Below are 144,179 nucleotides of genomic sequence, written 5' to 3' on the forward strand. Positions count from 1 at the left end.
TCTTTCATGCTACCCTTCACCCAGTAATTTCAATTTTTACATTTCCACCGGAAATCCTTAACTTTTGGACATCTGCTTGAAATGTGTTCAAACCAACTTTATACTCTTAAAGTAACCTGTTTCAATTTTATAGGCTGCATTACTTAGAATTTCACAGTACAAAAGCAGCTTTTCAAACATGTTTCAAATATAGCGAAGGCACTGCATTCCTTATAAAATCCACACAAGTTTGAAGTTAAATGGGTGAGTCTGGAAGTTTTAGGATTAACTCAGTTCTGCAAGAAAAGCTTCTTGTGAACATTCTCCTCATTGTTCCCAAATGTTTTAATCAGTATTGAATTAAGTAACCAGTATGTAAGAAGGGCATAGAGAAAACAAAGAGCAGTAACACTGCCACCCCAAGAGGTGAACACTTCATGAAATCATACAGCCAGCCAGCCAGCCAGTTTTCTAACAAGACTAGTTGATATTATGAAAAAACAATAATTTTGGAAATCCCAAATGCCACTCAGTTCTTCTTCACTATGACACAAAAACTTTGTGAGTGACAGTGACTTGGAAATACTTTTTGTGATGTGTGTGAGCTTTGCATGCCATGGCACACACGTTGAGGACCAGAGACAGCTTTGGTTCTTAGTTTCTACTATGGGTTGCAGGGAAAGCATCTCACCTGGTAAGTAAGCTAGTGGCCCCCTTTTTTGAGAAGGCAGTGTAGTAAGGGTAGCGTCTGCAGATACAAATCATACTCCTAGACCTGGGCAGACTATGCCACAGCTCATGAGTGTGATTCTAGGTGCCCTAAAGAGTAGTGGTGGGATTAACAGAGATGTCTTTTGGGACAAGGAAAACAAAAGTTCTATTTTCAGCTTATGAATAATTACTGAGAGAATGTGATCTTTGAAGAGAAGTTTGGTGAAAAACCTAACCAGACTTTTAATGGGTGCTAAGCCATCAAAAGTGCAAGGGTACCCACCTATGTACCTGGTGCCATGGCTGCCAGCTGGCTACCTTTGGAGATATATGGAAAGGACACCCCTTCTAGTAAGCACTTGGAAGACAAAGCCTCCAAGTATAACAAGAAAAATTGGTTACCTTAGAGTACAAACAGCTGTAAAATTTAGATGTCAAAAGGAAACTTTAATGGTGTCAAGCTACTGACAGAAACCCTAGTGATTCTTCCACTTTGTACAAAGTACCTATAACATCAATCCTTTTCACAAAGTAGAGAGACCAAGATTTAGTAAGCAATGTTTCTTTGTTTTTAATGGTGCTAGGAATGCACACTAAGCCAGTAACTTCACCAACTGAGATACATCCTCAGCCCTTTTCCAGGAATTCTTACATTTAGAAAACTACCTAAAACCCATACCAATGTTTCTTAAAGATCAGCATGGCAGTGTTTTGGATGCACAGACCAGCTGGGAAACACCACAGAAGTTAACCATTTTTCTTCTTATAATCAGTGCTGTGAGACTGTCTAATTTTCTGCACAGTGTTTAAAGGAGGAGTAAAAATATGCTCTTTACTTTGGTATTTCTCTGTGACAGGGAGCCAGCTACACTTTCAGCTGACTCTTGGCTTGAGAAGATGCAGCACATGCACTTGTCCAGTTGTTTTATTGTATGTTGTGTACAGTCATTTGCAGTTTCCCATTCATGTATAATTCAGGAACATCTACTCATATATATATATATATATATATATATATATATAGTGAGAATATATATATATATAGTCATATATATACATGTACACATACATACATGTATATCTATTCCTATATATACTCTACAAGTTCAACATTTTTATACATACCAATATAACCTACAATAGATATATTTGGCTCAAAACTTTATAAATAATAGAACCTTTAAAGAGATGTAAATTAATTTTTACCCTGGTTCTGAGACTTGTCCCAGTGCTGGCCGGTATCTCTCCAGGGGACAGCAAACTTCAAGTAATGTTGAACTTCACTTTGTCCAGTCACTACACACAACACCCCCCGCCCACATCTGCCTACATGGATTAGTTGCTGCTTCTCCTCTCCCAACCCCTGGCAATTAGTTCAGCAGAAACAATGAGGAGTGTATTGTGCTTCAGTTTGACCAGTTTGATTCAGCATTGAGCACCAGCTCTCCATATACTTTTGTGAAGCCTCTTTAAAGTAAAGACAACTTACAATCTAGGCAACTTTATACAGGGAAATCAGGTACTACCATGTACCATGGATATGTCTAAACTGATATGTCCATAAAATGGGTTATTTCCATGGTAAGCATATTAAATGATTTGTGACAAAAATATGATTAAATGTGATTAAGCACATTATCCTATATACTTTAAAAATGTGGGAGACTAAGAGGTTTTCAGAAAATAAGCTTTACTTAACTGATAACTTTGGCAACGTGTTTCATTCCACCAAAGAACTCAGAGGTTGAGAATGATGTTAACACTTAGCTGTCATCAAGGAGTAGTCAGGCATCCCATTCCAGGCACACGAGCAAACAGCATGCACACCCACACACATGCAACCATATCCTTTATACCCATCAACTTAACCAGACACCGCTCGTGTGCACACAAACATCATCATCTCTCTCTCTCTTTTTAGTGAACAGGGCATTCCAACAACTCCCTCACATAGGCATGTACAATGAAGTGAATATAATTTTCACATGTTTTCCTATATATTTTGCCTAAAGAAAAAGAAAACTACTTTACTAAGTACATTAATATTGCCAGTCTATTGATAACCATTTCACCAAAGAGCGTCAACTAAGAAAGTGACACTAGAACATTACTATCTATCGTTTGGCTGTCTATTATTACTGTACTTATATAAAAATGTGGCATACCACTCTATCTGTACGTGGGACTCTCTTTGAGCAATATATTCAATAGGAATGGTAGCAATGAGACATATTTACATATTTACATCAAGTGCCCTCACTGAAAACAGGATGAGACCGAATGCACAAATCTTCAGAGAATATTTAACGACACACGAGTTCTTCATCAACAGTTGTAACAAGTTACCATTGGGGCTTTTGTGCAGCAGCAGCAGCCTCTGAAAACACTCATGGAGCACTAAGCATATTTGTTATAGCAATGGGAACCTGTCTACCCAATATGATGCGGTCTCCTCCTCTTATCAGAGATATCCTGTGTGTACAGGACCAAAAATGATCAGAGATAAACCAGTCTCACTGTTTTGAGCTTCAGATATGCACAGAATAGTATTTTAACAATATTCTTTCAGAAAGTTAATTTTCAGCCCTTAATTTTAAGGATTCTAAACCACATTTCAAAACATAAACCATTACTTACAAAAGCAAAATTCATTCTAAGAAGGGTTTTTTTTTTTTTTTTTGGTTTGTTCTGGATCATGTTAAGTGTTTTTTCCCCAGACAAGGTAACTGTCCATTTGACACAACAATGGATTTAAGTGCTGAGGAAGAGGTCCCTTTACAGAGCACAGGCAAGTGAAGCATGGGAGAATGAAGGATCTAAATCTGCTATAAATTCACCACACACACACACACACACACACACACACACACACTCATATTTTCATTCATAGTCTCATCTCCCCCAGGTTACAGTGTTTGTTTCTGCCATTCTTCCCATGTAGTTGTCTAGGCTGTTCCTGAAGTGGGTAAAGGTAAAGCCACCTAGGATGAGCTTTACAAGACACTAAGAGGGGGCGGGGCACAGACAGGATGGGGCTGCCAGGCCTAGAGAGGCCAACTCAACACTAATAGGAGCAGCTAGCTAAACAACACGGGAAACATCAACTGACTATTAACTTTATGAGACCGAAAATGACCCGATCACAGAAATGCAGGCAAAAGGCTCAAAAACGAATCAAACTGGTCTCTCAAGGTGTGTATCATTACAATAAATATCTTGACTCTTTATGCTGTGAGCAGAGGGTGATTATTTTGGAGCAGGAAAAATAAAGTGTGGAATTAGTAATGCAGATGCTGAAAGGCCAGTGGCATGACCAGGAGACTGCCTGGCAAATGCTACCCTGCTCCCATCCTAACTGGCACCTACCCTCCGTGGTAAAAGGCCATTTTAGCAGTAGTGTGCACAACTGTCAGCTGACAAACAACACAGAAAACAAGTCACACTATGTTATCTGTGGTCACGTTCTTCAGTGTTAGTCCAGGAACTCAAGACTTTATTTATCCCTGTTTATCTTCATTAAACATTTAAAGGTTAATAAACAGACATAGTCCAGAGTTAGTAGGTTGGTATTATAACATTTATTAAAATAATGCTATGGGTTAATAGAAACAGCAAAGAACCAAAGAATTAAATGCAAGCTATGTAAAATCCCAACTAAAACCCAGAAGTGTCTAACGTATTCATTCATCAGCTAACTAAAAGCCCAAGAAAGACAAGACACCAATATAATAAAGTACTGCAAAACAATTGGCGATTTTCAGTTATCAAAATTGTGGATTTTGCATTTTGTATCCTTTTCTCAATCAAGAAAAAAATTCTTTTGAATGTTATATAACATACATATAAAACAAGATAGAAAAATACATTATAAACTTGTAACAATGGCTGTAAATACATTATCTTACATGTTTCTCATAGGCAATAGGTTGGTTATGGTACATACACAGCATGAAACTACTAAGATAATAAAGAATAGACAAAAAATACATGTCAGCTGTATGGTAACATACAAGCGACACTCCCATCTACCCACGCCAAAAAATTACATAATACTGTCAGGAAAAAAGTCTAAAAAACTACATACTTTAATAAGAAAAAAATTCAATAGAGTGATAATACTGAGAACCAAGGCATTCAGAGATTCCAAAAGTCATGCTTTTTTCAGTTGACTCAAAACACTGTCAACTAAGTTTTCAGAAGTTTGTTCAGAGCCAGCATTACTCATAAACGTCACACGTCTATTGGTTTACACATTTACTTTCTTCCCCATAAAAGACCTTTGATAAACATCTAAAATGTCCAGGTATAACACAGCTGAGATGAGACTGGATCAAATACTGGTACTGTTCTTTTTCTTTTAAACTATCACCTCAAGTGTTCTGAGTGTCGCATATTTATTCAACCAACCAACCAAAATAAAAATCAAAATGGCACAGCATATATTGTAAATAAATCAAAACCACCACATGTGTAACAGAAAGACAAAGCAGTGGTACATTAAACCAAAGCTGAGTACAAACAAGGACTGTCTATTGCATAGTAAATAAACTGAAAATGGTTCCAAGTGAGACAGAATAATGGAGAGGTCACCGTGAAGGTGGCCAGTGAGCTTCCTGCTGACCTTGACTGTGAAGCCATGAGGGTATGGAAGAGGGCATGAGTTGATGAGCCAGGAGTTCACAATCACTTGAGATTTGCCACATCTGGTACTGGGCAGTTCAATGACTTATTAACTCAAGTGTTTATATGCAGGCTTATATGCACATAAACTGCTTCAACTACAAAACTGTGTGACTTTCAAGAGAGAAACTCAAGAGGAAAAGGAATGGAGCTGAGCATCCAGTGTAGCTGTGATGCAGGCTTTCCACATTCCTTTAGAGTTAAAACGGTGTGGTTAGGAGCAGTTACTGAAGCCAGCAGAGATGGACTACATAAGATAGCTGATTAAATTTAGGTTACTTAACACTTTTTCAACAATAAAAAATTTCAAAGATTCATTTTTGTGAAAAAGTTTTTTAGGCATTACGATTATTTCTAATTGGTAAGAAAAAAAATCCATTGTATTCCTCTTCTCCAAATAAAATAAAGTTCTAATTTAATTTTGTCTGTAAACTGATGTTCAGATCTCACATAATTTTTTTCTAAACTTCAGAATTCTTTGGGCTAACACTGAAGACGGTAATAACTAAAAGAACTCAATTATGATTTGTAAAAGAATGGCATTTTAAAATTTACTAGTCAGACATTAGAAAAGCTATCAAATTTTTTTTCACAGTATCAGATTTGGCAAACTGGCATCAAGATAACGTGACACAAATCTTATCATTTAGACCATCAACTCATTTGTCTCTCCTCATATCTCCTTTCACATACTGGGCGAGGGAGGAACATGCAGTAACTTTATTCTGAGGGAGGAGCTGATCTTACAGGACACTTGACTAAATGACCATGAAGGAAAATAAGGCACTTTCTTTTTCTTTAGACTTATTCCAATACTTAAAAAATAAAAAAGAAAGACAAAAAGGCTCTTTTGGTCTTTTGTTTCTTGACAACCACCAGAAAAAATCATTTAATGAAATAAAGGGTTTCTTTGTTCTTTTTCTTTTTTTTATAACACTTGAAAGTATAAAATGCTACATTTCCAAAAATATATATATTTTTTCTGCACCAGCACCCTTGTATAGTAAAAGTATCTACTTTTTGTTCATTTGTTTCAATGCACTACACTTTATCTACAATTTCATTACATGTATACAGCAAATAGGCAAGCATGGCTTTTACATCCTTAATGATATTTTCTATACAGGGAGGTTTAAAAAAAATATTTGAACAGTTTGCCCAGTAATGTGACACATAATGCATGTACCTTGTTCTCGTATAATTTTAAGTGGTGTAAAATAAAGATTTGAAAATTTTAACTCAGATACTCAACTTTTTAAAAATAGTGTTGTAGTTTTGTTCTTTGCACTTTTCAAAACTCCTTGTTAAGTTTTTCTCTCATGGCACACTTTGTTCTAATACTTCAAATTTTGGCAGGCAATATAAAAAGGCTGCAATGTCTGCCCTTTGAGGGCACTGTAGTGACTAAACAAACAGCATGTCAAATTTTGAATACTTTTGAAGTCACTTCCCCAATGACATCCCTGACCGAAGGTTCATGCATGATGCATTGTCACACAGTACATTCAGAGAGAGCTTTGACTTCGCTAGGAAAGAAAAGGATTCCTACAAGTCTCTCACAGTAACTGCCTCTGTCACTGAGTAGTTAGGGCCATCTGTCTCCCCTTCTTAAGAGAGGCCTTCTTACCGTTCGCTTGGGGTGGGGCATTGAAAGATGATCAGTGCTGTGGGATGAATCGGGCCTTATTGCTTTACTACTATTCAGTGCAGGTTCTAGAACCACTTTCACCCAAACAGGGGGGGAAAAGCTGAGTTGGAGGACAATTTCTTTGTCTTTTGTTTGGTTAGATGGTAAGACGAACGGACAAGTGCCTCAGCTCGCTGCACTGACGACAGGCAAGCAAAGGCGATTACCAGTTAACTGATCAGCAGGCAGGCATGGTCAGGTCATCATTGGGTGAAGAGTTCAGAGGTCAGAAGGTCATAGGTTAGTTGCCGGTGGCGGCTGGGTGGTTAGAAACAAAAAACAAAACAAAAAAAAGAAAAGAAAAGATAGAGAAGAGATTAGTTTCAGCTAGTGACGGCTTAATGACAACATGAAAACTAATCACGACTAATAAAAAAAAGCATGTTGAATTCTGACAAACTGATTGACACCATCTACAGAATACAATAAAATCATGACAATTTCATATCATGATTTGAACAAATGAAGAAGAGCCCACTCCCACAAAAAATAATTTGAAAAACCCAACTTGTTAACAGAAAAAATAGAAATAAAATACAGCTAACAACTAATAGTTAGTAGCAGTCAATGAAGGAAATTGGAAACGATGATGAACAGGTTTGGTATAAAGAATTCTCAACAGTCAGTGCAGTTATTAAGTATCTGACTGCTATTAAGCATTAGTATTCTCTCAGATGCAAGCAATAAAGCAACTATTAATGATGGATGTGATTATTAATAACTGATGATTAACAGAAATGAATCTAAGGAAATTTAAATTGCTATGAACAATTTGGTTCAACATAAACTCTGGGCCAAACAAAGTTTCTTTTGTTCAATAAATGTTTATTGCTTTTTCAATTATCCTATTTACAAACAACATGGGATTCTTGGCCTCATGATACAAAGCAATACTGTAGTCTAGCAGTGTAGGCAACATCATGGGAACCAGAAAAAGGCCAGGCCTCTTTTGCACCAGCCAACATTTTCCAGTTGAAAATACTAATTTACACATAAAGAACACTTATAAAATGCACTTGCATGTAAACACTGTAAAATCCTGCATTTAAAACTCTATACCTCAAAGAACTCTACATACATAAAAAATAGAAGAAATTTCTAACTGATACCAAGAAGGCATTTTTAAAACTACAAACAGCTTTCTTTATTCAATTTCAAAGCTAATACTCTGCAAATACAATAAAATCTGACATTTCATATACATTCCTGCTTTATATTTTTATATTTTAAAAGAAGCCACCTGTAAATACTATTTTCTTTTGCAAAGTAACAAAAAAGAACAAAAAAAAAAACTTTAAAAAATTACAGTAAAACATAAAGTAGTTCTCAAGTGGAAAAGTTATCACTCCAAATGTCCGTGAGTAGCTCCTTCTTTAATCAGCCTCTCACATTCTACTTCACCAAACTTGGTCCACTTAACAGTAGTATAATGTTTAAGACTCATTCAACAGCTTAATTATTTCTACTATATTCTGAGGTTTGACAGAATTTTCTGTACTGTTGCCATTGAGACAAGGGCAGGAGAGATGTGAATGAAAAGATGCTCAGTGCAAGTTAGATACTATGCCACTTCATAAATCAAACCTAGTAGGTGTAATGTTCACAGGGTTTAAATGTTCTATATAATAGACCTATTTACCTCTGTATGACAAAAGTGGTTTCTATAGTCTATCAATTAGGACAGTTTATAAATACTACAAAAATATTGTATCTTCAATATAATCAAATCTTCCCTGAATTTCTTAAAAGGAAGCAGAATTTTATTTAAATTTAAAACAAAACCAAAAACGCTGTTCCAAAGTCTTAAATTTTTGTAAGTAATGGTTTTTGTCAAATCATTACTTGGATAATTTCTGATTACGTTTGAGTCTGGATTATTTAACAAAGTACATCATCATATCCAGTACATCTAAAAATACATCCTCTGCCATGTCCTGGACTCCTACAGTACACACAGGTATGTCAACTGTGCAAAATCACGTATAGTTCACTACAACTATAAAGTCAGTTGGTCTTTAAGTTTCAAACTGATTTTGAAATAAGTGTGGAGGTGGGTTTGTTTTAGTAAGCAACTAGATACTTGTCAACCATGCAACTACTCTAAATGCTCCCATATAGTTACATGGTTATATTGTCCTCGGGCTGCTTCCTTGCATCAAATGAATGCTAATAATACTCTTCTCCTTAAAGGATTAAAAATAAAAAAATAAAAAAACAAAAAACAGTAGTATCATAAAATAATGTAAGTCGAGGGCTTCGGTTCTCGCCCTTAGACCCAGTGAGTACATGTGGTGATCATGTGCATGCATAAGTGATCTGTTTCTAGAAAAAGAAAGGAAAAGGTTGGGATGGAGGAGCAGGGGGATGAAGACGTTTCGGTTTGCTGACACTGCATTTTTTAACACAAACAGAACTAATCAAAATAAACACAGCTCCAGATGAGCCATGCATGGAATGTGTTGTCATTTTCCAAATACAATAAGATCTTGGTCTAATACTTTCAACTGTCTGAAGGCTCTGGAGTACAAACTGAGGAAGGAAAAAATCTAAGAGGAACACGGGACAAAAAAAAAAAAAAAAAAAAAAGCAAACCTAAAGGGAAAATGACTTCACAATCAAAACACTCTGTAAGATAAGTCTGCTTAGACTTTAGCAGTAAGATACAGCTTCAAATTATGTATGAGACTGCCCACACCTCAAGTGACCTGACCCATCTAACTTCCTCATCTCTATGTGACTCTGAGAGAATGGTTGATATGCTCACACTTGGCATAACTGCATGTGGTATTATTGTTATGGATATGCCCCCAGATTGGTTCAATGAATAACCACTACAAAAATGTGTATGTTAGCTAAAGTTTTCAGGATTCTTTTAGTATATATGGTACTAAATAAATATCACTGATGTCTTTGGAAGGGTATTTTATTTCTAATATACAAAAGCAATTGTGTGCAGTATTTATTTTGGTGGTTATTCAAGAGTAGGGTAACAATGTCTACTATGCTTGGGATTCCAATCTTGCAATTAAAAACACAAAACCAAAAGAACCACACAAAAAGGTTAAAAAAAAAAAATTCAATGTCAAAAAACCGAAACTATCACTCCTCAAATAAGCATAAATAATTTAAAAATGGGTCCCAGGGCATATATAGGGCACAAGTTACAAATATGAAAATGAGAAAAATGAAGACTTGATTCCAGTCACAGGTTAGTCAGAAAGGATATCCAAATAGCTGGATCTCACATACCACAGAACTTCAGGGGAGTTTACCTTCGGGTACTATATTTTAGCAGCAAATGACAAAACTCAAAGGATCCGTTTTGGCAAGAAAATAGAGTAAGAGGGGACTCATTTTCTATTCATAAAGTATCCACCTAGATGAAAATTATCTTCACAGTCCTGACTGTTGCTTTTAGCTAAGTACTTGACATGTATACCCTCATATTTATACAGTGGCTCAATGTTTTATAATATAGAAAAAATGGAAACTAAATGTTCAGTTTCTCCAAAATTACATGGAAGCAAAATTTTTTTTACTTCTCTCATTAAAAACATCATCTGTTCAATTCATTTTGTAGTACCAACAGAAATATTCAGAATAATTAAAGGGAAAGTTTTAACAACAATTATTATTAAAAATTGCTATGGTAAAGTAAAAATTTAATAGTTCCCCAAATCGACTAGTTTATGTTTTAGCTGGAATAAATCATAATAGAAGATTTAATAAATTAAAATATAATGGGGAGGGGTGAAAACCCAAACCAAAAAACAAAACCATAAACAAAACCATAAAACCAAACCAACCTTAAATCAATTATTAAATTAATTTAGGGAAGGAAAAGAAAACGGTGTGCAGGTAAACAGTTACATTTTTCCATCAGGTGTGGTGTTGCAAACTTTATGGACACCCAGCACATTGGTTATAAACAAGAACTGCAGAACTAAACTAACCTCGGTCTGCGGTCACAATCCTTTGGTAAGGATGGACACGCATATCGTGCCTTCGAACTTTAGTAGCCACCGCACCTAGTTAAATTGCAATTACCAAGACAAAGTTAGAAAACATACATAAGGGAAACATTGACAGCAGGTTTATCAAAATGGATCTCAAATGTTCACTTACTACAAAAGCTTAAGAAACACGTTAAGGCACAGTAGTTTTAAAATCAACTGCAGTATGTCATGTCTATGTATCTATCAATATTGCATTCATTTCAAACAGGTTGGCCTTCTACCTACTTCACCCCTTCATTTACAGTCCCCAAGTCACAGTATCTCACGAGCTCTATTAGAACCAGACGTGTCTGAGCTTTACTAGTCACATAGTCACTGAAGTGCCTTTCTTGCAGCAGGACTACTTGCCACATTTAATACTGACAATTATTTGCTACCTTAACTTTCAGAGTTTATTACTTAAAAAAGGTTTTAAAAGCAACTCTTAAAGCCTACAGATTGTGGATTTAAACTTTTGAGTCAATAAGTATGAACTGCAATGAATTAGGTGATTAGTAAAGCAAACAGTACAGTACACTTAGCAGTCAGTATACTTCTATACACTCCTTTATAAATTACCGTTGCTTTGTAGTATTACAGACTAATCCAAATTAATAGCATCATTTTACTTTATATCTATGTGCAAAAAGTGCAAGTAAGTCACTGACTGCTAGGCTAAGGTTTGTCCCGGAGGCTGCTGAGACTAAGCATTGGTTAAATTCAGATCTGATGAGGGTTCGGTTAAGACCGTTCTTGAATTCTTAGCCTTTCGTTGGGAAAGCCATACCTAAAGATAAAAGGAAGGGAATTAAACATTAGTCATCAATGAAGATTTGATGCTAATACCAATCTCCTCACTACCACCAACACATATGTCTGCATCTGTTTTGAAGGGCACTGCTTATTTTAAAATAATGTGAGATTTGACACATAACATGCATGTTATCTGTGTGCAAATATACTATAACTTGGGAATTTAAAATAATTTCCTCAGTTCTCCAAAGAGAAATATCATAGTTTTACTGCTTATTTACTGCTTAGGTGGCAAAGAAAGAAGAAATAATAATAATAATAATAATAATAATAATAATAATAATAATTTCTTACTTGGTACTTATTGAGAACCTTGACAATGTTAATTGGGTATCTGCATATGTATTTTGCTCTTAATAGTGTTGGTTTCATGTGTGTGTGTGTGTGTGTGTGTGTGTGTGTGTGTATACACACACACATATACACATACATTCTTACCAAACCAAACAACATGTTGCTTTACAATGGGGAAATTCTACAGCAGTGCCTCTTGCTGTCTCTAAGCAGTAAACTGGTTGAAAACCTATTTTTCATTTTAGATAAGCAGACTGCATAGAAATGTAATTCTATCTTGCAAAACTAGGAGCTCTTGCACTAACAGTCAGGAGCAGCAGCTGGAAGCTGAGAGCCCTAACTCCTCAGTAACAGATGCTGTGAGTGCAACAGAGAGGAGTTCTGGGGAAGGAGCATGCACAGGGCCACAGGACAGAGTATTAATAGAAAGGAAAACTTAAATAAGGTTATAGGTTACATGTTATTTTTTTTTTAAAAAATGCTTCAAGTAATGTGCAACAGAACACAGCCTCTTACTAACATTTCTGTGGTATAATTCTGACTTATAATTATTTCATACAATGATTTAGACAGAAAACATATACAATAAAATGTATGTTTATAAACAAAAGGCACCTAAGTGCATGCACACACACAGATAACATACAGAGCATTGTGGCTTTCTTTAAATGAACAATGAATTTTCAAGTTTAAATCTCAATGTCCAAGTTCATTAAAGATTTTCAAATTAATATTAAGCCAGGGTCGGGAGGGAACCTTTAAAGATCAAAGTCCTAGGAGTCAACAGCAGGCACACAGCACCAAGGTCATACACAAAAAGGTTTCAGATTCTGTCTGGTAAAACAGTGGGGTTGCACAGAAACATTTTTTTTGTTTTGTTTTTTTTGTTTTGTTTTCCACATTGACTGGTCGTGTTATAACAGCTGCTGTATTCTAGTCCTTCATCCAGCAACTCAATGGGCTGAAATATCAGGCATGACTGGCATTTCAATCCACTCTATAAAAAAAAGGCATCAGTAATGTCTTTTTCAAGAATATTGCTTTTTGATCATGTAAACGCATGAATTTATATGACTTCAAATTTTGCCTCCAACATGATTGAATTTACTAAGTTGGTATGTGATCATCTAATCCACAGTCATATGGAAATTATAAAATACTGGTCATGTTGACCAGGACTTTAAAAGATATAAGCTGAAAGCCCTTAAAACTACAACTATCAACTGCATCCTTCAGGTGATCATAAATATTTAAACACATACAAATAACAGACTTTTAATAAAAATATCAATATATTGATAGAATTTTAAAATTCACCAAGCAATCTGAGACAAAATAAACCTCATTTTGGGAGGTAGAACTTTGTCAATTAGGATAATGGGGCAAAAATGACCTAAATAAAACTCAGGAACAAGTTTAGTCACTTAAGAAACGTCTCACTGAGACTATGCATGGCCAGTTTCCCTACAGTGATCCTAAAGGAAATTAACCCAAATTAAGGTGTTGCTACTTAATGGGGAGAACCCTAGTGAGGAACTGAAATAAAACCTATTTAGTTTTCAACTTTTGCTAATCAAAACTTACAATGTCTTTCTGAAATTGATAAATATCCTTTCAAAGTCTGCGGTGCCAAAATTTAGGAATGCATTAATCACTCAGGACAGAAATCATACTCACCTAACACACCGCTGGGTTCAATGGGGTACTCAAGGATTGACGTAGCTGGTGCCAACGTGTAGGGGTACTCGTAGGGTGTGTAGATTAACCCAGCTTCAGGCCCTGGAGGGACTATTGCAGCAGTGGGGTGAGGAGTTCCGTTTGGCATGACAGCGGTCTGAATCTGTCTGATCAAAGGCATTATGGTAGGGCCAGCTGGCGTGGGTGTACGCAGAGCAGCTGGTGGGAGGACAGGCGCGGGCCCAGTGATGATCCTTGGAGCAGCCTGGGCAGTTGCTGCAAGAGAAAAGGCAAGGGCTGCTACAGTAAGCAAAGAAATTTAGAAAGAAGTATAGGGATAGCAGTAATAAAACATGAGGAAATGAGAGGGAAGTAGGAAAAAGAAAGGAAAAAGCAGAAAAGAAGAAAAATAAAAGGAAATCATTAGTACATGCATTGACCACACGGAAATGCCAAAGCACACCAACCAAGTGCAATCAGCTTCCTCTCCCCAACATGATTAACAAAATGCAAAAGTAAAAACCCACTGTAAAAATCAAAAAAAGAGCAAGTCCATTAAATGTTATACTTTTCCTATCTCTGCTGATATATCCATTTACAACATTTTGAGAGACTAAACTGCATCCAAAAAAACCCACAAGAAAACATTCCAATTAAAAGATGCAACAAAGTAGCAGGAGTTGAGTCCACACACTGTATCTCCAAAGTACAACTCTGGCTTCCAGTTCAAGGAAAGCTCCCTGGGTAAGTCAGGTAAGTCAACACTGACATCACGTGTTCCCAGCATGCTAGGGATTGCTGCGTGAGGAAGAGAATGCAGAAACAGCCCTACTGCTAACTCCATGATAAGGATAAGGAGTACATCAGAGCCAACCACAGCAAGCACTGCTGAACTCAGCGCTGAACTCAGTGCTGCCTATCTTGGGAAATTTGATTATAAGTTTAAAATTATTCGTGTGTGTGTGTGTGTGTGCTTGCTCAAAATATGTTCAAATAAATGACATGTAAACCATAGCTCAACTCAAAACAGCAACTATTCTCTCACACAGCTTATAAAATTATGCCACAATCCATGAAAGGGAGAACGTAGTTTGAAACATTCTCCCTCAGTGATCTCTAAACTCGCATAGGAACTTTTAATAGCGAACAACACGAGTGCAAACATGCAAGCAGGGGAAAGGAAAGACCAGAGCAGCAGGGCCATTTCATTACACTTCAAATAAAAAAAACTTTCAAAAGTTTGTCCTTTGACTAATGTTACACACACACACACACACACACACACACACACACACACACACACACACACACACACACACCAGGAGCTATAATCCTGCCCCAGGCTCATTCTTACGTGATTTAATGTTGGCGTCTCTGTAGGTGCCATTCAGAATTGCGAGCTCCATCAGCTGCATCTTCTTCAGGCTGTCTTCTCCTTCAGCCTGCACATGGGAAACAAGAGCAGTAAGTATTTGAGACTGTATATGTACATCACAACTAAAAAATGTATACCATGTGACTCTGAACTACAAAGGTCTACTAGCAATCACTGAATTTCTAAGCTTTTATTCCTGATTTCTTACGTTACTATTCTTGTTTTTTTCCTCATTCTAACTACAAATACTATTATATCTTCGGCCCTCTATCTTTAGGGTCACTGTATAATTTACTACCAACAAAGGAAAGATTTACAAGTGAAAGGGGCACTAAAACTAGAACGTAACCTGGATGGCCACACCTTGGTTCACCTTCTTCCATTAACTAATGCTACCTTTAATAATTCATTATTGCTAGACTACTCAAATATTGAATTCAGCTGACAGTAGTGTCTGTCATTTAGTAGATACCCAATCTAAAAGTCCAATCTACTCCCAAGGGCCAAATAAATTTTCCCAAACACATCTTCTAACTTAATACTTTGCAATATTCTCACATCTTAAACTCTACACTGATCTCATACTATCTGAACAAAGATTTAAACCCTCTTTGAACTACCATCTCAAGGTGAGCCAGTTAACCTGTTCTTTCACACATATCTTGTAAAGCAGCAGCTCAAACTAACTCCGTTAATGTCTTCGTGTATCTTCCCATTTGCCTATTGAATGCTCTTCACATGTTCCTACATGCTTCCCTTTCCAAGCCCTACGTATTCACAGCCACTTCAACTTAAAACAAAACAAAACAAAACGCTGCCTTCTCCAGGAGCCACCCTTCCATTCTATAATTTTAGCCACAAATTGTTGAATATTACCACTCCCAAAGTTCTATTAGAATAGCTTCAATTTTGTTATTTATCACTACCTAATACCCATGCACTAACCCAATAAAATAACGATGATTATGATGATGATGATGATGATGATGATGATGATGATGATGATGATGATGATGATGATGCTATTATCTTGAGACAGGCCTCCAAAAGCCCTGTTTAAAGTTTAAGCCCTGGCTGGTCTTGAACTCACAGAGATCCCCCTGCATGCATCCCAAGTGCTGGAATTAAAGGTACATTCCACTAAACCTTACTAGAACTTATTTACTTTTAAGGATTGGTATGGAAATCAAATTTGTGATTTTACTTCCAAAGCACAAGTTTTTAACTAAAGTGGTTTTAACTAAAGTGGTAGAGAAAGTACCAGCAAGTTTGTCCTTTAAAAATTATACAATTAAGTGTTCTGCACTTTGATACAATATTTAGTCTACTTGATATTTGAAACATTTCACACAAAGATCTTTAGAATAGGGATTGGTATACTGTAATTTGTAGTAAACAGAATTGCTGAGTGGGTATTTAATAAACCACAGAGAATTAAAGAAAATATAAGTACTACTGAAAACTTTGAAAGTCTCCTTTGCAATAGAATAATGAAGATACTTGTATTTGTTACTTATTTATTACGTGACCATCATCAGTTTATATAAAAATAAATATGACTTATTTGGTTAAATATAAAACAAGTGAGATACTATTAGAAGGGAAGTTGAGATTCGTTATTATCAAAGCTCCTAAATCTGTTCATTAAAAATTGATACTACAAGTTAAAATTTATCAACAGTTGTTTTGAGGTTAATCTATATAGTAGTGAAATAAAAAAAATTTATAAAAGAAAATAAAAAGCAACAGATATACTTTAGTCAGAGTGAAAAAAGATGTTGCCCAACTTTGAGACTATCAAGTAGTAGGGACAAATTTACCTCCATCAAAAATCTAAAAAGAAACCGCAAAGAGACGATGCACTTGGAAACACGTTTGAATTAGTCTGTTGTTGTTATTATTATTATGACTATGATTATGACTATGACGATTATGAAGTGATTCATGTCAACTATGGGGATGATAGCCAAGAGAAAGATGGTAGAAGAAACCCATGTGTTCCCACCAATGTATGTACACGTGGCTATGTCCTATGTTGGATCCAGAACACTAAACCTGGGCAGAGATCAATCACTGCAGTGGGTTAGGTAGAAACCGCTAAGCCAGCAAGTGCTGGCCACACAATGACAGTGTAACAGTAACTTAGTCTATGACCACAGGAGAAGACTGCACCAATATGCTATGACGTCCCCCACCGAAGGAGTTATGTGGCAGAATTAGAATCTAAAACCAAACTGTCACATTCCAAAATGGGCTTTATTATCTTTATTACACCTATTAATATCTTTATTCAAAGAGAGCTACAAAAGACAATATAGTAATAAAGGACATGACAGAATTATTCCCATGGAAAGTGGTTGTTTCAACTTTACTGCCCCATTTGACAGAAATTTAGCATATTTACTTGCTAAAAAGTTTTTATCCCATAATGTAAAGGCTCTTATCTAGTTATTCTCTAAGACTTCTCAGAATTGGTCAGATATAGCATCCTCACAAGTTATAGACCTTGTAGATATTTTACAATGTATTTTATCAAACCAACATTATCAATGTCAGGTGTAATAATTATTTGGGGGGGGGTTGGATAACAAAGAAAACTGCTCTTAAGAACCTGAATCAGGTCACTAAATTGTATTTTACACTTTATGCTATATCCTCAATCTCCTTAATATTTTACTTTTAATTTACCTTACCTTTAATATTTTAAAAACTGAGACATAATTTATAGGCAGTGACGCCCCAAAATCTAAAGTGAAACATTTGGCCAGTGATGATGAACATAGCCACATCTAACAGCAAAATCTTGTAAAGTTTAAGCACCAACATTAGTGTGATTTCTCTTAAAGCACAGTACAGCTTTTCAGTTCCAGCAGTTAGGGGATGGTGGTAGCACATGCAATTCAGTGAAGTTCCAATTTTCTCAGCTTATGATACTGATCCACGCTGTCTGTAGCAGCAGAATGTTTAAATGGCCAGGAAGTGCTTTGTTGTTTATTCATTCTATAGACTTCTGCTTGCTTCTAGTTTGAGAATACACTATGAATATAACCACTGTGAAAACTCACAGGCTTTTGTTGTGAATCTAAACTTGAACTTATTTTGGTAAGTATCTAGCAGTGGTATTGTTAAGTCACAGGGCAGATGAATTCCATGAGGAAATATAAAATGAAAATAATATAAAGATAATCACAACAGCATCACCACCTTTGAAGTAGATAGAAGAGGTTCAACATTTAACAGTTCCTTAAAACTCATGGCATCCTAAGGTCAGAGATTTTTTTGATTTGCAAAAGGATAATATACTAAAGATAATATAGTCTCCCTTTTGGTGTCTGGAGAAATCTCTTACAGCAATCCTATCTATACTATATATAACAAAACATATATACTAAATAGAATAAAGGGTTGCAAACACAATTTTCTGAATGTTTTAGAATTGTGAATGAATAACAGACTGGTGAGTGTATGTAAATATATTTAAATGTAAGCATATGCTACACTGAGTTGTAAGCATGCCATCAGGTTTGTCGACAAGCTATGTCAAAGTAATAAATAGGTCAAATACCTTGAGACTAAAAGAATTTTAACATTGTAAAAGTATGAAAAGGTAAATGCTGTTTACTTTATTAGAATGAGATATGAAATCTTTATCATCTAAGCACCATGCTTCATAATAAAGCTACGATACTGGCATACATTATCACCAAGATTAACTTCTCTACAAGGTCATAATGCTCTTACACAGAATCCCCTGAGTCAGAGCCCTCAGGCTCTTAGCATTACAGCAGTACACTGCAGTTACCACATTCAACACTACCACAATACCTTTAGAGAATATCTCTGAATTCATCAAAGACTTCAAATTTAAAAAATGAAGAAAATCACATTTACTTACTAATATTGTAAGTGGGTTAAAAGGGAGCTGACATCTGCTAGGATGGCTCAGGGATAAGAGTACTTGCTGCCAAGCACGGCAGCCTGAGCTCAATGCTACGCTCTACATGGTAGGTGGAGACAGTTCTCTTGTAGCCTCATTTCCAATGTTTTCTTCAACAACAACAACAACAACAACAACAACAACAACAACAACAACAACAAAATCAAGTTCAAAGCCCTTAGAATGGACTATAGTGTTTTTCAGCCTCAGAACTGAACAGGCTCTTGCTTACAAGCATCTCATAGCTATCATCTTTCAACAGCCTTCAAACTGGACAACTTTTGCACATGCAGACTCATCTGATGACTCTCGCAATCCTATTTCAGAGATCTATGCTGTTTAAAGGAGGGTCGATCACACATAAGACACATGCTGTTGTGCCTGTTCAGCTTTACTTTTCCAGATCTGGTAAATATTTCCTAAACAACTCTCCCCCAAATTCCCTTCTCTGTGTTTATGTGATAGAGTGGAGGGGTCTGGGGGTAGGAGTTGGGGGGAAGAGACCCTGACTGTCTCATAAAAAAATGAGGAATTTTTATATGAGACTGGGGAGAAATAAAAGTCAATGAAATGAGTAGAGGAAAAAAGATGGCATTTTATAAGAATTTTTTTCATTTTTAAATTAAAACATAATTATATAATTCCTACCTCAGTCTCATACTCATAGTCTCTTTTTAAGTTACAAGGCATTTTAATAACAGCACTTTCCCTTGCTATGCTATGTCCACTTAACTCCATTAAGTTTCAGAGGCTAAACAGCAACACATCAGAGGCTTCAATCCCAATGTTGCATAGAACTTTCTCAGAGTCTAAGATCTAATAATAGTAAAATCTCTTATGTTTCATCTTCTAGCCCTGGGGCTATAACTGCTTCTAAATCTGTATTATAATATGCCTGTCTTCTTTCTCCTCCGGTGTGCAAGAGTTCTTTAGCTGACTCCTAAGTTCTCTGTTGAACTAGTACCCTACGATGGTTCATGCTTTTTTGACGGACAGGGAAAGTGAGTAGCTTACCACCACTGCTCCACAGGACCTGAATTTCCCAGACTGGTTTTTGGGACCATGTTTATATCCTGTTCTTACAACACCAATCCCATTCTGTGAATTTAAGTTTACATGAACAGTGACTGTCATGCTCAATTATTTCTTCTAGATCATTTAAACTTTCCTTGATTTCAAAACCTTCATGTCTCCTGACAGGCTTTCACAGATAGAAGTCTGTCAAAAACTGACATAAACATAAGTTTTTAAAGGGGGATTAACTGTATGTGCTAAGCTCATCCACAAAGATTGATGATAAAACTACAAATCCATCCCAATTGCTTTTACTTTCTTCCTTCTTTCACATGGATCCTTTACAAATCTTCTGGTTTAGTTGTTAGAAATGATCAACAAGCCATCTTAGGATGCAGTTTTTGTGCTAAATCTAACACTAAAGGAGGAATCTCACAAACTGAGCACCAAAGAAACTGCCAGCCTTCTGACTGAGAAACCTCCTGCAGAATGCACTGTCACCACTTTGCCTAGTCATATGAATTTGCTTATCTTTGCAGAAAGTCTTCAATTTGAACATAGGTTAAACTGTTATTTCACTAGTAAATTCATGAGTCAAAGTGTTAAGGAAAAAGCTTCCCCTATTATTTTCTAGTACCTTTGACTTTCTACTTAAATGTAATACCTGTCTTAGTGGCCACAACTTATCAGCAAGTTATAGTAGAACCCATGAAGTACGCTTATCTAACCAGAAGACTTTTAAACACTCAAGCCCACGTGTAAACAATGCTATATCTATTAGTGTGTCCAACATGCAGCCTAGCGGTCACTTCACTGTGCACAGTTGGGAATGTGGCTCAACACAAACAGAAAAGTTACTTAAAACTTCACAAGACTTCTGAGGGGAGGCTTGAACATTACTTGACTGCACTGTCAGGCAAGACTGGGTTCTGTGTACTGTCGTTTTGGTCCAAGACTGCTGAAACTTTGTTGGTCGGGAAAAATCATCCAATTAAACATTTCTCATGCAAAGAGCCTTAGTTTTTTTTTTTTTTTTTTACAGTGTATGGAGACCTAAGCATTTATTATTTCATTTGATTTTAATAACTTGTGAAGCACTCAGCACCAGTACTAGCTCTGCCACTGACTGCATTGTTTTACAATAAAAGTAGAAGGGAAAAAAATGTATCATTGTTTTAATGAAGCATTTACTTTCCTTAGTCAACAAAAGCTATAGTCACAATTGAAGAACAAAGCAAATTTAGGATGAAAACAACACATTCCTCTAGGAAGAAGAACATTTTATTTATGAAATCCAAAGTGTCCCCATTACTAATAGGAGGAGGAAGGGCAGAAAGTTGGCTTTTTTGCTTTTTGTTGATACAATCTCTAGACTGACCTCAAACTCAGAAATCTCCATGTCTCTGCTTCTTACGTAATAGGATTAAACAATGCACACCACCATGCTTGGCTATTCCTCAAGTTCTTAAGTGGAAAACTACATACCACTGTAAATAATGCATCTTGATGCAACCATCAAACAAACTGATGAACCATTTAGGTTAGCTACTAGAACATGTGTCAAGTGTAGAGCTCAAGCTCAAACTCAGGCCTGGAGCAATGTCACCGTGAACGTGATGCCTGCAGCACTAGGGTAATGCTTTAAAGGGGAAAATTATATGAGGTTACCTGTGTCTGGCCACAACTGTACACACTGTGAAATGTCTTGTTTGTAATCTGAGACTTCTCCATGACATTATATAATACAGCATGTCAATCAATGTGACACTAAATGAACCTATGAAATTAGTAACATACTATTATCAGCAAAACAAAACAAAAAAACAGAAAAGGATAAGAAAAAAGTGCTTAAAAAGTGTTTCTAAAGTACTAAAAAGTACAAGAAATCAAGGAGGGCTGGTAAGATGATTTGATTAGTTATGATGCTTGCTGCCAAGCATGATGACCTATATTCAAAACAGACAACCATTTCTGCAAGTTGACCTCTAACCTATTAATCTGTGTATACAAACAAATGTAAAAGGAACTCAAGCACTATTTTAACAAAAAGGGCCACTGAAGGTTGCAAACCATAGATGACAGCAGTATGGCCTCAAGGTCTAGAACAATGTTTAAGTTATATAAGTGTCCACATAAATTCTAAAAGAGGTGGGGCATACCAAGGATACAGGAAATCCCTGTGAGACTTTTGATAAAATCACAAAGAAAGGGAGGTTGCTTGTCTCAAACAGTTTTACACACACGAAGTGACCTGTTTTGAGCAAATGATCAGTAATCTCTGGGCTATGGAGCTGAGGTTAGTCTCGAACTCCAGCTCCTCCTGCTTCTGCTTCCGCAGTGCTGGTGTTCCAAGTGCACACCACCATATACAGCTAGAATGACTATAATTCTGCTTAGCAGAACATAGCCAGGGCCTTAAAATCATTTCTAAACTACAAATGGACCTACAAACAGACTAAGGCATTCTTATTCCAAATCTAAGAAAATTTATATTATGTTTTTAAAAATTACTGGTAATTTACACTAAGAGAATTGAATGCTTTTATTCCAACCTAGATTTTATTATAAATAGGCATTTTCCAGTAAGAGTTACCATATAACTGTATTTTTAAATTTTGATTTGGTTAATTTTTTTTTTCCCTCCGGAGCTGGGGACCGAACCCAGGGCCTTGCGCTTCCTAGGCAAGCGCTCTACCACTGAGCTAAATCCCCAACGATTTGGTTAATTTTTAATCTTGCAACCAAGGCTGGCCTTGAACTCAGAAAGATCTACTCAGTTTCCCTGAAGACTAGGATTAAAGGTGTGCCCTACCACACCTAGCTTTGTATCTACATGAAATACAGTATCAGATATTTTTCACTCTATAGTCTTTGAAACTTTAAAAATTGATTATAGGACAATATTTTAAAGGATATACTTTAACAGACCCAAATCTGCTTTCTTGAGAACTCATGGGAAAAGAGAAGAAAAAGTAATTAAGAAAATTAGTAATTACAAAAAATTGATGACAACTTTCTAGAATACAGTGCAAGACTATCAAGGCAACTTTGGACTGGTAGAACAGAGGGGGGCGGGGGCAGAGGTGGGGCTTGTGCGAGAGTGCTCTATCTGTAAGAACTATAAGAAAGACACAGTTGAGCTATGACAACAGAAAGGACGTAGTCAAAGGAGAATTTGGTAAGGAGTGAGAATTAGAAGCATCAGATATGAATGAAAGTGGAGGACTTTAGATAAAGTTGTCATTCATACAGAAAGCAAAGGAGAAATCACTGAATATAAGAGAGGGACGAACTATAGAAATACTATGTTTAAGATGTCTCTATGGTGTCCAGGTAGAGATAGAGAAAAAAACAGTTTGTGCTGGAATTTCAGATTTAGTCACAGTTGTAACTGCACACAGCACAGATCTGATTATCTTGGAGCAAGAGTAAAAGGAGATCACCCTGGAAAGCATTTGATTCAATGAAAGTGTAACACTTCTCTAGTGGACACCACATGACCAAACAAAGTAACTAAAAAAATCAATTACTTTGTTCTTTTCTCATTTGTATTAGTGAGTAAGAGTCTCTGCTGGAAACTGCAGCAGAGTAGTTTCTCAACAGGTTTCCAGTCATGTAATGCTGCTCTTAGTCTTAGCCATATACACAACTGTTGTAATTCTAAGTGTAACAATCAAAGCTCCCTTTGCTTAGCAGAGAATGTCATCATCATCTCACAGAACTCATTAAAGCACTAATATCAAAAAAAGTGAGCTAACTTGAAAATTTGCTAACTTGCTCAGATTTTATATACTATTATCAATATAAAGCTTGAAGGATTAACTAAAAACAAGTTGACGTATTTGATTTATAAAAAGTAATTGTCTTCTGTCCCCATAAGGGCACAATAAAATAGAATTACCTTCACAATTCATTAATATGGTTTCAAAATTAATTTCCATAAGGGAATCTTGTTACTAATGAATGGGATAATCTGAAAGTCACTTCTGAATTAAATTTAAAACTCAGTTATCAAAACTGAATTAGAAAATAATGCTACCAATGCTACCAAATAAGCTTATCTGAATTCAAATTACAATGTTTATCTGAACATAAATATTAAAATGCTAGATTTACTATGAATGATTTCAATAAAAGTATCACATACTAAAAATGAAATGTCACAAAAAGTTAAATGAGAGTTAAAAAGTATAAAATTTTGGGAGACATTTGATTTTCCTAGTTTTGTCAAATTCAGTTTCAAAGGTGTTAACACAGTGTATGGTCCACAAATATTCTACCTAAATACAAGGAACATGAGGCTACTTACCAACCATCAGAAAAGCATGCAAACAAATTAAAGGGAGGTATGAAAACAAGTGAACTATAGGAGATATACTGAGAAATTATTCATCTGTTTCTTCTATTAAATACATTTTAAATATTTTTTAAAAATAAAGAAACCAGTATGTATATCATACATTTAGTTAAGTGTAAAAGAACTCAAATTAACCTAGTCAATGTGGTACTTATTTAAAGATGGGGTATAAATATTGTTTAAATAACAACCACATATGAAGTTCTATACAGTAAGTTTAACATGTAAATTCGGAGGGAGGCACACCATACACAGTTGAAAACAGGGTACTGGATATATATGTCACAAAATTTTTCTAAAAGGATACACTGCCCTGTTTTTCTATAGCCAATGTCATTATTCTCTATTTGTTAACAGCTCCAATCTTTAGTTATAAGCTATCTAAACTAACTGCCAATCTGTCAAGCACATGTCGAGATGAGATGTCCTTCAATGAACCCTTACAGGAATGGCTCTTTGTGCAAGCTGTTCAGTATTATCACAGACAAGACACTGAACAACAGCACAGAGCTTCACCAGGTACAAAACTGCAAGTGTGCGGAAGGGTGCTCTCACTTGTTTTAAGAAGCATGAGCCTGACAGCATTACAGGACAAACAGTAACTAGATTGTTAACGGCCAATGACTTAAGAAAATTATGTGTGACTTTGATTCTAGTTCTTCTTGCCATAAGTAGAACACACAACTAAAAGTGAAATGGTATAAAAAGATAACTGAATCAGAAATGAATTAAATTTTATTTTAGAAATTAAAAAGAAAAGAAAGCCAGGCAGTATATGTCAATTTCTGTAGGTTCTTTTCTGTCCTGTCACATTTCCTTAAGCAGCACACAGCAGAGGGACTCACACACAGCACAAGCAGCCTTATGCCAACTGGATTCTAAGGAACTCTATAGGAACTATAGGAACTCTGAGGTCTGGTGAGGGCTCCTCTAAGGGCCTTTAGTTTACACTCAAGTATGCCTTTAAAAACTTACCTGCCACTGAGTTAAGTTTCATCAATGGGTCAACTAAAATATTAGGAATACAAAATGCTACTCAGAAGATGCCAATGTATAACTGAACACCAGGCAATAAAGATTAACAAAAAACATTATACTTTGCCATTTATCAACTAAATAATTATTCTTTTCCTAATATAACTGTGTCTCCCTGATAGTATATTTTGAAAGATGCAAGAATATTTTCAGGCATCCAGTTTACTATTGCTATACTATTTTACTATTTCCTCATGAAACAGCAACCTACAGTACTTACAGTAGGTTCCCCATAATACTTTATCTATTTTATGAATCAATTACACAGCCTTGAAATTTTAAATACTTCATCTTTGAATGTCTTTCTAAAAAATAGATAAAAATATCACATTGGAACTGATTGGTATGGTTAGTATCCTGAAGACAAGTGGCACCCTACACACTAAGTGATGGTCTTCGCTTTGGACACTTACTCAAAGTTACGCTAACATACAATTCTTTGGAGACACAGGGGAAAGTTGACATTCATTCTGAGAACAAGCACGTGAAACCTGAATAATACCCTTTACTGCAGCTTGAGAACCACATTTGATTCCAAAAATTTTTAATTTTATTCTAACCTTTGTTAGAGTAAAGTAGGTACAAAAAAATATTATCTATTATACACACTGTTTTAAATTAAAATATTATTTTACTGTTTATAAAAACTAAGTATTCTTCCCACAATGCTCTGCAGTGCTGAACACAGAACTGTCAGTCACACTCTTCTCCAGAGAAGTCAAACAACCTCTTTCCTTAAATGTGCTTATCATGCATTTGCTTGAGGGTGGGGACACAAGCCCTAATAAACTGGCCTCATGTGAGCAGGCATCAATTCATTCTCATCAAAAATTTATGCGGCCATAGGCCTCTACAAAGAGCTCATCTATAGGACTAGTTTCTTTTTTCTAAACCTGCAATTTATGAGTTTATTCAAACCCATCAAATTGCTCTAAGTAAATGCCTCAAACATTTGAAAATTCCCATGGCAACTCATTTAGTTTGGCAGACAGGCTGACCCAATCCAATCCTTTTATCCCACAGCTAAGCACCACAATGGTAATTCTGCTCTGACACTCTGAAGAGACTGCTAATTACTGCACTGAGTCCCATTCAGATGAAATGGCAGCGAACACAGAGAGAAACACCCTCTTCACAAGCTCTCTCACTGTTGCTCTATCAGCAACCACATGCATTTTGGTTAGATGTTTAAACATCTTTTAATTTCTTTTTCTCAACAAAACAAACAAAGCCAAAATGCCATACACTTCAGTTACTAGTACTTGGCCAAGAAGTTAAATGTAAGAGCAGCAGTGCATTGGTAATCTGGCTTAAGAATGTCTTGAAGAAGAACTTCTTTCAGTATCCAGATGCCTCTTACTATCAATATTACTTCTTCGAACTTATTTTCAGATTATAATTAAAACAATTTACCATGAGTTAAATCCATAGGACATTAAGCAAAGAACTCCTGAGAAATATGAAAATATATATTGTAAAAGATTCTTTTCTCTTTATTTTTTCTCAATTTCAATGACAGTGATAACAGGTATTTCTAAAAAGAAAATTAAAATGATTTTGCTAAGATAAATATTTTCAAATTTCATAATATTCCTTGATTAATCAGTACAGCTTAAAATTTCAAATTCCTCAGCTGGAAATTTGTAGTAATATATTAAAACCAATTATTTAATTCATATTTATTTAGATCTCCATTACTGCTAATGCTTCTAAAAAATCAAATGTATATTAAAAACTCATTCATATTTAAGTTCAAAACACCTCTGAGTAAACATGAAAACAGGAGGAGGATTCTACCATAAATCCATACAGCCCAAAGTATGGGTAGGAGGGAATAAAGGTCAAGATTACAACAAGAGGAAAGCTGCTACCATACAGACAATAAACACTAATGCCAAACCCTGTTCAGACAGGTTTTCTCTGTTAGAGATACATGCCTGTGTGCAACAAGTGCATCTGCCCTCTCAGTGCCACAGAGGAGAATCTTTACAACTAATGAAAAGACTGATCTATTCACAACAACTTCTATCTAAATGAGACTTACAAACCAAAGACCCAATTACTGCATAATATACGTCCAGATACAAGGATACTTTAGTAAATATGAGATGTTCACCAAAACAGACAATATCACTGGGCTATAATGAGGACTGGGGGTGCAGTTCAGAGGTAGAGTCCATCCTAGACATACTTGTGAGGTATAGTGCCCTAGACCTACCTAACAAATTAAATAATATAAAAGTGTAATAATCATATTTTAAAAGTCAAATGCATAGAATGTATTCATCAAGAGCAATATTAAATTTAAAACAATCAATGAGATACAAAGAACAGTTCTAAATACAACAAGAGAAATTAGAAAACACTTAGAAATGAAAAGTAATATATAGCATAACCCTATTTCTATCTATTAAAGAAAGGTCTCAGATCATTAACCTTTTACTTTAAAATGTCCAAATAAAGTTAAGTTCCAATAAAACAGAAGAAAAGCAGAGGTTAATGAAACAGAAAGAGAAAAGTTAACAAACATCAAAATTTGAAGTTAAATCAAAGTTTAGAAGATTAATGAATTTGATCAAGAAAAATGAAATCACAAATTATTGACATCATGATGAAAAAGAGTACTATTACAGATCCTACTGCCTTACGGAGATAAAAAGGAATTATAAATGAACTTTATGATAAGCATTTTGATTATTAGGATATTAGAAAAACGAGAAATTCTGAATATTAATATAGTGATTATTTGTATGTAAAAGCCTTTATGCTAATATGTAGATTTTTATCTTCATGAAGGTAAAGACAAGCACAAGATAAGGCAAGGTCTGTGATTGGGCAGTGAAAAAGGTGGGGACAGAGTTTTTGTTAAGGTGGGAGATAGAAAAAAAAGAGAGAAAGAACCAAGATGGAGGCAGAGAACGACGACCCAGATCCATGTGGCCTTAAATGGCCACAGGTAGTTATGAATATTTCATAAGGGGTGGATATTTATAGACAGCTTGTCTTATCTAGGTGGTCAGTTTATATACTATCAACTGGTTGTAAGTTTATTGTGTGGACATTTTGTGGAATGAGAATTTAAGATACAAATCTGATTGCTAAACTACAAGCTTATTGAGTTTTGGTTTTAACAGGTTACTGGGAGTTGTGACTGTAACCACTGGGGAGCAGATGCTGGGAATGTGAGCAGAGTCCTCAGTGAGAGAGCAGTGAAATAGGCAGACTCTGTATGGAACTGGGAATGTGAGCAGAGTCCACAGTGAGAGAGCAGTGAAATAGGCAGACTCTGTATGGAACTGGGAATGTGAGCAGAGTCCACAGTGAGAGAGCAGTGAAATAGGCAGACTCTGTATGGAACTGGCCGCAACCTGCCTTGCAAGTAAGTTCCTAAGAGCTGCAAGAGGGCAGCTGCCGCAGGGCTCAGATAGTAGGGAAAGGCAGCCTGTGTGGGAGTTTAGTAGGTGAGACGCTTTGCTGATTGAGATGAAAATACCCCACAGATGCCATGTGGCCCACCGGAGCCGGCTCTAGCGTGGGTTGGTAGATTCTTTTAATATTTACTGCTACACTAATACAAAAGAGGAGAGGCACATCACAAATAGAAAAATGTATTTGATATGACTCAAAACTAAAGTAAAATAAACTTTGAGAAACCCAGTAAGAGACAAGAAGCTGGGTTAACTTAAAGGCAGTAAACTATCTTAGTAGGTGCATAAAATACCAAGAACTGAAAACAGGTCATGATATTATGCCACAAAAGTAAAAAGACCAACCAACCAAAAAAAGCAAAACAAAGCTAAAAACATTAATGTAGCAAAAGTAAAAGAAAAAAGAAAGTAACACACAGTTGGGAGATATCCTAATTTGGTTTCTGTTGTGGTAAGACACAGAATAAAACAAACATGAGGAAGAAAACTACTTGGTCACACTTTGCAGTCCATCACCAGGAAAGCCAATGCAGTACACCAGACAGGAACTCAGACCATGGAAGAATGCTGCTTACTGGCTTGCTCAGGTACATGCCTCGTACTACCACATGCCTACAACAACCACAGCTAAAAAAAATACCCCCGAGACATGCACACAGGCTTATCTGATGAGGTTGATTTCTCAGACAGTTTTAGTTTGTATCATGGTAACAAAAAAATAACTAATACATGAGATAACCAATACATAAGATAATATGCAAGTTTTCTGTGAGATAATATAAAACACAATTTGAAGGTCCTACATGGACGTGAATCACTCCACAGCTCAGAGTTTGTAGTTGACTTGTAAATAGATGAGTGCTGTGCCAGGACTTTAAGAACTTTGCCCCCCAATAAATTTATTAACAGACTAATTTATTTTTAAGGGGGCAAGTTTTCTAGTTCTAAGAACATAGCTCAACATTTTAAAAACATTATGAAATGTCTGTGATATAATTACTAATATAATTTTTAGAAAATCAAAATTGTAAATAATCATTTTGCCCAGAGCCTAATTGGCCAGCAAATATAAAATGCCTTTAACATTTTGCAAAAGTTATCATAATTATTTAAAAGGCCATTTAGGAAAAGGAAAAAAAAAATCAAGAAAACTAGTTTGCCAATTATCTTATATCCCAATAATTCCAATTAATATTAATGCTCTTCTATAATGTACCTAAACTAATGCTACCACTATTAATCCTTAACACAAGGCATTGCTTCTTCCTATGGATGTAAGCTCTGTTTAATGCATCTTCCTACAGTAAGATCTGCTATTGCAACCCAGTACCTTGAAACTGTTTTTCAGAGCTGTGTAGATAACTCAATAATTAAGTACCCACCTTTCTATCATCACAGGGTTAGGCTCTGAGAGGACAAAATTCCTCCTCCCATTTACAAGATACATTAGGAAACGTACATGAACCTACCCCAAAATCCTAGTATTTTTAAAATGTCAAAAGAAAGTGTACTATCCAGCAAAGACTTTAAAACGAGACAGCTCGCCTCCTCTTCCACTTTCAGAGGAGCTAGTGTGGTGCAGTTTGAGTTTTCCTTGACTAAAATGATAAAACTGAATGATTTTCAACATTTTAAAAGGAATGAAAATGATAAGAGAGGATACTCTTCCAACCCAAAGGATCAGAGAGGTGTATTACAGAATTATGGAGGTCTAGCATGATGGGTTTAGGCCTTAACATTAGAACTCAGGGTGGTAGACTGAAAGAGGAGGATCCTGAGCTCAGGCAGGGCTACACAGGGAGACCTTGCCTCCCCAACCCTACTTTTGCCTACCCTCAAAGAAAGGGGACAGAATTATCACCAGTTTCTGTTGAGGATAAGTCTCTAAAGACTTTTGAGTATATTTGTAGTAGATACTTGAAGACAATGAATACAGGATCATATGATAAAAATACTATATATAATGAGAAAAGTTACTCATGCCTACTTAATGCATAGCCTATTAATAAATTAGAAAACTAAAAGATTAAAGTAATCTATCAAAACAAACATGAAACAAAAACATTATTTCCCTACAAAATAAGTCTTCTAAATATCTGATTCTATGAATGATATGCAGTCATTGCAAAACCTTTATTGATTATGCAGTTAGATTTCAATACTGAACTATTTTCTGGGGGAAATTGGTATATTGTTTGTTGTATGCTTACTGGCAGAAGGAATGAAATCCACTTAAGGTTGTTTTTAAACCCAAATTTAAGCCCAGCACTGTTGATGCTACAGACCTTCAACCCTAGCACTGTGGAGGCAGAGGCAAGAAGATCTTTTGAAAAAGCTTCTAGGACAGGAGAGTCTTCAGAGCCAGAGCTGCACAGTAAAACCCCATCTCAAAAAAAAAAAAACACTCAAGCCAAAACCAAAAACCTTTGGGTTTTGGCTATTGCTCCAGAAGGTAGGGAAGTATTTGCTGAGCATGCAGGAGGACACATGCATCCCCCAAGTTTCTACCCCCCCAAGTTCACATAAAACTGAATATTATGGCACATGTCTGTATTCCCTGTTTCTATGTGGGGACAGGAGGCAGAAACAGAAGAATCCCTGGACATTCATACTCCAAAAAGCTTCATATACTCAGCAGAAACAACAAACCCTACTCAAATAAGGTTAAAGGTGTAGACCAATACCTAAGGTTGTCCTCTCACCTCCCTACCTGCACCCACATTTAAATGCATGAACACTGCCTGCATGCACACACAGAACAACTTTTTTAGCTTAAAACACACACACACAAAACCAAATGTGACTTACTAAATATTACATTTAAATTTTTCAAAAATAGACAAGTTAGAACTGCATCACAAGAAGTGAGGATATAATGTTTGTCAGATTTATGAACCTTAAACACCAACAGAGATAAAACCAAACAAGACGCTTAATTCCATTTAATTATAAAGCTCAGATGAAGTAATGTTGACAATGTTCTACACCTCACCCCACATTCCTTAGATTCAGCTTTCTCCACAAAAAGGGGCACAGAATTGCCTTTTTATCTTTCTAGAAAAGAATGATGCCAAATGTAAGAACAAAAACAAGACAAATGTGGGCTTTAGCTGTAAATTTAATCTCTAAATGATATCATAAGGTAAATAACAGCCCTCCACAATGAGACCAGAGACTGTAATGTATCATTTAAAAAGGGAGGGAGGGAGGGAAGGGAAAGAAAAAGAAGTTGTTGCATTAGCTTGTAATTCTCAGCACTTGAAATAGCAAGTTCCAGGCCAAGCAGGGCTAAAAACCAAACAAAGCAAAATTATTCATAGTTTCCTAATGAACTTGGCTGTGGATTTAAACCCTGGGGGGCACCCAGGTTTGAGACCATTAGGCAACAGGCATTTTCTGCTAAACTAGTACAAATTTCTTAAAGGTAACTTAGGAGTAATTTTAATCCTGTCTTATGATGATATGTACTTCCAGTCCTGTGGCTCTAAGTGTTTGGGATATGATGGCTCCATATTCCCATCAAATTCCCATTTGTTATTGCCATGTGAAACAACTCATCATCTGGTTTCTCAATTTTCACATTTCCAAACCCAGTTTCTTTGTTTCTCTTCTAACAATGTAAATAAAAGGTAGCATCAACTGCTGTAAGGCATCACGTATCTTACTACATCAAGTCTAACCAAAATTCCCATCAATTAATTTCGCCCTCAAAATAAACCCTTCATCAAACACCTCCATCTTCCTTGACTCTAGTCCAAACAATTTTTGTGTATCTAGCCATGACCTATTCTGAATAAGCACTTGAATTAAATGCACTCTAAGTGGCATTTGAGCTTTTAAAATGCCTTCAAAGCCTACTAGCTAAGCAGCCAGAAGAGTCCATTGAAACAGGCACCAAATCATGCCATTCCTGTCCTCAATCTCTCCCAACAACCCCTAACCTACTTCCCAATTACTTCACACATATCTCCAGTTCCCTCAACTTTGCCTGGTACCATGGTATTTTCCAAACAAGACTCGGGGCCACTGCATTTTCTGTTCTCGGTAACTGAGAAAACTAAGATAAGCAAATAGTTGTACTACACATTTCAGTTAGGTATTTCTCAAAATCATCTCTTCAGGAAGCATTTTGTAATCATTAACTAAAACAGCATCCATGGTTCTCTATCCCCTTTATTGTGCCTTAGCAATTCACAAAAATAAGTAAGCACTCAATGTAGTATTGTTATAAATCTATGCATATAAACACACATATTTAATCATGTTAATTTTATTTCTGGAAACATTCTAAAATATTTAGACAGACAGCCTCTAACATTTCCTTACAAAGATATTATCTGTGATGCTATTAATAAGCAAGAAAGGCTTACTAAACTGACAACAGCACAGCCGTACGTATGATGGCATTTAAAGCATGTCACTAGGGGAAACCACGAATAACACTATTAATGACTCTTTCACGACACAGAAAACCGTAGTTGTATAATGTCACACTAGAAAAATTATTCTAGCTTCTAAAATATGCTCTTAGAAAATAAACAGATAACATTAACATCAGAATTCAAGTATAGGTTGAAGTCTTCTAATTCTAGTTAAATTTCTGAATTTTCTTTTCAACAAATACAGCTAATATAAATAAGCATTGTTATTAGCTCTCCCTCACATGATGAAGTTTAAAATAGTTGGTCTGATAGACCCAGAAAGTAGGATAGAGAATACAGATACAGAAGAGTGCGTGGCGGCAGGGGTGGGAGATTTAAGAGGTGTACAATTACAGTTAGATTAAAGGAATAAACTCTAGTGCTTTGTAACAGCAGAATGACTACAGTTAACAATTTATTGTTTGTAAACAGCGAAAAGACTTCCAACACAAAAGAACTGAAAACCATCTGAAGTGATACAAAGAGGGGAGAACAGAAAGGATAAGAGAGGAAGAGAAGAAACAGCTAAAACTCAGGGTCACTTGAGGGCTAGTATGGAAACCTACTATAGTAGAAGCTTTATAAAATATATACATATATGAAAGAAATGCAAATGGCATCACTAAATAACAGGGAGACAAAGTACCAAGCACACACCTCTCACAACCAAATGAGACATCCAATCTTTGGAATGCATTACATATAATTGAGTTCTTGGTAAAGGAGCTCCACAGAACCCCAACAACCAGGATACAGTGCTAAAGCTACTTAATCTTTACCCCTACTGACTGGTGTTAATGGTACTAAAAGGACTCTGCACACTGCAAGAGGAGACAGGTTAACACCAATCCAACTACATTTCATCTATAATGGTGGCCTATAGATACACTGGTGCAAGAATGACACAAGGGTTACAGGAGTCACGGCTACTATCTAAGAATAATTAAGGTCCACTCCATGAGATGGAACCCATGCCCAACATTCCTCAGATGGCCAGGAACCTGAGACCAGAAATCCAAATACTGCTGTTCTGATAAAAGAATGCCACAATAAAATGACTTTTAATGGCATTCAGCTATACTCATAGATTAGTGTCATGCCTAGCCATTATCAAGAATCAGTAGAAGGGAACAAATAATCAGTAGAAGGGACACACAACTGAACAATGTACAGAGTGTGAGCCCTTGCCTGGGACACTCAGTCCTAAATGGAATGTCTCCATCAAACCCTTCACTTCTGTGCTCAGGGACCTCTGTAGAAATAGAGGGGAAAATATTCTAAAACATGCCACAGCTCTCATGTGAAAGTCAGAGGACAACTTCCAGAAATTGGTTCTCTCCCACCACTGTTGAACCTGGGGACCAAACTCAAGTCAGGCTCACTGAACAACAAGAAATTCTATAAATGAAAGAGTGGGTACTCCAAAGTCTTATCTCACCACTTGTTTTTCCCCACTAAATTAAAGAAAACAGAGAGGCCAAAATGTTCTAGAATTCACTAAAAATCTTCTAAATCAATGCTCTTTTCTAAAATATCTTTTAGAATAAAAGTAAATTACAAAAGCAATGGCTAGAAAAATCAAATGGGTAAATAGCAAACTATTAGACCACTTTCTTTTTGCTACATTAGTTAAACACGTATTAGATACACAGCACTGTAATAACCTTCCTGTCTATGAAACTAAATACCCACAAGTCCCCTTTGCACTGCTTTTCAAGACCACACAACTACCAAGGAAAGAGAAGAGGGTAAGATTTAACTGTGTATTTGCAAACAATCTTTACATGTTCCTTAGGTATCTATCAATAAAATGCACATCAAATTTTCCTTGGAAGGAATCAATTTTGTCAAATGAATAGGAACATGTTTCTAATGTATGAGTTCACTTAGAAAATGGACTCTGAGGGCAATAAAGAGCAGATCGCTGGGATACAAACAACAGCAGATCCCAAGTGCATTCATGGAAGCCACAAAATGGCTCTGGTGACAGCACACTATAGATTTTCCTAGCTTCTTTAAGAGCAGCCAATTGAAATATTTCCATGTTAATCATTTTCTTCTCATTTCCCATTTAAAAAAAAAAAGCAGTACTCTGATATTATGCAGCAATATAAAAAATGTGAAGAAGAGTTGACTGAAGAAAATCGAAAGAACGGAAAGAGGTGTGATGTAAAATGAGATAACAATCTCAAATTTTATTTTCAATGCCTTATGTAAGATTCCTAAATATGACCTTTATCAGTGGTTGTTATCTGATAAGTGTAAAAATCATTTGGATTGGTGCCTATGAAATCAATAAAACTCAGCTTTCCATAAGAAAACAGATTTTTACTATTCAATAAGAAAGCTTTACTGTGCCACATTAACTTATTTACCGAAGAAAACATACCAGAGAGAACCTAGTGTATGAGCAAACTCTACTTTCCTCCAGTACAGATTACTTAACCTTACTTTGTGTTTTGCTTGTTTGGTGTTTTTTGCAACAGGATCTCTCTACACAGCCCTTACTGTCCTAGACTAACTATGTAAACAAGGCTGGTCTAGAGCTCAGAGATTCGCCTGCTTCTGACTCCTGAGTGTTGGGGAGGGACTGCATGCATGTGCCACCACGCCCAGCATACTTAACGTTTTTAAGAAAAAGAAAACAGAAAACAAACAAACCAAAAACTTTTAACATCCGATGGCTAAATCTAGATTCTTCTCCTACAACAGAGCAACTTAAAAGCCGACTGTGTCTTTAAAAGCTGACTGTGTCTTTAAGCTGACTGTGTCTTTAAAAGCTGACTGTCTTTAAGCTGACTGTGTCTTTTAAGAAGTAGGCTAATCAGAGTTGCTTCTCCACCACATCACTTCCTTCAAAAAATAACCAGGAATTTCTGGTTAAGAATTTGAACAATCCTGTCTTTTACACTATATATTTAGCGGGCCACACATTATTTTTATATTTGTGGTTAAATAAAATCTCTAACAAATAACAACCCAACCTTTATTAACATTACACTTTCGAGTTAATCTAAAAAGATAAAACAATAATTCAAAAGATGAAAATTACTTACTGCAGGTACCAGTAACTTCTTCACTTCTTCAACCGCTCTCTTCAGCTTGATTTCTGCTCTGTTTTGAGCATCTTCCACAGTGATTAGTACATGTAAATCTTCATTTAGATGCTCCCAATTGGGTTTGCCTCTATTTTGCTCCTCCTTTAAAAAACAAACAAACAAAAAAACCCAATGTTACTAATACTATTTTTCAAAGACAAAATACACCTCTTATGACATGCACTTAGTGCCAATTACTTAAAGGCATGTTTCTATTATTTTGCTAGGATGACTGTATAAAACCTTTCAACAATTTTCCATAGTAAACAAAAGCCTTGCAATGAGACTAGTCAGTCAAATGAGAACTCCGCAGACATTCATGCTGCACTTATTATATATCCAGCTGAGAATAAAAGTGACCAAAACAATCACAAGAAACTTTAGTATTGATACTCTAGAAAACATGCAGTACCATTTTTAACTATAATGAGTAACCCTGAGAAGCATAGTACATCAATATTTTACTTATGAGAGAAATCAAGGTTCAGCAAGTCACTTAGCAGTTATCACACAAATAAGCTGCCAATGTGGGAAATGAATCAAAACTTTCATCCTCCAATTTAGTGATACCTCCGTTCATTTTAGTAGGTTTAAATAACACTGGTTTCCAGTCAACACTAGAATAGGCATTTTGAAAATAGATCTCATCATGTAAATGAAGCAAGCACTGGTTGCTGTATTCCAAGTAGTAAATGGAAACAATAAACCACAGCAAACGACTAGATATTGGTTTAATTATATTTCCAGTGACTTTTACTTTTTAAAATGAATATACAGTGAGAAGCTGCTAGGCAAGAAAGCACCATTCTTCTTTGGGGATGTGGCCACTGCTGTTGCACGTTCCAGTGGCTGGTGTATGTCACGCACATATGGGCAGCACTAAACAAGCTTAGTAAGTTTTTAAAAAAATAAAAGATGAACATGAAATTTTGGGTCAATGTATGTGGGTATGTTGGAGGAACTGAAGGGGGATCTAGCATGTTGGATCTGATGTGTATATGTGTATATGTATATATGTACATATGTGTGTGAATACAAAATTTTGAAATAATAAAAATGAAGTCCATTCTTGCATTGTATTAAGTCCTAAATACATGTTTCATAGAGAACCATCTATGTCATTTCTTTGCTAGCTTCTGATTATCATGCAAGGATACATGTACATGCTGAAAATCTTATCAAACTATAAGGGCACATGGACACATGTACACATATATAATTTATAAATATACAAATATTTAAACTTGAAAACAATTTAGGAATATAAGCATAAATATAACTGCTACCCAAACATAAAACAAATTATCAGATGCAAACAACAAAAATACCCATTGTTAGACCTTTCTTGAAAAAGCCATTAGCTTGTTACTGTGTCAATTACTATCAAAGGAAGTAATTAGCATAAGGCTTTCATATTATTTTTCATATTGAGGACAAATAATGAAGACAAAAATAAGATTTACCAAGTACACAAGTACAAGATTCTGGTTTTTTAGTAACTTCACTAGGAAAATACACCTACATAGTCAAGGCATATGCTTCTGAAGATATAGTCATAATGAGCTAACTAGAACTCAAAGAAAAACAGCAATAATCAAACAGTAATTAACTAGTAGCCCAAAGCCTATCTGTTTCATTACTAGATCACACCACATTCCTTACAACAATAAATCTTGGCAGAACTGTATTAAAAAGTAAATTCCATGCATTGGAGAATCTGAAGAGTACTCAAACGAATACAAATATAATAAATATTAGTCTTTCTATTTAAAATTTTTTCAGTTTAAGATAGTTCTAGTTAATAAATGATGGTATAAGTTGTTTCTTTTATTCAAGATGCATCATGATGGGCATTGAGGGGAAAGAGTCACTGGATCAAATAACTGGGAACCCTGAAATCATTTGCATGGCAAACATAAAACATAAACACTTTCGTGACAATAACTTTAAATCTAAATTTTTATGTTAAGGAATGCCTGTACTTATCACCAAAATTTGTATTTTTGTTTATTTTTATATATCCACTTGGGGAAACTACCTGTACGCCTAAATTCATATATGTATAAGAGACTTTCATTTGTAGCAAGACACAGAATCAGGAACAATGCTCACTCCTTACTCTATCTGAAGTAATCAAAGTATATGAGGCAACAATTCCGAACTATTAGAAATTAGGCATTGGAGAAGAGAAATAACAATGGCGAGAGGACAGGGAACAGCTGCAACTGCCAACACTTGCGAGCACTCAACAGCTTTAGTCTCGGCCACTAAAGATAGGAAATGAGAGCAATTTCAGAGTCCAGCAAAGTAAAGCAGGCAGGGCTCAAGACTGCTGGAGAGCTGTAGCATCCCGTTAAGTACTGAACTCAACAGTTAGTTCCATGCAGGCTAGGCAGAGGACTCTAAAGGTCAAGAATCAGTTTCCAAAGGACTCCACATCACAGACTGTGAAACATCTCATGATGCATCAACAGGATCTCAAAGGGAAAGAATTCAACTTAGTATGAGCCACTATTCAAGTACTGCCTTAAAAAATTTAAAAAAAAGATCGACACTTAAGGGGTCTAAACTATTTCCAACTAATTCAACTATTTCCTAGAACAAAACTGAAAGACATTTATAAAAGTAAAAATGTATCTTTCCAACAATGTGAAAGTCTCTATTTGCTGCTATGTCATCAGAAGTTAACAGTCATTAGAGCTGGGAGATGGCTCAGCAAATAAAATGCTTGCTCTGTGAACACAGAAACTAAGGTCAGATCCCTAGCACACTACAAAAGATGTGTTTTGGGGAGGGAGTGCTAGCATGTGTTGCAGATAGGATCTAGATGGCTCAATGGTCAGGTAATCTAGTCAAACAATGGACTCCAGGGTCAGTGAGAGACCTATCTTTAAAAATAAATAAATAAATACTGGATAGACAGCTCAGCGGGCTAAGAACACAGGCTGCTTTTCTAGAGAACCTGGTTTGATCCCAGTACATGGCAATTTACAACTACCTTATTTGTAATTTCAGGCCCATGAGATCTACTTTTTCTGTCCCCTGTAGACACTACACAGAGTATACAGATATACTCTGACAAAACATCCATAAACATGAAATAAAACAAACAAATAAATGGATAAGGTGGATACCTAAAGAAAAAGATACCCAGCCTCATGTTCTTGTACACACACACACACACACACACACACACACAGAGGGAAAGGTAAAGGGAGAGGGAGAATGGTGGGGCCATTAAAGATTATAAATTGGACACTTACAACAGAAAAAAGTCAGTAAAACAAATCTGGGAATGATACGTTTTTATCAAAAACATCATTACAGAAAGTATTCTATAAACAAAAACATTGTACATGTTTTCAAACCCATAATTCTAAAATATTTCACTGTACTTTTCAATTTGTTGTACTTATTTTAAGACATTTCGTTCTTACATTTCCATTTATTATTTATTGTGTATATGATGTATATGTTGGATGCATGTCCCAGATCTGGTAAAGGGAGATCAGGAAACAACTTTGGAGAATCCACTCTCCTCTCCACTATGGGTTTCCAGGGGTTGAACTCATACAATCAGATTTGTGCAGAAAGCGCTTTCACCCACTCAGTGATCTCAAGGACAAATTCTAAAACATTCTTTTAAGTAACACAGCAACATTTTTGAACCTTGACATGTCTTATTAATGCTGAAGGGTGTCAGTTTTGCCCTTCTTGCCTAACCATTGCTGATGTGACCAGATACCTTAAATATTTTTAGCCATCTCTTCAACCAGTTTCTAGTCACGGAGGATGTTAAGAATGCTGTTGAAAGATGATGGGGAAGGACAATCTTATCTATTTTAGGGTCCCTGGTCAATGTTCCTCTTTACAAAGACAGTCACAGAAGCAGGTGTCATAGCCTTCCGAGTTACTGTTGCACACCAGACTCAGGGACTTGCTGCAAATATGAGGACATTGCTCTTGCTTTTGCATCAATCAGAAAGCCTGGCTTCTAATTCAGGAAGCACTGGTCCTCTACTGACATCTGTGAAACTGTGGCAACAAGCTAACTTGTTAAGTTTAGGTAAAATTAAGATTAAAACAAAACAAAACAAAAAAACCTGAGACATTTTTAGAGTTCCTGACAACAAACTTCCAGTAGCTAGGGAGGAAATATGATCATTCTTAAAGTTGTTTTAAGTTGGGAATTGGTTCCAATGCTTTGTCTTAATTTGGCTCCCAAAAGCCACTTCCAAACCTGAGGGTCCCTGCGCCCAGCTGACTTTGACTGGCTGGGCAGGGAGATGGAAGAGGGACTTTTAGATTGCATGGGCAAGGGACTAAGGGAGAGAGGGATAAGAACAGGAGAACTGCCCTGACTTGGAGGGAGAGGGATCAAACTTAAGAGCTACAGGAGAGGGGTAGAGCAAGCGCAAGGCCCTGGGTTCGGTCCTCAGCTCCTCCCAACCCCCCCCAAAAAAAAGAGCTACCGGAGAAAAATCATCCAGCAATGTAGGTAGAAAGGGAAAGTGGCCCTATTTAGGGGGGATAGAGGAGGCAGAGGCTGCCCAAAAGATAACAGGGCAGCAAAGATAAAATATAGATTTAGAAGGTGTTATACCAGGAATACTGGAAGTTAATGTGTGCTAGTTACAGGGAGGTTTAGAAGTGCCCAGTCATTGAACTAGTTAAGGCATATCAAAATTAGCTGTCGTGTGTCTCGTGTGTCTCGTGTGTCTCGTGTGTGTGTGTGTGTGTGTGTGTGTGGTGTTATTCATGAGTCCAGAGAGCTCTTAGGCAGGTGCGTACCCTCTGGGAGCCAAAGAGTTTTAACCAATTTACCTCTACAGCTACATGATATCAACACACACAAGAGACACAGACTACTATGGCATAAAACATGACAATAAAAATAAACTGTGAACACTGATATATTCCTTTTACCACAGAATACAATCAAAAGACTAAGTCTAGGAAAAACCTGTTTAAAATGACACTGCTATTCAAGACAACAAATGTGCTATTTCTGTTTTCTACTTAGGATTTTGCTAATTTTCAGAGGAATGTCCTTTATAAGTTAACCTTCAGTGTCCTTGTTCAATAAATTTGATACCTATCAGAGCTTGTTCTTTATTGCTTTTATTTTCCTAGCTTTTCATCTACTTTAGTGTTCCTTCTTCATGAAGTTCCACTTTGAGGGACACTCTAAATTTTCCATTCTTTAGCTGATTTCTAGAACACAAACTTTGAGGCTCCTGGATCCGACAAGATTTTTCTTATAGAACAAAGATGCAGTGAGTATGCCCAACATCCAACTTCGCTCACTGTTCATCAGTGTGGTGGTGTTAGGCTGTCTTCACTATGAATGTGTGTACCTTCCTGTTACTTCTGGTACTTTCTGCTTTACATGTTTCTCAGTGATAATATTTGGTAAATACAGCATTTATCATGCCCTAGAAATTTCTATATAAAGAATCAAGTCTGAAAAGAGTTTTAAATTACCTTCTGTTCTATGTTGTATTCTTTCATTATTATTTTTAATTTTTATGTGCATGCATCTGTGTAAGAGTACCCATAGATTAAAGACAAGGCCACTGGATCCTGGAAACTGCAGTTAGGGGTGGTTGTGAGCTGCCTGGCACACCTAAAATCCAGAGCTTGTGAGGTGGAGACAGAGGATTAAGAGTTCAAAGTTACACAGAACTATATGACACCTTGTCTCAAAATGTTGTTTATGCCATGCATTCCTTCAAGAACTTTTTAATAAACAGGATCTCTAGTATATCCTTCATCTTCTTAGACACTGGTTGTCAGTATTTTCTACTTGGTATACATCAGCCTAATTAGTTTCATCTATTACACAGATACTCTGGAAGACAAATAATCAGTTTCATTACATTTCTCTATTATCCTTTTTCAATCTCAGTATCTTCCATCTTTTATTTCTCAGTTCCTTTTTAGTTACACTGAACTTAGTTCCTTTATTTTTGATGTTTCTAAACTTGTAAAGCATATGTAAATAAAAGTCCCCTTTAAACAAGTTTTTACCTCACAAATTTTTCTGCCTTGTATTCTTTACAAACATTCAATTAATAATGTTTTCTAGTTTCCTCCAAGACTCCATGTCTTGGCCAATGAGTCATAAGGAGTTGTGTTACTTATTTTCAAAACATTTGGTATTTAATTCCTTGATGATCAAAGTTTAAGTTACACAATTCTCATTTTTTCTTACCTTATGATATGTATAGGTTCCATTCTAGTGCATGTAAAAGAAAATATAAACTTTCCAATGATTAGGTGTAATATTTAACAAGGTCCAGAAGGCCAACTTGGGGGGGCCGGGGGAGCACAAGGTGGCAGAATAAAGTCTATCTCCTCTTCAGTTAAAAACAAAAAAAAACCTACTTCTAGTTATGGAATTAATTACTGTTTGTGCCTATATTTACTTTCTTTAGGCTCATGTATAGAGTTATATTTATGCTGTTACATTATCCTGATAGATTAACCTTTACCATTACAAAATAATCTCCTTTATTTCCTTTTGAGAGTATTTTATTTTATATCAATAGAGACAGACACCTGCTTGCAACCTTCTAGAAATATTGTTTCCATGTTTGTATTTTCAATCTCACAGAATTTCTATTATGGACGATATATCTCTTGATGAGATTTAGTAAGAGCAACCTCAATGCTTGCTCTGAGGTGTATTTCTCCCACTGTTATTCAAGCAATTTGGAGCAGGGCTAAAGCTACAGCTCTCCATTTAACAGTCTACCTGTGCAACTATTCTGCTGTTCATACGCTTCCTTTCCCTACTTTCTTCTCTACCATATCAGATCCAGCAGCATGTTGTGTTTTTTGCATTCAAATATTGAATTTTTAATGGATGCATGTGTGCCTAGTTCTATGTCTCTACCAGATGTGTACACAGGAAGTAGGAGAGGTGTGAAGACATCAGATACCCTAGAACTGGAGTTTAAAAGTGGTTGCGAGTGACCATGGAGTGCTGAGAATACAAACCCCAGTCTTCTGCATGGCAATAAGCGCTCTTAACCACTAGGCCATCTCTCTAGGCTCACTGCTATAGTATGTTCTATAATTGTATTTTACTTTTAACTTTGGTAGCTTTCTAATTATACTTCTTAGTAATAATTCTATGGTTGTTATCATGGAGGAAGAAGGTTATAATACAAATTTTAACTGTACATGATCTACTTATGTTTACTTCTTTGTTATTTCACATAACATATAGAAATTTTATAATCACATAGGTCCATATATACATTGATATAATTTAAGAAATCTACATTAAATAGCTTTTGTCTTTTATAAGAAATCATAATGTATCCAGTGAAGCTTTTTAATTTACCAGAATATTTATTATTACCAGTATTAGCCAGTAACCAATTTTCAGTGACTACCATTTTTCTTTTAGCCTAAAAGAACACTCATTCACATTATCCAATGCAATCAATATGCTGGCAATCAGTTCTTGTATAGTATTTTACTTTCATTTAAAATGCAACCTTTGTTGGTTAGATAATTCAGGTAGGTAAATTTTTAACTTTTAACATTTAGAAGTTATTTTCTCTTCCCATTTATTTTCTGTTAATAAAATCAGTCACTTAATATTTCATGTATAATTTTCATTTCTCTCTGCCTTCAAGATGTTTTTAAGCAATACAAACAGATAGTGAAGCTAAACTAAGCTAAAATGAAGGCCCTCAGGAAAAAAGAATGGGAAGCAAATATTCAAAAGCATCAAGGTTTCACTCTGAAGCAGAGTCTTCCTAAATATGAATACATATGAATATACATGGACTATATTTAGCTTTGCCTCAGTAGCTTTTAAACTATGCTTCTAGGCAATGTTTGTAAGATTAAATGATCTATTACATTAACTACTTTACCAACACTTAAATTCATAATGTTCCTGCTTCAGCATAAACCACACCTAGATAAGACTGGCCATTGGTATCTGGAGTCAGAGCTCTGTTCTTGTACACCTTGGTGTACACCACATTCTGTGTTCAATCTACATGCTGCTGGTTGGGCTTCTACAACCTGCCTATTTATCTATCAACAACTACAGAGGTTCTAAGCCATTATTTCTTAAAACATTTTTTCCAGGCTTATCTATTTTCCTGTTTTCTTGGATGTCAAATGTGTGTCTATTAGACCATCTGAGGAATAGAAGAGCAGCATCAACATCAAAGAAGCCATGAGACAAACATGGCTGGGACCACCCTGGCCTACAAGCAACAAAAAGAGCATGTAGGAAAAACAAAACCAAACCTAGATATACATATTGGAGAAAAGATGTGTCCTATGCAGGTTAATGGTAATGAACCGCATGGCCCAGGGCTGTTGTACATGCATTTCCCCAGCATTCTAGGGCCTGTCCATTCCTGGGACACTTTTTTATAAACTGCTCCTATTCCACTGTTTTGTCTTATGTCCCTGACGCATCTCTTCATCCCAGGACTCAAGAAGCTAGAAACTAAGTGGATGCCCTTCGAACTCTGATCTGCACCTATAGTATGCAAACCCCCATTTTCTCAATGGTTCCCTTCCCTTGCTTGGTTCTCTACAATAGGAAATCTCCATTGTCCTCTTTTTTTTTTTTTTTTTTCCTGGAGCTGTGGACCGAACCCAGGGCCTCCCGCTTGCTAGGCAAGCGTTCTACCACTGAGCTAAATCCCCAACCCCATTGTCCTCTTTTCAAATACATATTTAGTAAAGATCAACCATTTATCAGATTTATGTTTTCAAGAGATCTAATTGTTTTTATTTTCCTTTTGGTATTGTCTATCTCTCCCTATATCAATTTATCAGAATACTAGGACAGTTGTTTTGAAATACTTCTGGGGAGAGGCACAGTAGTTATGCCTACAATACCAACATTTATTCCATTTATGATCTTCTGGAATACACGAAAGGACCTGTCTTGCAGATCTAAAGCTACAGTATCTCTCTCTAGAACACAACAAGAGGGAATCCAAGATTAGCCCCATAACGATCCAGTATGACAGTGTAGCAAAAATCAGAAGCCTAGAAACAGACTAATTGCAATGAACATTAGCAAATAAAGATGTGTGGACAGAAGAGTATATGTGGCACTGTGACATACTACAGCCTCCATTGCAAGATGTTTTTTGTTTGTTTGTTTTTGTATTTTTACTCTCATTTTATGTTCTTTGGGGGAAGTTGCAAAAGTGGAGGATGAACACAAAGGAACAGGGAGAGATGAGTGGGATTGGGGTACATGATGTGAAATTATGGATAGTGTCACCTAATCCTTCACATGTGCACACATGATGAATACACTCCCACACACACAAAAAGAAAAGAAAGATACTAAGGATATGAAGTCTGTCTCAGCAGGTAAAAAAGGTACCCATGAAAGCCTGGTACCTGAGTTTAGTCTCTAGAATACACAGTGGAACACAAGAATCAACTCATGAAAGTTGTCCTCTAATCTCCACAAATGTGCCAAATGTGTGTATGCTCTGGAACACGTGTTCACACATAGGCAGGCATGTGCATATGCTCATACACAAACAATAATAATTTAAAATACAGTACTGAAAGAGCAGTACTTATGAAAAGAACAAATTAATTCAACAGGATATTTTTAAACCCAGGGGTTGGCTCAAGCACAGCATATGAAAGGTCGCAATACATTAAATTTCCAAGTGTCACCCATGTGTCTGTCATGCATGTGCAGGACTTAGAGGTTACTGAAAATAAACTACTGTGAGATAAACCTGTAACTGATTACAGAACATAGCAAGTATTTACATGAAAATATGGATGTATTATAGAAAGAATAGAGAAAAAAATCATTCTTTTGATGAAATTATTACTTAAGACTGAAACAACTGCAAAAGCTCAAGTAAAAACCAAAAAATAGATCAGATATTCGGTAACTGTTCAAAAATTAAAAACCACATGATATATAAGGGTCTGATTGTTCAATGGCATTTCCTACAGCTGGAGATGGCCTCAAGCCAAATCCCACAGAACTCCACCACACTCGAATTTGATTGTTGTTCCCTTGTAAACTGTTTTCACAAAATAATGCTAACTAAAAAGAAGTACAAAAATCACAACAGACTAACATGGTATGTTTTTATCTTATGCTTTGAGACAGGGTCTCTCTATATAGACCAGGCTGGCCTTGAACTCAGAGATCTACTGTCTCTGTCTCCAGGTTGCTGGGATTAAATGTGTATGTCACTATGCCTGGCTTCAACAAATTAAGTCTTAATTTAAAAGGTAAAACTTCACCGGAGTATCTTCTGAAAAATATCTGTTAACTCCACTAACAATGTACAAAAAATAAATCTTTTTCCCTGAAAAGAAGAAAATTAGAAAGCAAGTAGTTTTTAAAAACAAAGTTTAATAATCCTAAATTCTTAGATTTAGAATAAACATTTTAAAAGGCAAAATAGAATTAAGTGAAATAAGGAAATGCTTAAAATGATGGTGTTTTGTTTTGTTGGGGTCGTGGGGTTGCAGACATTTCAGTAGTTCCCTGGCTCAACCCAAATCGTTGAATCTTGGAAGACTTTGTTATCAGGCTGAACCTATCTTTTCCTCAGGGACTGAATGACTAAGAACTAGTTTTGGGGCTGGAGAGAGATGGCTCAGTGGTTAAGAGCACTATAACTGTTCTTCCAAAGGTCTTGAGTTCAAATCCCAGCAACCACATGGTGGTTCTCAACCATCTGTAATGAGATCTGATGCCGTCTTCTGATGTGTCTGAAGACAGATACAGTGTTACTTATATATAATAAATAAATGAATCTTTAAAAAAAAAAAAGAACTAGTTTGACACTAATTGAAACTAAAATATGTTTTAAGCCTGTGTTAGATGTCTGAGTTCAATGAGGAAATATAAAAAGAGCTTATATTAAACCTTGGAAATTAGTGGCTATAAAACTTTCAAAGACATTTAAGGATGTTAAGAATATACTGTCTCTCAAGTTAATAATACAGTGAAAAGGAAAATCTACAATAACCCAAAGGACTCATGGTAAACAGATTTTAACCCCAAAGGGCTAACAAAAAGCAAAGATGTCAGAAAACAGCTTGGGGAGAGGGGTGTGAATTCTTTCCACCAAAAAAACCCAAGCATACTCTAGCTGATTGATACAAAGTCTTAGTTTTAGTAGTAAGGTCACTGGTGGAACCACTGCTTTCCATATAAAAAAAGCAGGTAATTAGCAGTCCTTCTGGCACCATCCCACATCACCAATGCACACAATAGATAACATAGTAATGGCTCTCAAAGCCCAGGCTCTATTGCAGCAAAGCTCCATTGGTGTGTCAGAGTCACACTTGCTTCTCTATTACACAAGCATACATTTACTGCTCAGCCAGACACCTATAATTAAGCACAAGAGGACTATAATGCTAATATTCAGGCTAGCTTACAAGTTAGGGGTCCTCCCTCCTCCCCAGAAGGATGATTGCCTTTCATTTTAAAGTTTGAAGTAGCTACAGTTCACTTAGTTTTGATTACATAGCAATTAGATATGCAAATACACAGATCCAGAAAAATACATTTTCAGGCTTCAAATTGTGAGCAATCAGGCCCATTCTCTTCTCTTGCACATACAAGCAAACTCATTAACCAACTATTGTCTCAAAGCATCTCTGCTTCAAGCTCTCCCACCCGCTTTGGTAATGTCATAAACATCCCCAATACATGCAGCTGCCATCTCTTTTGGTGACTTCCTAAATGTGTACTCAGGAGCATGGAAAATTACCAAAGAGAAAAGAGCCTAGCCTCAACACCAAGTTACTGAGGTTGGATAATGTACAACTTGCTATAAAACTTATTAAAATTAATTTTTAATGTACAATTTTAAAGCCTGATGTGTATTATTTTAGCTCATGTCTATAATTTAAAAATAAAAAGGTAAGTTGAACTGTCTTTGAGGCCAGCAAGAGCTATTTAGTAAGTTCCAGGCTAGTCTGAGATACAGAGCACAAATCTGCCTAAAAAAAAAAAAATTCCTGGGGTTGGGGATTTAGCTCAGTGGTAAAGCGCTTGCCTAGCAAGTGCAAGGCCCTGGGTTCGGTCCTCAGCTCCGGGAAAAAAAAAAAAAAATCCTATTAAATGAGGCCAATAATTAATACACTAAAAGAAAACCACAATAAAGTTTGGGTCCAGCAAGAAAGTTCAGCAGGTAAAGGTGCTTGTCACATAAGCCTGGCAACTTGAGCTTGGTTCGCAGAACCCAAATAAAGACAAAACAAAATAACAAACTCCAAAGTTATCCGCTGACACAGACAATCAGACAGGCAGGCAGGCACACATACATAAACGCGCACACGCACCTCATGGTACAAACATACCGTTCACATAGATACAGAGCAAAATAATAATAATAAATTAATTAAATGCTATAAAATACTACTAAATAATCTAGCCACTTGACTGAAAACCATTTAAAAGTTTGTAAATTCACATTACAATGTAGAGAATCGTGCAGTTTGGAGAGAAGATCAAAAAGGAAAACTTATGCATGAGCTACATAATTATTATGATTACTCACATTATCTACAAAATACCCTCCCTTTTTGCTTATACCATGGTAATTAATAACTTCACTTTTACTTTTCAAATATCAATTCTGCTTAACTTGAACTCCAATTCAAAGTGGTGCTGGCTTTGCAACGTCTCATTTTTTCTAAGTTAAGCTATAGTAAAGTTGTTCTATGAGTGAAAACACATATGTGTGGACGATGCGTGCATGCTGTGTGTGTACATAGGAAAACAACTTTGGGTATCTTTCTTGATATATCAGTCATACCTTGTATTTTCGGGCCATGGTCTCTCACCAACCTGGGGTCTGTCAACAGTCCAGAGTGAGGAGTCAATGAGATTCAAGGATCCTCCTGTTGCTACCTTCCCAGGATTGGGATTATAAATTTATGCCACTATGTCCTGGTTATTTGCCCCCCCTTTAAGGTGGGTTCTGAGGTCTAAGCTAAGATTCTCCAGTACTTTATTGACTGAACTATCTGCCTAGCCCCTCTGAAACTGTAATTTAAGTCTTCCTTCTATACTTACCTGGCACTCCTACACTTCAGGAAATAAGAAATTGACTAAAATTATATGGTGAAACTATATGTGTGACAGAGAGAGAGAGAGAGAGAGAGAGAGAGAGAGAGAGAGAGAGAGAGAGAGAGAGACAGAGAGAGAGAGACAGAGAGAGAGACAGAGAGACAGAGACAGAGACAGAGACAGAGAGACGTTAGACCTACTAGGGGTTTGGTGCATCCTAGAAAAGGCTCTATCAGTAAGCTACTCAGTCCCCAACCCCAGACAAAAAAAGACCTTAGAAAAAATAAGTATCAATTATGCCCACAATTCACTGAAATCAAAGTAAATGACTACTCTGGGAGAATACCACCTTTGTAAGCCAACACAATAACAAAATCAAGAGGCCTATTTAGAGACCAATACTAGATTTGGAAATCCAGTAAAAGTCAAAATAGTCTCAAAGTGTTCAAACAAAATGAATCTGAAACAAGGCTCCATCTCCCACTTCAGTAACTACAACTGCCTAACATATCCATTCCCTTTCTTCAACTGTACTCTCCATTATTCCAAAGAACTCTTTAAAATTTATATTCAACAGTATCAGTCTTCTACTTCCAATAATAGTCAAATTCTCTAACCTTTCTACAGGCAATACTATGAACAGACACTTTGTCAGGACCCCCATAATACACACACACCACACCCATCTCTCTCCTTTCTTCTGCAGTCACACTCTATCACAGACACTTCCATTTTATGCTCACCTGAATGTTTCTGCATTTGCTCTAACTTCATTCATTCTTAGATCCTACTGTGGACACCAACCATCACCCTTGGTGTCCATCCACAACTCAAATTTAAATGTCCCTTTTCTAGTGTTTGGTGACTTTATTTTAAAAGACCTCTACCCAACATCAATCTCCCAAATGGGAAGCTATCTGAGATGCTGTTGTTCACAAACTTGTGTACTTTCTGTCTCAAGTTACACCTCATGACAAAGACTTCTTATTCCTATATGTGCTCCCAAAAGCAAAAACAGGCCCAGAATTTAAAGGCTTGTATACACACCAGAGATCAAGTGAACAATGAGCATAGAGTTCTTTCAATTTTAAAATTATTTCAAAGTGCCCAGTTAAAAAGATACTGGACTGCTAAGCATTTCATTTTCCAGATCTGCTATACAGACTCCCTGAAAAATACAAGATGTTATCAGTGGAAATTGATTCCATTTCTCCTGTACAAATAGAGCTATGCATCTGTCATCACTGAGGACTTCAACTGAACCATGCAACTGCTTAGTTTTCCTCTCTTTGTGGGCTTTCATTTTTACAGTCATGCGTAAGATAGTGGGATGGTCTGGATTTGTTGCCAAGTTCATGAATGAGAAACGTAATGTACAATAAAGAGTAGCAAGCTGGACCTACCAGGAGGTGTCCTGCTCATAAAAGGAGGGAAATAAGGAAATATATTTGTTCCTCCCATCTGTTCAATCATGTTTCTCTTTTGTGGAGGATAACAGCAGTAGAGTCTCTAATCAAGCACAGACCTCAGCAAACTGCCTCAGAAAGAGCAGTGAGCTTCTATTCACCCTAAACCACCCACTCTCATGGACGCTGCTACAGTGCCACAGACCATTTTGATGAAGGAATTCTAGTATTTTACCAGAGAGGGAGGGAGGGAGGGAGGGAGGGAGAGAAAGAAAACAAAGACTTACTATTTTAACAGCAACTGGGAAGCCTCTGATATCTTTTTGAGTATACCACATAAACTAGTTTCTAACTGTACAAAGTCAGCACTCGAGGATTTGGGGACTCTGAAGACTAGGGACAAACATCAAGAATGTTGAACTTTTTTGGGCAGAGATTGTCATAGGTGCAGTTTAACTAAGGAAACTAAGGACAGTAGAGGGTATAACATCATTCTGTGGATTTACTATACCTCAGTTTTGACTACAACAGAATGCACTATTTCAAAATACTACCAGCAACCTTATTTGACAATTATCAATGTTTATTTGCCACAAAATGATTCCTAACACTATGGAGAATATATTTAAATTTTCTTTACTTAAAAATTCTACCACTTACTTTTGTATGTCTATATAAACATAAGTTATTCACTGCAAACTTTTCAGTTCATAGTAGTCTACAAAATAAATCTTGTTTTTTTTAAATGTGTAGTAAATTCCAGAAGTTTTTCTAAACAGCTACACTTGCTACTGAAATTTTAAGATAAATGAAAAAGTAAGAGCATATATTTAAGGCAGACCTAACATGAAAATCTTAGGCTTTTAGTTAATTCCATTAACTGATGAGATGGTAAGAGTCCATTTCTAACGTGACAGGTTAAATTAGTGAGTGTCTGTATAAGTGTCAATCAGGACCCAGTGCTCTGGGAAAGAGGAAGAAAACTACTGACAATTACATCACAGCAGTGATATAGCTTAGACTATTTTGGGCAAACTAAAATGTAACCCTTCTATCCCCTCAGACCTATGATGATTTAAAAAAAATTGTTTAACATGCCATCAAAATATGAGGTGGAATGACTAAGAAACATCGGTTTACTTGAAAACAAATCATGTCTTTTATTCCCAAGATAATTGGGATATAAATGTAGCAAAACTAGGCGAAATAAAATTACTTAAGTAAATTCCTACCTAGACAGTAAGTTCCCCCCATGCTCAGTAGCTATATAAAAACAATATTAAGTTAATAAAAATTTCACTAAATTAAGAACTTACCAAGTCAATTTTATAATTTTTTTATACTGAAACAAGTAAACTATACCAGTATATAATCAATTCAAAAGGTTTGTCATTAAAATTGTTTTACAGGGCAAAATTAATTAAGTACATGAGAATAGAATTGATACCATCCTACCTTATAAAGTAAAATCAAATAAGCAGACCTGATACTGGTGAGAAATTAGATAAAAGATACAAATTCTAAACTCAACAGAAAATAGAGATTATAGAAAAATATTTTAGCCTATCAGAAAGTGCTATCATTAACTAGAAAGTATAAATAGAATCTCAAAAATTGAGCACAAGTCATAACCAATCCTGAAACCATTAGGCAAATGTCTCTTGGGAGAGAAAAGAAACAAACTATCCTTAGCCATAAATTTAAAGGGGAGAAAGTAACCTTATGCTATAGGGAAAAAAATATGGCAAAATTCTTAACCAACTGACCGAAATGGTCACTATCAAAACCAAAAAGAGACAAGCCTACCCTTTTAACTGCTAAATGATACTAAAGGAAAAAAAATCACTTTTAAAAATATTCTTACCAAAACAGGTGGCATAAATTTTAATCATGAGAAAACAGAAAAGCTATCAAATCATTTAGAATGAAGGCCAATAAGCCTATATTTTTAAATAGGAGACTAAAGAATACAGTGCACAAATGCTGTTTGTGATGTGGATTGAACCGGCCTAAGCAGGAAAATACAATAAAAAAAAAATTAAAGAAATTTGAATCCAGAAAGTCTAAGTAAAGATATAACACAATCTTTAGAATTTGATAAAAGTATTTTTATCAATACTATTTTTTATCATTACTTTTAAACTCTCTCTCTCTCTCTCTCTCTCTCTCTCTCTCTCTCTCTGTGTGTGTGTGTGTGTGTGTGTGTGTGTGTGTGTGTGTGTGCACATGCGCAGCTATGTGCACAAGAGTAGTAACATCTATGGAGTTCAGAAAAGGGCAACAAATACCCTGGTGTTATGGGAAGTTGTGAGTTATACAACATGGGCATTAGGAACTGGAGTAAGTTCCTCTACAACATCTGTAGTTGCTCTTAACTGCTCAACTCTCTCTCAATTCCCTAGACAGACAGACGGATGGATGGATCGATGGATGGACAGACAATCTGATCTGTCTTAAAGGTCATTTTAAAATAGTAGAGCAACAGGAAATTATAACATAAGTATTTCACAGCTAAAGAACTAAATTAAAAAAAAAATCCAACTACTAGGGTAGACTGAGTGGTTCACCAGATTTATGAAATTGCCTAACAATATGCTGTTAACATGGCTAAGATGTTTTCTTTTTTTTTTTTTTTCGGAGCTGGGGACCGAACCCAGGGCCTTGCGCTTGCTAGGCAAGTGCTCTACCGCTGAGCTAAATCCCCAACCACGGCTAAAATGTTTTCTAACTGATGTTCTTCATTGCAGGATTATAGATAGGAAAGTCAAGCAATACAGCACATGATATAGACAAGTGGCACTTTCCTATCAATTCTGTCACTACGAAACAGGACATTTTAGGAAGAAAACGTGCCATATATTATAACCAAACTGCAAAGGTACTCAAATATTCCTTAACTGACTGTAATCCACTCAAGCTTTAATTTTAAAATGCTCATTAAAAGCACCTAGTGATAAAATGGACTCTTGCTTTACGAAACTCATGTCTAATTTCACAGACATGGACAATTAACTTATCCTGCGATTAGATCTATAGCAGAATAATTTAAGTTTTACAGGTTACTTAAAATGTTACTTCATTTTAACAAACAAAGGAAATTCTAGTTTAGGTTCATCTTTTTACTGCTTAAAAACGGTCTCACAATTTTAACAACTGTACATCAAAGTAAAATAATTATTTAAAATCTTCGGAGTCCATGATCCCATGGTAAGCACGTAACAGAAATGAAGCTGAATAGCCTCGTCAGTATTCTAAAGTTACTTTCTATTTTTGAAACACACATTAGGAAAAAATAAAGTAGCAAAAACGGACCCCAGAAGAACTAGTTGACAGCCTTGAAATACTAGGAGACGATGCCACAAGTTATACTATACTTGTAAACAGGTTAAGTCAAGCATGCTTACAAAAGCTTGACAGCATTTCCGACTGGCTAATTTTATCTGCTAACAAAGTTTAAAATAAGGTTAAATTGTCTTAAAAAGTCCATTTCTCTGAAAGCAAATTTTACTGCATTTAACAAAGAGATTGTCTCCAGTGAGTTTGATTTTTCTTAAGAGTGTTTTTAAAACCACAGATGCTTTGAAGAGAATTGATTTAGTCTTTTGCAGAAGAATAAACGTTAAGGTCTCAATCTGAAATATTCCCTGAAAGGTTTGTGTATGAACATTTGTCTACCCCTCCACCTGTTACACTGGGAAGGATCTGGAACCTGTAGGAAATGAGGTATAAATGGCACAGACTAGTACCTAGTTCCTCTTTCACCTCACCTCTCTGCTTACTCTTTGGAAGAATGTGAAAGAAAAGCCACATATCACCTGACCAACAGACCTTCCTTCCTAAAGTCACATTTGTCAGTTATCTGACTACAGGGATTAATACAGTAGGCTTCTTTCTGCTTTAAAAACCAACCACTTCCAAAGCTCAATGAGACATTGTGTCTTCACTTGATCAAAAATACAGGATCAAAGTGTCTTAGAGTCACTATTAGGGTGATGAAACCCATGACTAAAAGCAACTTGGGGAGGAAAGGACTTATTTCACTCACAGTTCCATACAACAGTTTATCACTGAAAACAAGGAGACCAGGAGCTCACAAGCAGCAGGAACCTGGAAGCAGGAGCTGATGCAGAAAGCATCGAGACAGCTTTTACTGGCTTGCTTGCCAGGGCTTGTTCAGCCTGCATTTCCCACCACCCCAGGGATGGCACCATCCCCAACAGCCTGGGTCTTCTCCCACCAATCAGTACTTAAGAAAATGCCCTCCATCTGGATCTTATGGAGTAAATCCTCAACTGAGATTCCCTCCTTTCAGGTAACCCAGCTTGTGTGAGGCTTACATAAAACTAGCCAGTTCATAAGTGAATCAGCTTATGAGCTCTCAGCTACAGAGACACCTTTAAGACACTGGCACTGTGGGCTATGGCAAAAGACACTAAGACACAGAGATGTGTTATTAATTTAATGTGTTATATTAAAGCTAGGGGACTGCTAAGATCCTGAATGCTTACTTTCTTCTTTTTAATGGATCTAAGAGTTTAATTTTAGTTTTGTGATGCTTAAGGGATCATATTTAATTGTTAGGGAATGACAGAATGTGTTTATGAGTTATAACAACAACAAAAGTTTCTTACCACTGTTAAAAGTTTTTTTTTTAAAAAAAAAAAAACAAAACTATACTATAAAATCATTCTCAAAATAGTGACCTTGCTGTAACCACATTATAGAACTCTCCCAGCACACAGAAAACCCTAGTCTCCTTTTCATGACTGAAAACACTTCATTCCATTTCAAGATGTCATCTAAAAAACCATGTAGTATGCGTGGCCTTTCTACACACAGTGACTTCATTCTCACTCTGATTTTTATGTGTACCAGGAGGAGGGGTGCACCAGTTTAAGCATTCCCTTGCAAGATGACATCTGGGATATTTCCAATATGGAGCTATTGTGAGGAAAGTTGCTAGGGAAATTTCTGCACGGGTTAAGCATATTTTCATTAACACAAAGAAACATGGACCTAATTGGATGGCAATTGTATGAACACATTAAAATACCATACTGCACCTTATAAATGTATCAATTATTAACCAACTAAATATAAAATTTCTATCTAAAAAGGGATCAGAGAACTGACTACTCAAAGACATGAATCTTACGTTATTACAAGGGTAGAATCTCTCTAAGTGGGCTGTCTGGGCTTCATTATCATCTGTGACTTGCCTCTTCAGCTCATCTCTTCCAATGCTGTTAAGTTTTTTTTTTTAACTAATTAACATAACATTAAACAACTGCTTCCAAAACGAAAATAATTTAACATAGCATTCAACTTTGTTTTCAATGCCAACACAGCTTCTCCAACTGTACCTCAAACCTTTTACTATGGCAGATGAAGCACCTCACCTTGCTTCTAATTTCTTGAAATTCATCATCTAGTATCCATAAAACCCTCAACCTATGAGAGAACCCACTAGTTCTTAGATTTTTTTTTTAACAGCAAAGTCTGCAAGCATTGTGAAGCCACACAGCTATCTTTAGTAACTGTCAACACCAAGCAGCCTATTGGCAAAAGTTATTTAAAGATAAAAGTCTTAGAAGATGGTATTAACTACAAGAGTTAATAAGAGCTAACAGGTTTAAAAAGAAAACAACTAAGTAACAATCATCTATAGTATTATGAACTGAAATATCAATTTTTACCATAAAGATGGTTAAGACTAACTAGCCTAGTCAGGTTCTTTCTAAGCGAGCAGAATTAGACAGTCTCAGTTTTATAGCAACTGATCTGTCATCATAGCTGAGCACTACTATTCAAGCACATTCAACTTAAAAAGTAACACTTAAATGAGAAAATCTTGTAACAGTTCCTACTCACTAATTCATCTTGTCAAAATTATCATTAGGCCCAGTGTGGTAGCACACACTTATTCCCAGCACTCAGGTGGCACTGGCAGGTGGCTCTCTGTGAGTTCAAGGGCAACCAGCAATAGAGAGAGCCCTGTCACCAAAGGAAAAAAAAAAAAGAATCAATAGATGAGAAATATGGCCACTGACTATGCTGCCCACACACCTGTGGAGGATGCCACATCCATTGACATGTAGGCAACACCAATCCACCTCAGTGAGCAAGTCCTTTAGAAAAGAAAAAAAAAAAAAAAAAAGGTGGGGACTGGAGAAATGGCTCCATGGTTAAGAGCATTTGCTGTTTATTCCAGAGGACCTGGCCTCAATTCCCAGCACTCACCTGGAGACTCACAATGATCCAGAGCTCCAGTTCGAGAATCTGACACACCCTCTGCTTTTTACACCAGCTCACACAAGGTGCACAGACATACATGAAGGCAAAACATTCATGTATATAATATAAAAATAAATACATTTTTAAAGAGTGACATTAACATGCAAAGGGATGTGGTAAGAGAACTGGGTTAAGTAAAAAGAGATAATACAGGGCCAATAAGACCGAGTTATATATACTTACGTGAAATTGTCAAAAAGAAAAAAGTATAAAACATTCTTTTTAAAAAGTAACCAAAAATAATAGCCAATAAAGGAAGGGGTGGACCGTAGTGTCCAGGAATAAGGTACAAAAAAAAAGTGCAAGGGGTTGGGGATTTAGCTCAGTGGTAGAGCACTTGCCTAGCAAACGCAAGGCCCTGGGTTCGGTCCTCAGCTTCCCTCCCCCCCACCCCCCAAAAAAAGTGCAGCTTTTTTTCCTCTCTGAGAAAAATCAAAACTTACCCAACCTAAGGCATAATTATATATAATTAGCTTTTTATCCCTGATGCCTGTAAAAGATGCTAAGTCTTCTACATAACACACAGAAGAGTAATTCTGTTGGTGATGCAAAGGAGAAATTAGTAAAAATATTATATATTACACATACATATCAAAATTACCTTTTTATAATTCTTTTCTAAATATAAACTAGCAACTACATGTAAAGACAAGCTTAAAAGACATACACTATAAGCCACTACTAAATTTTCAATCCAATTATAGTCTCTCACATAAAGGCCTGTTCCTTCCTCCTCCATCACCTCACCTGCCACTCACTCTAAGGAAATGCACCACTACCTTCTTACCTGTCTTGATCACCCTTCTTCTTAATAAATCCCATTTCTACTTTTAAAAAATTCACAATCAAGTATAGCTATAAGACATCTTGAGTACATTCCCCAGCACTCCAATATATCAAATAAATGTTTTTAAAATGCAGTAAGTCCTTTTCATAAACAGCAGGAAGGAAAAATGGGGTGAGTGAAGGAATGGCTTAAGACAAATAGTTTTCATCCTTCCTGATGCTGAGCCCTTTAATATAGTTCCTCATGTTGTGGTGACCCTCAACCATGAAATTATTTCATTACTAGTTCAAAACTGTAATTTTGCTATCATGAATCAACCCATAAGTTGAGAAACACTGGCTTAAGGGTTCTATCAATCAATCAGTCAGTCATAATGTAGATGACATTCAAATGCATGTAATTTATGGATTGTGGGGGTTTTGTTTTGAGGTAGGGTCTCACTGTGCAGACCAGGCTGCCCTGGAACCGGCAGAGTGTGTGCCTCTCTGCCTGTGTAATGCTGGTGTTGGAAGGGTATGCTAACATACCTAGCCTGGGATATAATTTCAGCAAGCATTTTTAAAAGAACATTTATGGAACATGAACTTTGAGTACTGAGTACATATTTGGTGATATAAAGAAAAATTAACAATTACTATTATTGAGTCTATTTTAGAGCTAATTAATAGAATATTTATAGTTGACACTTTATGTCCAGAATTCAGTCCTCAAGTAACCTAACATGCAGTGGGGAGAAATGGAAGGGCAATGAGAAATGCCCTGCTGAAAGAAGTGCTGGTGTGGTTGGGAGACAAATAACAGTCCATTAGGCAGCTGACTGCCCTGCTGTTTCAATTTCTTCCACAATGAAAAGATGTTAAAAAAAATAATTCATACTTGTGCTTAAGGTATTATTTACTGAGAACAGAGCACTCAGCAGAATCAATAAAACAAGTTCTTTGGACTTGTCTTTGTGTTAGATAACTGTGCCACTAGCTGTTAAGGCCATTGACACAGAGACATCCATCATGAAAATGTAACTAGCAAATCCATAAGAGTTCTTGAGAACTAATGGAAGTGATATACCAATCCCAAGCTAAACTAATTCACCTCTTCCAAATGCTGAGACAACTGTAGCAGTCCATATAAAAATGTTATAGATAGATAGATAGATAGATAGATAGATAGATAGATAGATAGATAGATAGATAAATAGATAGATAGGGGACACCTCAACTCTTAGACCCCTAAAAATGGAGGAAATGTTAGTTTGTGCATACTGTTAATATTACTCAGTATTTCGTACGGAAATACCTTCCTAACCCTCAGCATATAGCTCAACTATTTGGTAAAATGTCAAAGGACCGATTACAATATTGCAGGAGAAATCTAAAGTTATGAACTAGCACGATCCACTTTACTGTCTATAAAAAGAATGTGCATATGAACAATTATTTGAACAACCTAGAAAACATCCCCAAACTGTCAAAAGTAGTTTCTAGGACAATGGCTTTGGTTTTTAATTATATTTAGTGTTTGTTTATGTGTGTGTGAATGTGACCATGTGTGGAGGTCAGAGCATAGCTTGCCAGAATCAGTTCTTTCTTTCACCATTGAGAGTTCCAGAGATTCAATTCCGGTTGCCAATCTTAGCAACAATGATTCAAGTTTATGTGGCACTTTCCAATTTTCATACAGTATTATATATTTAGAAAATAAGTTTTATAAAAAGCAGAAGAAAAAAGTTAATAACTCTAATAAATTGCTAGATATGACCATTTAAGAATGTTATCTTAGAAATGATCTTATAAATGTTCTACCAAATACTTTGAGAGAAAATTCAAAAATTGTACTATGTTTTCTATTATATAATATACTGCTATCGTCACAAAATACTGTACTTCCTTAGTTTTTTTAAAGCACGGCTCTACAAAAGACAAATAGTCAAATACACATTAAAAAAAACAAAAAACAAAAAAGCCAAGGCTAACTTGAAAAATTAAAGCTTGTACCAGTTTTGTGTGGATTTTGACTTGCAAACCCCACATTCCAAAGGACACAGCTGAATTTGCCCAAGGAGATAGGTGGTCTTCTATTTAGAGCAGTATTTTACTCAATACAGGGCAATGAATGTGTTACTATATCCCTTTAAACCTCAAAACCTGTGAGACAGGAACAGTGCCACTCATTAGCTCCTGAGGCTGACACACAGCCTGAGTCAGGTATTGCATAGAGTGATATAGGCTGGGACTATGAGCCGCCACCACTATTAGCAGTCCGAGAAGACAGGCAGACCTACCGTACAGCCCCTTCACTGTGAGCAGGACTCTAAGACTGCTGAGTTTGCAAACTCCTATAGGACAAACTTACCTAACCCAGCTTCATCAACTCTAAACAGTCAATCGTGGGAATATCTGACTAAACAGGGTGAGGTGTGAGGCAGAGACTCACAGGCTTGGACACTTTGTTCCCTCTAGTTTATGACAGGAAAAGAAGTCACAGATTTATAGACTGATAATAGAAATCTAAAAAATATTCCCACCAAGACTTCCTTTTTTGGAAGTAGGCTTTTTTTTTTTTTGGCCATAGTATATATAACTGTTGTTCCCCAAAATTTCAAAGTGCCTAGTTATATACAAAAGACAGTTGTGTTCTATAACTTAAAACTACTTTCTCTAGTACTGTGGATTCTGTTCAAGAATATAATTTTTCTATTAGAAAACTTAAGATTAAGTCTTTGAAGGATTCTGAATATCAAGGGAATTACTGTTTAAGTTGAGACTCCCTACTTAGAAATTATTATCAAGTACTGTAAAAAACTAAAACATTTCTGAGCATTAACACATTATAAACAAAAAATTCTGTAACTGCCAACACGTGATAGGTGGTAGTCAAAAAAGCAAGTAAAGAGCACAAAACTGTACATACTACCTTCAGGGTAGATGTGAAAGATATATAAAACATAAATGAATTTCCTGTTCATATTGGGTCCTATCCCCACTACATATTTGAGTATTTCATTTTTTAAATCCATCATTAGAAGTTTTCAGATAAGTAATAATCTGTATCTGTTCATTTCCTGGCAACACAGCTCTCATTTAGTATCTTTATCTACTAATGGGGTAATTGATAACTAAAGGTTATGGGACAGTCCCAGCATATGAGTAGGTTTCCATGGAAACCAACATCATTTTAACTGAAAGGGCTGACGTTTTCTGGTTCCCAGAAATAGGAAAGGAAAGGGAACGAAAGATGAATTTATTGAGGCTGGAGAGATGGTTCAGTGGTTGAGAGCACTGACTGCTCTTCCAGAGGTCCTAAGTTCAATTCCCAGCAACTACATGGTGGCTCACAACCATCTGTAATGGGATCCCACACCCTTTTCTGGTGTGTCTGAAGTGAGTGGCAGTATACTCACATAAAATAAATAAGTATTTAAAAAAAAAAAAGAAGAAGAAGATTTTTATCACTAACAGCCAATGATGTCAGCAATTGTCATTCCCCAGAGATGCATCATGAAAACTCTTAAGGAGCTCAACAACTAGAAAAGCCTAGAAGGTAGCACTCCCAGAAGAGGGCATGGAAACTCTACCTTTCTCTATGTCTCACTCTGGGCATCCATTCTATATGGCTGGTGGTTCACGGGTATCCCTTCAATATCCTTTAATAGCAAACAGGCAAGCCTAATTAAAATGTTATTCTGAGTAGGTCACTCTAGCAAATTAATCAAACGAGAGGGAGACTAGAAAAATGCCTTAGAGATGAACAGAAACCAAAGGTGTGCTGTGCTAGGTTTCTACAGTGGAGTTCACTCCTAAAACTTCTGCGATCTGATATAATCTCCAAATAGGGCTCAAACTGAGGCAAATTATATAATATCAGTAAGTGCTTCCTAGAGACCCGACTATTGATTATGAGTGTCACAAGTCCCTAGACATCTATTACTACCAGGAGTACTAGGTGGTCTGACAGTATGAAAGTACTGTCACCTATGAAAAAGTAAGAAAACATGAAAGAATTTAATAAAATGTTAAATTGGCTAACTTCATATGTTGCAGCATTTCTGTGGTTGTTGCTGTTGGAAACACCTTAGAGTAAAATGTGGCACATCAAATGATATAATGCAGGCTTTGTTTCAAGTTCTGACTACCACTTTTCTGGTAAATCAATCAATCTCCCTGACAAAGTTTCCTCACATACAAAATACAAATGATAAAACCAAGATTAGTTGAAAAAAAGTATCAAATATTGAAAAGTTAATGAAAAGTACACAAAATAAATCAGATGAAATTACCACAAAGTAGCTGATTTTCACTTATAGCATATTTTCTAACGATGCTGTCACCACAAGCATATTCAGCCTCAGACAAGAAGGCACAGAAACAGTGCCATCCATACGCTGTCCAGGACACACAAGACATTGCTGATAGCATTCTAAGTTCTAGCAGTTCCTGCCCATAGGTTCCGTTAAGTAGTCCTGCAGGCTACGTGAATTTTAAAACATCAAAACAAAAACCAGTGCTGGTAAGCCTAATAATAATGAATTATGAGCAAAGTAAGAAAATGAAAATCATGAAAACTTGACATATTAACTCACACGCTTAAACCAGCATCTTAGAATTATATGCTACTATCTATCTTCCAGGAATATCAAAAACACATAGAGCTTGCAATCATTACTATTTGTCAAACCTTCAACAGGGAGCCAAGGAGAGGCACATCTACATCATTCTTTTACTACTGGAACTACAGGGCTAATCATTAATTAATGTTAAATCATTTTCTAATGCTTACTCAATGACAAGTATTCACCAAATAGCAATGAAATTCCATAAAAAACAGTATGTGTTGTGGTTTGTGAAGGATGAAGTCAACAAACACTATTTCTATCATAACATTTTTGCTCCAAGTACATGAAGCAATAAGGAAACTAAGGTTACTAACTAGCTTTGTTAGTATTTTAGCATAGAAAAGAGGATTAAAGCTAGATGAATTTCCTTTGTAACTACTTTCAATTTGTACTTTATATAAATTTCCTTTAAAAGATACTTATCATTCTTAGATGATGATGATGATGATGATGATGATGATGATGATGATGATGATGATGATGATGTCAGTACTTACCTATTCGTTATGTCCTTTACTAAACAGACAAGTACCAAATGGAAACACCTTCCCTTTCCACTTCATTATCAACACTTTGGAAAGCACAACAGGGTTGGGGAATAAGGCTCAGAGGGTTAAATATTTGCTATTCAAGAGTGAAGAATAGTTTGGACCCTCTGAACCCATGTAACTCATGCAGTTGTAGGATCCACTCATAATCCTAATACACAAGGAATGAAGGCACAGAGAGTCTCTGGAGCTGTTCAAGTAACTAAGTGTACTAGCTTCCATCAACCAATGGAAGAGCACAAATCAATATGTAAGGTGGAGAGTTCAGACGAAAGACCCTGACACAATACATAAGGTAGAGCACAATGAAAGAAGACATAAAAGAATATTAGTCGGGGTAACCAGGAGTAGGATACCATTTGAGATATAAATGAATGGAATGATTAATTTTAAAAAAAGAGCTATCAATAAAAATGGTGAGCTTTGAAAAAATGAAAATATTAGTCACACAGAAGTAATTCAAGTTAACAGGTTCATCTATAGCATTTTAACAACACTGAAAATGTATTCTGCAGCCCATTTCATTTTCAGGTATTTTCATTTATTTTACTATTGTTTTCTATATGAATATAATGTATATGTATGTATATTCTGTATATGTATGGCACATGTGTTATATGTTATATATAACACATATGCACACACATATAGCGTGTATAATCTCAAGTTTCATAACTCAACAAACAAAAGAAGAAAGTAAAGTGTGGGAACTGTCTTTACCAGTAAGGTTAAGAATTAGAAACTCCCAATAGAGAGAACCCTACAATGACACGGGATACTCAGAAGTGACGAGCAACAGTAAATATTCTCATATTAAATGAGCACTGCCTCTAGCCTGTAGTTTAAAACAAAATAAACTGTCATTATCCTTTATCTGAGTACTTGCTAATATCCATCTCCTTGGTCTAAGTACTTTGCACTTAAAATTCATGTAACCCTTACTACAATGCTATACAGCAGAATCAAGACGCTAACCTAAGCAATCTGAGTAATGCTCACTCTTTATCATTCTGCCAAGACAAGAGAAAATATTCTTTACTCATGTCTAAAACACAATTCCAATTTCTAATTCTCATCTGTTGAGTATTGTATGACCACAGTTAGATTAATGAGGTCAACTCAAATTAATAGCAACTAAAAAGAAGCAGCAGTATTTTCTTTACAAAATAATTTAACTAGTGGACATAAACCACTTTTTTGGTGAAAATCAGTGTGTCTTAAATTGTCAAAACTTTGCATTCAATGTTCTTTAGTAAACTACATCAGTATTGTTCAAGGCCAATGTCACTAACCTACAGTCACTCACTCACGAAAGCCAATTTCAGAAGATTACAACACACCTAATTCTGAATGTTTGTTTAAAATTTTTATTTAAAAAAATTTAAATACATCTAAAGATGTTCTAGGAAAAACATAATTCCCACAAAATATTTTCTAACTATATAAAAGGCACTATTTAAAGATACGAGCAAAGCCTTTGCTGCAAATCTCCTAGCTGCCCATTCTCTGTGCTCAACAGCGGGGCAGTTGCAGTCAGATTCTGAGATTCAGATGACACCATCACCACAACCAAGTCACAAAATGTTGGTGGAAGGTTTTCTTTCTGAAAAATCCACAAATTCTCCTAACATAAACTGACCCCAGATTTACCATCTGATAACTTTTTTAAAAAGCGTTTTTAATAAATAGTAGTAAACTCACAGGACTTAAAATCTTTTTTTTTTCAAAGACAGATAATTTTCAACAATCTACATTATAATATTCCGGATGAAAGGCAAATAAACTCTTCCTAACAACAATATTTAAAGCAAATAGTTCAGCATCAACTGACTGACGAAACTGACAAAACAATCCCCACCCTTTCTCTCCTTTCTCTCCCTCTCTTGAACACATAACACACAATCACTATTAACAGTAGCAGTAGCAGTAGCAGTAGCAGTAGTAGTAGTAGTAGTAGTAGTAGTAGTAATAATAATAATAATAATAAAGAAGAAGTGGTTTTAGGAGCTAAAAATAGAAGCAGATTCATTTACTAAAATAAGATTTCTAGAAAACCACCTTTAGTCAAGAAAAAATATTGCTAAAACTAACTGCCCCAACTCATCTGGTCAATCTCATTTAGGGTTTATCAAAATAAATACTTTAGGATCTGAACACAATGTTATGCCTACAACCCTCCTCCAGAAAGTGAGATACGATGATAAAAAGCTTAAATAACAAGGTATTTTCTCAAAAAAAAAAAATTGTTTTTTTTTTTTTTTTTTTTTTTTTTAATGTGTGGAGGGGATGCTGCTGGGGATGTGGGATCCCATCTAAAACCTGCTGATGACCTCTGTGGTAGAGTGCTTATGCAGTCAGCATAAATCAAGGCCCTGGGGCTCTATCACAAAAACAAAATACCACTGCCTTACCCCCCAAGTTTTAGTGCCATATTTTTACATAAATTACAGTAGTCAAATTCTTACAGGTGGTTCTAAGTTATAAGTGGCAAAGCATGTTATCATGCTGTAGTGACAAAGTTCTTGAATTATAATAAGCACCAACAACAAAAAACAAAAACAAAACAACAACAACAACAAAAAAACAAAAACAAAAACAAAAAAAAAAAAAAACACCAAAACACGATAATGTCTTAAAATGGTTCCAAAGTTCTTACTTAAAATCTTAAGGATTTTGGATTATGCCCAACATCTACAAGATGTGGAACTTGACTATTGTATTAGCTAATTTTGTGTGACACAAGCTTGTCATCAGAGAGGAAGGAGCCTCAGTTGAGGTAATGCCTCCATGAGGTCCAGTTGTAAGGAATTTTCTCAATTAGTGATCAATGATGGGGGGCCCAACCAATAGCAGGTGGTGCCATCCCTGAGCAGGTAGCTCTGGATTTTCTTAGCAGGCTGAGCAAACCATGAGAAGTGAGCCAGTGAGCAACACACCGTCATAACCTCTGCATCAGCTTCCCTCCAGGTCCCTGCCCCTAACTTGCTATTTGCTCATGGTGTTTCCTCACAGCAGTAGAAACCTAACTAAGACAACTGCTAACAGGCAAAAAAAAAAAAAGCAAGTCACTCACAGTCACAGGAAGACATGACTATTATCAAGGACTTACCTTCTTTTTATCCCTCATTGAGCCTTTGCCTCGGACCATTATTTTACATCCTGTTTCTGCTTCAAGTTGTTTAGCTGTAAGTCCTCTAGGTCCAAGGATTCTCCCAACAAAATTAAACTGTAGGGAAAGATAATATAAATTACTCACTTGCTGAAAGTTATGTCAAAGTTATCTGAAAGCATACATATGCATCTGTCTCCTTTAAACATGAACCAAGAAGTAAAACCTACAACTCATTAATTTCTTGCCAGGTGAATGTAAATCATTGTTTTACACGGAATTTTCATATGTATTAATAAACTGTAAAGAATGATCTAGCTAAAGAAAGTCATTTATTGAGTTCTTCATCAACACAGAATCTCAGCCAGAGTAAAGAATTAACACAACACTGGATACCATGCACACCATGAATCCTTTCCACAAAATATAAATCCTTTAACAAGGATAGCTGGGAAAGAATCCTGCAAGAAAAATTCTGTCTCCAGACACAAGTGTGTAAGTGACAGTTTCACATTGCTGCTAGTACATGAACACTCAAACTAGGATTCTACCCTGTGCTACTTATACAACTCTTTTGAGCATACTTTTAAAAATGGCATTCCTTAAACAATCTTATACATCCTTATTTGACTTTCTTTTTTCCATTCCTACTTTAACTTATAGTTCTACAAGTTTAGGCAAGAAATCTAAACTTTCTATGAAAAAAAAGTGACAAAAGTAATTGTATAAGCAAAACTTCAGCAGCTTTTAACAGAAACTCCTGCTATTCAAATTTACACAATTTTAAAGGTCACTAGGAAAGGCATACATCTACTCACTGGTAAAAACTACTTTGCTGTGAACAGCATGCAATGTTATACCTGATCAGCCTCACTTATACATCTTAAATTTTCCACATCTCATGAGTGACCAGCCTGTATCATCTAGGTCTATAGTATCTTGTGTGCTGTTCTAACAACAAATGTCGGACAACACACTTCTCAGAGCATGCCATGAGCTGTACACAAGTACACACAGGTCAGTGTTTGGGGCATTCTGTTCCATTAATCTATTTATTCTTGCTATAGCATTCTAGATTAATTGGTGGGTGTAGTCAAGAGTATTTTAGCTATTCCTTGCCATCTTCCTGCATGTATTTCATTAATATTTTATATACCCTCCAGAGTATGCATTGAGACCAACCCCACTGGAACTTCAAAACCATGAATAATGGCCTAAATTATTCATTTAGTTAGGTCATATTACATCTCTCTCAAGAATGTAAAAGGCTTGATCATTGTGCCTTTATTATTTTAAGCTATTCCTAAAAACTTAAGTTTTCCTATATGCTTGCAAGTTTTTTAGAAATTAGCTATTTCCAGTATGTGAATACATAATTAGTTTTTGTTATCAACCTTTACCCAGCAATGCTCCTTCTTGATTATTGAATTTTATAATTGTTCTGGGGGAAGGGGTTCTATGTGGTGGTTATGTAAGCAGCATTGTCACTTGCAAATCATGTCATATGCTTTCTTGTCCAACTACATATTTTTCTTTACTACTCACACAGCACACCTTGAGTTCACAAATGTGCATCATTCTCAACTTGCTACTAGCTTAAAAGAACAAAGCTGACAAAGTTCTAGGTAAGCTAACCATATAGATCATGGAGGGCTATAACTAAAATTTTTTTTTTTTTCCGGAGTGGAGGACCGAACCCAGGGCCTTGCGCTTTCTACGCAAGCGCTCTACCACTGAGCTAAATCCCCAACCCCTTTATAACTAATTTTTAAAATGTTAAACCAACCTTATATTCCTGAAATGAACTCAACTTGGTCATTATGCATTTTTCCTTTTTTATACTCTACTAGATGCAGTTTCCCAACATTTCAGTAGTTTATTTTAAGAGAGGGAGAGGGAGGAAGAAAAGTGGGAAAAGGCGAGAAGGAGGGAGGGAAAGAGGGAGGGAGGGAGGGAGGGAGACTGAGACGAGAGCACTGGCTCAGCAGTTAGCATTGGCTGTTCCTCCAAAAGACCTAGGTACAATTTTCTGCATCCATATGGCAGCTCACAATTGTCTGTAATTCCAGTCCCAGGGAATCCAAAGCCCTCTTTGTGGTTTTCCTAAGCACCAGGAATGCATGTGGTACACAGACATACATGGGGGAAAAACATTCATACACATAAAAATAAAAATGAATAGAATTCTTTTAAAAGTTAAAATCTATTCAGGAATGGAACTTGTTTATAATTTTCTTCTGTCATAATTAAGATATCAGGTTTGGACAGTAAGGTTATTCTGACTTCCAAACATGCTGTAATGTTTCCAACTCTGGATGAGCTTATATGAAACTAGTGCTATTTCTCATTAAATTCCCTTTAGAACTCACTGGTAATGGATTCAGTTTCATTAACCTCAATGTTTGTATACCTTAGTGTTATCAATTTTGATATACTGTAGTTGTCTTTCTTAGAAATGTGTCTCTAGCCGCCTAAACATTCAGACTTATCTTTTTAAGTATTTATCAATCTACAATGATAAGGCATTCTTTTTTAAATTTCTATTTCGGTGTGTATGAGAGTTTGCCTACATGTTTCTGTACACCATGTTCAGGACTGGTGCAAGGAAAGACAAAAGAGGTTGTCTGGTCCCCTAGACCTGTAGTTATGGATGGCTGTGAACCGCTCAGGCTCTCAACCACTAAGCCACCTCTGAAGCCCGATGGTGAGGGTTTTCATCCCTGATTAGTTATCTATTCTATGAGTCTCCCAGGACATCAGCTGTTAATTTTGATGTTAATTTTGCTTCTTGGAGTAGATCCATTTTTTTAAAAGTCTACAATCCTCTAACCTCATCATTTTCTTTTTATTTGCAATATAAATGTGTTAACTTCTAGAATCTAGAATAACATTGTGACTTGCTTTTAAAAGAACAATATATAATAGAAATGCTATGTTAGATATTAGAAGACCAAAGTGTTTACCTTAAGAACCACAGTCACAACTACAGTTGCTTTAATGAACTCAATCATAAGGTTTGTTCAGTAAACAGCTCGTTGAAACTGCCATTTTTGGGTTGGCTTATTAAAATGACATTTGGGTTCACTTCATTTCATACATTCCTCTTTTAACTGATATCTACTCTTAGCTTTTAATTCCCTCTTTTCCTCCTGAAAAGTTTAATCTGCTGGTTTTCCAAACCTGAAATGGATACTTCCATATTGCAGGCTTCCTGCCCCCTCCTCGTGGTATACATATAGATCTAGGCTGGCTTATGAAGTATTTTCATTATCATTCAAGTCACGGTAAGTAAACTGATAGCTACAAAATATATAATGGCTTTTTATTTCAAGTATGTAAGAATTTCCCAATTATCTTTGATTCGATTTCTAGGTTCCTATGCTATAGACAAAAAAACAAGAAACATCAACAAAAACTATATAAATTATCAACTTTGAATATTTGTTCAGAAATGTTTTTCAACATATGATAGAGTCAATTAAAATAAACTCGTGTGTGTGTGTGTGTGTGTGTGTGTGTGTGTGTGTGTGTGTGTGTGTGTGTGGTGTATGTATGTGCGTGTGTGCACTCATCTATGCATGCACATGTGCGGAACATAGGGAGGTGTCCTCTATTGCTCTCTACCTTATTTCCTCAGACATGGTAACTTACTGAATCCCAAGCTCACATTCACCTAGGCTGCTGGGTTAGAATCTGACCATCCCAGTCTAACTGCTACCACATGTGGCTTTTATGCAGAAAATGGAAAGTCAAACTCAGATCCTTATGCTTTTGTGAGCCCTTTACCCACTAAGCCATCTCCACAATTGTTCCCAGTCAAACTTTTACAAATATTAAGTGGGTGATTAAAGATGAGGTGATGACTAGGCCTGTTGCTTGTTCTTGTGCTGGAGATGCAGTTGGGGCCTCGGCTATGCTAGCAAGTACTCTATCACTGACCTATACTTAAGTTTTCTTGTCCTTTTATTTTGGTTTTCTGCCTTTAAAAGTTATTTGACACGTACAAATGTAAAAATCTATATTATGAAATAGGCTTTTTCATTTTCCTTTAATAGCTTTCTGCCACTAATCTTACATTACTATTAAAATGGACACAAAAATTTTGCTTGACTTTTCATACTGTATATTTGACTATATTACTTTTAACCTTTCTTTGTATTTTAAATTCCTATAAGCAATATCAAAATAAACGTTTTCAATCTATCAATTTTTCTGTTTTAACTGATCCCATTTGCACTACATGACTTTTATCTACTTCTTACTAATATATATTTTCTATATATCATACCTTTCTGTGTTCCTTTTTCTTTTCTGCCCTGCCTCCCTTTCTCATAGCAGGGGGAAATTAACACACCAGGATATCTATTTGTTTTCTTTTTCCTATTAGCATTCCTATAAGCTACATACCTGTTGACTCTCCTTGAAGTTGCATGCTTTAAAATCACCTGAAATTTTTACATCTTAAAATCATGAATACATCATCACCCCAAGTCCTGTGTGCCCCTACTCTCAAACTCATGGCTTTTCCCCTTAATATATTCTACACACACACACACACACACACACACACACACACACACACACACACACACACACACACACACTCTCTCTCTCTCTCTCTCTCTCTCTCTCTCTCTCTCTCTCTCTCTCTCCTTCTCCCTCTCCTTCTCCCTCTCTATGCTGGCTCCATTCAGTGCTCACATGTATGTACTTTTTCAGGGCTGACCATTCAACATGAGCCATTAAAGAGAACATTCCTAGGAAAGAGTGCTTCTCTTCTCTCTCAGTAGGCACTGAATACCTGTGGTTCTGGATAACTTTTTATATATTGTCCCTTTTCTGAACAGATTCAGAATTAACTTCACAGAGTAGTGCGGAGGAGAGAAGAAACATCACAAGAAAAATCAGTCATATGCAGCCCCGTGTTTAACCCCAGAAAGCCCTTCCAGCATCTACAAGCCCCTCATTTTTGTTAGCTATATATTCCCATGCCTGTCCCTCTAAAACAGCCTGGACAGAAACAGTCACCTTCGTCCTCCATCACACACCGTGCTTAGCTGTAGTGTGTCTCAATGGAACAGGCCTTACAATTTCAAACTGGATTAACAGATCATGTATTCAAGAGCTCATGTATTCAAGAGCTGCTAAGAATAAGTAATGAAACAGATGTGAGTAGTTGAAGAAAAAGAAGCAAGTTTCCTTGCTCAAAGGTCTGCATAGGCCCTTTTCAAAACCAGCAGTCCTGCCAGCTATTCCTCAATGACAGCTGTATTCTAACCATATCTTTGACCCAATCGTGTGAAAGTGTTAAATCCAATGTGCTCCATGGCTTTAGCTGTATACAAGAAGTTTACTGAGATATATATTTTGGTTCTGGCTAAATTTGATATGCATTTTTTTTAATTTTTCAAGTTCTTTAAAAATAAAAGTTTTCATTTTTTAAAAAAATTATATATCAAACATAGGAAAACAGTCTGAAAATGTATGATGAAAGAAACATGCTTTACCTGTCTGAGTGCATAAATGTGTGGGGATAGGGGGATATTTGTGTACAGGCACATCATATGTGTGCATAAAAGTGTCAAATATAAAAGCCGGATGACAACTTTGGGTGTAAGTTATCTTCCAAATTAAGACAGGTATCTCTTTGCTGTTTGTAACCATGTATACCAGGAGAGTTGTCCTGTGAGTACCAAATACTCTTTGTCTCTGTCTCCTACCTCCATGTAGAAGAGGTTCTGGGATTAAAGATATGAGGTTTTGCCACAACTGTACATGGTTCTGGGGGTTCAAACCTGGGTCCTTATACTTGTACAAGAGACATCTTACCTACTTAGCCATCTTCCCAGCCCTTATAAAGACATTTTATTTTAGCATGTTGAGTTAAGGAAGTTTGACACACATCATTTATCAAGACAGTTGGTCTACCCCACTATTTGTCCACTGAACAAATGCATATCCTATTCTTCTGACATAAGTATCTTTTGCTATAAATACAGCTATAAGACTATAGAGAAAAAGTTAATTCGTACAATTATTACTTAACTTTAAAACTATCGTTAAAACAGATAAAACAGAAATATTGAGTCCATAACAGATACAATTTTCTTAATCCTAAAAAAACCAACTACTACTGTACCCATGAACCAACAAATAGTTCCAAGTATGTTAATGTGCATACCATAAGTATGCTAAAGTGCATACCATAGGTATTCTAATGCAATTGGAATTGTCAAGGTTATCCTTCTCAAAATGTTTTAAGCAGGAATGAAAAAAATTTAATCATAGCAGCTGCTTTGTCTATTGCAACCAATTTCCAGGTTAATGTGCTATGCCTTACATTAAAACTTGTTCTGTATTGATTTATCATGTCAGTTCTGCAGCTTCATTCAATTAAAACAATGTCAAAATGCTTTCAAAGAAAATCATTTCAAACAGTCTCAGCCAAGTGCAACTTGAAAAGCCAACAGACGGAAAAGAGAAAAAAAAAAGAAAGAAAAAGATACTCATTAACCTTACTGTTTAACTACAGACCTTTGCTCCAGCTCACCAATTATATTTCTACCAAGTGGCATGTTAGTTTCTAAAGGTTTAATAATCATATCTAATGCTATTCATTTTTGCTCACTACATTTTAAATAAATATAAGATTTTTCTTAGGTGACAAACTATAAACTGAAAACTCCAGAAACTTCCTTAAAGGAGTACAATTAAAAACAAAGCCTCCTTGTGAGACATTATCCAAATAAATGACTGATTATAAACTGAAATTCCAAAAGCATCTCATTTCAGTATCACTTTTAAGAATCACTAGACTGTAATCTCTGCTTAAAATTTTGGAACTAAAAAGTTAAAAACTTTTAGATTTGAAAGTTATAAAAGTAGATGTAAATTTTGGGTGGCTTTTTTGTACAAGAGATAATCTGGGGGCTGCAGAGACAGCTCAGCAATTAGGAGCAAATAAAGCTCTTTCAGTACCTGAGTCTGGTTCTTAGCACCAAGGTCTGGCTACTCAAAACTATCTAATTCCAGCAACAGGAACTCAGACATTCTTTTCTGTAATCTGAGGTCACCTGCACTCAGAACATGTGCTCACACCCCAATTCCCATAGACACGTACTTTAAAAAAAATTAAAAAGATGTTTATTTTATATAAAAGTGGTTTTTTATAAATATCTAGCCTGCTTACTATTATCAACACTGGTATTATCTTAGCAGTGCTGGAAATTAAACCAAGATCTTCACACATGATAGGCAAGCACTCTACTACTAGGCTATATTCCCATTATCTACCATTTCTATAATTTTAACTAGATATTTTACAAATCCTTACATTTTATGCCATATAATCAGCAGCAGAAATTAAACATACCCAATCAAAAGAATGCATGTATATGTACTTATCGAAGAAGACAAAACCGGGTCACCTCTAATCTAGACAACAATGGAGCTTATTTTGGGTAAGTATTTACCAGGATTAAATTTTTTAGCCAAAAATTTCTAAATAAATATATCAAAATGTTTTGAGGGTACAGGGAAGTGAGTATGTCTTATCTCATTTATAGATTCATGTTAATTCTGAATTAGTAGCTAAAGACTCCTGGAGAAAGGGCTACTTTACACAACATAAGCATTTAATAAACCATTCATATATTGGTCATTTCTAAACATTTGTGTTTATGTCCTATGACTCCAAGTACTATGTACTAAAAAAAGGCTTCTTACCAAACTATTCAAGTAAAGACACCAAAACTAACTCCTACTACAAGAAAAAACTACTAAGAGTTAAAAGATTTAAAAAAAAAAAAAAGACAGGATTTCTCTTCATATCCCTGCTGTCCTAGAATTCACTCAGTAGACGAGGGTGGACTCAAAATCAAAGGTCCACCTGCCTCTGCCAATCAACTGCTTGGACTAAGGGTGTGCATCGACATGCCTGGCTTAAGAACAAGACTTTACATTGGCTTATGAATTAAGATATCCTAAATTAAGACAAATCTTCACTCAGTAAAATACTGAAACCATTTAAAACAGACCCGGAGGCAAGACAGGTCTTTTTAGGCTAAATTATGTAGGGTTAGAGAAAAAAAATTAGTTTACAAGGGATGAGATTATCTATTATAGGCTGTGTGTTAGAAACACACAAACCTTCAAAGCTTGCTCAACATTATTTTTTTGCTGTTCTTATTCAAACCTAAGTAGCTTCCATTCTGTTCAAAGTGTTGTTTGGCAACTAAGTTTCTTCATCATACTTACCTTGTTCCTTTATTCCTACCCGAAACTCATGGCTCCTCTCTCCATTGATCCCACAGTAATAAACACAAGTTTCTCTCTGTGACTTCCCTGGAGAGTTCTTAAACCCTACAGACAGGGTTTTTTTTCCCTCCTCTCAACAATTTTGCTTGTTCCTCTCACAGCTCTTATCAAAGCTTTATGATAATCTTGTTGGTAATTTCTGAAGTTAGAAGCAGTCACCTAAGTTCACACACACACACACACACACACACACACACACACACACACACAGAGCAAACATATTTTCAGACAATAAAAAACAGTAAACAGGGAGAGTATCCCTAACTTGAAAACACAAAAATCCAGAAAGTTTCAAGTATCAATTAAGCCACTCCCTTCATCACCCCCCATGGGGGTGGGGGGGGAAATCTTTTGTATTTTACAGATCTTCAGATTAGATAAACTTAACATAGTCAAACGTATGCAGACATTCAAAAATACTCCAAACAGATCAGAGAAAGAAAAAATTGATAAGTATTGCCAACAAAAAAATGAAGCTGATTTCATTCTCATAGGAAAGAAATTTGTGAGATTTTAATTCTTTATAAAATAAGTAAGAGACCACTTGAAACAGTTGGTGCCACAGGTGTAAATATAAAAAAGCAAAGAACATAGAAATAAATAAAATAGGGTCTGAAAAGATTTAAGAAGTTACTTTTCAAAAGCTTAATAGATTTGATATCACTTCTTGGCCTTTTGCCTAAGATCAAGTGTAATAAATCTGACAAACCTTTACACCAGAGAATCAAACCTCCAAAGGAGACGAGTGAAGCAAGAAACAGTTAGGAGAAATGAAAGACTACTATGAATAATCTAGACAAAGAACAAGATTACAGAGCGATTCAAAACTCTCCAATAAAGAAAAGCATAATGACCATACAAAATTCCAAATATTCAAAGAATTGAACTAATCTGTCCCAAACTTTTCTACAAAACTGAACAAAAAGCACTCCTTCAAGTTTTTACTTTAAGAACATTACTCCACACCAAAGCTAGATAAGAACACATAAAAATGCAAAACTTTCAAACTAGTTATCTTTGATGAAGAAAGATGCAAAAAATTCCAAGCACTATGACACATTCAATGGATAAAAAATCTGAAGTTTGCTCTTTTAAAACTAGGGACAACTCAAAGATGCCCATTCTCACCATTTCATGAGAAGACCCAGCCAGACTAATTAGGCCAAGGGAATGAAATTTCAAGTATCTAATTCGTGTGGGGGAAGCATAAATTAAAATGTCTCTTTTGCAAAGAATATGATCTTCTCTCTACTGGAAACTTTTTAAAGATTTTACTAAAAAAATAAATAAACTTTAGACTAAATCCAAAAGTTGAAGAATATAAAATTGCATACAAAAAAAGAAAATCCTTTTTCTTGTCTCTGCATTAACAATAAATAGCCAAAAGAAAAAGTAAAGGCTGGAAACATGACTCGGTGCTTAAGAGCATTTGTTGCTGCTCTTCAGAGGACCTGGGTTCAGTTCCCAGCATCATCCACATAGCAGTTCATAACCATCTGTAACACCAGTTCTAGTGAAAGCTGACACTTTCTTAAGACCTCCTCTAGGCAGCATGTGGTACACAAGTGTGTGTGTGTGTGTGTGTGTGTGTGTGTGTGTGTGTGTGTGTGTGAATAAAATGAAAAACACTCATACACATTACATCAAATTAAAAACACATACAAAGAGAAAAATATTTAAGAAAGTGATTCCACATATCATCAAAAAGAATGCTATCACATCCTAAGGAGCCCAAGTGTGTATACTGGTAAAATGTGCCCACTAACCAGAGTGGTCTACAGAGTCCATGACATCCCTATACAAAATCCCAACTCTACTTTTCATAGAAACAGAAAAAGTACTTTGAAAAACTTGACTTTTTAAAAAAATCATGAAGACTAATAAAGCTCAGAAATAACACAAGTATAAACGGTTAAATAATATAACTAGCGTAAGAATGTCAAGCATCTACATACAACAAGATATCAAAGAAAATTCCTCACTAACCAGTCTGAGTGCACACACCAATAACCTGGATTTCCACATCCAAAATAAAGAAGCTGGATTTTCATCTTACACCACACACAAAAATTAAAGTTCAAGTCAGAAGTAAATACTTGAATTGAAATTGTAAGGTTTTAAAGTTCCCTGAGAGGTAGATAGATGGTTCAGCATGTAAATTATTTGCTCAGAATGTATGAGGGAGGACTGCAAAAGCCTTTTTAGAAACTAGATGGATTTATTACTCCAACTGTGATCTAGCAACTGGCCAGCAGACATAGATCCCTTGAGCTTGATGTGCTCATGTCTAGCTAAATCCACAACCTCTGGATTCAAATGAGAGGCCATGCCACAAAAGGTAGTGAACAATCAAGGAAGACATAGGATATAACCTCTGCCCTCCACATGCATGTACACACAACGTACATCTGCCCCTACCTACATACATATGTGTATTACCATATAATAGGGAAATAAAAAATAAGTAAGTTCTGATATTGGCCATGATTTTTACATATAATGTGGGGGGAAGGGGAGAGAAGCAAGCAACCAAAAAAAAAAAAAAATCAACCTAAATGGGGTTAACAAAGTAAAATAAAATAAACTTACACACAGGAAACAAATCATTAAGCAAAACACAAATTAAGAAGCAATACCTGCAACTAGTCCACAGATAAAAAATTAATATCCAGAACACAATATTCAAAACATAATACAAAACAATAAGTAACAAAAAAATCTTTCCTTCAAAATAAACAAGTAAAAATCTTAAGTATAGTCCCTTCTACAGAAGACAGAAATCTCTTGTTGAACGGGCACAAGAAAGGGTTGCTTGCCATCACTAGTCAACACACAAGATAGATTCTAACACTGGCTGGAATGATTTCCACAGATCATGCATTAGGAAAGATGTGCAGAACAGAGCGCACTAGTCCCTGCAGATGGGGTCTACATAAGTACAACTGCAACCAACCACACACACTCAGGGATTCAATGTTCTCGTCTGGCCTCCACAAGTATTGCATGCTTTAGTTTACACACATGCCTGTACGCACAGCTTTACATATAAAAATAAAATTTTTAAAAAGTTTTTTAATTGATGAATGAATTCTGGGTTTTTACTTCTACTGCTTTGTACTATGTATTTATATGAGGCAGCATTCTGGGCACTGATGATTATACAATTAAAATGTCAACTAGCTCTGAAAAACATAAAAGATGTTCTGTATCTGAAAAATAGAATAATTAGAGATTAGTTAATTCTTATTGGGTACATCAGTATGTATGCACACGTGTACACATGCACATGCATGTACACATGCACATTCATGCAAAGGCCAAAGATTAACTTTGGATGGCTTCAAGAATTTGAAAGCTAGGCTCTCCAGATGAGATCCACAAAATCCCGTCACTGATATTCTCTCCAAGGCTTGGGGAGGTCCCATCTTATATAACTGCCTGCAATGCCCTACAATCATTCAATAAAGCCTTATGGCAAAATTATTCTAAACTGTTTGTATATTTGCAACTAAAACTACTTATAAGAATAGAGTAAATGTATAAGCTAAAGAAAGCTGCACTAAAAAAATCCAAGTTGTGAAATACCAAAAACCCATCCCTCATTAATTCAATTTAAGACATTTATACTCAATCTACAAACTAATATCTGAATAACAACTAGCGGACCTAAAAAACATCTTAACATTAGAATCATTCTTTATTTCATTTGTGTCCAATAAGTGTTCTCAAATACAATAGCTATTATTTTTCCTTTATAGTCAGTAAGAAGTAGATGGCTATTATGTGCCAGTATCACATGGTGACTAACAAAATGATGGCAGTGAATTAACAAAGGTTCTTGTCTTATGATCAATATATTCTGCTAGGACAGTGTTCTCACCCCTCCTAATGTTACAACCATTTAACACAGTTCCTCATACAGTGATAATCCCTATCTATGAAATTATCTTTGTTGTTACTTCATTGCTGTAATTTTGAACTGTAATGACAATATCTGGTATGCAACCCTGAGTGAAAGGGTCATTCAGAACCCCACACTACCCTACAAAAGGGCTATGACCAACAGGTTGAGAATTATTGTACTAAAGAGAAAGAAAACACAGATAACAGTACTACAGATGTGAAGAGTATGGGGTACAAATTGGGGAAGGGGCGGAGATAGACAGAACCAGACGGCTTTTAGAATAACTGGTCAGGGAAAGTCTCTGCAAAGTGATATTTAAACTCAACCACGCATAAGTAAAATCAGCATCCAGTCACAGTGAATGGTGTCTAAGTGACATAAAGATCCTAAAGCTAGGAATAGATATGACTTATTCTCAAAGCCAAAGGAAGGCCAGTATGATACAGTGAGGTGAAAAAAAAAAAATCACTCAAGATGAAGGCAGAGAAATACAATCAATTTTATTATATAGAATTTTGTAACAAAAGGCAGAGCCTGGAGGTACTTACTTCAAAATCAGCCAAGAAGAGACTATTTCCAACAAGATACTACAGACTGGCTGAGCAACTGACTAACACTTGAGGGCAAAGAGCAATCAGACCAGAAAGACAAATACAATCCCACAGAGAGAAAAAGAAGAAAGTTTACTGATCTTCTCAGTGAAAACAATCTTGTAACTAAAGCATGGATATTCATGTATGATATTTAAAAATGAAAATAAAACCAGATGTGGGGGAAAAAAAAAAAAAAGAAAGAATCCTTAAAAACTTGAGAGTTGGGAGCAACCAGAATGAACATCACTCACATACAGAAAGAATGACATGGTTCAAGCTATGGATTCTGTGGTCAGATTGAAGACTATCAGAGTTGCACTTCATCTTTAAGATTCAGGACAAAAGTCTCCCACAATTCTTGACCTCTTTTTGAAATTCCAAAGCTTTCAGCATGATTATTTCCCAAAGTGACATAGCAAAACTCAAATGGAAATATACTTTAAAGAGAAAACATTTAATTAGCCATATAAAATTATTCTCATTTCTAATTTCATACACCATTTTTTAAAGCAGCTGATAATACGTACACATCTACTAAAAAGTTATCTCTTCACATATTATATGAAGCAGAAACCACAAGCAAAACAACAGAATATACTTACATCAGGGTATTCTTTTACAGGCACATAAAGTTTCTCTTGTAACTGAACAATGGGTCCCACCGCGTCAGGCAATTCTGCACTCCTTTTCTCTGTACTGCCATTTAATGTGTCATTGTACATGTCTTTCCGTACTCTGCTAATTTCTGTTAAAAATAAAAATTATAAATGTGTTAGACAAAAAATATTCGTGCTAATCCTGGAAACTGGAGAGGGGTGCTTCATTGATAAAATGTTAACTCTTGAGGAGCTGTGGGACAATCCTATTATTTTCTGGGTTGAACCTGCTAACAAGATGATAGCCTTCATTTCCATCACAAATCAAATTTATACTAGCCAAAGTACACATCTTATCAAAACTAACTACAGAGTAGACTTTTGAACATAATCATATAGCTTTAGTTTACCTAATATTTTCAAGCTTAAAAATGAGGCCAGTCATTTTAAATGATAGTTTTAGTTATGTAACTGCCATAAAAACACATAAGACAAAATACCAAAAGGCTCTTTTATTCTTCATAAATAATGAGCCTCAGTAAGATTTAAACTGGACACCACTTTATTGAAATGATTTAGATATCTTTAATGCACTCAAGATGCTCACAGACTAAATACATAGCAAGTTTAGCCAAAGTCTGAGTGTGGTGCACACATTTAGCAGTTAAATCCATTAAGAGAAAGAAAAAACAGAAACCAAAAAAACAAAAACAGTAGACTGGACTGACACAACTGAATGAACCCTGAGGGGAAGAGGAAAAACAACACTTAATAAGAACACAAAAGGAGGTGCAAAGGAAGACAAGTAGCAAGCAAGCCAGTGATCAGACACTAACAGGAAGTAAGGATGTTGCCTTGGACTAGACCACTAGACCACTAAGGTAGGACTAATCAAAGGAGTTTCAAGGGATAGTAACAGAAAACAAACCACACTGGGTTAACAAATAACATATGAATTGAAGAAAGCAAAGATAATCAAAAATCAATGACCTTTACCCCCCAAATCTGTATAATTCTTAGGTATTAAATGTACTTTGGGAAAACATGAAAACTGCATTTTAATAAATCAAACTGTACAAAGAAAATAGATTCTTCCATAAAATATTTAATGAGTTTCAGCTATATTATCAGCAGATAGGCTTGCACACTGGAATATCACTACAATAAGGTATTTCATTATTAATTGGATTAACCCCTACATAACTGTCTCTCCACTCTATAGAGTAGTGCCTCCTTAAGAAAAAGGAGAAAATTTCCACTTCAGTAAATACCTTATGCATTTCAAATAAACAATTTAAAGTATTCATATTAAGAAACTCTCAAATATGAATGCATTACAATTTTCCTAACTACTTACTTAACTCAATTTTGTTCAGTAAAAACCACAAGAAAAAGGTACAATCCAAGTATTCTTAATCAAGTTATAAAAATCTTAACCATTCTAAGAATTACACATTTTCCTCTTTTGATGACCAGCAAATAGAATCAAAAAGTATACTAGATTTAGCTAAAAGAAGACTGCAACATCTTTCTAACCACTCTATACTTCTAATATTTAATTAAATTAAAATTACACAAATATTCTTTAGTTCGTGTCCCTAAATAAAAGTATTGGTTGGTATTAATTTATTATCATTTAAATTTCTTCACAAAGTAACCCATTCTGTGAGGACATAAGCATACCACCATAATAAAAATTCACTAATATCATCCCTTTAAAATGAAACACAGGCTGGAGAGATGGCTCAGTGGTTAAAAGCATTGACTGCTCTTCCAGAGATCTCAGTTCAAATCCCAGCAACCACATGGTGGCTCACAACCATCTGTAATGGGATCCAGTGCCCTCTTTTGGTCTGTCTGAAGACAGCTACAGTGTACTGTAGATTAAATAAATAAATAAATAAACAAACAAACAAAAAAAAAACAGCACACAGGTGACATACACTATTCTATTGTTGAGGGTCACCATAACATGAGGAACTGTTTTAAGGGTCACAGCATTAGGAAGGTTGAGAACCATTCAGCTGGAGATATGGTTAAGAGTACCTATAGCTCTTGGAAAGGACTTAGGTTCCATTTCCCAGTACCCACACAGGAGCTAACAATTTTAACTCCAGTTTTAGGGAAACTGACCCCATTCAAGCATACACATGGCATAGTAGCACAAATGCAGACAAAATATACACATGCATATTCATTCACACATAGGGCCTGGGGGCAGGGACTCAGTGGGTAACAACATGTACTCTTCTTACAGGAGCTGAGTTGGGTTCCCAGCACAGTCAACAGGCATCTAACAAGCCCATGTACCTCCAGCTCCTGGGGGATCAAACACCTCTAGCATCCAGGCACACCTATATTCAAAGTGCACATACTAACAGAGTCACTCACATTATTAAAAATAAATCGTAAACTACATCTGGTTTGCATATAATATAGGTGGAAAGTCTCTAAGTAGGACTGACAAGCTAAAAGAGAAAGGAAGAAAAAATAGGCACTACAACAAAGTGGAGGGTGGGGGGATGTAAGTCAGCCATGATGGAAACCTTTAGTTAAATTCTCAGCACTGAGATGGGAGATGGATGGTGGGGGAATGACGTTTGCTGCTATAAATGCAAAAGCAATTCTAAATAATCAAGAAAGGACAACAGCACCACAACACAGAGGAGGGCTAGAGATGTGGTAGAGTGGCAAGGTGCACATGGCATGTGCAAAGCCCTGGAGTCAATCTCAAGAGTAGGGCAGTTTGCTATTGCAGAAGAGTTCAATATTTGAAAAATTAGTATTTTAAAATAATATTATGTTATCTATGAGAATTTCATTCAACTCATTTTGATATTTACACACACAGACACACACACACACACACACACACACACACACACACACTCTTCCTCCTCCTCCTGGATTCAACCTCCCTATCCACCCAACTTCTCCGTTTTTGGCTTTGTTTTTTTTCTCTTTAACACATCAAATACAATGTGTTACAATGTGTTACCCAACTACTTCTTGGGAGTGGGGCTTGCCCTGGTCATTACCAAACGCCAATAAGTCCTTAACTTGTGATGGGATTTGGCTCCACTGTTCTCCCTCTATTCTGGGATTGTCTGGCTTAAAGTGTCACAAGTGCTCCAAGTTTGGATGTGCAAGGGCTCTGTTGTGTCAGAAAACTGTTCCCCTGAAGTTATCACCACACCAGGCCCTTACCGTCTTTCCACCCCGCTCCCCTCAGGGACATTCCCTGAGCCTTGAGATGATATGCAGAGCCTATTTAGAGTTAAGCCCTCTGTAGTCTTAGTGTTTATGTATTGTTAACTGCCATTTACTGCAAAATAACTTCTCTGAAGACAGTTTCAAAATTCACTGATCTCACTTAGGATAATATACTATTGTAAGAAACTGTCATAATGTAATAGTTCAAGGAATAAAGAAATTGTATTTTCCAGATAAACAAACTTAGAAAAATAAAGAGAACCAACTATAAATGATTAGAAAAATTCAGTTAGGATGGCATTAAAATATTCCTACAAATAAAACAAACGTTATTACACACTATCATCCAGTTAGTTAATATGACACACCAGCCTTTTCACTTGTATTTCTATAGAACCTGAGCAATTCTTTGATGAGCAAGTCAAAGTTCTGTGAGTATCTGCCAGCCGCTGGGTCTGAGCTCCTAGAACCTGGACCTTCAGTAAGGACTTGGGTTGAGCACATGGGTGGGAAACGAAGGGAAGACAAGCTAGGTCCCAAATTAAACCTGCACAGGCCATGACTCTAAGCCTACAAAGAACGTTATGTCTAAGATGAGTGTTGCACCTGACTTTTCAGTCTTAAGGTTTACATCTCTAATAATAGTATAAAAATATGCACAAGATAGTGCTGACAGGAATGTAAAAAAAACTAAAACACACTTGTAGTCCTCCAGATTACAAACTAATTCATCACTGAATCTAAGAAAGTCACTACCTTTCTAGCCAGAATAGCATAAGCAATTTGAGATACAATACTCCAGTCAGAACAAAATCTGATTCTAGTTCTTACAATAACTCTATGATTTGAGATAAGTCTCTTATTTAATCTCTCTATATTAGTGCCTCATATAAGTACAACTCACTGAATAGCTCAACTGACCAATTCTTTAGACTTCCACTTTTTTCCTTCAAATTCCCGCTCAAAACTTTTTGCTCCCTAAGTCCTAACAATCAGAGACTCTGCTAACATCCTAACAACTTGCCGTGATTCTATCCATATTGGCCAGGACATATACACAATGGTGGGTTCATTTATAACGTACACGAATGACTCACAGCAGCTGTGTTGTATACATTCCCTTGTGTCAAATATGACATAATGCTGAAACACTCTGCAAACATCCACATGACTTTCAAGCTACAGCAGTGGTTCAGAAGGATCCAAGTTCAGAACCATTAGTATTTAAAACTTCTACTACAGTAACTCCTAAATTGTGTATTTATCTTCCAACTAAATATTCAAGTGATTAAGAAAGACAGTTTCTTAAAAACAACTCTGAAGTCGTAAGCACTTCTGAGCTAAAACTCCCACTCATAAAACATCAGCCACTCACTGACACTTAGGAGCTTCCTAAATGCTCAGAATCTGTGATACTCAAGTAACCTGTAAACCACCCAACATGTTTTTATTCCCTTCTACTTATTTAGACACAATCTAATTAGTTAAAGTTTCTCTAAAATTATAAAACCTCACAACATTCCATGACAAAAAGATGAAGCATGAAGAGTAACGTCTACTTCCTTCCGTGAAAAACACTAATCCTTAGTCAGCTTTACAAGCAGTGCTCACGTAGCTAGTGGGGTTGTGGCAAGTCTCTACCCTACCCTCTCTCCACAACTGCAAAGCAAACGTTTTCCCTTTTTTTCTTGTTTATTTTCTACTACACATACCCCTTAAAATGATGTTAATCTGCTGACATGCTTTACTACTGATTTCTCAGTCAAGATGACTGCAATTTCATAAATCACGTTTTGCTAGTTTGTATATCAAAATATCTGCACAACTTACAAACTACCTACTTGATAAAATCTCAACACTAGATACACACTATCTAATCTGGTAGGGGATGGCATAGGGGTGCCCTTTTTTTTTACACTGTCTCATTCATTAACAGCCTAGGCTGGCGTCCAGCTCACAATGGTCGTTCCTCAGCCTAAGTGCTGAGGAATACAGATATAGGTTATCACACACAACTCCACCTTCCTCTAGGTCTGCATTATAGGAAATCTATAGTTTGTGTCTTTAAACTCAGAAATCAAACCTTCATCTTTATAGCATTTAGGTTTTCTCCTTCAAATTTCTGTATGAACAAAACTATTTGTGTTTAAGATTACAAGATGAACTAGTTGTACCATCTACAATACAGTCAGTCATCTTCCACATCTCTGCTTTAATAATCTTGATTTTTTTTTCTCTTTTTCTAACTAAGCCCAACTGTCAGTTATTTCTGTTCCTAGCAAGGGAGCCGAATTGTTTCTCACTGGCTATTACTGAATCATCTCCACTCATCTCTGTCTCTTCCCCTTAGTGTACCTAATTAGGTTTATTATTCCCATGTCTCATATTTCAGTTCACTATTTGCCTCTGCCATTTTCTTTCGTATCACTTTTACTGTATTGGTATATGACTATAGTAGCTACATGAATAGCTACTTTGCAATATATAGAATGACAATATCAAGGACAACATAAGGAAATATCAGATAGAAAAATAGAACTGAAGAAATTTAAATTAAACAATTAAGTAGTCATAAATGTATAGGTTTAATAATGTAATACTAGAAGACTTGATAAAATAAAAACAGCTCTATTTAACTTTCTGATTGAGACTTTTCAACAAATTGAAATTTAGAAAATTATTATAAAATACGTACTAGCTATTAAGAATTAACAAAGCAATTAATGGTATACAATCAACACAGAAAAACAAGATGCATTAAAGTTTCAGGTCTTAATGCCATTTTTTTAAAGTTTAAAATATATATTGTTTCAAATAAAGCATGTCTTTTGCACTCTACTGTGATAACTGATTCTAATAGGTCAACTGGACATACTAACATTACAGACATTTTATCTGGGCAGCTATCTACTTTTTCTTTATGCATCACACTTAAATACATCAAGATATACCTTAACAGAATAAACTTAGATATACAGAAATATAGAAAAGTATGAAAAGATTATAATTTTCTTGATCATGACCATCTCAGTTTTAAATTAGTATTTTCATTGATTTGAGTAAATTAATAGCCAATATTTTACACATACATGCTTTGATTATATGCAGGTTTTAAAATGTTACTATAACATTGTATGTCAGCCTTCTACACAAGTTTAAATAGATTCTATTATTTGCTACCTGCAATTAACTTTTTGATGGGTTATTACTGGGACACAGTCAATACAAACAGTAAAGTAAGGGTTTAAGATTTAAAATCTTAGAAGTGAATTTTCCTTAACACGATGCTTACTAAATCTTAGAACAATATTGGAAATCTATTTATATCCTAAAGAATTAGCTGTTATGTAGCCATATATAATTAGGATTAACAGAGCTCTTTCCTATGCTGTCCTATAAATAAAAAACAATCAACAAAACCCAACTCATAATTTACCATCTACAAAGGAAGTTTAGTCATTTTGAGGAGAGAAAGTCCATAGAATGTATCACTTCACTGTGCTTACTTTAAGAAGATACATCTGCAAGCTGGAGCAAATAAATTTAAATACAAGGGAAGCAGAATCATACATTAGAGAAGGCACTCTGAACAAAAGTTATGGGAAAACTAGATAGCCACATGTAAAATAATGAAATTAGATCTCTATCTTCCATCCTGTGCACAGAAGTAAATTCAAGGTGGATCAAAGACCTTAATGTAAGACCAGAAACTCTCAAATACTACAGGAAAACACTTCAAGGTACAAGAATAGACAAGAACGTTGTGAAAAGGACTCCAATGGCCCGGGAAATAAATAATGAGAATTAACAAGTGAGATTACATAACGTTAAAAAGCACCTGGGCAGCAAAGGGAAAAAATAACAGCAGCAGCCTACGAAAGGAGAGACAAGTTTTGTCTACTATATATCTGACAGAAGATTAATAACTAAAACACACAAATAAAAAATTAAACATCAAAAGAACAAATCATTCAAAGAATGAGCAGATGGAATCAAGAATAAAAACGACCAATAAATATATGAAAAAAAATGTTCAACAACATTTACCCTGAAGGAAACTAAAAGTTACATTGAGATTCCATCTACTTCCAATCAAATGGCTATCAAGAAAGGACAGACCCTCATACACCACTCATGGGAATGCTGCAGGCACTACCGAAATCATTGCAGAGAATCTTCAAAAGCTCAAAACAGAAATGTTGTGTAGTCCAGCTATTCCACTCCTAAATGAAAAAAGAAAAAATACACACACACACACACACACACACACACACACACACACACACACTCTCCCGCTCCCCCTCCACAAGGAAGCAGAGTCAGAAGCTGGAGCGCGATGACTCAGTAGTTAAAGCACTTGCTATACTTCGAGAAAACTGAAGTTCAACTCTCTCAGCACCTAGGTCAGGCAGCTCACTTCTACCAGTAACTCCAGCTCCAGGGGATCCGATGTCTCTGGGGTTCTACAGACCACTGCATTCACCTGCAGATGCACACACCTACACATAATTAAAATTAAAATGTTTCAAGAATCAATAAGAGTACCAGAGATCTGCACACCCATTTTTACTATAGCACTAATGCCAACGGCCAAGACATGAAATTAATCCAGACATCAACAGATGAAATGTATAAAGAAAATTTATTTTACACACACAGACACACAGACAGAGACAAAGACAAGTTTTATTTAGCTGTAAAGAAATATGACATGTAGGTTGCAAGTGACTATTAGTGGAGATAAGAGGGATCATCAGGGAAAAATGGAAGAACAAGTAGGTGAAATGAGTTGTGTTCATAATATGAATGAATTAAAATGAATAGCTATGGCAGAAACTAATTTTATAAACAATTAATAAAAGGATGGACAGATGGCTCAACAGTTAAGAGCCCCTGGGTTCAATTCCCAGCACCCACAAGACATCTCAGAGCACTACCATTTGCAAACTCAGTTCAAGGAAATCTGACTTTCCAAGGCACTAGGCATACACATGGTGGCACAGACATACATACAGGCCAAACGCCCACATACATTGAATAATTAAAATAATTGATGTGAGCAAATACTGCTTCTGTAGAGAGGTAACATAAGTCATTAGAAAGACAAGTACAGAAATGAAAAATAATCTTCAAAAAATAAAAACCAGATTTTTAAATTGAGATACGCAGTTTTCTTCACTTTAAAGCTTAATTTTCTTTCAATTTAACAACAATGAAAAATATATGGTTAGTTTAGTATGATAAGTGTCAATTAATATTTCATAAAAATGACCCTGCTGTTCACCGAGTTCCTCAGAATACTCAAAGAAAAGGTCTTTATGCAATTCCAATTCTATGAAGCTTTAAGATAAATAACTCGTAAGGTTGGTCGGTGATATTAGAAGATAACTAACATAAGAACCCAGGTTTAAACGTAACACTACAGTGTTAGAGTTTTATTAACTCTTTCATTCTAACCTACAAGCAAAGGAATTGAGTACTCAAGACATAGCAAGTAAAAAGTCTTAAAATGTACTATTATAAACCATTGAATTTTTAATCAAGCTCATTTCTGTTTTTTGAGAGTTTCTTTATGTAGTTCTGGCCACCATTAAACTCAGAGACCCACCTGCCTATGCCTCTTGAGTGCTGGGATTAAAGGCATATGTCACCACCTCAGAGCATCTGTATTTTTTCAAAACTGGTTCTCTTGTTTTTTCTTTTTTTTTTTTTTTTAACTTGTTCACTGTTACATACAGATGCTCATCCTGCACACACCTCTAAGTCAAAATACCAATTTCAGGAATCCATTCTCTCCTTCCAGAGTTTCAGGGAGGCTTGAGACTTGCTTATTAGCAAAGTGCCTTTACCTTCTAAGCCATCTCTAATTTTTTTTTTTACTGTTGACCAGAATAATGGCAGTAGCATATCATACCATGAAACTACAACTAATACAACAGAGGAAAAGAGATTTATAGATTCCAATTAATAACTGTCAAATTAAGATAAAATTGTTTTTTAAAGTTACTAGTAGGAAACCATCTATAGCAATAATGGCATCCAAGAGCTTTATGCTAAAATCAATGAGCAACAACACTGGATAAGGTGTACTATTAAAGAAACTTTACAGTGAAGAATTCTGTCAATCAAAACTAACACACATACTCACCACCCTTCCTAGTTTGATGCACCAAAGTACTTGTGTGTTTTTCTTGCCAAAATACATAACCTCAATCTACCTCAATCTACTCATTTAATTAAAAAAAAAATCAGATTAACTCAATACTTAAAAGCTTTCAAAAGTACCCAAGTCATTAGACAGGGAGGAAGGAAGAGAGAAGAAAGAAGAAAAAAAGAGAGAAAAGAAGACAAGACAAGACAGGACAGGACAGGACAGGACAGGACAGGACAGGACAGGACAGGACAGACAGGACAGGCCACCACAAAATTAGAGGATCTAGAGGAGTAAAAGTGCATGAGCTGGACTTGGTCCTATAGTCCCAGGACATGCAAAAGGTAGAGGCTGGAAGATCAGGAACTTAACTTGGCTACACAGTGAGTTTAAAAACAAAAAAGCCTAGGTTGTGTGAAACCCTGATTCAAATCAAAGGGGAAAGGAGAGAATAGAAGAAAATTAAGTACATGAAGTAAAAAGGGCAAGGACTGCTTTTAAAATCTGAGTAGGACTTGCAGAACACTTAACAGCACTACATCAATGGTGTATTGCCTGGTCACAGTTCTATTTATGGCTATATATGACTTAATATGAACTTCCATATTATTTTTCCACATTTTTACAAATCTAAAATTAAATTTAAGAAGTCTTTGCTTTGTGCTTTAGATTTATTTATTCCAGTGAGGGGAGGGGAACATTCATAAAACTAAGGTCATAAGAACATCTTACCTAATAAAACATTTAACTTACCAAGTCAGTAAAAAAAAATTTACCAGCTAAACTAAGGAAATCAAAGTCATTCACAATAATCGTTCCCAAAGTTTGACTAACGGTGCTAAATGTTTAACTGTGCAACTTCTCTTTCTCGCCCCCTGGCTCCTTTACATCTATACTCTTAGGTTAGTGCCTTCAGAAAAATTAAAAAAAAAAGAAAAATCACAAAACACTCAAGGTCGTAAAAATCCGAGCAAAACTAAAACACAACCTTCCGAGTTCTCTCAAGATGGCTGGTGAATAATGGGTTACTTTATCTACACAGTTATTTCCTTTTATTTACCCTGTTTTATTTGTATTCCCAGTTTGATGCAGTTTCAAGGAAGGAAAAGCCTCAGAATAGTAATCGTGTCCACGGGTTTTATTACATGCACACCTTAATGCCATGAAAAACAAAAGAATCAATGTAAAGTTACATGAGTGTTATAGAAGCCCAAATACAGGAGCACTCTTTCATGCTATGAAAAAACTAAAAGGAATTTTTAAGCATACTTTTTTTTTAATCTAATATATACAACATTCATAAAGGTCTTTTACAACAAACAGTAACATTAGATAAGAAAGGTGAATATGTCAGCAAAAATCTTAGTTCTTTTTGTGACAAAAGCCAATACTGCCCTCAAAAAATCCAAGTAATTGAAACTGCAAATATCACTGCAATACAGTGAAAGCCCCCTAATTAAACCTCAGCTAGTTTAAGGAATCAGAAAATCTACATAAAGTTGCATTATTGGAAGAAGTGCATTTACTACACTTTTATTGTCTCCTGAAGTATACCTTCTACTATGGCAGTCTTGGAGACCAGTTTTAATAGAGTTGAAATACAGAATACAACTTTTTGAGGTCATAAACATTAAATTTATCAAAATGAACAGTAAATGCTACTGTTTAAAATATAAAATAAAACACAACAGCCCAGCAAAAAACCTGGTAAAGAATATTCTAATTAAGCCCACTACCCTCACAGCTCCAGCCATATCCAACTTCTCTGCATGCCAATTTCACACATCTGAAATCAAACTCCAGTCTTGGCTCATAAGTTTTGTTTCTCCTGCTTTCAAAACAGGCAAACTCATCCTCATACTTCCATGTCCCCAAATATTATGGTTTTCAGAATACATATTAATATCTCACCACTTCAACCTGTACCACACTAGTTAGTTCCAGGCATAGCTATCTCAGCAACGCACTTACCACATGAAAATAAACCAAGCTACACTCGTAACACCTTCACCCACGCATCAAAGATGGATATAAGCTTGACTAAGTTGGTCTCTTCCTTAACATAAAGGCTCTTCTCAGCACAGCTCATTCTCTTTATTTTGGATTTATGAGGTTTGCCAAGAGTATATGTTCATGACAGCAATGCTAAATTCCTTTAATGGATCACAAACCAGATTAAGTGCAAACTTTCAAACATGTATTTAACAAATAGGTACCAGTGCACTCAGGTCAAGGCCATAGGCAAATGGATTATGAAAATACAGACATAGTTTCTGTTGTATCAGAATCCATGTTAACAAAAAATAGTTGAAGCAAAGCACAGAGGTATGGCCTTTCAAAGAAGTATCAACTATTTTCTAATGTCACATAACAACAATCTTATCTTTTACTGAACTCCTAATTGACAAGACAGATCAACCATAAAGGATAGGCTTATAGCAAAAGGGGGAGGGAGGGAGCCTACAGCATAATCTGAGAGATTTATACCTACAAGTAGTATGTTAATTATAGGGTCATGTAGCCTATATAAGTAGGAGGTGCTTTTAGACTTCATTACTCAGGGGAAACTGAGATCTCAGAGAAGAAAGTGAACTCAGAGTTCCTTTTCTGATGTATCCTTCATGTTCAGGACGAGCTTCCAAAATCACCCATGTACAACAAAATACCTGGGAAAGCAATCCCATCATACATTGCACAAGAGGTGGATCCACAGAGCAGTAGTCTATTATTAATTCTTCAAGCAGTTTTTTTTTAATTGTTTTTAGTATTTATTTATTTTATGTGAGTACACTGTTGCTGTCTTCAGACAAACCAGAAGAGGGCTCCAGATCCCATTACAGATGGTTATGAATCACCATGTTGTTGCTGGGAATTGAACACAGGACCTCTGGAAGAGCAGTCAGTGCTCTTAACCGCTAAGCCATCTCTCCAGCTCTTCATATAGTTTTAATTGTATGAGTATTTTGCCTTCACATCTGTCTGTGCAGTACATGTATGTCTGCTGTCTGTGGAGGCCAGAAGATGGTGTCTGATATTCAGGAACTGTTATTAAAAATGGTTGTAGGTTGGGATTTGGCTCTGGTGAGCGCTTGCCGAGGAAGCTGTCCTGGGTTCCATCCCCTAAAAAAAAAAAAAAAAAAAGAAAAAAAAAAAAATGGTTGTAAAACTTCCGCCTTGATGCTAGAAATCAAAAGTCAGTTCCTTCTCTCCAAGGCCCTACAGTTAATTTTTTTTGTAAGTCAAAGTTCTGTCACAAAGTAAAAATAAAGCTTCTCATACATCAATTATCTGGTACAGCAGAGTTCACACAAGTGGAATATTAATCTTGGCTCTATCTAAGGTCTAAAGTTGCCACAGCTTACTAAAATCAGGTAAAACAGATGACCAAGTATTAATGTGTCACTGATGATGGAATGGCAGCACTGACTTGTTTACATTCTGCCCTCAGAGCAAACCTCAGTGATGGTAAGATGGGTTATGTTCACTATTACATGCTAAGGTCTCCTTTCACACAGATGTAATACAATCACTCTTCCAAAGACTCAGCACTTACTTAAATGCACTTTTTCAGTAAAAAAGATACAATTACTGGTTCATTTTTTGGTATTTTTTAAAAGAAACACTATTCCTTCTTGATTTTTCATATCTTTATAGTTTATCTACAACTTCAATAAATGGTCTCCTGACTACAGACACTTGTGCCCTCTTCTTCCTTCTACCCTTACTGTTTAATCACCAAATATTAAGTTTCAATGTCTGCTTTAAACACTGAACTTTAACTCTGTAGAGAACAAATTTACCACAAATAGAATCTTCAAATGTGTTAAACTGTACTGCCCAGAAAATATGATCAATTAGATCAAGGGTATATATTTTAAAAATATAATATTCACAAAAATCTAATAACCTTCTTAAAATAATGTTTATTTACCAATCAAAATTAACTGGGGGCAGGGTCCCTCGATGTCATAACATGTGGACTCTCATGTGCAAACAGTTTTGGGGGACCCAAATTAATATTAGAATACAAACAACATTAGGCCAAGCCCACTACAGATGGGTTTTCGTTTTCATTTGCTACAAATAATTCTCTGAATCTGAAATGCCCATCTTCTAATGTAATCAAGGTTTGGATTATTCCTCAGATACGACAAGCATTAATCACTTAGAGAAAACAAAATAAGAACCTAGATTACCCATAATACAAGTTCTATCATTCTGCTCTAATTTTATACCATAAATTAGTTAGGCACAACCCAAAACAGCAATGACACCTACAGAACAGGATGGGGTTTTAAAAAGTGATGACAGAAAATTGAATGGATACTAAATGAGCTGGGAAGAAATGGAGGAGGGCAGTGACTATTACCAAAATACAACACAAAATTTTCAAAGAATACAAAAAATTTTAAAGTAACAACTGATGCATTCTATTAATCATTTATAAGCCCTGCATTTCCATCTCTTCTAGGTATAGTTCCTCACATATACAGTGCAGTTCCTCAAATATGGAAGAAACATAAAATACAGGGCACAGTAGTAAGAGGAATATGTGTACTAAAAAGGCAATGTTAGAAATATTTAGTAAAATGTAAAAGTTTATAAACAAAAGCCTTACATCTAAACTGAAGGAACTTTAAACTGTCTCTAGCTTCTAAATAGAAAAATCAAATGTCATTCATCTGAAGTAAGCAGGCCAAGGAAAATACCCTATGATTCCTATGTTCTCTTCAATGTCGAAATGGGTGGGTAAATTTAAAGCTTCTTCTTTCAAGAGTTGCTTTATAGGCAATTTTCTCCCAGTATCAAGGCCTGCAGTTTCCATGTGGCTGCCAGTTTGTGATTAAATTCATCACCTTTATTATAAAAATGTGCTTTATTCCACGGCCTGCTGCACAAAAACTGTAAGAAAAACATTTTTCACTGCTAACAGCAAGATCGTTTAAGGCAACTACCACATCCACATAGACGTTAACTTCTTTAAGCTACTCCAACAGCCTATCACACAGAGAAAAATCTAACAACTATGAAACCTACAAAAACTGGATCCTATGGAAATACCATGCTTTAAGGTTTTTTGATAAAATGTAACTAAACATTCAGTTTTTCGTGTTTCAATCTTTTTTAACTTACTTTGCCATGACAGAGAATGAAACCACAATTAGTGTACTGACAGGCAGGTGCTCTACCAAGGAACTATATACTTCCAGCTGCCAAATTTGAAATTTATAAAGAACTACAAGATGAAGACAATGCGTACAATATTCCCAAAGCCCAATAAAATGACACTATTCTTAGGCACTCGAAAATTATATGCTTATCTTTTTATCCCATTGTTTACAAGTATATGGCTTGATTCAGAGTTTAACTTTTACCATCTGGGCACAGAGCCAATAGTCAAAGTCAAATATTTATATAACATTTCTACCTGACAGTTCCTTTTCATACTTGGGAAAGAAGGATATCAGAAAAGAAATGCTTTTTTTTTTTTTTTTTTTTTTTTTTGAGCTGGGGACTGAACCAGGGCCTTGCGCTTCCTAGGCAAGCGCTCTACCGCTGAGCTAAAATCCCCAACCCCAAGAAATGCTTCTCAAATAGTTACATTTAAACTAGTTAATACATGTAGAAAAATAATCTTACTAATTTGTCAAATTTAATATTTTAAAGATTAGCTATGTAACTAACATTTAACGATTTAAGTCAAACATTTAGCGATTAAGTCAAAAATTCAAATTTCATATAAACATATTTGGTTTTTTCACTTTCGAATGTGCAGAGAAGGCAAGAACTAAATCTCATACTCAGTTAAGCTTTAGTAAGAGCTATTATCAGATTATAAAATATATGTCCTTTAAAGAAATTTCACCTTCCTGCTAGAAAATCTGGTATTTCCTTAAAGTTGGGCATGGTTCTGTTAAGTCCTCTCCAGACCACTTTATCTCTTTCATTTCTATATCTGTAGCACCCAGTAAGATGTTAAGGGGAAAGAAAGCTGAAAATAATAAATAATAAGATAAGTTGTAACAAAAGTCAACATTAGCTTTTTAATAACTATAAGCCAAACATTAAATTAGTATTAATCAGCATTTTTAGGTGAACTGTATTTTTCCAAAACTAAATTGTACGCAGACAGAACACTGAAAACATTTCCTAAATATTGACATTAGTTTTATAAATACACATGCAGACATACATACTTTATTTTGATAACAAAGTATTTCTCTTGGTTAACATTTAAGAATTTTTGTTTGTATATATAGTCAGTTGCTAATCCAGACAACCAAAGAGACTAAATTTCGGCATGGTGAAACACATCTGTGATAAAGGACCTAAAGAAATGATTCCAGGAAGAAGTTCAAGACCAGCTTGGGCTACTGTACAACATATTCGAAAATCCCAAATTGCGGAGGGGATGGGGGGTGGTGGTGGTGGTAGGGGGTGGTGTGCCCCAGGACACATTGAGGATCCTCTTCTTTATTACCAGTACTCTGTCCAGCACTGTCTTGTTCTTTCTCCCCTTTAGGGACCAAGCCATCTTTATTAAACCACAAAGTAAATTATAATTCAACATTCAAAGTTGATTTGAGACACACCTTTAGTAGCTATTATATAACACCCTAACTTGTTGCTATTCTATATCCTGTGGTATTCAGCTAACTTATACCTGAAAATCAAATTTCATACAGATGAAAATGAAGTGAAAAATAAAATAGCACCATACCCCCTCCTTACCACAACATAATATACAATTTTCCTATAACCTAAACTAACCTAGGATTTTCAAACTCATATCTTACTTTATCTTCCCTAATTATTTTCCTATCTAACACACTTTACTTTCTATTTACTGGAAATTAAACCTAGTACCCTGAATGTGCAAGGGAAGTGGTCTACCAATGAAGACAGTACTCTAACAGCAAAACAGACCCTCAGCCCTCACATCGCTTTTTTAAGATGGGGAGAAGTTTCATCCTAGCCCACAAAGTACAGACAATACAAAACACAACACAAACGGTTGGAAATAGTAGACAGCTGTCAACTGCAAATGACTCTTTTGTCTTTGGTTTAACGTTGGTTTAATGATAGTGAGTCTGTGCACTGTATACTTAATTTTGTTCTTATTTGGAAGAAATGTTTTTTTAAAATGACTTGGAAAATATGACGAGTAACAAAATAAAATGTAAAATAATTGAGATTTCACATCTGAAAATAGCATAAATTAATAGTTATAACAAAATTCTCTTAGTGATCAGGCTTAAAGGTATTTTTTACTTGCTAACAATATAACTTAGGTATTTTCTACAAAAAGACAGCTTAGCTACTATTCCTGAAACCAGCACTGTCTAGACACGGTACCTGTGGGTTGCAATCCGTTTGGGCGTTCGTTGAATGACCCTTTCAAGGGTCATATATCAGATATTCTGCATGTCAGATACTTAGGATTCCAAACAGTAGTAAAATTACAGTTACAAAATAGCAATGAAAATTTTATGGTTGGGGTCACCACGACATGAGAAACTGTATTTAAGAGTTGCAGCATTAAAAAAGTTGAGAGCAGGTTTAGACCATAAAATTTATTCATGTTTTCTATACATATGTATACACAGTCAAGCTGTGACTGAGTTTCAAAATTCCTTCCAATTCCAAAACTTCCGAATTGTAGTATTTCTATAAAACTCATAAAGGCTAAACTTGTTTGCTTGCAGAGCAGAAGATTAAACCCAAAGTCTTTAAGATGACAGGTTACCCACCACTATACCAAGTCCTTTTATAGTCTACAACAGTGACTTTGGGGCCAGCTATGAAACTCGTTTCCCTCACTCTCCCAATGTTAAGAAGATACTCCAGCAACCCCCCCCCAAAAAAAAAAAAACAAAACAAAACAAAGAGAAAACCGAAAGGGAGAAAGAAACAGCAGTATCAAGTACAGCAGCCTGTCACATTAAGAGATTGCATTGTAACCAAATGCTCATACAACTAAAGAAAACCTAGGCTAAAAGCAGAAACACAGTGGTAGATCAAAGTGGGAAACAACTAAGAGCCCTGAAAGGAAAAGTTTTAAATAGCTCTCTTGTCTCCTGGTCAGAGCATAAACCTCAAGTATTTAAAGTTTAATTCAAAATGTCCTTGTACAAGGACACTATTCCTGGGTCTAGTGTATATTCCTATACCATTTAAATTTTGTCCGTTGAGATCAGGTCCCAGGCTGGCCTCCAACTTGTGATCCTCCTGCCTCTGTCTCCTTCAGCAAATCCTAATGGCGTGCCCCATAAGAACAATACCAACCAAACAACCAGAGCTCCCAGGGACTAAACCACCATCCAAAGAGTACACATGGACAGACCCATGGCTCCAGCTGCATATGTAGCAAAGGATGGCCTTGTTGGGCACCAATGGGAGGAGAAGCCCTTGGTCCTGTGAAGACTACATGCTTCAGTGTAGGGGAATGTCAGTCAGGGCAGGAAGGCAGGAAGGGGTGGGTGGGTAGGTGGGGAACACCCTCACAGAAGCAGGGGGAGCAGGGATGTGATAGGGGGTTTATGCACAGGAAACCAGGAAAAGGGATAACATTTGAAATGTAAATTAAAAAATACCCAATTAAAAAAAGAGAGAACAGGTCCAAGTCCATCTCGGGTGAACCTCCCAATCTATAGTAGTCTTTCTAGTACAAGTCTCTGTGTTTGTTTAGGTTACCTTAACTAATCAATAACTATGAATGATTCTGAAGTTCTAGTATATCCCCCATAATATCCTACACATACTTTTAGTCAAGTTTCTGTATGTTAAGTCACTAAAACTTAGCATGTGAAATAGAGTACTCTACAATTCAAAATACTACATCATAATAATCACTTTCTATTAAATACACCAAAAATACTCACTTCATTTTAAATACATTGCAAACTGTGAGTTTGGAATTCACTAACCTAGTCATAAGAGCATTCTGCGACTTATTAAAGACTTTGGAATTCATTACACACACACACACACACACACACACACACACACACACACACACACACACGCGCGCGCGCGCGCGCGTATCCTGAAAGCAAAATGGCATGTCCAAAAAGTCAAAACCACTACCACCCAAAAAAATAAAATAAAAAAAATTCAGTAACTAATAACTTTGACAACATCAAATAACAACAAAAATTGAAAGCTAGAAGACAGGAAAAAATGTTTAGGTCAGAGGTGCGTGTGTGTGTGTGTGTGTGTGTGTGTGTGTGTGTGTGTACTTAAAAAGACACACAGGGCTAGCTAGTATTTCAGTGGGCGCTCAATTCTATCATATCCATTAATAAAGTGTAGAAGGAAAACCACCAAAACTCAGTACCTATTAATTATATGTGATTTTTCACTTTAACATATATCTAAAACGTTTCCTAAGGAATATTTGTTAGTAAAACACATCTGTCTAGTTCTTTCCAACAACTTAATTAATAAGAGGAAAGGATTGAAGCTTCTCAAAAGTTTACATACTGAGAAACAATGTTAAAAATATGCACACCAGACTCATCTTTGTCTTTGTTGTTGTTTTGAGACAGAGTTTCTCTACGTAGGTGCTGGCCATTCGGGAATTCACCATAGGGGGATGGGGGGTGGGGGCTGGGGCATGGGGGGTTGAGGTACAGCAGAGGCAGAGGCTGAGAACCTCCTGCCTCTGCCTACCTTCTGAGTGCTGGGATTAACATGTGTGCTACAATGAAAACTGAGCTTTCTCACCTACTCTTCTGCTCTCTTCTGAAGAGAAGTACAGTCCTGCTCCTAAATGAAAATCTTTGCATTCAATTCTCTGTAAGCACTATAGAAAATCAACAAGTATAAAGCAAGTTGGTATAGTTGTACCAAAGTTCCTATGTCAGTTTCTTCCTTCCTGGGTCTCCATAAAAAAACAAACAAACAGAAGATATCCCCTCATTATACTTGGAGTTTAATTTCAAGTGACTAAGAAATAGTAGTATTTCACAACTGGAAAATACAATAATAACCAAGAAAAACGTGACTATTTAAAAAGCACACATTTCTCAAACAGTAATGAACAGCAATTTTTTTCAACAACTATTAAGGCACATTTTACAACAAAATATATAACATTTATAAAAAAAAAAAAACTAACAAGAAATCCTGTAATGCTATAAACTCTAGCAATAAAGTGAGATAAGATTATGGTTTAACTGCTGATAACTTTTTATTGCTGTAATAAACTATGATCCTCAAAAGAACTTTCTCCTCATGTAACAGAACAGTAAGCTAGGGTCAGTTTGCTGATAGTACTAAACAGCAATCATTTGATTCGAGACCCAGAACAGCATAGATTACTAGCAAATGTGCGCCTCGTATGTAACACAGTTCCCCACCCCAAACAACTTTTCAATACTAATATAAAAACAAAAGACATTACAGAAAAAAATTGTAATCTGTCTGCTAATTACAGGAAATAGTCAACCTACAGTTTCTTAAAGACAATCTTTAAAGATACAACTTAGGCATACTTACCATAAGCACAATAACTACACTGCATCCTATTCCTGAGCAAACCCTTCCCTTATAATATAAAGGATAAAATGTTCTTTTCTGACAAGTCACTTCCCAACACATTTTAGTCACTAAATGCTCTTGTGTGTACTGACATCCCCATCTGCTGGAACATAAGTTCCTTACTGTTAAAAATTCTTAACGACAAAAAGGTTGCAGTAAAGATTTTCCAAATACATAGAAATACAGCTTCAAAACTTCATTTCTACCAAGGAGGTTTGTCTACCTCATACAACTTTAAAAGTGTAAAGAACTTTCACTGTCACTAAAAACTCTTCTCCAGATATTTTCCTTCAGTCTAAGATCTAAAGCATTAGTCTAAAGAGAAAACATTCTCCTTTTAAAATACAGTGTGGATTACACACACAAGGCACGCATATACGCATACACACACTTCTCATTTTGAAAGATATTTGTTCTCCTAATCTCTGCTGGGTTTAAGGTAAAAAGCTACTTTAAAAGTACAATAAAAGAACTTATACAGTAAATGTTGACATCAAAAAGTGGATGGTTAAGGTTTACTACTAAAAAAAGGAAAACACTACACATAAAAGCAAAACAAACTAGAAATGACAATAAACATACATTTGTTATATGTAAAATGAGTAAGACAATTTAAATATATGTAGTGGTTTGCAGATTATTTTGATTTTGGGAATATCTCCGATACGCTATAGTAACTAATTATATCACCATGGAGAATGTTATTGGGGGCTGCAGCACTGGCTCAGTAGTTAAGAGGCTTCTCTTCCGGGGGACACAGATGGCGATTCCCATCACTCATATGATGATTCCAAACTGCAACTCTAGTCCAGGGGGTCTAACACACTCTTCTGGCCTCCATGTAGCAAACAGACACACATACAGGCAAGATAAACAAACATAAAATATAATTTTAAAAATATTACTTTGGTGTGGAAAAAAGAATGACAGAATTGTGATAAAACTAAACCAAAAATGCAGATGCACACTGACTAACTTTAAAATGAATAGTACCTACCTGTACCCAGAGGAAATAGATTGAAAATAATCTGACACCAACAATGATGAATATTGTTTGCACCTAACTAGTCTGTAACACCATTCAGAATGGAAAAGAACCTTAATGAAAAGACCAGTTTTACAAATGAAGCAGAAAACAGAGTAGTTGAGGAATATACAAAAAGCAAAAAAATTCCAATAGACAAAAGAGCCAATCTGATTATCCCTGACCACAACTTTTATCCCTATGAAATCCATGCACTTAATAATGATGAGTATAAAAGTCACATCTGAGCAGCTAACAAATCTATGGCTAAATAATGAGCTTTCCCAATAGGATTTTATTTCAAATAATAATACCTACCCTATTATTCAAAGTTCAACTTTTCAAAGACTACCAAGATGCTGGTTGAAAGAATATTAGAGTAATAAAAGCATCATGGTGGACGTTCTCGTAAAATGAATTCAGGCAGATTAGCAGCTGTTAACCATAGTATAAATGGTTCATAAAGCAAACCTAAGGCTGAGTTAGGTTCTGATCAAAACAAATAAAACCTTAGTTTTACAGAAGGGACCACCCAGACTCTTGCCTCTGCACTCTAATCCAGATAACAATCTGAGTCTCACCAACAGTGAAACTATTGTCTCTACTGATGTGATACAATGTAAAGAACACACCACCACCTCTGGTATATTCCAAACATGCTATTCTTCAACCTGCTTTACCTTTTAAATCTAACTTCCTAAACCTAGTGAGGTGGTAGCACTCATATAATTCCTATGTTTGAGGGCAGAAGGATCACAAATTTGAGGCCACTCAAACACTACACACACAGTAAGTTCAAGGGTAGTCTGATATACAAAGCAAAGACCTGGTCTTAAACATACAAAACAAATACAAAATTATAAATATGTATATAGACATAATTTCCAACACAGTAAGTATAAAAAGAATAAGAAACAACTGCTCAATAAAGAAGTTCAAGTTGATGCATTTTTTTAAAGTTGTTTCCAAATTTTAATAGATTTAAAATTATAAAAAGATTCAACTATTTGATTTGGACATTGCAGGAATAAAGAACACTCCAGATGCAACTACAGAAATCTGAGTAGTGAGTCTTTTGTTAATGTAGTATCACTAATAAAAAAAATTAATTTTGAAAGATAAAACTTTAAGAATGGATTATCAATGTATCTCTACCGTATTTTAATCAATACTGACAATTCAGTTAAGCAGAAGTAACACATATCAGCAAAGTAATGTTCAAAAAATCTCATTATGCTTGCTAACACAGATTTGATTTAATACATGACATCACAAAAGTTTCTTCCTTCTTTTCAACTTTCATTTTAAAAAATTAAAAAGTGCAATTTTTGTCAGGCAGTGGTGTTGCAATGCCCGCCTTTAATCCCAGCACTCAGGAAACAAACACAGATGGATCTCTTAAGTTTCAGGACAGCCAGGGATACAACAGAGAAACCCTGTCTCCTCCCCACCCCCCAAAAAAGCCCACAACTTAAAACAATTAAGTTCAATTCTCTCTTTTTTTTTTTGGTTCTTTTTTTCGGAGCTGGGGACCGAACCCAGGGCCTTGCGCTTCCTAGGCAAGCGCTCTACCACTGAGCTAAATCCCCAACCCCTCAATTCTCTCTTAAGTGATCAAAATTGGGCTGAAAACAACACACGCACACACACAGGCACGCATGCACGCACATGCACACACACACTCACTTTTCTGACATGATAAAATACAATGTCAGAGCATTTGTCTAAACAGAAAAGTATCTTTGAAGTTTGCAGAAGAGGGCTTATGTACTATGAAGCTTTGAGTTCCCCAGTCTTGTCCAGAAAGGAATCGTAATAAGTCAACCATATACAAATGCTTAACCTTCCACCCTGATTCTATATATCTATATGACGTGTTTTTATTAGCTTATGCACAAGTTCACTATGACATACCCAAAAAGTCCAAAACTTAAGAATTCCTGGAATAAAATTCAACTATCAAGTCCAGTATGTAGAAGCACCACAATCCAGTCCTGATTTTGCCTACTCTCTAAACTTCACTTACTCTGCAAGCATTTGCCATTCCAACTAACCAACTAATCAATATGCATGTTCTAAGAAAAGCTTGTATCCTGCCATCACCAGTCCTCATCCTTCTTTTCTTCCGGGGTCTTTCTTGTTAGACAGCCCTGGCTGGCCTAGACCTTGCTATGTATATCAGGCTAACTTTAAACTCAGGCATGTACCACTGTGTACTAATACAGTAGCACCTTCTGACTACCTTTCTGACTGCCCCCCCTTTGTCCTAGAGCATACCTTCCCACTCACTTCATTCCAGACTACCAAGACCAGGTTACACTACTCAAGAAGGTCTACTTAATTAACACTTCAGGTCTGTACCTGTAAACTACCAGTTAAGGATTCTCAAGAACATAAAACTAATAGTTAAAGCACCTTCCTCTGCCTTTCCGGTTTCTCTACCAGATTATTCCTACCAGAAGAAACTTAAAAATACTGATAGAAGAAGACTTCTCATATGAGCAATCTTTTGTATCTTATATCCTCAGAATAGACAGACTTTGCTTAGAAAAGGAGTTTATTCTATTTGTAAGAATAAAACAAATGATACAGCATTTGCTCAGCATGTATGAAGCTCTAGGTTCAATTCTTAGCATACAACTGTATCTAGGTAATAAAATTACTTTGCACAAAGAACTAAGACTTCTACTTCAAGGGTTTTTTTTTTTTTTAATATAATTACAAATGAACAGTCACTCACCCTCCAGAAACTGGTATAGGAAATAGGATGTAGTAACTAAATGCGGCACACCTAACTCCCCAGCTCACAATCATCGAGACTCTGAAACCTGTGGGTCATGACCACTGGAGATGGGAAGACCCTTTCACAAGGACCACGTATCTAATATCCTGCATATTTACGATTCATAACAGTACAAAATTAGTTATGAAATAGCAACAAAATAATTTTATAGTTAGAGGCCACCACCACATGAGACTATAATATTAAAGGTTGACAGCAGCTGCTTTATAGAGTGTCATTCTTAGTTACCTCCCTGACTTAAAAACAACAAAAACAGAGAGAGCTATGCCCCACACAGATCTAAAGGTGAAGCAAACTTACCTTCCTGGCCTGAATCACTTATCAGTGTTAAGCCTCTATATTAAATCTTCTAATGAAAAATACTGCCTTCCTCTGAGTGGTTACTAAAAATAACAGTAATAAAAATAGCAACACTGGTAAATGAACACTGAATTCATTTGTATAACAATATTTTAAGAACTGGGGCTCTATCCTTTGGTTACAGAAAAGTTCAAGTAAATTTAAATCCTCCAAACACACCTTTGATTTCTCACTTTTAGAATAACTGACCCCTCCCCCAAAAAAAGGTCTTATTTTTAGCTATTTTAAGAATATATATTCTAGCTCCAAGAAGTTGACCAGCATTTGTTAAAGTCCAACATAGCACAGAACTGGCAAAATTGCTTCCATCTTCCTTCTGTTCACACAGGGAGGCTCTAACAGTTTTCCAGTGTGTGGAAATACATTGTAATTCTCTTCTTCTCAGTCTACTTGCATGAGTGGCACATCATAAAACAAGTCAGCATACAGAATGAAGGGCCATCTCTACAACAACGAGCTTTGTGATAAGGGCAAGTCCCCACCCTCTCTAGACTGCTATGTCTACATTTTCTGGTCTCAGGTCCTAACAGTTCTGAATATGATCACTTGATTTGCACTAATTTTCCCTCCACTAAGACTTATCCAAGAAATGTCTTTCTTGGTGTTATTTCTATATTCTCTTCCACAATACCTACGAGACGATTTTTGAAACTGAGTAAATAGTATGACATTGAAGTTTAAGATCCACAGTATTTTTAATTTTTACTTGTTTTATGTGTGTATGAGCATTCTGGCTTGCACATGATATACTATACGCTGTGTGAATGTGCGTGCCTAGTGCTCAAAGAGGCTAGAAGAGGATGTCAGATGCCCCTGGGACTGGGGTTACAGATGGGTGTGAGCCATCATGTGGGTGCTGAGAATTAATCCTGGTCCTCTAGAAGAGTAGCCAGCTCTCAACTGCTAGACCATCTCTCTAGCCCTTAAAATTCTGTACTATTTTTCCTAGGTATGCTCTTAAGACTGTAACAAATATGTTTGCTGGATTTTGTCCTATGTATTTCAAATCATAAACCTAGCTCCCAATAACTTGCTACTGACCAAGCTGATTGTGCCCCTGACTCTATAATAATTTGGTTTTGTACTAAAATCCAGAACAAGGCTTAAAAACCTGAACCTTTACAATCTTGGGCCCAGCAGATTAATCACTACCTCCACAACCTGCTTCCTGTCTTCCCTCTAAGTTCACCAGCTCCACTATGCTGGCCAGCACTCACCTGGTGTCTTCCTTTACAGACCCACAAGCACTCTCAAGCATGCATTCTTCTTGTATCATGCCCACAAAGGACCATTTTGTGGAATTACCTGCCTTTTCATGTTTTCTCCTAGCACTCTACTCCCTTTGGACAGGATCTAAAACAACCTGAACTAGACAATTCTTTCATAAAAATAACAGTAATGACACAAGGCCTATATGTTGATTTTAAGAGCAAATGGCTAAAAAACTTACCTACATAATTCTAAAAATGTTAAAACTTACAAGGACTAATATAAGCACTGACATGTTTCTGTGTATTGATGGACATTTGGACATAATGACAGAAACAACCCTAAATAAGCAAAGGAATTTTATACTTCTAATTCCTACCCTTATCTATGGTAATAAAGTAAAATCAATATTAAACACAGAATAACTACTACATATATATTACAAAGGGAGGGGGATAATTTTTATTGGATTTTTTTAATTTACATTTCAATGTTATCCCCTTTCCTGGTTTCCAGTCCATAAACCCCTTATCCCAGCCCCCCTCCCCCTGTGAGGGAGATTTTTTTTTAAGGAAAGAAAATGCATTTACCTTTGTTCTCTAAGAGTCCAAAGCTTTCACTGATTATTACAAAACTGCTTTATGTGTTTAAAGTATTAGTGTTTAATTTCACTTCTATATTGTGATTAAAAGCATTTAAAGAAAAACTAGAATTCAAAAGGAATGTAAGTTGATGTGATTTTAAATTTAAACATCAAAGTGTCTGTTACAAGTTGAGATGTACACATGGAGTGAATCACTTCTAAAAGGCATACAGAAATAATCAGATCTAAGTTCCAATGGTGATAACTGCGTAAGTAGCACCAGACAGAAAATGGTTTGTATTCATAAACTTTTTCCCTAATAAAGCCACACTAAGATGACAAACTATACTAATTTTAGTATTTATGCTTATTTTGTTTTTATATTAAATGAAAATGATGCTGAAAAATCATTCCTTGGACATTAAATAAGCAATGAGTCCTCCAAAATGAAAAAAAGGCCAATTTTTAAAAAAGTATAGGGGCTGAGGATTTGGCTCAGTGGTAGAGCAGTTGCCTAGCAAGCGCAAGGCCCTGGGTTCGGTCCCCAGCTCCGAAAAAAAGAAAAGAAAAAAACAAACAAACAAACAAAAAAAAGTATATACATTTCCTAAAAGAGATCATTGCAAAGGGGGAAAACCCTGCATTTAAAATCCCTACTGTATTGCCTTAATGTCAACTAAATGGAGAAAAATGAAATCATCAAGTTAGTCATGCAAAGAAAGCAGCACATGGTTCTAATCATGACCTCCTAACATGGATCCATTTCATCCATCCCGCACCCTTAAAATAGATTCTTAGCTATCCCCACAACAGTTGACATACTAGGAGCAGAAAGTTGCTCAGTGTCCTATCTTCTGCGTTATTAACAAACAAAACCAATATTCCATTTCAGACAGAAAGGGATAACTTTTCCTTATAACAGCATCATCAAACAAACTGATTCTCTCAAACCAAAGTACAGGTCCTATGATTATTAAAAGCTGTCCATATAATCAAATAGTTTAATTCTCTTAGTACCAAAAGCAAAAGAAACTAAAAGAAAACTATACATCTAAATACAGCAGCTGAAAAAGGTGTTTCTTAACCCTGCTTTATAAAGGGTCTTCAGCAACAAGGGGTTATACTAGTCAGATTTTTGTCACAGGACTTTGTTTCCCTTTTAGATACTAAAAACTACTTGATCTAATGGGAAACTAGTGAGACTCCAGGACAGAGAGAGATGGGGTCATAATTATCAGAGATGTATAATGTTCAAACCACCTAAAAGGGCAAAGACTGATCTGGGACAGCTCTGAAGGTCCCTATCATCGAACACACCCACTCTCATGCAAATCAGAATTTTTATTTTAACATTCTCATACTTATCTCAGAAAAGGCAATGATAGCAAACATACCAGGAAATGTGACTCTCGAAGACCTATTTCTACTATAAACTTAGCTGTGCTGCTGTTTAACAGGACAACCTTAACTATACAACATAGTGAAGCTCACCACCCCACCTCTGGAGCAATGCAGTGCACATGCAGAATCAACGTGCAAACGACTGCCTCCTTAGACTCACACAGAGCTGTGCTAGCTCCTGAGGAGCATACTGGAGAGAACTGGTGAGAAGTAGCAGCTTATTACAACTCCGAATGGATTACTAAAGCAATGCCTTAGCTCTTAAACAAATTAACTACCCCTTAAGTAAAGTATGCTTGACACAAATAATAACTACTGTCAACAATGTTTGCTTTTTAAAAAAAGAAAATCTAAAAATTTAGCAAAGTGTAAAAAACCTAGGTCCTCTCAGTATCTATGGTCATACAAAGTTTTAAGCCAGTGTTTATGGACAAAACAAGTTTTCTCAAAAAGAAAATAATTAAAATTTGAGAAATGACAGGGGTATGACACATGCAACAATGAACACATTCTCAAAGGTAAACATAAATAGCAAAGCCAATTTTAATTAAAAATCATCTCAGTTTTAAAGAGCAGGAAATTTTATGAAAAAGGGTTATCAAAAATAAAAACATTTTTAAACCATCCATGCAGAATCTAACATTTGTTTACGTTTCCTGAATTATAAACTAGTTTTCCTTACAGCTTCCATAAAAAGTTTCAGACTGCCCTTTTTCACCAAACCACATTCTCATTTTCATAGAAGCAGCCTCCCTCCCATAATCCTGCCTAAAGAATTAAAACTGGAAATGCCATGTTCATGTATCACATTCTTGCTTTTCACTACTTGTTATTTGTCTGTTATTTACTGCTGCACAACTATCTTCGATATTAAATTGCAAAATGTTTATTTTTTTAAAAATGCTTTGTATTCAACTACTCTAACAGTTTTGTTTTCATTACAAAGAAATGTCTTTAAGATAATCTGTGTAACTTTATCCCAGGGATGGTAAAGAGGTTCAGTTAAAATCCTAAGAGAAAGTAGTTTGAGACCTACATTCTATTTGTAATCTTCTGCTCACCTCTAGTTAAACAATCCTTTAAATCTTACAAGTATTAACTCAAGTTATAGCTTTTATTTAGGAACTGCTCTGGCCTAAAATATATTGTTAACTTTAAAAAACCTATCCTGCTAAAGATACTATGAAAGACTGACACAACTCACAAGCAGAATTAACAGCCAACAACACAAGGACTGATTTACCTAAGTTAAGGACTATAGGCTACTTTCTTTAAGCCAGCAAGAAACAATATACAATTTCTGTATCATTCAAGTTTTAACGAGTAGAAAAACCAACATACCTCATTCCCAAATTTGTTAACTAACCAAATGGAAATTCTCGAATAGGAATCATATTAAAGGTTCACTGCTGGAAAAGAATTTTTAAAATAAAATTGCTAAATAGTCCCATTCAAAGTTTCTAATTATCAGAGAGCATTTTATTACCACTGAACAGTTTAATCCCTAAAGTGAAACTTAGTTTTATCTGAATGTAAAAGTAAATTTTCTTCCAAGCATTACAGACAAAGGAAAATGTAATCCCTAACCACAAACAGAAGTCATGATTAATTTGTTTTGGACAATGAGAGGCCACAAGGGGTAAAGGACAAGTTGCCAATTTTCACAATTAAGTCATCTACCAAGAAAATTACGATGCCCTTAAGAAACCAGTATTTTCAAGTCAAATTAAATTTACAGTAAGACTAACAAGTAGAGTCAAAAGCTTATGACACACTAAGGACGAGTCCCTTTCTTGCAAGCTTCTCTGGTCTGAGGAAAACAATCACAATCCCTAGTCAATTTGCTGTCTCCCGTAACATCCAAGTCATCTCTACACTGACCTGATGCTGAGATTCCGGAGTACAAATGGACTACGGTGAAGATGGAGAAAACATGAAGAGGAGACACCAGACATTACTTTCAATATTGTTATCCTAAACTAGCTGTCTTCTACATTTGAAACCCAAAGGGATTACTATTTCTAACCAAGAGAAATAAGCCTGTGCAGAAATGACATAATTGAAATTCCTCTAGTTGAAAGACTTATGTCAATCTCGAATTAAGGCAGTTATTTCTGATCAAGCTGAAAGAGAACCACTTGAGCAGCCTTTACAACTAATTTAAAAAAACTCCTACTAGTTTTCTTTATAGCATATCCAAACTTTTTATAAGCTCCACTAAGTCACTTGAGTATAGGAAGCATTTTAAGAATGTGTTTTAGTTCATTTTAAAGAAATTCTCCCTTGATTGAAGTTTTAAAAACTAAATTTTTCTTCAGAAATTTGATACTAATAGCACAAAAACCAATGCCAAGGAAGAAATATCAATGTACTAGGTGTTTTCACTCTAATCACATTTGTGGATTACAAATGAAGTCATCCAAAAATTTAAGTTTCAACTGCACCTAATATAGGTCAGATTATTAAGCAGACTACCCATTTTGTTCCAAACATTTCCAAGGTTAAAAAAAAATAACTGGCGCCCCTTAGCGCTCACTTTTGGAAATACTCAATTTAAGAGCTCCAGCTTTTTTTTTTTTTTTTTTTTTTTGGACATTCCAGAAAGTTTTCTGCCTCCACAATTTTTCAAATGCCAACACAAAAAAGAAAGGCAAAAACCCTTAAAGGGGCAGCTCAAGTTTTCTCCAAGGCAATTTAATACTAACAAATATGCTAACCCAACAGTAAAAAAGGCCTCTTTCAATGTGTTATGTTATGTTCATGGGTAATAGCTGAATAGCTGAATGTTTTCTGTTTTAAATAGTGCCCAAGGCTCCCCACCCAACAGAAGCTCTTAAAATAGTTCTTTAACCATCTTTTAGCTCGGAGTCTTTTGTTCTTCCCTGACACGCCAGCTCCCTAAGCACAAGATAGCCCCAACAATTCTGAAATTTTTCGAAATTCTTCTAAAGATCCTAAAATCCATGTTCATCTGTCCAACATAGTTTTCCGCTTCCTTTAAACAGTCCACTCAGAGACTTTAAAAGAGAAGACAGAAAGTACTCGCTATTCGATTTTCAAAACAGACTTGTTGGTCCTATCCTCCCCCCACCCCGAACCCCGCCCCGGGCGTCCACATAAACCCACAGCTACTGGAAACTAACACTCCAGATCGCTGTTGTGAGAAGTTCCTAAAGAATTCCACAGCTAACCAGCATTAATCTTCCAGTCAGTCTTTGCTCCCCACAACGCTCCCAACTCGGCTTCTGCAAACTTCTGCTCTATTTTATCCCCGTCTTTTCAAACTTCCAGCTCCCCGCCCTGCAAACGCAGGCGGCTACGCCAGGAGCGAACCCTCCGCCCCAGTTCTTCCGAACTCGGATTCCGTTCAGGTCTGTCATCGCGGTATTTCGTACTCCTCCCCCCACCACCACCACCACGGACTAAAAAAAAAAAAAAGTGAAGTTAAACTCCCAAACAGTTCTCGCTTCCCCAAACAAAAGGACAAAAAGTGCTCTGCTCTGTCATTTCGTCCTCGCCTTCGGGCCACATAAGCACTACTTTTCCGTACCCTACGTAATTCCTGAATATCTCGGGGTCCACTCGGGTACTGCGGGCCACACAACTCCACCGAAACGAGCCCGCTAAGCTGGGGCCCCGCGGGCGAGACCAGGCGGAGCTCGGGGACTCGCGTGGCCCGGCCGGGGCGGCCAGGATGGCCGGGATGGCGGGGGCCTAGCCAGCCCCGCCGTCGGGAGCCGGCCGCAGCCCCCAGCCCCGCGTGCTCCCGGGTCCGCCCTCAGGCCTGGCCCGGCCCCGGCCCCGGCCCGGTCCCCGCCGCGAGCCGCCCGCGCCGCCTTTGCGCCCGCCCGCCCCCTGCCATCCCGGGCCGCCGCGCCGGGGCCGGGCACCTCACCTTCGTCCAGCAGCCGCTCGAGGTGGTTGAAGATCCCGCAGAAGTTGGGCAGGCTGCTCATAAGCTTCTTGTCGTTCATCAGCTGCATCAAGTAATCTGGGGTGGGCTTCGGCTTCTCCTTCGTTTCCATTTCCCCGACCATATTCCAGGCTCCGCAGCTCACTCCGCCCGCCGCCGCCGCCGCCGGAGGAGAGGAGGGAGGGGCGGGGCGAGCCCGCCGCCGGCCGCTCAGGACACTGCGTCCTGCTCCGCGCCGGCTCCCGCTCCGGCTCCCGCGCCGAGCCCCGGGCGGCCGGCTCCGCGCGCCTGCCCGCCCCCGCAGGCACTTTCGCCCGGCCAGACGCGCCGCGGCCGCTCCTCGGCCGCCCGGCGCAGCTCCCCTCGCGAGGCCGGCGGCGGAGGCGGGTCTCAGGCCGAGCGCGGCGCGGGGCCGCTGCGCCGCGAGGGAGCCGGGGCCGCTCGTCGGCCGGTCGCGCCGCCTGCGCCGAAGCTCGCGAGTCTGCGGTGCGGTCCGCCGCGGCGCTCCGCGTTGCCGCCGCCGCCGCCGCGCCTCCGACTGCGCTCCTCCTCTTCCTCCGCGGCTCTCCTCCTCCTCACTCACTTGGCGGCGGAGTTCGCCTCCAGTTCAGGCGGCGCAGCCGGCGGCGGCGGGGGAGGGGCGCGGGCAGGGCCGGGGGCGGCGGCGGGCGGGCCGCGCAGGGCGGCCGTTACAGGGGCTGGGCGCGCCCGCCCCGCCGCCGCCCCTGGCCCGCTCGGGCGGGACGGCCGGTGCAGGGCCCGGCCGGGGCGAAGAGGACGCGCGCCGGCGGTGGCCTGCGCGGGGCCGGGGTCGCGGCTGAGGGGGGGACGCGGGCGGCGGCACTGGCTCGTCGGCGCGCTGTTGCTGAGGCGGCGGGCGCGGTCGGGCGCGGCGGCTGAGAGGAATCCCGGCGGGACTCTCCGCGACGCGCAGAGCTCGCCGCCGCCCGGGCCTCGCGTCCGCGCGCGTTACTATAGTTTGGTTTTTTTTTTTTTTAAACCTCTTCGTCCACCTTCCTCGCTACCCCTCAAAAAAAAATTTTTTTTTTTTAACGTCCTGTTGCTTCACTGGGGACTCTCGGGTGGGCGTCACGTGTGCCGACACGTAGCCGTGAGGCTGAGAGCGCGTGCGCGCGTCGAGGGCTGTGGCCACGCCCCTTCCGAGGGTCGCTCCGCCCCACCGGGCGGAGAGCGCGCCGTAGGGGGGAGGGGCGGGCCTGGAGCGCGCCTGCGTGGGGGTTGGGGAAGTGGGGGAACGATGGCCTGCGGACCGAGAAGCGGGGCGGAACGGTTCTGGCGCGGCGCCCACCTGGCGGGGCGAGGGACCCGACCGTCGGATCGCTTGGGGTGCTAGGTGGCGATGGACTGAGTCGGCGTAGGCGCCTGCACCGCAGTGTCTTCCGCGGTGGGGACTCCAGCGAGGTTTCCCCTGGAGCCAGCGCCACGCGTGACGGGCCTCGCATCGCCGTGTGCTGCGAGGCGGCCCCGGACCGTGGGCGGAGATGGCACACGCGTGCGCACCCACGGGCGGGCGGGCTCTGTTCCATGCGGCGTGACGCGCGGTTCCGTTATCCTCACCGCAGGTTACAGTCCGGAGGTGGAGGCGGTGGCTCCTCGGCGGCGCGGCCGCCCGCAGAAGAAGCCCGTGTGAGCACACATTCGGGAAAACCAAGTAGTCAACACCTATTTCTACCTATTTGACAAAAATAAATAAATAAACGAAAGGCAGTGGGCCAGAAAAGGTGCTTCCTATGGGGGTGAGGGAGTTCTGACGGTTACATTTGTTTCGGAAACAATGTTCTGAATTGCAGCAATGAAGTCCTGTGATTTATAGAAGCTGTCAGTCACTAAATCTGCATCATCCCTGTTTTGTTGCAAGTTCTTTATAACGTGCTCCATTAAAATGTAGACAGGATTGTCAAATTAACCATTTTGAGAGTTGGCCCTGGCTATAATTTTCTGTGAATCATCTCACTGTATTTTAAATGTGAACGTAAGCAGCGTTGTCGAATTGCTTTTGTTTTTTTTAAACTGCTTTACACAAATTCTAAAGAGCATTCCGAAGTTTGTGTGGTGCCAAAGGTATTTAAAGCAACTTTACTCTTGATTTCATTTAAAGACTACAGTTCGAGTTGGTTTTGGTTTTGGTTTTCTCGTTTATTAAATTAATAGAGCAAATGATGGACAAAGTTAACGTGTAATTGAAGTAACTTGAATTTTTCAACAATGAGTAGTTCTAGATTATTCACCTAGTTATCTCTTTAAACAGTAAATTATGTAAAAGCATGGAATAATTTGATTAAAAAAGCTGTTACTACGTTTTCTAAGTGTTGCTTCAAAACCTAGAAAAATGAGAAGTTTGTTCCTTGTATATTATTAAAAAAATATTTTGTCCCTGAATTATTTTTCATTGTCTGTGCTTGTGCAAGCAATGTCCCCTTTGTAAGTTGATACACTTATAGGGCTTGTGCTAACTGCTCTACCTCTGTAGCTCAGTCAGTCACAACAGTCCTGGGCCTGAGGTAATACTGGCATCCCCGATTTGTACATAAGAGGAAACCCCTGAAGAGGAAGAGGTAAATGGAATAATTTACCCAGCACTATATAGCTAATAAGTCCTGCTGGCTGACCCATAAGTCCAACCACTTTTTATAATGTAGTTGAACCAAAAATAACTGTCAGGCAATATTCATTCACCATGACTTAATCCCTGGTGAACCCATCATTTGGAAATAGTTGCCATTTGGTGCATTTTCAAGTACATGTGGATCTTGTCCCTACTTACTTTTCCTGATTTCTCAGGTAAAGAAAAAATATCCTAAGAGTTTACCAAGACCTGCTAGGCCCCAAGAGATCTGGTCCCCTGCATGTTGCTGGCTCAAGCTCACTAGATGGACTCCTGGTCTCCCTGAAATCTGCCTTGACCTCTACACACGCTTGGCATCTGTAGGACTCTGGGCCTGGTATCTCATTGGAAATTTTTTTCTATCTGCCCAAAAGCCCCACTCCAGCTCCCAGGTGTCACCTCTATTTTTTGTTAAATTTGTAATTCTTTCTGTCACATTTCCTCATGCCATGTCAGCTCTGTGGGTCAGCGTGTTTGCCATCAGAGTAGACTTGAAGGTTTTTAGAACTCCTAACCCCATCAACAACACTTGTGTAGGCTCTCATGACTTGCATGTTCGAAAAGAAGTGTCATGTGCTAGTTTGCATGCCTGAGGTTCAAATTCTTACCTGGCTCATTTCCTTCAGTGCTCCCCCAACACATAGGGAAGGAGGCAGGAGTAGCCATATTTGAGGGAAGAGATGGTTGGCTGCCTAAGAACAGTTTAGTGGCTGGTGGAGGCAGTCCAGGGCTGTACAGCAAGTGCATCTACAGCCTTTGGAGTCACTGACCTTGCCCAGGTACTCATCTATAGGCTCCCACCTTTTTCTCCCTCACACTCCTTCTTCACGCTGTGGACATGTATCAATCCGCACAACACAGTGTAGACTACAAAGTCTGTTGGAATGTGTACCTCCAGGCTTATAGATCCTTCAGTTCTGTTATTATAGACATTTTAATACAGTTTCAAAATGAGTAGGATAAGTATACATGAAGATATATACACCAGGTATATGAAGATCCTTGTAATAGCTCTTTCAGTGAAAACTCCTACCATCTATTAACAATAAAACTGGCTCTTCTCTCTCACACTAATTAGCTAGGAGTGGAAATGGGCTTCCTGTTCAATTTCATTGGCTCTAGGAGTTTACTGCATCTCTCGACATTTAGAATAAGAACTTACAGTATTCCAAGCACTTCCGCCTTTATCATCATAGAGTTTCTACAAGAACTAAAACTTCACATTCGGTGTTTAGTGGTTTTTCTCATTCCAATACTCTTTTAAAGAAATAATTTAAGTTATAAAATTTCTTTAAGGAGGGATGGGGGAAATCTAGGTATGTTTTGTAATTAACTCCACAAAACGTTTGAGTATCTTCCTAAATGGTAAAATGGTTTATCGTCAGAGCATTGGAAATGATCTGGGGACTCTGGTCATCTTCAAATGTGAAACTTGGATGTTTGTAGATTGGACCCCAGAGAGTTTTTTTTTTTTTTTTTTGGTGTGTGTCTGTGTGGGTGCAAGCATGTGTATGCTGCACTGTTGTCTTTTGTTCGTTTTTAACGCAAGAGTTCGGTCCAGTAGTCCTCTCGATAAAGCGTGTTTAGATCTCCAAAGGTGAGGAGCCCAGCTCCCTGGGCTGCTGGGCTGTGATTTGTGCTGCCTTTAGAGGGCTAATGTGTTCTTTCCAGATGTAGCACCAGCATCCAGCTTCAACCCCTGCCCAGCAGTTAAATATTAACCGGTAGTGTAAGGTTTCTGCTCATTTGACCCTAAATGAAACTGGAGAGGTAGAAACACTCAGAGCAGGATGCAGGCCCTCGTGCCATGTAATTTAACCTTCTCATTCCACATTTAGACAGATCTTCAAGTAAAAAATAACTATTAATTATAGGACTGCGACACTGAGCTTCAGATGCACTCTGTTTTGACCGATTTCCATACTGACTCACAGCATTAATTTCAGTAGCGCTCCTCTGGATTGGGGTAATTTCATGTTTTGTTCTGTTTTGTTTTGTTTTGCTTTTGTTTTTTTCTCCTCAGGATCTAGACACCTCAGAACGAGTGAGTGATTAGGTTATTTTACTATGTTCAACAGATACCATTTGGTTCAGTGTGTTAACTTTAAACAGCTAATGTGGGTAAACATTTTATAAGCAAAGGATATGACTACTTATGTCATCCCCAGACATTTAATCAAATGCCATTATCGGTACTACAGCTTAGAGGCTGAATGTGTTTTCCTGGTAATTGTGGCATATGTGACTTCTAAACTGAATTTCCAGAAGGTCAGTGTGAGACTTCACAGAAGTCCTCTGGGGAGTCAGGCACTTCGGTTATTTCAGTCCACACTGGCGCCCTGAGTTGATAATTACCTCCATTTTACAATGGAGACAGTGAGGTTCACAGAGTAATGCAACTGGTCCCTGAGTCAGTCAACCCTAGAGACAGGATTCACATCGGACCTTCAAAGTCAGTGCCTAGACCTGATGCTGGCCCTTAACGTAAGTTAAATTAGAATGCCCCGGAACTGTGGTCTTTTTTTCCCCCCCTCAGTATTGTCTCTTATCCGTGATGTGATATCTTTTAAGTATTAAGCTCTTGTATCTAATAGTGTGGTGGTGCACAAAGAAAACATATCTGCTAGTGGCTGCTGGGGAAGGGAGAGTCAAGATTGGTTGCCTTGCTGAGGTAGATAGTCCCAACTCAAGAGAAGGTAGGCAGCATTAACTGGGCTTGGTAAGTTATTTGTTTTTAAAGAGAGAGAGGACAAAAATGTTGTAGATTGTCCTGATGCTGTTTGTATTCCGATGTTAATTAAGCTTCCTCAAGAGCCCCCCCAACACACACACACACACACACACACACACACACACACACAATGCATCAGGTGCTCGGGTGATCTCATGTGAAGCTTCTCCCCATTTTAACTGGTCAATAAAGGCTAGAGCCTGTGATTGGCAATGGAGGGGAAAAGTGGGCCGGGAGGTCTTTGAGAGTGAGGGCAGGTAGAGAGGAGAGGGGACAAGGGAAGGAGAGAAGACAGAAGAGGAAGGAAGCTGTGACGGAGCAGAACCACCTACCCAGGAGAAGGCACAAGTCGCAAAGGGTCTCATGGCCGGGGAATGAGTGAGTGTAGTATTAGAGCTGCCCAATCTAGGCTTATAGCTTATAATTACAGTAACTGGATCGCATGCCTTTTATACGGGGTTATTAGGGTTGGAAATTCTAGCTACACATAAAAGTGAGAGAGGGACAAGTTCAGGGAGTCGGTAGAGAGCAGATGGGGTGGATAGGATCAATATACATTGTATCCGTACACCAAAGTATCAAAGAATAAGCCTTTGTTTAACTACCTTGCCCACTCCAAGTGTATAAAATTCCTAGGGGCTCTTTCCTAACAAGTTGAAAGCCTGAGACAGTAACTCAGGGTATCTGGAGCTTGGACTAGAGGAACTCTTTAAGTCTTGAAGTTCCAAAAGTTTCTGGCTGTGCATAGTCCTCACAGAGAAGAACAGACAGACGTCTATTGTTTAGTTTCTGTGCTGGGTAGCCCTATACCCAGATGACATAGAGACGCCTCTGAAGCCTTCATCTGTTGGGTTGAGGACCGAACCCAGAAGCAGAGCAACTTGCCTACCTGGCAGGAACTCCAGGGTCCGATCCCCAGTACTGCAAAACAAAAACTCCAATTTTGTACTCCAAAATCTTTTGTAAAATATCTAACTGCTTTCGTTTCCCTCCGATGTATAATGCTTTGGGCTGGAAGCCTTCTGTGTTTTAGATTTTGCAAAACCAAATTTCCCACCGAACGCATTACAACTTTACAGCATTCTAACGAGAGCAAACAGAACACTAAGACCCTTCCTGGAGAAACTACAAGCAGAACAGGGAGATTGGACTCCTTGGGGGTGGGGGAGGGGGCTGAGCTCCATTCCCTTCTGTTCTCTTGCCCTCTTCCAACAGCTTCTCTGAGTAAATGAAAGGCAAAGGCCAAGACCACCTAGGCAAATCTGAACCCTAAGTGGGGAGCAGTTGGGAAGCAGGTCACAGCAGCTTCTGGAAGTCCAAAAGGTTTCTCTGCATTCACTACAGGGAAATAGAAGAGTTGATTCCTCGAGTTCAGCATTTGCAGTGGTCCAGGACCTGTACATAATTTGGGGGTGGGGTGGGAGGAGGATTTCTGGCACAAGAAGTGTGTATCCCAACCTGACCTGATTCAATGATGCTTAAGAATTTTTGGAACATAAGAGATTTCTCTTAATAAAAAACATCCGTGGTCCCCAGATAAATTACCTTTAATTTCAACATTAAAGGGGAGCTGGTAGGCACTGATGGTACCCCCCATGCTGTTTTCTCTTTATTGTGTGTTTGGCACTTATGAGCTGCCATGTGGGTGCTGGGAACCAAACCCAGGTCCCCTGGAAAAGCAGCAAGTACTCTCAGCTATCTTCCAGCCCCTGGTTTATGTGTATTTGAATAAAGGATTAAAAGCAGTTATCCAATGCCCTGATACTCTCCACCAGTACGGCTTTTATCAGCTTTCAACTGTGTTATTTAGTTTGGTTTTTGAAACAAGGTCTGCAGTCAAAGCTGTGTAGCCTAGGCTGACCTTGGAGAAGACTCTCCTGATAAATTTGAATGATTTGCATATCACTGTTTTTCACCACAGGCTGAGCCATGCAGTCTAGCCCCTGTGCCCCCGAGGCTCTCCCCAGACCCCAGCAGCCTAGGTAAAACCTGACTTCCAGAGCTGGGGAGCACACTCACCCTAGGAGTCTTTAAACATGTGCTCGATATTAACTTCTGCATCAGCCTTTACATACCTGGAAAACTAGTTTGTCTGTGTGTCCATCAAACCTGAATTTACTAGGTTTTGCAAATTACAGGGAAAGCAGATACTATGTTGTCTAAAGTGTGGACAGTTTCTTTGGGTGCATATCCCAGTTTAGAGAGGAGGTCAGTGATGGCCCTTGCCCTATTCCAATGGAATGCCAAAATCTTATATCTTCAGCATTGGCTTATGTTTCTCAAACGTTAACACTTGCAGCAACAGGTTGTTGGGAGAATCAAAACATACCAGTGTGTGTGTGTGTGTGTGTGTGTGTGTGTGTGTGTGTGTGTGTTCAGCAGCCTGCAGCCCTGCCTTAGCCATCTTGTCTCTCAGCTGAGCCTCAAGGCAGACACTGATAGTGCCTGGCCACTCATCAAATATGTTACAGTTACCTAAGTAGATCTCAAAGGGCCACCAACTTGAAGAATTAGCACTAACCCCATTGTTTTTCTGTCAAACCATTGGTAGCATTGTTTTTACATGGAAATAAAACGTAGCCTAGGAAAATGAGTAACACTTTTTGTCTAACAGTTCCGCAGTGTGTATGCCCTATATTTATAGTGTGTGTTTGGAATTAAGTAGCAGTGAGAAACGGCAAGCTCAAACTGGCAGACAGTGGGATGGGGCGGCACCTGTGTAGTAGGATTCTGTGTCCAGACACAGCTGCCAGAGGAGTAGGAAGACTGGGGTGGGAACTAGGAAAAGAAACTGCTCAATTGTGAAATCAGGCAAGAGAAGAAGGATCAAGGGGTTTGAGGACAGCCTTGTATCTGTCATCAGCTGACACACCAGCAAAAAGCCACAGCCTCCAGTTCCTCTCCAAACGACTAGGCCACTGGTAGGCAGAGGCAGCAGACCTTTCTCAGTGCCAGATCTCTGACCTCTGTGGCTCAATGGCCAGACTTGACTTTCTCTTCTCCCTCAGCTGACCAGGTTTCAACACTACAGCTGGGCCCATGCCTAGCTTCATGAAGAGTGTTGGCCCCAGCCAGGCTCTGACACTCCTCCAGATGGGGGTGGGGAGCAGACACTAAGTCTGAAACAGTGAGAGGCAGTGGCCAAGTCTCAGCCACTCAGTGGTAGTGAGCTCACAGGGGTAAAGAGGGCCTTCATGTTTGAGTGAAGTGCCTCTCTCTGCACTGGGAGACAGGAGATGACCCCGAAGCCCACAGCATCTCCACTTGCTAATCTTTCAGCCCTAATACATAAGGCAGAACCCAGAAATGCTCTTCCCAGGGAGTGTGGCATCCAGCCCAAGAGTCCAGAGAAGCAGCAGAGGAGGACCCAGGTTCAGATCCCAAGCCAATGTATGCCAACTGTGTCTCTTTCTCCTTATCGGTTAAGTGTAGCAACATAAGTATATCAGGGTGACATGAGTGCATGGTCCCCAAACAGCCTCCCAACATGTGGAATAATGTGTTAGTTACGTTTCCCATAGCCACCTAAAATACGCAATGGAAACAACTGGGGGGCATCTCTCTAGCCTCACAGTTTGAGGGTACACAATACTGCAAAGCAGTCACAGCGGTCACAGTGCATCCGCAGTCAGGAAGCAGAGAGATGAAGGCACTCCATTGGCTCTCTCTTTATTCAGTCAGTCTGAGACTCCCCCAGCCCATGAAATGTTGCCATATACATTTGGTCGGCCTTGCCACCTCCATGAACTCAATACGGAAACTCACTTCACTGACAGGCACAGAGGCTGTTCCTAGGAGAGTCTAAATTCCAGCCAGCTAACAAGACTAGTGGCCACACGCTAAGTTTTCAATAACTGTTACCATTTTCTAGATCAAAAGGACCTGCATAAGCTCAGCTAGGTCGACGTGCATAGGTTTTGGAATATTACTGTCTCAAGTACATTGAAACCTTATTTACACAGCTCAAAGTATGTGATCGTGAATTTTCTATGGCTTCCAGTTATGTAAACCTAGGACTGATCATAGGAAGTTAAAGGACCACAACCAGGTGGCAAGGAGCTTGGCTCCCAGCTAGCTGTGCTGTCCGAAGCAGCATCTTCTCGAAAGCTGGCCACACCTCTCAACTCTCTCCATGCACTGTACTCAGCTGCTGCAGGAGAGTCAACCTGCTGTAGCCAGGAAGAAGTTTCTACCCCACCACTGCCGGTCCCTACAGGGGCGCAGAAGAGGATATCCTCTAGTAAGCTTAGGAGGCAAATGGACAGATGCGGTCTGAAGTGGAAACGTAAGGGTTCTTTGGAAAGTTGTTTGGATGGTGTTTTGCTGGTGCAAACACGTAAAGGAATGTTTTGTTAATGTGGACACAGATGTGAAAGGCTAAGGCAGACTCGTAAAGGAATGCTTCCCTGAAGCAGACTCAGGAGAGAGGATGCCCTACTAAATCAAGCACATGAAAGGACACGTGATGAAGGATTCTTTGTTAATGATACGCATGTATTGGTCTGCATTCTATTGCGTGGTTGGGTTCCATTTGTCAGAACGCCATAGAAAGAAACACACACCAAAATACTTCTGGTGGTGTGCTGCAGTTTCTTGCCGCTTCCGTGGACTCAGGCCAATTGGATGCTAAGGCAAGACCTGCGCAGAGGCAAGACTAATGATGAGGCAAGGCACGTGGAGGACATGTGATGTTTGGAGGGTATAAATAGGACTCCACAGAGTGACAGAGACAGAGCTTGGCTTGCTGGTACAGCTAGCTGTGCAATGCTTGTGGGTCTCACATCTTTGCTGGTCTTCTCTTTCCTGAGCAAGACACTGCCAAGAACCTCTCCTGGTGTTCCTGCTGCTGGTCCCTCCTGCTGACTGGATCAGAGGCTGAGTGAGGTCTGGCTGTCTCTGCTCGACGGTGCCACCGCTGTGGCTAAGCCGATTCTACCGAACTGGACTGCTGGTGTTTCCGTGAGGTGTTTGCAAGTGGATTGAGCTGCCACTGCCTGCTAACCTGTGAACTGAACTGCCGATTTCCAGACAACACAGACGGGAGTTATTCCAAAGAACCTTTCTAAGCAGGTCTACTCCCACCCACCCCATCCTACCCCCAGTATCCTTTCTTTTCCATTACCTCTGGTGGGTGGTGGGCTACAAGGGAAGTTAAAGCATTTAAGAACCATTCTTAAAAATAAGATTTGAAATAATTAAAGTTACAGTGGTCGGTACTCCAGGCTGATCTGGGGACTCGTCACACTGCAGCACCCCCAGGGACCTGATAATGACAGTCAACAGGTAAAATAGGGCCACTGAGCCTAATGGCCCAGGCTTGTGATTCCAGCTACTTGAGAAGCTGAAGCCAAGAGTTCAAGGCCTGTCTGGGCTACAGAGTGGGGCCAGCCCATCTTTAAAAAAAAAAAAAAAAAAAAAAAAAAAAAAAAGTGTGAGATGTTAACTCAGTAGTCAAGCCCTTCCCTAGCATGTGCACACCGTCCGTCCGGTCCCCAGTAGAGAAGAGATGGGAGCCAGCCGTGGGCTTCCTTAAACTAAGCCAAGCAGCCCCTGGTCTCTGTCCCTGGGTACCACAGTCCTAAGATACAAGAGCATCGCAGCCCTGCTTCCTTCTCACCAAGAGCCAGAACCAGGTTTTTGTTTTTTATTTTATTTTTTTAAATCAGATGCCATGGGGAAAAATAGCTCTTGCTTTGAGGAACTTAAACATCTTAGAGTGTGGGCGTGTGTGTGTGTGTGTGTGTGTGTGTGTGTGTGTGTGTGTGTGTGTGTGAATGAACAAATAGTCACAGGTGGCTTCTGCAGGCTCACGTCCTTACCTGGCATATGCTTCCCTGTAGGTCCCTCATATGTCCCCTGAAGAGCACTTTATATCACCTGCCATTGCAGATTCCACTGCTCAGTCACATGCCTCCACCGCTGCCACCCAGCTCCAAGGCCACATGGCCTGCCAAAAGGGTCTACCCTTGGAGCCAAAGCTTGCCCTCCGAGGTCTTCAAGGCATCATTTCAAAATGAAGGCCTGTGCAATGAAGCCAAGGTAGCCAAAAAGAAAAGGAAGGAAAAAAAGCTTTCAAATAAAGACTTGGGTCTCTCGTGAGTCTGGCTTCCAGGGAATCCCACACCCCACTGGAGCACTAAAGTTGAACAAGATTTGCTTTTGAATCACATGTTTTCTTCAGCAGGAGGGACAAGCTATCAATAGACACCTGGGACACGATTCAGTCTGTTGTAACTGCAACCCTGACGCCATAAGGAGCTTGCGGAGAACCTTCCTCCGTAGCGCTGTCTCTACAGAAACGATTTGCTGTAACTCATATACAGCGCTTACACAAGTGGAGATAGTGCGGAGAACCACAGCATTGGTCTACACTGATGAGCACGGACGCCGGGACCCCATGACGGCCCAAGAGGGAGTGTGTCGGTAAATAGTTTTTAAAAAAATGCCTGAACCTTTTATCCCGCACTAGCGCCAGCACCCGTAGGCCCACATGGCACTGTGCTCCTCGAGCCGTTCCGGCGTGGCACTTTTCCATGATGGTCCCTAGAGTCGGTTCCGGCCCCCGTGGGGCCATATGGAACTAACCATAATTTATCTCTGGTTAGTATCTCTCCCCGCAGCTCTCTGCTAGCCGTGAACTCTCTGGTTCCAGCTACCGGGTAAAATCAAGACTCAATAAACTGCAACCCAACAATCAGATTTATATGTTAAATTCTCAATCTACAATACATCCTCACGATAAACTCACAACCAATTGATAAAGATATAAACCGCCCACCTGGATAAGATAAATTTGCCTGCAGAAATCCATCCCTTAAGAAATATTCATAGCTGCCTTGGCAATTCAAGACCACCTGGATCTGGGTCATCCTTCTCCATCTCCATCTTGTTCTCCCTTTCCTTCCCCTTCTCTCCTGCCTTACAAAAGCTTTGTCCCTGTCCTTATTCTTTTACTGTCCAATCATGGCCTTGACCTAACTTGTGCCAGCCCTCACCTGCATACTGACATCAACCTACAAGGGAGGGCTTGAACTGAGTACAGACATGTACCTTACTATGTAAACTTATAATCTTATCAGGATTTTGCGATGGGGAAATCTGGTGTGAAACAGGCTATTTAGGCTCTGTGGTGTGGTCACCTCCTTTGCTAGAAAGTAGAATGATAAGCAGTCCCCCTCCCCCAGTACCTCTCCCCCCAAACACAAAGGTCCAAACTCCAGGAGGCCACTTCTCAGCCACTTGCTCTGGCCCATGTCTACATGGCTGAGTCCTGCCGTGCCCTGCAGGTCAAGGCAGCTCCAGGGGCCTACTAGACTGGGTGCTTGTTTGAAATCATTTGTAAGATTGCTGAAGGGCAGAAAAAATCCAAACTTCTGCATAATGCTATGAAACAGTCCTTGGATCTGTCATTTATTCTTAATTGTAATCGAGGTAAATTACTAATCAACTTCAGAAAAACTAAAAAGAAAAAAGATGGGGATGGGGCGGGAAGAAAAGAGAATGTCACAATGTCCTTGCCCTCATGAGTCGGATAGAGCTTGGTGGAGTGACACACACCTGTTATCCAGTGCTTGGTAGGCAGAGGTGGGACTTCCAGAGTTCAAAGCCTGCCTCAAAAAACAAAACAAGGAAAAGACAGAGTTACCCTGGATTTTCCTGCTAGTTAAAATGTACAGCCTATTCCGCCTGGGCCTTGTCTACCTAGTATCCATGTGCTAAACAGTCCACGCAGTCCAAACTATTCTAGGGCTCAATGCTTGCCTTTGGCAGTGATACCTTGTATCTTCTGGCCCCTCCAGTGTCTGCGACCCCCAAACATTGACATATCTTGGTGCCCTTTCATTCTAACTTAACCTGCACTTCCACGGAGCAGGTCGGCGCAGGCCCTTCAGGAATACCAGCAGTGGTCTCTGAATCCACAGACCCCCAGTGACTCACAGGAAACCGTCCATCTGTTGTGTCCAGGTAGCTCTCAGCCAGCTGCCACCCGTCCTGCCCTCTCCAGCAAGCCCTACATCCCTGCGTGTCTCACTTTGCTTTCTGCTACTGCCCTAGTTCTCCACGAATACTGTTCTCCCCAGGCTGGCTGCAGCGCCTCACTCAGCCTCCACAACCTCGCCTCATCCCCACTGCCTACAAAACAAACACAAATTAGCCAAAGGACACGGGAGTTTCGCTTACAGAAAGGTCAGGGCGTTCGAAATTACCAAGCCTGAGAAAATCACAAGGTTGCTTAAGGGTCAGAACTCTCCTGCAGTGATTTCCAGAGCTGACCTCGTTTACATTTCAGCAGAGACCTGGGTCAGTTGTTTCCATTCTTTCTAAAACATGATTACCAATTTTAAGTATAGGCAAAGGTTCCAAACGGACTGTATCCATCCCCCTCCCCCTCAAAGGGTCCTTTCTCCCTCCGGCATTCTCTTGGCTGTCCTCATTTCCACCATGTCTCTCAAGAAGTGCCTCCTGTTTGAGGTCCTGGGAAACCATCCTTACTAGCTATGACCGTTTGAATGAGCTGTCTTCCATAGGCTCAAGCATTTGATTACTTGGTCCCCAGTTCATGATGCTGTTCCAGAAGGTTTAAGAGGTGTGGCCTTGATGGAAGAGGAGGTAGGTTTTGAAAGTTTAAAGACTTTCCATTCTGGGTTCTCTTTGCTGTTTGCTGTCAGTTCCAGATGGCCCTGAACGTGAGCAAGGACTCAGCTTCCTGTTCCTGAGGTCTTACTGCTGCTCCTCAGTCACGGACTCTGACCCTGGAACTGTAAGCCCAAGTAAAAATTTTCTTTTGGAAGTTGCTTTGGTCATGGTGTTTTACCACAGCCACAGAGAATAACTACATAATTGCTTCCCCTCTGAGACTCCTCCTAGGGGATCCCCATTTAAGAATCTCCCCAGTGCTTTTCTACTGGGTATTCTTACACAGAGCGTCACTGGATTTGTTTTGGCCCCAATAAAAAAAAAAAAAAAAAAAAAAAACCAACAAAAAAAAAAACCGACATGATGACCAAAACTCACTCTCCTTCAAATCGCCTCTTGCAGGCAGCCTGGTCTCAGAATGGGAGCACCAGTAACATCCAGTTCATGTGTTAGAGAAAGTAGCGGGTACCCAGAACCGCACGAACCAGGCACGGTAGCTCAGGCCTGAAATCCCAGCTTTGGGGAGGCAGTGCAGAGTTAGAAGTTCAAAATCTCCTTGGTTACATAGAGTTCAAGGCCAGCCTGGGATAGATGCAGTCCTGTCTTAAAATAAAAATAACAGATATGGGGAATCTCCAATACATCCTCAGGTCTGCCTTCTCTTGCCAAGGACTATGGGAAGCATGGGCATTTAAAGATGAGTGCTAATCAGTACCTTCAAGAAACCCACAGGGTGAGCAGTGAGGAACGCCTCTCGGTGGGAATATGCTTAGTGCCTTTTGTTTGTTTTTTGTTTTTTGTTTTTTTTCTATTTTTGTGAGACAGGACCTCTCTGTATAGCTCTAGCTGTCCTGGAATTCACAGTGTAGCCCAGGCTGGCCTCAAAATCACAGCGATCTGCCTGCCTACACATCCATCCTATTCACCACCAAGCTCCACCTATGCCTGGGGACGTTTGGGGACGCCGAGCAGCTGCAGCGAGCTCCACCTGTGAACAAGAACAGAGAATGGCTATGCAAAAAAAGCGTCTAAAATTCCTGACTGAGTTAAACAGGAGACCAGAGGGGGTTCCCTCTCACAAATGGAGGAAAGGACATCCTCCCGCTTGGAAGACAAGGCAAGCCCTCAGTGATAGCACATGGCTACCGTACCAACTACCTAAATGTAGTCCATGTATGTTGTCTCTGTAGGCTGTCATGTGCCCTGTGAAAAGTCCCTCTGGAGCCTGCCCCATGTGGGTACGTCTCAAGTTTAAAACTGCATCTCCAGACGAGCCTTCCTCTGGGACACCTTGTGTGAAGTGAGATGCACGTCTCCTTGTCTTCCACTGGCTGAGTGCTTTTTCAAAGCCCAGCACTTCCCACACCCTTATAAACCCCACTTCTCTTAGTGTCCCCAACAGCAACTCCACATAGCTCATCTTCTGTGAGATCATGGCTCCACCAATTTCTAGCTTTGCAACCCAGTGCAAGTAAGCGGCCTCTCTGTGACTGTTTCTCCTCTTCCTGTGGGAATGCATCCCACGCATGTATGGGGGACAGCACGTACTTTGAGTTGGTCTATGGGAACCACCATAGCAGGAGCGTAGTCACAGCTAGAATGGTGCGCAGGGTGCACCCATGATTTCAAACCCACTTGCACACCAGCAAACACTGGTAGAAGTTTACTAAACTTTATTTCCCTTACATCCTGAGCACGAAACCTCCATTTCCCACTTACCAGGTGTGGCCATGTGATGATTTCTGGTCAACAGGATATGACTGGTTGCACCCCTTCTAAGCCTGCCCTGCAAAAAGTCTCTCTCTCTCTCTCTCTCTCTCTCTCTCTCTCTCTCTCTCTCTCTCTCTCTCTCTCTCTCTCTCTCATTGCCCAACTGATTCAGGCCAACTAGGAGTCCTGTGGAAGCCACAGGCCCCAGGATGAAAGCATGGACAAAGGCCGTCCTTCAGAGCCTTCCCTTGCCATGATCCCATGACCCTGCGCGGGAGGAAAGGCCAGCACTGAACTGTGGAATGTGAGTGATGTGGTTGGTACCTGTGTGCTCCCTTCCTTTACCTTCCTCTAAGAAGAGGCACTGCCCCATCCCCTCTCTGGGAAATTCACTGTCTCAGTCACCAAATTGAGCAGGCAGTCCACGATGGGTGGAGGGATACACAGTGTTGTCACAGTGACTGGTTCAAGGATAGCTACTACCTGACCCAAAGCAAAAGTGGCAAGCATTGCAGAAACTGTCAGCAGGAAACATGGCCTCCTGCTTAGGGGAGATCACTGGCTGAAGATAAGGATGCGTTGGGAATCCTGGTCGCCGTGAGAGAGGCTTGCTAAAGGAGTCAGGAAAAAGCAAAGCAGAAGAGAGCTTTTCCCCGTGGCTTGTTGGAGCTCTTGAATCCATTACGGTTGCTTCACATTTCCCAGTTACCCTTATCCGTAAACCTCCTCCTGACTTAAGGTGATTGGAGCTAGTTTTCCTCAGCTTATTGGGGCAAGTTACCAGTTTACCAACTTTGCCCAGATGGTTCCCTTGGGCCTCTGACTTTGGCATCAGTGCCCTACACACACACACACACACACACACACACACACACACACACACACACAGACACCCTGAGAACTGACTTGACAATCCCATCTTCATGGTACACAGCCTGTTAACATGCTATAAATGATCTGGGTTGTCTCAGGCCTTCCTCCTGTACGGCCACAGCTGGTGATCGTCTCCAGGGGAGCCTCGCTGCTATGCTAGAGTAGCAAGACCTCCCCAAAAACACACACAAGGCAAACCACCCACCTTCCTTTTAATTTTCAGTGAACTTCTGTCTCATTAAAGGTTTCTTGAAGTAAGTAGTGCACTGGGGCAGATTGGAAGTTTTTGTGAAATTTTGCACCTTTCCTCCAATGTTCCTTTATAACGGAATTTAACTAGTAATATTTGCACACTTTCGTTTAAAGCAACATAGTTGCAAATTCCAGGTATTTCCAAAACGTGAAATAGGATGGAAGTGATTTTCTATTGTTAATTACTCAGGATCTGGTTGCTGTATAGTGTGTGCTCCAAACTAAGCAGGATGCTTTCTGGGACCCATAATCCACTTGGTTTATCTCAATCACTGTAAGGCATTACAAGGCTCTGCCTTAAAATTCCTACCTGGTTAAAGCCACCCCCTTTCACAGAGGAGAACTTTTTTCCCCTGGGGCTGCTTAGTTCCATGCCGCCCTTCTCTTCCTTTCTGGTGGAAACTATCCTGGCCAATCCATCCTTTTCTGCCCCAGTATTCACTTCCGGGCTCTAAGACCATTGGTCATCCTTCCAGCGAGACAGTGCTTTGGAAAGAGAAAGAAGACTGTTTTAGCTTCCGCTCTTGAGCTCTCTCCCTTGCCCTGTGCACTCCAGACCTCCCCAAATAAAAGCCAGGAGTTCTGACTCCGCGCGGAGTCTTTAAAAATAGTTTTTAAAAGCTTCATAGGGTGTGTGGGTGTGTGTCAAGGTAGCTGTTTGTGTGCAGACTTTCTCTTGGGATTCTGGGTTCTGTCCACGGGACATTTATGGAGGCTTTTCAACCTGCGGTGCAGGGAGTGTCGATGTATTGTTTATGACGCACAGGCTGATTTTGCGCACATTTTCCCCGACAAAACCATATTCTGTTCCCTTTCTTGCCTTGCATGTCAGTGTAGATCCCAAATCTTCATACTTCACTTCTGTGGGTGGCGAAGGAGAAGGCAGCCGCCAGCGCAGGGGAGAGGGCAAAGCAAATCAGTCTGTTAAGAAAGTGCGGGACAGAACAAAGAGCACACATCCTTTGCCAACTGTCTTTGGAATCAGGCTCAGTCCGCTCATGCGCAGGAAGAAGGCAGGCCCGGGATAGTGTGGGCTGGAACAGGCAGAATGACCCCCGGGGATCACGGGTTTGTTGGAGTTTCCAGCACCTTTCATCCTTTGTCCGCACTTCTGATTCACATGCATATTACCCTGACCAACTCCACACTAAATTTTCTTTCTCCTCCCCCCACTCTCTGGAAGGTGGTGGGAGCTTCTAAATATTTATGAGGCGTTCCAGTCTCTGGTGTTCTTGTGGTGCTAATGAATGCGTGCCTGCGCACAGGGACCCGAAACCAGGCAAAGGGACTGCCACACAGCTCCTGGCCTCGCAGTTCCCAGGCCCGGAAGAAAGCCGGGAGGATGAAGGGAGGAGAAGCTGTTGCCAGGAGAGAAACAAACGGTCGGGTCACACAAAAGAAAGAACAGAGTTCCGTCTTTGCCCACTGGAGCGCTCTGGAGTGGGTAGGAATTTGTGTGAGGCCGGGGAGTAACTCGCCCCGATTCCCAAGTCGGAAATGAAGAGTTTCCTAGGAGACAAAGAACCTACCCGCATTTTCTTGTTAAGCCCCACTTTCTCCAGTTAGAGTCTGGACTGCTCGCAGGCGTTAGGGTCCTTTATGCTCTCCTTTCATTAGGGAACTAAATTCCACCTTAAAGTGAACTCTCCCTAAATATGTTTGCATGAAAGTATCTCTAAATCTAGCTTGGAATGTAAATCACCTGTAGTAAAAGGTGGTCCGTGTGGCATCGTAATAGAAAGAATGATGTAATCACACTTCAGAAATGAACCGGGGACATCGGAATGGCCGGAACATCAAACACCAGAAAGACTCATCTTCTGCTCTTTTAATCCTCTGCCTTCTCCAGACACCCGGAGCTGAGGGCTCCCTCAGTGTCACTCACAGTCTGCTGGCCGCGACTCCATTGAAGTCATCTATACACTTTATTTTCCTTTGGAGATCTCAATATACAAAAAGATTAAAGTTTTGTTACTTTAAAACACTCATTCTGGATGCAAGGAATACATAACCTTGGCTCCCCTCATCTATCTTCTTAGGATGTTAAAAAAAAAAAAAATCCTACCTCAGACCTGGCCATGTCCCAAACTTTTGCTCTTGCCAACGGGAGGCAAAGCCTAAACTGAGCCATTGACTTCCTGCTGAACACATGAGGTGCCCTGCACAGCTCCGTGACACCCTGTAAATCAGTTGTAGAGCATTAAGACTTCAGAACAGTCTCCAGTATCCCACCCTGCCCCATCATGCAAATCTGGCTACTTGACTCCTAATTATTCCCCATATGAGAAAGACTGAATGTCTTACACTTCTGCAAACAAAACTGGACGTCGGGAGGGATATTTAGTAAATGGGAATGTTAGTAGGAAGATCTAGCAATTGTTTTAAGTGAGCATTGCATAGCTTTGATCAAAAGAATGGACATGTAGATTTCGCCGCCATTTTGTGTGGAAGTAGAATTGAACTTGTAAGCACAACTACCTTGTGGTTGTCTGTCATTGAGGCTTCTACTGCCATGACCCTTCCAGCTGGCCTTGCTGGGATCTGCAGAGGACCCAACAGAGCTCTCCCATTGGCTCAAAGCATGCATTTAGAACCAGTGAGAAGGGACCGCACACAATTCACCTCAAGTTTTTTTTCCTTTGTTTTTTATTTTGGTTGTTGTTTTGATGGGTTCGTTTGCTTGCTTGTTTGTTCTGAGGACACTGTCTTCTCCCTAAAGAACCATTGACTGACTTGGAACTTGTAACCATCCTCCTGTCTCTGCCTTTCCAGTGCTAAAATCCTGGGTGTGTCAAGATGACTTGGTTTCCTATAAGTTACCAGCCTTTAAGAAATGTGTCTATTCTTCTGGACCAATGTCACCAATTAACTTCCCCTTAAAAGTAGTACATTAAAATAACCTATTCAGGAATAGATGGTAGGGGACCTGCGTTTTAAAGCATAAGATTCACAGAAGGAAGAAAGGTCAGTCCCTTGTTATACTATCCTCTAGTAGAACATACTAGAATATGCTAGAATGAGGTTCCATGAAAGCCCAGATATAACCTTAGGGGTCGGGAAGAACATCAAAGAGTGAAGTTATCTGACAGGGCAGAGGGAGCTGTGGATGGACATGGAGAGGACAAGTTTGTCCAGGAAAATTAAACAATCACAGAAACTGTTGCTCCCTATAAAATCGCAATGCATAGTTTAATCACACCGCTCACATTCAGAAGAAGGAGGTGCAGGCATTCTCATGCTCAAAATGAGGCTTTTGGAACCGAAAGATTTCTGCAGGCGATTTGATGATAAATGCCAACATACGGGATTCTGTATGCCTTTGGGCTATAGTCTCGATTCTAGCAGTTTTGTGTAAATTATCATGAATGAACACAGACAATAATTTTATTCTACATGGAATAAGTTAAAGGGGGAAGATTTGGATCTTATTATTTTATTTAAGTATATTGTTCAAATATCATTAAGTATTTTTAAGTATTTCTTTTCCTCATTATGTTTGGCTTATCTGTCATTTCTGTAATAAACATGAATTAATTCTGTTAGAAGAAATCGGTAATAAAGTTCGCTTGGAAGAAAAGTCTGTCCCGGTCTTTGGGGTCCACGAGAGGGTTGGTAGTCCTCTGATAGTGGGCAGAGAGTTATAACTGGCGCAAGTACACTATCCCTGAGCTCTCTCTGTTCGGCCAAATCCTGGGAAATTTCAGGGAAGTAACCTTGCTCTGAAGTTATGAATACATTCAAATATACGTTTCTAAAAATATCAACCAATCTCCCATTTGCTTTTTAAGTTGCAATCAAATAGGCCGCAAGTCCTGTTTCAGTTAGCCGTGTGTGCTTTAGCCATGCTGCTCTCTGAACTGGGCACGTTCCTCAAAGTCCTTCCACTGCGACTACTTCACCATGGTGCATCTCAAAAACAGAAAGGCATCATCAAACACGGCCCCGTCTCAAACCAGAACAGGTTCTCCAGTTTGTATTTAAACAAGAACGGGCCATTTAACTTGGTGCGGCAGTGTTAAGGAGCACAACCCCACGCTGTCTCCCCACGGAGGCTTCCATACCCCCAAACACTCTCTCCTCATGGAGGCCCTGCCACACCCCACACACTCTCTCCTCAGGGAGACTTCAACAAGGCTTCTCTTAGGGCATGATTTTGACTCCTCAAACGTTTAGAAACATTTGACCCTGGAGATGCCCAAGCCATGTCCTTAGAAAGCTTAAAAGAACACTTTGTACATCTTTCTCCAACCGGAGCAGCAGCCCAGCCCCCAGCCATTTCCAAAGGCATCTGGAGTGGCTGCCACACACTCTCCAGCCTGAAATTGCTGCTGAAGACTGGACGCGTTTCCCAGCTGAGCCTAAATCCACGCTGAATTTAAGTTGCTGGCTAACTGCCATGTTCCAAACTACCCTGACCTGTCTTCCTCTGTTCTCTGATGATGTCTCATACACGTACAAACTTGTTCAAAGGCGTCCCTTTGTAGGTAGGGGGGAAACTATCCAAGAAGTTACACCCAGGATGATATAATCACTTTTTTTCCTTTTTTGGTCCATTCAGACAGCCAGTATGTTTGGTGTGTGAAAGCAAATAATCATTTTTTAAAATTTTGTTTGTTTGTTTGTTTGCCTGCTTGTTTTTTATATTTTTTAAGACAAAGTCCCTTATAACCCAGATTGGGTCAGAGCTCTCTATAAGTCAAGGCTGATCTTGAACTCTTGATCCTTCTGTTTCTTTACCTCCTAAGCACTACATAGGCCTGCAACACCATGCCCACCTAATAGTTTTTTGAAATATTTTGACGAGTCAGCCAACCTAACTGCATGGTTTATTATTATTTGACGAGTCAGCCAACCTAACTGCATGGTTTATTCTTATTTTTAATTAATCTTCAAGTTGTCTGCAGAATTGAATCTTAAACATCAACTTTTGCAATGTAAAGAATTCCCATTGCATAATGTTTCAAGTCCTTTTTTCTTCTTCCTGACCAATATTCAAGCATGTGGCTAAAGGCGTCTAACACTGTTTTCTAAATGCTTCCTGGGAGAAGCCCCGTAGCTCTCAGCTTAGCCGGTGGCTAAGAGGAGAGGGATGATTCACCTCAATGATAACTTTCTTGAACTCTAAAACCTGGGCCAGGCAATGTTTCTTTTACTTCATTGTGTATTGGACTTTCTAAGACCAAAAAAAGAAAAAAAAAAGCAGCTTGAAAACCAACCATCCTACCTAGAATTTCACCAGTGTCACTCCTGTACAGCATTACACAAGGACCTGGGAATGTGGGCAGATCAAATACGGAGCCCGCTACCCCTAGCTGCAAACTTCAAAGAAATGTTCACACTCTCTTAAAGAGTTGTTACAATGTAACTTTGTTGAGCTTTCTCTCTGCTGTTTTTGGTTGGTTGGTTGGTTTGGAGGTTTATTTGGTTGACTCTACCACTACTTTTCCATTAACAATAATAACATGGTTTTTCTGGATTTTTAAAATCAACCCATGAAAAGGAGAAAAATGAGGAATCAGAGTTTCATGACCCTCAATTTTAAGCAGAATTCACCTATAAAATGAGTCTTCCTAAACTATGAATGGAATGTGTTTGCATAACTGTAATTCCACCAAAGGCTTCTAAACTGTGAACTAATTATGGGATCTAATTTTGGAGCCTTCCAAGTGAGTCTCTGAATTAGTTATCTTCTGCTTTTCTCTTGCATGCCACCTTCCCCCCACCCCAACCCCCACACATTTCATTAGGAATTAAAAACCATGAAAGACAAAGTGCAAGCTATTTATAGTTTATCAAGTTTCAAGATAATGGGAAATATTTTATCCCAGTTAGTACTGCAAAGGGATCAGGTGGCTCTGAAACCAGGATTTTGACAGGATAGAAAAGAAAAGTGATTTTAAGCAGTAACTTCCAAGAGCGTCAAAACACAATCCCAGGGAAGATGCTTACTGTGTTGATCTTGATTTCTCCTTTTTAATCAAAACACACCTCTTGGTGCTCTTCTCCATATTTGCCCAGGAGTACAGCGTGGGGATGGAGAACAGCAGGTACCACAGTGCAAGGCAGGAGTTCAAGTCCTGCTCCTTCTTGTGTTGACTGACAGCAGGCAGACACCTAATTCCTCCAGCCTCAGTTTCCCCCATCTAAATGCAGTGCTAGCAATCTTTGTTCAGACTGGTTCAAAAGCTTGCCACAAAACCAAATTAGTCTGTGCTAATTACCTAGAGAGGGTCCCATTGGATATACCCATGATTACACCAAGAACAAGTGTAAGAGCCAAGACACTCCATTTAGCTCCGGTGAGACCCTGCTTTTTCATACGTGAAAGTGGGATTACAGAAAGCACGCTGCAGGGACAAAAGCAATCACGGCAGCGTAACCTCGAGCATGGACAGTTTAGTTACTGTTTTTTATTTATTTTTATTAAGTAACATGAACTCAGCTAGAAATAGCTTAAGAAAAAAATTAAAGGGGCTGGAGAGATGACTCAGGGTTATGAGCACTGGCTGCTCTTCCCAGAGGTCCTGAGTTCAATTCTCAGCAACAGATGGTGGCTCACAACCATCTGTAATGGGATCTGATGCCTCGTCTAGTGTATGCGAAGACAGTTACAGTGAACTCACATATATAAAATAATTAATTAATTAGTTAATTAATTTAAAAAAATTAAAAATATATTTGTTGTAATTCTGGATAAAGCAAAGAAGCCATTAAGCTTTAAAAGCTCTTTTAGAGTCCCACCAGATGGCCCAGAGAGTAAGGGTACTTGCAGCCAAGACCGAAGAACCAAGTTCAATCCCCAGGACCAACATGGTGAAAGGCAGGAACCAATTCTCATAATTTGTTCCCTGACTACAGCATGCATGCATGCTTCCCACACATAATAAATAAGTAAATAATAAATTTTTTTAAAAAAGCAAAACAAAACACTTCTCTACTATATGTCATTTCCATTCTCTCAATCAAACTTGCCATTACATGAGGCTGCTGGAATCCCGCAACTCTGGGAAAACAAACAAGCAAAATCCTATGCTGTATCTGGGCCCCTTCCTTCCTCCCAGCATGAGTCAACTTAAAAAATCCTGGGAAAAAGCATTAGTAGCCTAGGTTGGAACCAATGAGGAAGAGAGGTACCTCTGAACTGAGGAGAGTCCCAGCAGGCAAAACACCAAAAAGTGAACCACCTGTAGCCCCTCTTCGCTGTCCCGTGTCCCCTCCCCCTACTCCCCTGCCCCCTTCTCCTTCTTCCCCCCTCTCCCCTTTTTCCCCTCTCCCCTGCCCTATATGGTCTTGGTGCCCAGGAGTAGTGTAAGTCACCAACCATGCTTGAAGTACACTCACCAACAGAAGGTAAACCAAGGGAAGCTGGCACGCACAGTGCTTACAACTCAAACTGTTGAGGCGCAAAACTCATGGGCATGCGGAAGCAGGCACTGACATCCTGTCTCTATTTCGTTAAGAGGCAGCACCGTTTCGGAGATTCCCCCCCGCCCCTAGTTTATACTGTATTCACTTCCTGTTAAATCACACGGGAGATTCATTTAGGGTGAGCCCCTGGAAGTTTTTCAATCAGAAGAGTGTAGCTTACGAGGTGCTTGTACCTTGAGGAAGCTACAGCGGAAGAGGACAGCCCACGGTCCTTTCCAGTGCATCCCATTCTTAGCCGGTTTTCCCGTATGTGTCCTCTGCTGTGGAACCTGTGTCTGACTGCATGGACCATGCACTAGGTGCCATACACTAGGTGCTCCTGCTTTAATCCCAGCACTCGGGAGGCAGAGGAAGGCAGATCTCTGCGAATTCAAAGCCAGCCTGGTCGGAAGAACAAGTTCCTAGAGAGTCAAGGCTACAAGGAGAAACCATGTCTCAAACGACGCCCTCCTCCTCCCCCCGGAAAAAGGGGGCACACATCCTGGACCCCAATAATCTCAACTCATAATGGTGCCTTCAGCTGTTCTAATTGGTTCCTGTGGATAGTCACCCTACAGAGAGAATGTGTCTCCAACTGCCTCCCCCAACCCTTCCGGGTACTTCAAGTCCATAAAGGTAGCCTGAGGCCCACAACTGAGGTCCATTGCCTGAGGCAAGGACCCTCTCTCTCAGTTCTTCAGTGTATGAATGTGGGGCTCTTAGCTCTCTGACCCGCTCACTGATACATCTGGGCATAGCTACTTCTCTTCTCAGTTTGTTTCCTGTAAACATTTTGTCTCTCCAAAGGATTAAGACCTGTGCGGTTGCCACATTTCTTTGTAGGAAAGACGACCCTGAGTTTTTCCATCTGACCTTTTACCGTAAAAGTGGGGCTTATGGCAGACCTCGACACTGGTTCTCTACCTCCCACTTTGGTTGGGGCCTGATGGGGAACTGGGTAACAGGGAACCTGGAATACGTGGGCCTTGGCCTTTGTCTCTCTGGACCCGGGCTGTGTCTGAGATAGGAGAGAGCACCTCCAGCCCAAGATTGCAGCGGGAGTGCTACCAGATAAACGTTGAAAATAATATCCTGGGGTGAGGGCCAAGGTCATGGCTGAGGAGTGAATCCAAACCAGTCATAAATTAAAGTAACCTGGAAAACGAGGAGCCAGTGTACAGTGCCAGAATGAGGCACTGAGCCACGGGGACGGCCAAGATGAAGACAGGGAATTGGTGCCATAGTTGAAGGTCATCTCGGAGTGCTCACTTCCGGGCCACAGCGGAGCTGTACTCCCCAAAGCAGAGGGCGCCAGGTCTTTCCCGCAGCAGCCCTGAGCTTGGAAACTTGTTTGTGAGAAGATTCCACAGGCTCCCACATAGCCCCCAAAGTTGGCTCTGTTCCCACATTTAAAACTCGTCACTTAGGGAAATCTCGAGTTATTCTAACTCAGAACAAACCCTGATAGCTATGGAGCCAGTTCCAGGGTGACGGGTGTTAACCTTTATCCAAAGAAAAATAGACCTTCACACCTCTATGACGCCCTTTAAAATACGCAGAGTACCAAGGAAGATCCCCGGCAGTTTAAAGAGCTCACAGCTTACGGCTGTGTGAAGAAGAAGGGAAGAGCCACCTCTTACTTTATCAACATCCATAAACTTCCTTCTCTTCCCGCCTCTTCCTCTCGGGATTTTTTTCTCTACCTGCCAAGTACCATAAGACTCCAAAGGAAATCTGAGCTCTTGGCAATTATTTACATCGAAGCCTAGCAGAAGGACTGGGCTCTCTGTTAGAGGTGTGATCAATATTCAAAACTCACTGTAGGCTGGTGAGATGGCCTCAACCTTCCTTTGACCTTTTAATATAATCCTCCCGTGGTAGAAGGAGAGAACCAGCTCCCTAACATCTACAAAAGACCTCTATGCTCACATTGTCACACACACACACACACACACACACACACACACACACACACACACACACACACACACACAGGCAAAGGCACACTGGCACCTGCTACAGATCAAACTGTTAATTCTTGGAAAAATTTTCTGACAAAAAAAAAACATGAATACATCCAGTTCTCTTCAGTTTGCTCTTCTTAACTTTAATTTATTAGTGACCATTGGTAAGTCCTCCTCCTATGCTATCTGGATTTGGAATGTAGCAAGTTCAGTAAAATGTCATCTCTGTTCTGTCCTGTCTTCTCCACCCACTGCCGGAAGCAAGGAGAGAAATGGAAGGAAAGCCCCGGGAGTCTCACTGGCCTGAACCCTGTAACTAGATAGAGACTCACCTTGGTGACAGGACATGAACAACATCCAGGTGGCCCAACATTCATCCAGAACTGATTGTGATTTTCTTCTCTGTGTTTTTTAATGGAGATTTTTAGAGAAGAAAATGAAAAGAAAAGAAAAAAGCTTAATAAAAAGCTTGCTTGCTTTATTCAACTCATTGGCCAGTGAGTAAAAATTGATCACTTTTATAAAAACTTTTTCTTTTCTGGTAAGAAAACTCAAGAATGCTTCCGGATTGTGGTCCCTGGTTTGTATCCAAAGATTTAAGCATGCAATCCCTCCCCCCCTACCCCTACCCCCTCTCTTCCTTTCCCCTCTCTCCCCTCCCCCTCTCTCTCTGCCTCCTTCCCTCCCACCCTTCCTACCCCTCCCCACCACCTCTCTTTCTCTGTCTCACTCTGGATATGGTCTTACTATGTAGCCCTGGCTTGCCTGGAACTTACTACTATACCAGCTGGCCTCACACAGGCATCCCCCTGCCTACGCTTCTTGGTTTGAGGAGGAAACTGTGGGATAAGAGGAGATTGAGAAAACAACAGCCACTGGAATGAGGTCTGGAAAGCGGTCCAGTGATCCCCGGGGGGATCGACATGGCTCGGTCCAGTGTGCTTCCGAGGCCAAGTGTCTTCTCCAGTGAGGGCTCACTCTGGTGTCCACGTGAGAGGGACGCTTACTATCCCAACAGTGGCCAAGAGCTCAGGCTAATTGTCTTCTGGCTAGAAGGGCTGACCTTTGGAAATGGCAAAGCACCAACACTGTGTCGGGTGACCAGAGATCTATACCCTGTTCCTTTCTCTGCCACTGACTCCCTGCTACTTTGGGGAAGTCACTGCTGCTCCCTGACTCACATTTTGCCTTGTTTCCTAAGAACTTTCTTCATACAACTGTATATTCTCCCTGATCTGTCTTCAAGCTACAAGATTCTATACTCACAACGACCAATGTCATCATGAAATGTTAAGATTAGTATTTGAGCAACTAAATCCTATATGTGAGTTCTAAGCCATCCCTATGACCCCGTGAGTGTCATCAGTATTGTTTTAAGTCCTCACTTCCGGGAACATCCTGAGTGTGTCTTCAAGCCACATCGATAAATCCTAAACGGGGGGAGAAATCTCTTTCTCTACAAATAGAGCAGCAATTAAGAGAACTGATTTTTATCTGAACAAAGAGAGCAGTTATTTATTGAGCAGTACAGTACCAGGCAATGGTTATACCTTGTATTAGTCAGGCTTCTCTAGAGTCACAGAACTTGGGGAATGTCTCTACAGATTAAGGGGACCTATTGGAATGACTTACAGTCTGCAGTCCTGTTAACCAACAATGGACAGCTGTGAGGGGGACGCCCAAGAATCTAGTAGCTAATCAGCCCTACGAGGTTAGTTGTTTCAGTTGATCTTCTTTCTAAGCTGGAATCCTGAAAAAGTGGGTTCAAAGATGTGCTGGCAAGTAAGTGCAAGCAGGCAGAGGAAGCCTTCGTTTTTCCCATTGTCCTTACGTAGGCCTCCCTCAGAAGGTATGGCCCAGATTAAAGGAATCTATCATCACACCCGGACTTAAGCTTTTCTTTACTCGGAACGTGCTCTGTCCCAGATTGGTCTTGAACTCAGGAGATCTGCTTGCTCTTGTCTCCCGGGGTTAAAGGTGTGTACCATCTTGCCTGGGCCTAGGATTTTCACGCCCACTGTGCCTCAAAAGCCAGATCAAAAGCTTTGTCTCCCAGCCTCAAAACTGGATCATAGGTGTTCCCTCCATTTCTGGGTTGCAGTTCATTCCAGATATAGTCAAGTCGACAACTGGGAATAGCCAGCACATACCTTGGCATCCATTTCCTCTCTTACCTTTCCGTGAACTGCTATAATGTTCTTTAGCAATGCCTTGCCTGTGTTCCCTGAGGGTTTGTTCATTGGGGTCCCCTGTGTACTGAAAGGACCTTAAAGAGGTGAAAGCAGTCACACGTTCTGGGGGGTGCTGCCCTTGAAAGTCCTTTACAGAGTTGTGTGGAACTCCAAGCCACTGCTTGAGAGGGTTGTTGTAAAACGAGCACTCGGTCTGTCATAACATGTGATCTCTTACTCTTACAAATGCCCTTGCTATGATGCCATCTTCCATGACTCCATCAACAGAGACAGGCAGAGAAGGTGCCATACTGTACAAATGTCTAACTTCTAGAATGTGAACCAGATAAACCTTTTTTTAAAAGCTTGCTTGCTTTCTTCCTTTCTTTCTTTCTTTCTTTCTTTCTTTCTTTCTTTCTTTCTTCCTTCCTTCCTTTCTCTCTCTCTCTCTCTCTCTCTCTCTCTCTCTCTCTTTCTTTTAAAATATTTTTTAAGTCGCTATTGTGCGCACCATTGTCATCATAGAAAATGCACAGACAGCATCTTACAGAAGAGGGAAGTTAGCCCTGGAAAGAGGAGGCAAATCTGCATATGTCACTCAGCTCAGACTCAAAGCTACCTCCCTGGCTCTATGCTAATATTCCTGGGCACTGCTCTGCATTCCCGTACTCACTGGGAACATTAAAAACATGGTCACATTATTGGCAGCTCTTTCTTAAAGGTAAGACTTTGTGCTCGGCTTGGGACTCACACAATCTTGCTGTGTAGACAGGCTGGCCTCGAACTCACAATCCTCCTGCCTCCACCTAGGATGATGTGTATATGCCATTGTTCTTGCCTTATGGCAGCTTGTTTTGAATGGCCTCTCTGCTTGGAACGGGGCTTATACATAACCAATTCCCACTAAACATCTGGTTCCTGAGAACCAGCACCTGCTTTCTGGCTGACCCCAGCTCCTTATAGCTATGTCCTACATAGTTCTCTGAGGCAAATCTTTTCTTAGTTGTTTTAAATCATGTGTATGTGTGTGTTTGTGTGCCACGTGAGTGAGGACGCTCACAGAGGCCAGAGGCACTGGGTCCCCTGGAGCAGGAGTTCCAGCAGTTGTGGGTCACCTGATGAGAGCTGCCAGATGTGGGTGCTGTAAACTGAACTTGGGTCCTTCGGGAAATCAATTCGTGACCTTAACCACCGAGCCAACTCTCCAGCCCCATGGGAAATAGTTTTGACATGTGTTTCCCTGACAGCAGTCACTAGCCACATGTGGGTATCAAGCACTCGAAATGTGGTCAGGTGGCTGAGGAACCACATTTTAGATTTTGTTTAATGTTTATAAATGAAAGCAGGTGAACGTGACTTGACGCCGTCATCTCAGACAGTGTGGCTTGAATGTGTATGACATGATTGAGAAACGGCAATAGTTTGGTTTGCATGTAAAAACAACCAAACCAAACCAAACTAACAAAAACCGCACTCTGAGACTCTGCCTTGGACAGGCCTGGTGGCACATGGATTTAATCCCAGCACTTTCGGGAGGCAGAAGCTGGTAGATTTCTATGAGTTTGAGGCCAACTGGGTCTATGAATAGAGTTCCCAGATAGCCAGGCTGAGAAATCCTGTCTGGAGAGAGATGGAGGGGCAGAAGGAAGAGAGGGGAGGGAGGGAGGGAGGGAGGGAGGGAGGGAGGGAGGGAGGGGAGGAGAGAGAGGGAGAGACTGCCTCAATCCCAATATGACCCAAGCCCATACTTTCTCTATTAACTTCCCCATTACACTAAAGAAGAAAGGATGAGAAAGGATAGAGACTCTTGGCCTAAGAAAGCCTCTGATCATAAACAGAGGGAACATCCATCAACTGACCACTCTTACCCATTGGTTTCACGTGGAAAGTTTGATCATACCTCAGAAGAGGGGATTCACTGTTCACAAAAGCTCGCCCAGGAGGAAACATCCCTCACCCAAATAGAATTTCCAGACCAACGATGGCCTCATTTACCCATGGTCTTGTAAAGGCCATGTAAGGATGTTAGATGGTGGTCCACTGTTGGGCTCCAGGATGGAGAGGTGGTGGTCTGTGTGGGTGGTGCATGGCTGCCGTTCATTCAAGTCCACCCACACTCACTAGGAGCTTCACTAGCTGAGGTGTGAGGTGATCTTTAATTGGTGGCTAGATTATGAGTTTCATTCATACAGAAGCATTGTGACAATTCAGCCAGATCCCTGTTTCCTGGGGGTCGTCATTTTGATTTCTTTGACTTTCAAGACTCTTGGCAGCACCTGGGAGCAAAGGAGGCTTCACCTGCTTCCTTTGGGGTGAAGGATTTTAGGAGTCAGTGCTTAGATACAGCAGGCCCGTCCATCGCATCAGAACAAAGTCCACTCTTACAAATGCTCATGCAAGCTTCCAAAGATCATGCAAGCTTCCAAAGATGTCTGGACAGCAGTCACAGACAGTCTACTGTAAAATATGCACAGTAACACTGTCTTAATTAGATGTACATGTCTCTGAAGGCATAAATAAACGCTTTCTTTTTGATATGTCTGATTTAATAACCTAATAACAGGGGAATGTTGCTGAAATATAATTCAGGGGGTGAGGGAGAAATTAATATACTCAAATATTTAAAACCCAACAGCAATTAACAATCCATTTAAAACCAATTTCTGAATTTTAATGTCATTTATCCTTATCCAACCAGGACTAAGCCTTGGTTCATTGTTATTCGTTACCACACCTAACAGGATGCTCTGCCCCTGGCTTGGGCAGCCCTTCCAACCCCATTACACAGTGGCAGCTGACTGTTGTGTCACCACAAAGTGGCGGCTCCCCTGGAGCTGCATCGTCTCCTGAGTTGCCATAGACGCATCACCTCTCCCTCACCTGTGCAGTATTTTACTTCTCTTTTAGCGAAAACTCTGATTTAATATTTAATGGCACACATTAAAGATAACTTGCAAAACCAAAAATCCCTGTTTTCTGTAGAGTTCCGGGCATCTAGAGACTCTCTATGTGGTTAACCCTCGGTCAGAAATGGTCACCTGGAGCCTGGCTTTCTTCCTGTTCATGTGGAGGAGATGGGAATGGGGGGAGGGTGTCTCCTAGCATGTGTACCTTAAAGTCAGTCTAAAAAGAGACCCTTGCCATCCCCTTTCTTTTTTTATTATGATAAACTTTTAAATTTTTAGTTATTTGTGGAATTGTAATTTAACAGTAGGACTGACTGCACAAATTTGATGTGTATATTAATGAACAGGCCTTCATCAATTCAGTTTGTTTTCTCTACTCTATCTCGTGTCATAAGAATTCATGGCTCCTGTTTTGGAACTTAGTTTTTCTCCCCCAGTGGTCGACATCTGGGAAACTATACAACCCGGTACCCACTGATGCTTCAACCTAGAGTTTGTTCCTCAGCCCAAGGGTGAAGAATGGCATCCTCAGGCGAGGAGGTACAGACTCCGTGTCTAGGTGTCTTCTCCATATGTACCTGTGTCTAATGGGGCAGCAATGGGCAGAGCAGATGCAAGCAGTGGGGCCCAATGATGAAAGAGGCTGGGTCCCAGGTGTCTGCCGGGGATGCTAGAAGGGCATTGGCCTGAAGACAGAGTAATGCGAAGCCAAGGATGGATGTAGGTGGCCATGACCAACTCTTTGACAGAAGCCAGGAGAGCCAAGCTCCAGGGAAAAAGGAGGGAGTGATATAAGGCCTTGTGTTCTGTGCACCAGGGTACTCTGGACACCACACTGTGTGTCTGAAGAATAGCTCCTCTTTACGATCGTTGGGATGCGAAAATCACAGCCAAGCCTTCAGTGTCTATAGTGGCCAAGAAAGTGTGGACATCTCCAGGCAACTCCAGAAGGTCAGAGAAAACATCGGCGTCAGAGACCAACTTAGGTGAGCAGGAGTCGATCAACGAACAAGGAGCGTGGCGGTGTGCCGGGGTACCTTCTGGAAGCAGGGGGTTGTCGACAGATGAGGGTCTCTAAAACGATCATGCTCTCATCTGAAACGGTAGCCTCATTTCCTAGGGATGCTGTGACCAATTGCCACAAGCTTGGTATGGTACAAGAGAAAGAACCTCTCGCCATTCTGAAGGGCTGAAGCCTAAGATCAAGTCACCTGCAGGGCAGCACCCCATCGTGCGGGGACTGAGACTCTGCTCAGCCTCCTCCAGCCTCTGGCGACCATGTCACCGCCATATCTGCCTCCTTTGTTGTGTAACTTTCTTCTCCTCCCACTGCGTCCTCACCTGTGTCTCTCTTACGGCACTGGGTTGGGGTCCACTTGAGTAAAAAGGATGATTGCCAATATCCAGAAGTCAGCTACACCTGCCAAGACACCTTCTGGATAACACCACAGTCACAGAGTTTTGGGAAACTTACTCTTTCTAGAAGCCACCATGCAGTGCTTCCATAGTAGAAAGTGGCAGGGAGGGAATACTAAGGCATGGGCACAGAAGTCACATGTCCTCCCTGTCACATCCAAGTGGGTTGTCTGTCTGTCTGTCTGTTCATATTTTTATAAATGTATTGGAGCTCACTCTGTAGCCCACGATGGCTTGGGATTCACCCTGCAGACCAGACCAGCCTCAAACTTAAGACAATCTTCCTGCCTCTGTCCTCCCCCATTCTGATATTACGTTTATTATATGAGCAGTTATAACCCAGATGTTAATTCTGTTTTAGTTAAGTTCCCTTTCGTTGCACAGGGAGAAGTCTGTGGCTGTCCCTTGGGTTATCTGTGCCTCTCAGTGAGACTTTGAGAAAGAGGAATATCTAGATCCATCAGACTTGACCCTCCTGGATCCTATCTCACCCAGTAAATTGGAGGCAGGAGGTTCCCTTTCAGAAGGTTTGTGATAGGCAAGGAAGAGGAAGAAGAAACCACT

The 144,179-nt window shown here is 38.6% G+C and overlaps 1 protein-coding gene across 6 annotated transcripts; it reads right to left on the minus strand.

The window, feature by feature from the left end:
- Positions 1-2,363: 2,363 nt before the first annotated feature.
- Positions 2,364-111,153, minus strand: Qki (QKI, KH domain containing RNA binding). Of its 6 annotated transcripts, none has more exons than XM_032894698.1 (8): positions 110,905-111,153; positions 79,730-79,872; positions 66,315-66,431; positions 36,460-36,603; positions 15,191-15,278; positions 13,837-14,136; positions 11,011-11,085; positions 2,364-7,315 (listed from the first exon to the last, which is right to left on the minus strand). In XM_032894698.1, the coding sequence occupies exons 1-8, from the start codon at positions 111,044-111,046 to the stop codon at positions 7,299-7,301; spliced, it is 1,026 nt and encodes a 341-aa protein (XP_032750589.1). In that variant the 5' UTR covers positions 111,047-111,153; the 3' UTR covers positions 2,364-7,298. The 6 variants fall into 6 exon arrangements, with proteins under 6 accessions (XP_032750589.1, XP_032750587.1, XP_032750592.1 ...); XM_032894696.1 differs by having other exon boundaries at positions 13,837-14,112; positions 110,905-111,151; XM_032894701.1 differs by lacking the exon at positions 2,364-7,315 and adding an exon at positions 11,899-11,902 and having other exon boundaries at positions 7,862-11,839; positions 13,842-14,136; positions 110,905-111,151.
- Between the last annotated feature and the right edge of the window lie 33,026 nt (positions 111,154-144,179).

This window comes from Rattus rattus, chromosome 2 (assembly GCF_011064425.1).
Source record: "Rattus rattus isolate New Zealand chromosome 2, Rrattus_CSIRO_v1, whole genome shotgun sequence".
NCBI classification, from domain to species: domain Eukaryota; kingdom Metazoa; phylum Chordata; class Mammalia; order Rodentia; family Muridae; genus Rattus; species Rattus rattus.

Bases quoted from the DNA above. Each gene is read 5' to 3' on its own strand.
- Qki (XM_032894698.1), bottom strand. From the start codon at position 111,046: ATGGTCGGGGAAATGGAAACGAAGGAGAAGCCGAAGCCCACCCCAGAT. The intron at 14,137-15,190 runs GTAAGAATGAGC...TGCTTACTGTAG, and splicing joins AGACGCCAACATTAAATCAC to CAGCCCTTGCCTTTTCTCTT. The intron at 11,086-13,836 runs GTGAGTATGATT...CAATTTAACTAG, and splicing joins TGAACCCAGCGGTGTGTTAG to GTGCGGTGGCTACTAAAGTT.